Below are 144,179 nucleotides of genomic sequence, written 5' to 3' on the forward strand. Positions count from 1 at the left end.
TCCAGGTTAAAGAAAAAATACTGAAAGTATCCAGAAATAAAGAATTCAAATGCCAAGGAGCCACAGTCAAGATCACACATGATACAGCACCCATCACAGTAAAGGACAGGATACCTTGGAATATGATATTCCATAAGCCAAAGATGTAGCCTTACAACAAGAAATAATGTACCCAGCAAAACTTAGTATAAACTATAAGGGGGAAAAATGGACCTTCAATGAAATGGAGGACTTACAAGCATTCCTGATAAAAAGCCAAAAACAGGAGTTGAGAAACATAAAAGTGCAAACACTTACAAACAATGATTAAGGATTAAAAAAAGAATATACTACTTACATTCTAATATGAGGAGATTTTATATATATATATATATCATCCCCTCTGAATTCTATTATCAACATCAGAGGTCACAGAGTGAATCTAATTAGATAAGTCCTAGGAATGGTTTGGCTATATCATGATATTCAGAGAAGCACAGAAAATGGGGAAGAAGAATATAGCAGGGAAAGAGAAAAGGAAAGTTGAGGAAAATTTTCTTATAATCAGGGTGTACATGTAGACATCTCCACAAACAAGGAGGGGGGTGGTTGACATTTGAACCTCATTCTCATTTAAACGAGGCAAAGGAGAGAAGAATATACATACACAACACATGCATTTGGATACAGAAATACATTTCACTCACGGGAAAATAGGAGAGAAAGAGGAGAATAGGTATTTAGAGAGATAGTAGGTTAAGGGAGGGATTAGTCCTAAGCAAAACAACCTCTAAGGATGCACACATATATTTATAGCTCTTTTTGAGGTGGCAAAAAATAGGAATTATAGGGGTATTCATCAATTGGCAAGTGGTCGAACAAGTTATGGTATATAAACATGATGAAATACTATTGTGCTGTGAAAAATGAAAAAGGAGATATTTTCAGAAAAACCTGAAAAAACTTACATTCACTCCACCCCCAGTACACTTTCAGAGATGTATGAGTACATGATGCACCTAACTATTCTCTGACTCCAAGGGTTACTCTCTCCCCTAGCTCCCTAACCTCCCACAAAGGTACCTCAGGGCATTTTCCCTTCACTCAGTCTCATAAACCATTGCTCTAGTGAACTTGTAGTAATAGGACCCTGCTGTGGGTTTGATTTACCAGAACAGAGAGAAATAAATTGAGAGGCAAATACCAAGGCTTTTGCAGAGCTACAGAGCCCTGTCTAGGAAACAAGGAATTTTTGTGCAGCTTTGTATAGAGAGTGGGCAGGGCTATGCTGCTCCAGCAACCACCAAACAAGGGACAGATTAGCTGGCTCTTTTTTGAAACAAAACAAGGGTGGATATTTTTTGTTTGTTTATTTTTGACTAAGAATGGACAGGGAAGAATGGCCCCCTTCAAAGAGTTTTTTAAACTTCAGGTTACCAAAGGTCATTCCCACTACCCCAGCATTCTTAAAAGAAGGAGATGAGCTAAAAACTAAAACAAATCTCATCCCTTCATTTTGCCTCATCTTTCAGAACCACCCTTCTTATCATCTTCTCAGGCTTTGCTGCGTACAGAGCTCTGGAGAGGTATGGAGTTCTGAGGATGTGAAAGGGTTGGTTGTCACTGGGACGGGTGTGAGGCTCAGAGAGCAGAGATATGGATTCCCTAAAAGAAGAGGGGCCACAGGAGAAGAACGGGGGTCTCAGAAAAGGTATGAATTTCTGTGAGTGAAATAAGGGCATTTATGGGGTCTTGATAAATGTAGGGAGAGGTGGGGAACATTTATTTCAGCTCAAGAAAACTGAGTAATCTCCCTTTCAGATGCTGAATATGACTCCAGCTTATGTCCATGGTTGCTAAAAGTGCCCTGTTCAGCAACTCTTGAGAGGAACAAAAAGAGGGAAATGAATTGCCTTTTAAGCATTGCAATGGCACAACTGACCTATTTAAGATGCTGTGAGGACACTTTGAAGAATATCTCTAGAGCTCTTGTTAAGCTTCAGTGCCCAAAGACAAGTAAGTTAAAAAATCATGGGGAATGTTACCAAACTAGCCCAACCCTTGCCTCATTATTAATTTTCTTCTAGACCCTAAAAGAGTATCCATCCTATTCTACTAACCATGCCATGTGGAAGGACATACTCCCAACCCATTGCACTAGCCTTCCCTCTAAGTATTGTGGTACAAGAGATGGAAGTGAGGCAATAAGTCTGATATATTCAGAGCACTTTATGTACCAGGTTTTGGGTGGAAAGAGATGAGGAGGATTTACACACAGCAAGGGGCACATTCTCCTTAGGAACTATATTCCTTCCAAGCCTATGCAGAGCTCAATATGGAATCTGGTTGGAGGGAAATACAAGACATTTGTTTTTTGGGAACTACATCCTCCGTAAGTCTGTAAGGAGCATACCTAGTGATGACACTACTCCCAATATAGCTTCTAGTTGGAGGGAAGCATTGGCAGGTCGTACCTCTTGTGAGAGAGACAGAATATAAGAAGAATCCAGCAGACAACTGGAAAAGAGGTTTGAAAATGGATGCAAAAGTAGGAGATTCCCTCACAAACATGTTGCTACTAAAAGGAGACTTTCTGTCTTCTGTGTTGAAATTAAATGAAAGAAAAACATATTTAATAAGTACTTGCTATGTATCTAGCACTGGGGTTTAAAAAACAACTGGAAAGCAAGATGACCTTGCCCTTAAAGAGCTTATGTTCCAACTGGAGAAGATAGCATATAAAGGAAAACCAGAACAACAACTGCATTTGCCCTCCTAGCTGTGGTTCCTATTCTGAAAAAAACATAGCCTCAAGACAAATGTTTTGCAGATCTGGTGCTGAAAGGACGCATTCAGACACTGAAATGCGTGAGTTCAATTGTTGAACAAGTTGCTAACACCCAAGTTCAAATTCTGGTTCTACCATTTGCTACCCATGTGACCTCAAGGAAGCTAATTACCTTTTAAGCATTACAATGGCACAACTGACCTATTTAAGATGCTGTGAGAACATTCTGGGTCCCAATTTTTTCATGTATAAGATAGGGGTTGAACTAGATGATTCGATGTTATCTTACAGCTTAAATACAAATACTTGTATAAAAACTTAAGGAATTCTGAGAGAATGGGCTATTCTCTTTGTGTCCAAAAATAAACCTGTGTTTCTCATTTTCCTAATTTATGGTATTGGGCTGGTAAGTTGACTTAGGAGCAGAGATAAAAATATTCCACACTCTGGGAGTTTGTAGTTTGTAAAATGGATGGCAGGAGTATTTAATACTTATTTCTTATCTCTTATATACCTTGCATTCTATTTTAAGTAAATGTCCTTTTGCATTACTACTATATCAAGTGATTAATTCATCAATTCTAACTGGTAGGAGCTGTATTGATAATGCATTTTTGCTTATTGTTAATACAATTTTGCTTCTTAATGGGAAGATCTTCCCCACCCATTAATGGGCTTGCCCACTAAGAGGAGTTTGATTGGGGAAGATTTGTAGGAAGGCTTACACCTTTTGTTAATGAGGCACTGGTTCTCAAGGATTGGGATGCCTTCTGGCTCTAAAAAATGTATTAATACTCTGAGGTGAAGTTTTACTTTGGGGCTTACTTTTTGTTGTCAAGTGTTAGGCCAGATGATTAAGGCTATTAAGGGCAGCTGTTAAGGAGCCCCCCAGCTTTGAAAACCCAGATGTTGGTGCTTCTCTCTCTGGTAACTGTGTATGCATGTAATAGTCAGACAGTTGGATTTGTCTGTTGATTTATGATGTATGTATTGCTTATGGCAGACAGTTGGAAGCCATGTCTGTTGATCTCTATTTCTCTGTATTTTCTCTGAAGTTCAGGGTGCTGACTTTTTCCCCTGAACTAAGGGAGTGATACATGTGTTTGATTAAAGTGATTGTTGACCCCTCAAAAATTGTTTTCCTTTTAGAAAAGCAGATCAAAGAACCTGTACAGCAGGCCCTCCTGCGTATGTCGGAGTCCCTGCTTTTACAGGAGCAAAACTCAGAAAAAAAACTGGGGCATATGAGCAGAGATTGAATAGATGATAAATCCCAAGAACCTGAGTTGATGGTAAGGTACTACAAAAGTAATACATGTAACTATCCATCCTCAAAGAGCTTAGTGAAATTGAGACAATATAAACATATGAATAATTTAGAAGCAATTATAAATCAAAGCATTAGTACACCTGCAATTTCACTAGTTACTGATTAAAAACATTGAACAGCAGCAGAGGGCTAATGCCCTCCAGTAGAGATGACTGTTCAAGTTGATGTTAATGAGTTATTAATGCCTACTCTCTGGGTCTGGTTACGTAATTAGTTTTGAATCCACTAACTGTACTGTCACTATCACTAGCCACATCCCTTCATCTCATCCACCAGTATAGCATCAGAGAATTTGTCAAATGGTCTGCTAAAGTCCAAATATACTGTCTACAGCATTCCTCTCATCTACTGATGATCATGTCTCTGGAAGCCTCTCAATTTCTTAGTAGGCTCCTGCCATATCAGGAAATTTTCTCTTGTTGCAGAATACATTTTCTTATCAGAACAAACAGAGGGTTGCATGGCCCAAGGATTTTTTTCCCAGGCTGGCCCAAGGACTCTTCCTCCTGTCAGATCCCCAGGTCTACGCCTCTGACAACTTCCCCAAAGTCTGGTATACTTCCTACACTTTCCCATCCACCGCTCCTAAAGACACCTGGAACCTTAGATTACTTAATTAGCATCCCTAGCATTCCTTTCCCATGCCTCTTTTCAATATAAGTTCTAGATTTACCCTCATTAGGGTGCAAGTTTCCCCCCCCCAAAAAAAAATTCACCCATTCCTACTGGCATTACAATAAACTGTCTCTTGACTGAAAGATAGTTTGAGTATGTGAATTCATTCCAGGTGACCCTGCCTTGGTATTTTTGGGGTCTCAGAATCCTCTTCATTACAACTCCAATTACTCTCTCAAAATGAAATTTTAAAACTATTCAGCATTCACTCAGTGCCGGTCACTGTGCTAAACACTGGAGATAAAATTCAAAAAAGCAAGACAGCCCCTTCCCTCAAGAAGCTTAGGCTCTAAGAGGGGAAGACAACATATATAGGGTCCTGGTTGCCTGGAGCAGAGGTTTGGGTCTAGGTGACAAGAGGAGCTATAGGGAAATTGCTTTCTTAGAAGGATAATGTTGATTTGTTTTGACTGCTAATCCCATAGTTGGGGAAAGGGGAAGAAGTATATTCAGGCGGTGGCATGGCAAAAAAAAAAAAAAAAAAAGAAGAGAAATGAGTAATCTAGTTTTGTATGACCTGTTCTTGATGAAGTTACACTTCCTTTCCTAAATGCTCACTCTAAATCATGTTAACAGTGTCTTCTAGAATTTTGCCAGAGATAAAAGCTCACTGGCCAGTAGTCTGCAGAGTCCATCCTCTTTTGAAAACTGGGATAACATCTGTACTTCTTCAGTCTTACAGTACCCTTCCTGATCCTCCCTTCCCAGTCTCAGCCCCAGTTTAAACATTTACAACCGTAACTCAGCTATCACATTGGCTGGGGGGGGTTGTTTTTTTTCTCAGAATACTAGGTTTTGTACATGCAGCATTGGTGGCCTGAACTCACTGGGTGCAGGAGATGATCACACACCATCTGCTCGTTTTTCTAGGATTTCAGTGCCCTAGTAACCATTTTTATTCCCTCCCTGCCAAAGCACAGAGTGCCATCTTTGGCCAAGACGATGGAAATAAAATAACCATGGGGTAGTTCTGATTTTTCTGTTGCTTGTAAACATCTTCCCCAAGTAGTGGTCCTGTTACTTCCTGGCATCTCCTCCTTCCTACAGGTGGCTTAAAAAAAAAGCTATCACTTCCGTTGGCACTCATGGCCAACCTCAGCTCATTCCGAGCTTGGGGGTCGAACACCTCTCCTTAGTTTTACAGGACCACTCTTTGGCATTCATTTTGTCACCTGCTCTTGCTCCCACTTACCCTACAAGCCAGAACGTGCTGACTTCGGCTCAAACCCTCTGCAGGGCCAATGGAGAAACATTCAGGACGAACATCAGGCTTTGGAATCTAAAGCTGCCCATCCTCGCCAGATTTATTGTTTTGATTGCCTAGACTTAAGCAGGTGATGGAGAAAATGTTAATAAGGCAGATGAAACTTCAAACTGTCTGGGGACTTCTTTTCCTAAAAGGCAGGCGGCTCCAAAATGAAGGATGTGCGTCCCCTTCCCCTCTCTGGGCAGAAGAAAATAGCATCTCAGGGAAAAGGAGTCTGGAGCCCGGCCCTGCCCTGACCATGCAGAGAGCGGACTACAGCGCCCCCCACAGCATGCAGCCGCGGACAAAGGACTGGGGCCGCCCCGCCCCCACGGGAAGCGTAGGTCCCGCCCTGCAGGAACCGGAAGCAGTGCAAGCGGAGGCCCGCTCGGCTGCCCGGAAGGAGGGCGGGGCCCGGAAGGGGTGGGAGCACAGATGCTGCTTGGGCGGGGCGCCGAAATAGAAAGCGGCGGTTGAGCGGTTGGAGTGCCTTACCTCTCTTTCCGCTCTTGGGTTTGGGCTCCTGATGGCTCGCCCCGGCCTGCAGCAGCTTTCCCTGACCCAGGGCGGGGTTCGGGGGCCGCCGCCAGGCCGGGCTGTCTTATGTCCCGGGCCTTCTGGACGCCGACATCCTCCTGTCTTCACCAAACACTCGTCTGTCTTTGCCCGCGTCCAGGTTCTCTTCCCTTTCCGGCCCCGGCGGGTCCGGCTCTTCCCCCGCCCCGCTTCCTACCGTGGGACCCCAGGCCGCCCCTCCCCAGTCCCGCTCCTTGTCCCACTCTGGTCCCATCGCGCCCCCAGGGGCCCCGCCCTAGCGTGGGTTTATCGGTTCCCAGCTGATGTTTTCCTTCCGAGCAGGAGTCACGGAGGTCTCTAAAGCCGGCACCGACCCGAAAGTCTCGATGTGCCCCGTGGGTGGAGCAAACCTTTGAGAAGAACCGGGCCCTGCTGGCCGTGCTGGCCGAGAGGAATGAGGCGGTGGCGCCTGTTGGGGCTTGGGTGGAGTGTGCCTCCCCTGGTGGTGAGGAAGCCCCGGCGTCTGTGAGTGCCGCTTCTGGCCGAAATGGGGCGGGGGTGGGGGCGGGGGGCCCCCCTGAACCGCCGGGCTGCCCGGGTCTCCCCTCGGGTTTAGGCAAGTAAGGATGTCTTCGTAGAAGGGGTGCTGAAATGATGGCAGCCGCATGATGATGTTAACCTTTATTGAGCACCCCCAGGGTGCAAGGCCATGGACCAGTTTCTAGAATGAGCCCCACCTTACTTAAGACCACACCGCCCCTTCCCCTCAGATGATAAACTGGAGGAAACAAAAGACGGTCGATAAAAGGGGTGAAGTTTACGAATAAAAGCAAAGGGTCTTAGGACACGGAAGAACCCCTGAAGCCATCCTTGATTCACCCCCTTACTGAGACTTGAATGTTATGTAGATACTGGGAAAATCTGCTAGACTCCTTTCCAAGTTCATGGTCATTATAATTACACAGCCTTCAGTTTCCATGTTTGTCCTTCCCATCTTCATTGTAGTTCAAATTACTTTCCTAATCCAGCTTACTTCACTTTGTGTACATTCACATATATTTTTCCAGGACTATAGGTTGTTTTTTTAACAGCACAGTAATATCCCAACACGCTCATGTACCACAATTTATTTAGCTGTTCATCAATCCATGGACATCTACCTTGTGTGTGTAGTCTAAAAAAACCTAGGTGTAAATCTTGGGTCAGCTAATTACAACCTTTGTGACCTTGGGAAAATCACCCAGCCTCTCTTGACTTTTAGTTTCTTCAACTGGATGGTAAGAATGCTGGCATGATAATGATCTTGATTAGTTATAAATCCTGTCCTGTGTGGTAGAATCAGTAAATGTAAAGTTCAATGGGGAAAAAAAACAGACATTGGCCCAGAAAGGGCAGAATTAGCAGTACTGTTTGAAAGTTGGATAGAAGGATGTAAAGGGAAAAAAATAACAGTTATCCAAAAGTTGAATTGGCTTCATTAGGATACAGTAGTAAATGTCTGCTCTTGAAAGGCACTGAAGGACCACTTGTCTGGAATTGAGGGGATTCTTGTTTAGGTTTGGATTGGAATAGATGGGCTTCAAATTTCTCTAAATCTGAAATTCTGTATTATGCATATGACCTTTATTAGATATGTCACTTAATTCTCTAGTTCCTAATTTTCTCCTCTGTAATATGAGTGGATTGAATTGTATCTCTAAATGTCTGTCAGTTCTTAATTCTGTGATGTTGTCAATTTGGAGAAGTTAAGAAGAATTAATAGGACTTGTTGACTTATTAGTGTGGTGGGAGAGCAAGGAGCTAAAGATAATGGAGATTTCCAAATTGGGTGACAGCTTTTTTGGAGTTGCCAAATATGTCCCTCCCTAACTTCCTATTTGACCGTATTCGCACACATAGATTCCTCAATGTCATGTATTTTAAGAGGTGAGTCAAAAGTAATTTGGTTTTGAGAGTTTGGAAAGTGAAGTAGTGGATGAAGCTGGAAAGATACATTGGGGCCAAGTTGTTGGTCATACTTGGCACTCCATCTCCTGTCATCATGCCTGTGTTCTTCCTGTCCTTCCTGCATGTATTACATTTCCTTCTCATTTTTACCTCATAGACCCCACTTCTTCCTCAAGACTCTGCTCAAATACCTCCTCTATGAAAAGCCTTTCCTATTCCTCTATTTGCTAGTGCCCTCCTTGCATCCATAATTTTCTTGTATATACATATATATTTCTTGTATTTATTCTCTGTGTATATAGGTATATATGTATAAATAGATATATAATCTGTATATACTTATATGTACATGTTGTCTCCTAATAGGATATAAATTCCTTGAGGGTAGGTACACTTTGTATTTGTAGCCATAGTGACTGGCACACAGTGTAAACATTTGTAATAAATGCTTATTGATTAATTGATAAATATAGGGAAAGTTTGTATCAATTCGAGGGAAATAATAATGATAATCATGATGTGGAGAAGGGAATGCTAATCAGAGACACAATCCTAATGAAATATGGTTTAGATCGTGTTCTTGAGAATGCTTAGACTGTTTATAGTTTTGATAAGTGTATAGGCTGAGTTTGGGTTAGAATTAATTCATTCTATATTTTTAAAAATGACTTGTCAATTCAGTTTAAAAAATAGTTTGCTTTGGAATTCAGCAAATTATTTCCATTTAAGTTTTTAGTTCATTTGGTTCAGGTACCTGAGCTGCTAAAGCTGTACTAAATTCCACATTTCTGAGCCCCATCCATCTCTTTATTCTCAAAGGAATTTTGATCTTTGAACCTTGAAAATGATAATCTATGATAATATCAGTGTTTTATCCTAATTTTTTTTCCAACTTGTGATAGGAGAGTCTAGATAGGCCCAGCTGCCTAGGAAATGAAGCTCATTTTCTTTCTTTTGTCTCCTAGTTTTCAGCATCTCAGTTAGAAGAAGAATTAAAGGAACAACAACGATTGAAAGAAGAAGCTCTGAAACACTTTCAGGAACAGGTGAAAAACAGAGTCAATCAGCAAATGAGGCGAAGAAAAAAGCAGCAGCTTCAGAAATCCTATGAAGCAGTAAGTTCAGGAGTGGCTCTCAATAAGGGTTTGCTCAGAAATAGAAAAGAACAAATATTAAAGGTTTTCTACTATATGCTTGGCTTTGGAGGCCTGTTTGGTGTAACTTTGAACAGAAAACCACTAATTAGGGAACCTGGGTTCTATTACTAGCACATCATGGACTCACTGTGTGGCCCAAATTGTATCACAATTTCTGATTTTTTAAAATCAATCTATAAACGTTTATTATTCACTACACTGTGCTACGTACTGAGGATACAAAAGGAGGCAAAAGACAAATCCCTGCCCTCAGAGAGCTCACCTTCTAATGGGGGAGACAGCAAACAAACAAATGTGTACAAATAAACTATGTACTGGATAAATAGGAAATAATTTTAAAAGGGAAGGCACAAGAATTAAGAAGGTTTGGGAAAGGCTCCCTGTAGAAGATGGGATTTTAGTTGAGACTTAAAGAAAGTCAAAGAAGTGAGTAGATGGGAGAGGAGGGAGGGAGAGCATTCCATGCATGGAGGACAGTCAGAGAAAATGCCTAGAGCCAAGAGATAGATTGTCTTGCTCGTGGAAAAGCCAGGAGGCCATTGTCACAGATTGAGGAGTACGTAGTGGGGAGTAAGGTATAGGGGGATAGGTTGTAAAGGGCTGTGATTGCCAAGCTGAGGATTTTCTTTTGAAAGCATTAGAGAGTCACTGGAGTTTATTTAGTAGGAGGGGTAACATGATCAGATCTATGCTTTGGAAAAATCACTTTGACGGCTGAATGGAAGATGGAGTGGAGTAGGGAGAGATATAAAGCAGGCAGACCCACCAGCAGGCTATTTCAATAATTCAGGTGGGAGGTGATGAGGGCCTGCACTAGAGTGGTGACAGTGTCAGAGAAGAGAGAGATTGCAAAGGTGAAATCAACAGGTGTTGGCAACGGATTGGATATAGGTGATGAAGAGATGAGTGAGAAGACCACAGTGACACCCAAGTTGTGAACCTGTGGGACTGGAGGATGGTGTGGCCCCCTACAGTAATGGGGAGTTAGTGGGGAGAGTACGGTTTGGGGAACAGATAATTCAATGTTGGACCTGTAGAGTTTAAGGTGTCTACTGGACATACTGTACAAGATGGCTGAAAGACAGTTGGAGATGCAAGACTGTATGTAGGTCACTAGAGAGGTTGGGAGCAGGATAGGTAGATTTGAAAATTAGAAGCAGAGAAATAGAAGTTAAATTTTTGAAAGGTGATGAGATCACCAAGTGAAGTAGTAGAGAAAGATGAGAAGAGGGTGTAGGACAACCCTGAAGGATATCTGTGATAGTCATGATATAATAAGGCTGCTAAATACTTGCCTTAAAATTCCACAGGATAGCAAAAAAGAAAATCTCTAAAGTACTTTTGGACTTTGAGGAATTCAGTGAACAAAGGTAATATTTGTGGCACTTAGGTTGGAGACTCACTGTGTCCTTTCTTCCATGTATAGGCATTAAAAGAAAGCACTGTAGCAATGCAGTCTTCTGATTCAGCCCCACACTTGACCCCTAAAAGTAGCAAAAGCATTTATCAGAGCAGTTTGCAAAGTGCTATAAGAAGTACTGGTCCCAGCTTGTTGCCTACTCAGACTCTTGGTGATAGTGAAGAGGAAGAAAATGATGAAAATGGAACATTCCAACAGCAGGCCCTGGCTGTAAGTACATTCACAATACTTAATATGTCCAGTGCATCTCAAACCCAAACTATTACAACTCCTCTATATAGACAAGTAAATACTTAAAACACTGTACATATGTGAATTTTCATGATTAGGATACTTTATGGTTATAGAGTGTTTTACATATATTGTTTTATTTGATTATAAATAGTTGTGTGAAGTAGGATAAAACCTCAGATATCACATTTGTATTTTTAAATGTTTTTATTAAAGCAATATTCAGTAATTTTATTTTGCACACTTGGTGCTTTTGAATTCATGCCGTAACAAGTTATAAACATGACACAGTATAGTTAGGCTCCATGTTCCTATATATGCAGTTTCTTTTTTTGTATACTTATACATTGCTTTCTTAGGCTGTTGCATCACCCTTTAAATAATATTTGAGAGTTTGGAAAGGGGTGTAATGTAAAAAGAATTTTTAATATTCATTTTAAAAAATTTTGAGTTCCAAATTCTCTACTTCCCTCCCTATCCTTGAGAAAGCAAGCAATTTGATAACGCAAAGCATTATTTCCATATTGGTCACATTATAAAAAACACAGAACAAAAACCAAAATAACAAGAAAATAAAGTTAAAAAAAATATATGTTTTGTTCTGCATACAAATTCCATCAGTTCTTTCTCTGGAAATGGATAGCATTATTCATCAAAAGTCCTTCAGAATTATCTTGGATCTTTGAATTGTTGAAAATAGTTGTCATTCACAGTTGATCATAATACAATATTGCTGTTACTTAGTGTACACTGTTCTGGTTCTTCTCACTTCACTTTGTATCAGTTCATGTAAGTTTTTCCAAGTTTTTCTGAAAGCATCTTGCTTGTCATTTTTTATAGCACAAGTGTTTCATTACAATCATATACCACAACTTGTTCAGCTGTGTCCCAGTTAATAGGCATCCCCTCAATTTCCAATTCTTTGCAACCAAAAGAGTTGCTAAAAATGTATTTATACATGTCGGTCCTTTTCCTTTTTTTATTTTTAATATACGGACCTAGTAGTAGTATTACTGGGTCAAAGGGGATGCACAGTGTTATAGTCCTTTGTCGTAGGTACAAATTGCTCTCCAGAATGGTTGAATCAGTTCATAACTCCCAACCACTGTGCTTTACCGTCCTAGTTTTCCCAAATCCCTTCAGACATTTGTTATGTTCCTTTATTGTCATATTAGCCAATCTGATAGGTGTGTGTGTGGGGGGGGTACCTCGGTTGTTTTACTTGCATTTCTCTAATAATGATTTATGGCATTTTTTAAATTGAATTTATTTAAGTTTTCAACATATGTTTCCACAAAATTTTGAGTTCCATATTTTCTCCCCATTCCTCCCTTCCCCCCACCCCAAAGCGCCAAGCATTCTAATTACTCCTACCACCAATCTGCCCTCCCTTCTAACATCCCTCCCTTCCCTTATCCACCTCTTCTCTTTTGTCCTGTAGGGCAAGATAAATTTCTGTACCCCATTACCTGTATTTCTTATTTCCCAGTTGTATGCAAGAATACTACTCAACAGTTGTTCATAAAACTTTAAGTTCCAGCTTCTCTTCCTTCCTCCCCACCCATCCTTAATGGGAAAGCAAGCAATTCAATATAGGCTATATATGTGGAGTTTTGCAAATGACTTCCATAGTAATCATGTTGTGAAAGACTTAACTATATTTCCCTCCATCCTATCCTGCCCCTTGTTTCTTCTATTCTTTCTTTTGACCTTGTCCCTCCCCAAGAGTGTTGACTTCTAATTGCTTCATCTTCCAATTGCCCTCCCTTCCATCATCCCCTCTACCCTGCTTATCCCCTTCTCCCCCACTTTCCTGTATTGTAAGATAGGTTTTCATACCAAAATGAGTGTGCATTTTATTTCTTCGTTGAGTCAAATGTGATGAGAGTAAGCTTCACATTTCCCCTCTTACCTTACCCTTTTTCCCTCCATTGAAAAGTCTTTTTCTTGCCTCTTTTATGAGAGATAATTTGCCCCATTCCATTTCTCCCTTTCTCCTCCCAATATATTCCTCTCTCACCCCTTAATTTCATTTTTTTAGATATGATCCCTTCATTCAACTCACCCTGTGCTCTCTGTCTCTGTCTCTCTCTCTTTCTCTTTCTCTCTCTCTCTCTCTCTCTGTATGTGTGTGTGTGTATGTGTATAATCCCACCAACTACCCAGATACTGAAAAAAGTTTCAAGAGTTACAAATATTGTCTTTCCATGTAGGAATCTAAATAGTTCAGCTTTAGTAAATCCCTTATGATTTCACTTTCCTGTTTACCTTTTCATGCTTCTCTTGCTTCTTGTGTTTGAAAGTCAAATTTTCTTTTCAACTCTGGTTTTTTCATCAAGAATGCTTGAAAGTCCTCTATTTCATTGAATTACCATTTTTTCCCCTGAAGTATTTTACTCAGTTTTGCTGGGTAGGTGATTCATGGTTTTAGTCCCACTTCCTTTGACTTCTGGGATATTCCACACCCTTCGATCCCTTAATGTTGAAGCTGCTAGATCTTGTGTTATCCTTATTGTATTTCCACAATACTCAAATTATTTCTTTCTGGCTGCTTGCAGTATTTTCTCCTTGACCTGGTAATTCTGGAATTTGGCTACAATGTTCCTAGGAGTTTCTGGTTTTGGATCTCTTTCAGGGAGTGATCAGTGGATTCTTTCAATATTTTACCCTCTGGTTCTAGAATATCAGGGCAGTTTTCCTTGATAATTTCATGAAAGATGATGTCTAGGGTCTTTTTTTGATCATGGCTTTCAGGTAGTCCCATAATCTTTAAGTTGTCTCTCCTGGATCTATTCTCCAGGTCAGTTGTTTTTCCAATGAGATATTTCACATTATCTTCCATTTTTTCATTCTTTTGATTTTGTTTTGTGATTTCTTGGTTTCTCATAAAGTCATTAGCCTCCATCTGTTCCATTCTAATTTTTAAAGAACTATTTTCTTCAGTGAGCTTTTGAACCTTCTTTTCCATTTGACTGATTCTGTTTTTTAAAGCATTCTTCTCCTCATTGGCTTTTTGAACCTCTTTTGCCAATTGAGTTAGCCTATTTTTAAAGGTGTTATTTTCTTCAGCATTTTTTGGGTCTCCTTCAGCAAGTTGTTGACTTTCTTTTCATGCTTTTCTTGCATCTCTCTCATTTCTCTTCCCAATTTTTCCTCCACCTCTCTTACTTGATTTTCAAAATCCTTTTTGAGCTCTTCCATGGCCTGAGCCCATTGAATATTTATTTTGGATGTTTGGGATACAGAAGCCTCGACTTTTATGTCTTTCCCTGATGGTAAGCATTGTTATTCCTCATCCTAAAGGATGGGAGAAGATATCTGTTCACCAAGAAAATAACCTTCTACAGTCTTATTTTTTTTGCCTTTTTTGGGCATTGTCCCAACCAGTTACTTGACTTTTGGGTCCTTTGTCAAGAGGAGGGTATACTCTGGGAATCTGTAAGATCTCAGTTCCTCCAAGGTGGCACAATCAAGCATGTATACTGGTCTGGGAACAACAAGAAACTTTTGTGCTCAGAATCTGTGAGTATTAGTTTCCTCTCCACAACTACCTGGCCTCCAGTTCCACCAAGCCAGCGCTGGTGGGCTAAGATTCAGATAAGCTGCAGGGGCAGGGCTGCCATTCAGTGTGAGATAAAGATCAGCTGCTGCAAGGCCTCTGCACAGGGCTGAGGTAGGAATTAGATGCTCAGTGCCCCCAGGGCTTTTACGATCCAACAATGGATGCGGGGTGTAGGGGCTTCTGTGGCTGAGGCCTCTGTGCCTGAGGCTGGAGCTATGGGAAGGCCCTTCTCTCTTCCTGGTCAGCTGAAAAAATCCTGTCACTGACCTTTGGTGCCTGTGGGTTGAGGGATCTGTAAACTGCTGCTACTGCAACTGGGGATTCCACCCCCAAGGCCTGCTTGAGTCCTCCTCCCAGAGCCAAGGCTGACTGGACTCCACTCAGGTGCGACAGACGTTTCCTGTCATCCTTTCAGGTCACCCTGGGCTGGAAATCTCCTCCACTCTATTGTTCTCTACTTCTGCTGCTCTAGAATTTGTTGAGTCTTTCTTTACAGGTATTTTGTGGGCTGTGTGGGAAGAGCTAGTATATGTATGTCTTTCTCCTCTGCCATCTTGGTTCCGCCCCCCTGGAATGCTCTTTCTTCTGATGCATTTAGTTGACCCCTTCAATGGTGGGTTCAGAAGCAGCACCTCCAGAAAGGGGCTGCTCTACCCCATGGGAACCCACCATGCATGGCTCCTAGTATGCCCCTTACGCTCTAGTACAGCTTGGTAATGATGGGGTTGCAAACCTCCAATTCTTTCTGCTGATGCTAAAATTCTCCCTTCTCAGCAGTCTGGTTCTTATGCAGCCAGTTGATTATTTCATTACGTTTGTCAAGAATCTTCTTGTTTTGTCTTCATCACCAATTTTGCCTTACAGTTTTTCATCTTATGCAGTCGCCTTCATGTTGAATATAAAAGTAGATGGAAATAAAATTGGATAGCAAGACTGGGCTAAATGATAAAGAATCTTTAAAGCAGCCTATTACATATCTTCCCTTTAATTTCTTTGAAGCAAGTTGGCCATTTGTAAAAATTTTCAGTAAAGTAGCCTTAATTATTATGCGTATGTAAACCAAATTCAGTTGTATAAAGAAAGCATGCACTAAAAAAAGTAAATATATGCATCCTGATCTTATCTTTCTTGTAATTTTTAATCCAGTAGACATCACTGGCTATTATCTTTATTATAGAAACATTCAAGAACTTGCTTTTCCATTTCTCCCAGACCTGTTTAAAAAGCCTGAAGCTTTGTTACACATTGAGGTTAATAATGAAAGTTATCCTGCTGTTAGGTTTCTTGAAATTATCGGCTCTGTTGTGATTTAGGATGACAGAATCATAGAATTTTGAATTTGTAAGAGACCTTTGAGGTCAAATGGTCCAACAACCTCTTATGCAATGTGGGAATTCTTTTTACAGTATTCCCTAACTTATGATTTATGCAGCCTCAGTTTGAGCACTTCTGGTCACAAGGAACTCATTACTTCGTGTGGCAATTTGTTCTTTTATTGGACAGCTAAAATTATCTGAAATAATTCCTTAAATAGCCCCTGTTTAAGTCTTTCCTCATGACACTGTCTCCAGACCCCTCACCATCTTCTTGGTTGCCTTTTTTCTGAATATTCCATAGTTTGTCATTTTTCCCCTTAAAATGTGGTCACTGGAACTGAATGCATATGTCACATGTGGTCCAACACATTATAGTGGACTATTTTTTCCCTTAATCTGGACTTTTCTTAGCTTATGGTACTTAGTATACACCAAGAACTAACCTGCTTTCAGCTCTAGATCTCTGGTCCTATGAGGAATCAAACCTGGCTTTTCCTAGTTTCCTAAATCACATGAGATTGAGTAGAGAGTCATAATATCAGAAAAGACTTCAAAAAGGCACCTGATCTAGGCCCTTGCCTTGTTTTTTTTTCCTTCCCCCAATAGTATTTTATTTTATCCAATTACATGCAAAGATAGTTTTCAACATTCACTTTTACAAGATTCTTGAGTTCCAAATTTTTTTCTCCCTCCTCTCCCCTTCCCTCTCCTTAAGACAGCACACAATCTTGATATAGTAGGCTTGCCTTGTAGTTATCTATAGTCAAGTGATAATGAGCCCTGTGGATGGATGGAGTTTCCGTAGTGCCCATTGGTCAGCTTTGTTCTTTTATAGATATTAGAAGCCTTTGAGCAAGGTTGTTTGCTCTTCCCTACATAACAAGTTTTGCTTTTATAGACCGTCATGCCCTACTTCAGCCCTTTCTTTTCCAGGAAAAACTTCATCAACTTCTGATCTTTTCTTTTAGAACCTTTTCATTACATAGGTTGTTTTAAACAATCTCTATGCATTGTAGATGTTTTACACCCTGTGGCAAATAAAACTAATAAAGATAAACTGAGGTACATGGCTTTGAGCAAGATCAGTTTATTAACAGTTACACGTATAATTGTTAACAAAGTGAGTCAGACTGGTAACCTCAGTAAAGCCAGAAATCCCAATGAGAAGAGGGGAGCCTCTTTATTGACACACAGTGAAGAAGGGATCTTAGTAGACATGGAGAAAAAGTGATAGGTTTTAGGGTCAGGACAGGAACATTATGATTGGCTATACTAAGAAAGGTGAGCTGGCATTCATATGAGGCTAGTCAGTGCCCCTCTCTGACAATTATAAAAGTTAATTGTTTTGTGGGACCTATCTGTATGTTGTAACCTTTGTGAGGGGATCAAAACTACCAAACTTGCTGTCTCTTTGGAAGAGATAAAAACTCCCCTGATTATACAAGGACAGGCAAAGAGGGACATATCTTTTGGGGATGGTACCTAGTTAACTTGTACTTAAAGATGAGTAGATGTCCTGGAAGTACTCTGGGGACTACCAAAGTATTCCCGGGGCTTCTAGTATGAGAGGTAACAACTTTTCTTTTTATAACTTTATATAGTTTATAACTTTAAAATTTATAACTGTATAGTTTATAACTTTAACTCAGAGGGAAACTTAAATTTCTGAGTTCAGCTCAAGGACATAGAAATGGGATTTAAACAGATACATAATCAGTTACAATATGAAATCAATACAATATGGAATAAATTACAAAGTAGAATTAATTTTAATTTCTCAACTCTTTCTGAAGTCTGGAAACTAAATTCAGTCTTTGAATTCTTAAACTAAATTCAGTACTCTGTTAAGGATGTACCTGGATACTTTGAGCCCCTGGCTTAGGAAATAAATGAAGTAGAAGATGACTACATTTTGTAAGAGTCAGCTGGAAGGTAGCCATTGGTAGCTGTTAGGAAGAAGGTGAGACTTGTTGGCATTAATTTTGTTTACTAGACTGGTAGTTTCTTGTTAAGATTTTCCTGAGGACCACCTCCAGATATGAAAAAAAAGGCCAAATTATTCATTTGCATGTAATTTAATCACCTATATTAACTGCATAAAGGTTACAGGTTTTTTTTCTTGTTTTGAAGGCAGCTGGGCTTAAGTGACTTGCCCAATGTCACACAGCTCCCAAGCATCTGAGGTCAAATTTGAACTCATGTCCTTCTGACTCCAGGCCTGATATTCTATCCATTGTACCACCTACCTGCCCCTAATGGTGGACTTTTAAGCCAAGGCATCATGAAGATGATAAATGAGCCAAAAGCAAAGTCTCTGTCATTGCTCAGCTTTATAAATCACTGCCATAGTTTCGTATCAGGGTATAATGCAAAAAGGACTTTGGGTCACATATTAGATTTTTTAGCCAGACATAAACACAGATAGTGATCACAGTCATCTTCATATAAGTAAATTCCTTACATACAATATATTTCCAATGATTTTATAAGTAAAGTTGCCATTTCAAAAAGTACATACATTCTGTTTTGTTCACCTACTATCTGTCATTGTACCTATGTTAGCAATATTAGTTGTTTGTAGTCCGAGAAGGAGTGTTAATGGAGTAAGAAAAGACTACAAATATTAACATCACCCAGGATTTTTTGCTTGATCAATTTGGAGAATACTCCTTCAGGCAATGTAGTGACTGTGATAAAGGTTTAAAGTTTATTTTACTTCTTGTTGCAGATCTTTTACAAAGGAGACTTTGATTCCCTGGCCACATGGCATAGGGCAGTGCTACCTACCACTTGGCAAATAATAAGAGCAAGAATAATTCATGATACTGTCTTTTTTAATAACCTTAGATACATGTATGCTTCATTATGTATTGTGAATAGCTTTATCTTAGCTTGTTAAGCCACTCTGAAACTAGCTCATCGAAATCTAAGTCTTTTAGAAGACAAATGCCAATTTTTAAACTTGATCTCTTTGCAAAATCTCTTTGAAAACTCTTTGAAAACAATTATAATCTAGTAAGAGGTTGTATACTGCAGGGAGACCAGAAAGGTAAAGAGAAAGGGAACCTGAAACTTAGATTACTGTTTAGTAATCATCTGAAGTTTTTTCATCTTTACATATTCCTTTGCCAGAAATTTATATGTTTTTCTCATTTAGGAAAATTTTTTTGTGTCAAAATTCTAGCAAATGGTTGAACTGGTCAAGACTTTTCCACTATTAAAATGTATGACATGGGAAGAATCCACTCTTATTTGCTGCTGTCTTTAGCTGAATATAAAGGGGAATAGTTGATTATATATCCTTTTTGCCTATAGGAAGATTCCAATTCTAAATCAATTATCCTATAGTCTTATTTGAGAAAAACTGTATTTTAATAAAAAGTAATAAATAGAGAAATACCAGTATAGTAGGTGAAGACAGAATGTTAGGCCACAAATATTAATAAAGGACCATGTAATAGCCCTTTTGCTGAATATAGTATTAAAAATAATGAGCTTATCATCTGCATTAATTGGGGAAAGGAAGTTAGAACAAAGATTTTAAAGAAAGTTTGGATTGTTATCTAAAAATGGGGAAGCGATAACCCAAAATGGAAGAGAAGAGTGTAAACAGAAGCTAGCAAAACATTTTTTGGGGTTGAAATGTTGTTTAGAAATGAAGGGTATGAATAAGGAATAACAAAAGTAGTTAGATTGGCAAGGACTAGCTGATAGAAGGATTCCTAGTCAGAGGTTTGCTATTTGGAAGGATGATTATTGCAATAATACTAACAGTACATTTACACAGAGCTTTAAAGTTGGCAACCCATTTTCTTCAGAATAACCCTATGACATTGGTAGTAAAAAGTAAAGTATTTCCCTCTTACAGGTGAGGGACTGAGTATCTGAGTAGTTGTAAGTTGCCTCATTTTCACACAGTTAGGTGACTAAGGTAAGATTCAAAGACAGATCTGACTTCTAAATAGGATGGATGTTTTTTATGCTATACCTTGCTGCCTTTCAAGATAGGAAGTATCTATTCAATAGCTGCTGTGTATGTTAATCCAGACTTTTAGCTTCTGGTCTTTTTGTACTCACATTTGAAGTAGAAATATATAATGTCAAAAACTTACTTGACTCTAAGATAAAATGATGAAATAAAAATTGCTGAATTGAAATAATGAAAATAAAGTTGTTATACAAAAATATTATCATGAGATGAAAATCTCTTGAGAAAATAATCCTCGTCATAAGTCTGGCATAAATTTAATAGCAGGAGCCTATTTTTGTGTTAGAACACTTGTTGTTATTGGTATTAACACTTGTTTTTTTTTTTTCTTTTTTCCTTGCTTTCATTGGCAGCTTAGCCAAACTGTGAAGCAAGCCCGTCAACAACTAGCTTCCCGAAAAACCACAGATGGAGAGAAGCCATTAGGATTTTCAGAAGATAGCACAGAGAGTAACCCTACCCAAGAGGTAAATTAGTTTGCTAAGAAACTCCATTGAGCCAAATATAACAATTCCGAGTGAACTCAAAGAGACTATAAATGTAAAAGATTTAAGTTTAAAGAGTATTCTAAAGCTGACAAGTCTGCAGATTAAAATTCCATTCTGTGTTGTCTTTTATATTTTCTTCAAAGTTCCTGAGACTGGATCCTTAACTCATATCACCTTGTGTTAGCTTATAGAATTCCTTTTGAATTCTTGATGAGAGGCTTTTAAAGTTTCTCTGTTACAGCCTTTGAACCATATCAACACTTCCTGCATTTCCAGTTATAATCCAGATATAATACTCTAGATGTCCTACCAGCTTGTCAAACTTGACACATCTAAAACTCAATTTATTATCTTTACTCACTCGCTTCTTTTTTAATTTGTTTTAGTTTGCAACATTCAGTTCTATAGGCTTTTGAATTTTCAATTTTCTCTCCCTTCCTCCCCAAAACAGCGTGAAGTCTGATATAGGCTGTACATATACGTTCATAGTAAATATATTTTCACATTAGTCATGTTGTAAAGAATTATAACCAATGGAAAGAAACACAAGGAAAAAAAACAGAACAAAAACGAGAGAGCAAATAGGATGTTTCAATCTGCATTCAGACTCTGTAATTCTTTTTCCATCATGAGCTTTTTGGAGTTGTCTTAGAACCTTGCATTGCCGAGAAGAGCAAAGTCTATCAGAGTTATTCATCTCGTAATGTGACTATAATTGTGTACAGTGTTGTCCTGGTTCTGCTCCCCTCACTCAGTATCAGTTCATATAAGTCTTTCCAGGTTTTTCTGAAGTTCACCTACTCATCATTTTTTATAATATCAATAGTATTCCATTACATTCATGTACTACATCTTGTTCAACCATTTCCTAATTGATAGGTATCCTCTCAGTTTCCACTTCTTTGCCATGACAAAAAGAGCTGCTCTAAATATTTTTGTATATGTGGGTCCTTTTTGTATTTGTATGAATTCTTTGAAAATCCACTCACTAATTCAGATTTCTTGATAAGAGCATTATCCTTTAAAGCACTCAAATTCGTAACCTTAGAGATATCCTAAACTTTCCCCTTTATTTCACTCCCATATTCAATAAGTTTCCAAATTTTGTTGATTCTGTCTTTGTGATACTTTTCTTAATTGCCCTTCTTTCTACTCATATTGCTACTATTGTAGTAAAAGCCCTTATGTCCTATTATCTGCACTTTTGCAATAGCCTCCTAATTGTCCTTGATTCTGGTCTCTTTTCTCTCTAATACATTTTCCTTATAACTGTCAAAATAATCTTCTTATGGCATAGGTCTTACTATGCCAGGTGAAAAATCTTTAGTGGTGTCCTTTCACCTTGAGGATGAAATACAACTCTTAACACTGCTGTTTAAGGCCTTCCACAATCTGGCTCCCAGCCTTTCCAGATTTATTTCATATAATTCATATATAACATACATGTATTCTGAGGTCCATTCAGATGTGCTACTAGTTGTTTCTTCCTCCCACCCTGAAATTAGCGTTCTATCTACCTTCACATACACTGGCCCCCATAGCTGAAATTTATTTTCTCTTAACATCTACATTTTAGAATCCCTAATTTCCTTCTAGGCTTAGCCCAGGCATCACTTCTTAGCAGAAACTTTTTTTTGATACTCTCTTGTCCCTGTTTTAGCATCTTCTCCCTTCTGGAACTGTTCTGTATTTACACTATATCTCCCTCCACATAGATTTTAAAATTTTTAAGGGAAGAGACCATTCTTTTTTGTGTGTGTGTGTGTACTTCCAGCATCTAGTGCCTTTATATATATATATATGTGTGTGTGTGTATATATATATATATATATATATATATATATATATATATATATATATATATATATATATAAAGAGAGAGAGAGAGAGAGAGAGAGAGAGAGAGAGAAAGAGAGAGAGAGAGAGAAATGGTCGTTAAGTTCTATGCTGACTATTCCTTAAGTTAGTTTCTTTTTAAGCATATACTTGAATCCTTCTGTAGATCTGTGATTACTCCCTGTAATGATGAAGATTACAATCAGTCCACACCTACTCATCCTTTGCTATTCCTATCTATGTCCTTTCCTAAGTCTTGCATAGACTATCTAAGCAGATCTCTGAGGGCCTTCTAGTACTTTTTAAACATTTTCTGGGTGTCTACATAGCCCTCAGGCCGCCCAATTGACATACCTCACTCTAATTATATGAGTAGCCCACCCTTTTTTTTTCTGATCATAAATTTTCTGGGTGATACTTGTATCCCACTTTTTGCATGTAAGTAATTATTGGTAATATAGTTCAATCTACTTATGTCCATTAATGCATCTTTCTCTTCCTACTGGTTTAATTGTTGATATCCTTGATAACTGAGATGTATTATGATTAGCAGCCATATAGTATCACCAAAAGAATAATATTTTTTAATGGGTATTTGTTTCAAAAAACAACTTGGAATCATTGAAAGTGCTTCATGGTTCTCAAAATCTATTCAATTCTGAACCCACCTCATCATCTATCTACATTGCCTGCCTGTACAAGATATTGGACTGTCCATTGGACCACCCATCCAATTAGGTGTTATAGTTAGGACAGTAGACATTTTTAATCCATTTAGCTTTTCCAGTGTGGCCACTTTCTTCTCTTGAGTAGTCTTGTATTTCTCTGAGAAATCCCCTTAGTATTCTGTGGCTTGTTGCAGTCAGCACAATGACATCTCCAAACAGAACCATCTAGAGGATTTTACCATCTCCAAGAGATACCTTTATTTAGATTCTCTGCAAGACATTCTTCATGATAATGGCCAATACTTTGACAGAAAACTCCCTATTTTATGCTTCATTTTGATGGTTAAAGATCATTGAATAAGCATTGAACAAACAAAACATTTTTTCTGATTGCATATTTAAAGATATGCAACATATACATGGGAAACCCTTCTGCCATAGAAAAGCCTTAAATTTTAGGCTTTATTTTTTTTTTTTCCTGCTGAGTCAACTGATATTCTATAATCAGCAAATCAAAGCAAAATCTTTATTTCCTGTGCTTTTCAATGACCAGTGTGACTAAGAAGGAATTTGTTGTAGGAAATTATAGAAGCCCACCTTTCGTTTTCATCAAGGACTCCTTTAACATCTAGGTAGAACATTGTTATGGAGCTTTTATAGGGATGTAAAAGTACACTTACTGTATTGGTAAGTTATTGCTGCTCTATCACTTTTCTAGGCCTTTCTAATTGGTGTTGATTTTTTCACTCAGAAATTATTTTTACGTTAATAATGAATAATTTCATAGTTGTTGTGGTGATGTTAAGGGTACATCATGTTTATACTTTCAGAATCTCTTATTGAAAGAATGATTTATGGATGTGAGGCTTCTATTTAGTATTTGTTACCACAGTCATTCAAGCTGTGAGTGTTGTTTTAGCTTTGCAGATATAAACAGAAAGACAGGATGGCTTATTGGATAGAATATTGGACTTGACAGGAAAACCTGTGTTTAAATCCTGCCTCAGGCACTTAACTAGCTGTGAGATTCAGGGTAAATCATTTAACCTTTTTCTGCCTCAATTTTTTCATCTATGAAATGGACATAACTGTAACACCTACCTCAAAGGAATTGTTTTGAAAATCAGTTTTACTAATATACGTAGTATGCTCTATAAGTCTTAAAGTGCTGTGTAAGAACTATTATTACAAACTTTTGTCTCATTTAATTTCTTAATCTCAAAGCATATTTTCTAACTTTTTTTTTTTTACCATCCCTTCTTGTTCAATTTTTTTACATTAAAATCTCCAAATATTACTGAACATGTATTTGGTTTGGAAGCTCTTGTCAAGTGCTTCATAGAATTTCTTTACTTTTCTTTTCCTCTGAACTAAATATTTTTATATAAATTGGGATTATCTCCATAGGGATCTTTTTGCTTATATTCATCAAAAGCATTTCAAGGCAAGATGATCAAGTGTCTTGAGTAATGACATTGATTGTTGCCTTTTAGCGTATTGAACCAACTCTCTCATTTACTCTATTCAACATGTCCTTCTGTTTATCTGCAATTTCCTTCTGTCTTCTTGCTTTGTGTGTTGTGGATGTCAGTACTGAAATTGTTCAGTTCCTCTTATAATATAGCAACTCATTTTTCTTTGGATAAAGATCTTACATGTAAGAGTATTAACAGTTGCATTTCATGCTTATAAGGTCTAAAAATGATTTGATTCATAACATCTTCTAATCCCTTTTCCACCACTGACACTCTCATTACAGAAGGAGAAAGGGGCATATCAGGAAGGATGCTTTGGATTTTCATGTTTTCATGGGTTGCTATGGCCAAAGAATAACTTAGTAGCCAAACTACTAAATAGGTAGTTTATTAATTAAGCCAGATTTAAATAGGCTGGCTCTTAGACCACAAACTTGATATAACCTTCATTGACATAGCCTAAGTCACCTCCATATTTTGTGATGAGGCTTCAGAATAGAATTTTTATGAAGCATTAAGTGATTGGAGTGGGGTATTAAGGGAAGAAAGAGAAGGGAATAAATATTTATATAGTGTCTACTATGTGCCTGGTACTGGGAACATCTTATTTCTTATACATAAGTCCAGAAAAATGTACTTTCTCCTTTTTTTTTGTTTCTCAAAAGATTTACTTAGTTTTTCTTTGCTCTGTGCTAAATGCATATTACCACTGTAGCTATTCAGTGATATAGTTTCAATTAATAAATGATTGAATAAGGGCACTTGACCTCTTTATGAGGTTTTGTGATTGAATGCTAGACCTGGAATCAGGAAAATCTAAGTTCAGATCCTTTCTCAGGCCCTTACAGCTTGTGACCTTGAGCAAGTCATATAACTTTTTTTCTTAATATCCTGTAAAATAAGGATAATTATAACACCTACCTCATAAGATTACCATGGATCAAATGAGAATTTTGATATGTGTTTTTGCAAACTTTTAAAGCTCTATGCAAATGTGAGTAGTTGTTATACTGTTAATCTCATCTTTTTTTTTTTTTTTTGTGGGGTTCAGATGAAAATGATCCAAGTCATTATCCTGCTATTATTCTTATGTATTTTATGTTTGGCAGATAATATGGATAATAAGTGAATAAAATGGCTGCTTTTTATAATCAAATGGGGATTGAGATATAAGCTTATCTTCTGTAGAGTCACTAAAAGTGACTTCAGAACAACTTTTGGCCCCATTTAGAGACAGCATATGATAATGAATAGGATTCTAGATCTGGAATCAGGAATATTTAACTATGAACATGTCACTTAGGTAGTAAGCACCAGAGACAGTATTTGAACCTAGGCCTCATAGAGAAAGAGAGAATTACATTGGGATTTAAGGATTTACTAGAACTTACTATGGGCATTTTCCCTGGCTGTGCCCCATGCCTGGATTACTCTCCCTCCCCTGCTCTGACTACTGACCTCCTTGGCTTGCCTTAAGTCCCAACTAAACTCCCACCTTCTACAGAAAGCCTTCCCCAACCCCTCTTAATTCTTATACCTTTCCTCTGTTAATTATTTCCTGTTTAACCTGTATGTAGCTTGTTTTGTATATATTTGTTTGCCTGTTATTTCCCCCTACTATATTGTAAACTCCTTGGTGGCAGGGACTATCTTTTGTCTTTTTTGTATCCTCAGCACTTAGCACAGTGCCTGGCATACAGTAGGTGATTAATGAAATATTTACTGATCTGTTGGGAGTTGGAACTACATGAATAAAACCAGGTCAGCAGGAAAGCATTAGCTATTTAGGGGGCATGATGAGTAGTTTCGTTTTATTGAAAACGAGAGTAATGAATTCCCTTTTCACTAGAGGTTTCCAGGTAAAAGTTCTGTGATCTGTTGTCAGATTTGTTGTAGAGGGGAAATGTTATTTAAGTGTGAGTTGGACCAGGTGACCTCTGAAATCCCTTTCAGCTCTGCAATTCTGTAATATGAAAAATTTGGGAAAGATAGGGCTGCATAGGGCAGTGGAGGGAGGGAGGAAGAGAGAATGACCCTTGAATGTCATACCAAGGAATTGGAACAATCAAAGTTAGCTCCCATGGGTTCAATTATCATTTATATGTACATGGTTCCCAGATCTATATTTCTATCCCTAGTCTCTGCTGAGCTCTAGTCATGCATCTCTAACTTCCTCTTGGAAATTTCATACTGGAGGTTCCCCAGAGGAATCAAAAATAGTCCAAAACAACATTAAATTTCCCCTAACCTCTCCACCCATAATACTTAATTACCACCATCCTCTCAATCCCTTCCTGATCCCTAGAGGTTAGTGCCATTGTAAAACTCAAAATGGGATAATGTATGTAAATATTTTATAAGTCTTAAAGCAGGATATAAAGACCAGTTGTTGCTGCTGCTGTTGTTATTGTTGTTATTTTGATTATGATTATTTCCTTTATGTGGTCAATTGTAAGTTAATTGTAGAACTCAGTTTTTGCCTTCTCAGGAATCTGGTGAGACAACTGCTTTTCTGCGTAAGCACTCCCCAGTGACGTGCTTTCTAAGGCCTTTACAAACACAGAATATTTAACAGTACTGTGCTTTAGAGTGTTAGGTCGGCTCCAGGTTGCTGGTAGAGAGGGAGGTGATTGAATCAGGATTATTAGATCCTAGTATGACATGGGGTATTGTGTGTAGTACGCTCCAGTGATTTGACTGATGTTTTTCCAGAAAGAGTGTTGTCCACAAACTTGACTTGAAATCATTATTCACAAGGAGAGAGGATTAAAACAGATATAACAGCATTGTATAAACCAGTCTTACTATGTCAAAGGCGCCACTCGGTTTAAAGTATTATTTTTATTTTGAAATCAGAGTTTGTGCTTCCTCCTCAAGACTATTTGTGTGTTTCCTGGGTAAAGCATTAGGAAAATAAATTCATGTCTTGTGAGCAGTGAATGAAAATGGGACTAAGACTTTCTTTTGTAAGTGAAATCAAGTGTATTACCCCTCCCCTCAAGCCTAGACTGCTTTCTACCCCCTTAATTACCTGATGTGGGTACCTGCCACTTAGGAAAGGAGAAGGATCTATAACTCCAGTTGCTCTAAACTATTTCCTTGTTGGATTTGCCTTTAATCATATCAGAATCACCCTGGCTGTGTTATTTCAACTCTGAACTTAAAAACAAAAAAAAAAATCCTTGCTTCTTGCCAAATTATAAAACTGAACCTTCTGGAATTGTTTCCATCTTAGAACACAGGGGCAAGGTTCAGTCAGTATAGCTGATGTCTTTTGCAGTCAGACTTAGGAGGTGTGTTATTTGTTGGCATATTATCACCTGTCCTATTTTATTCCATAATGTATCAGATTTGACCTTCTAAAGTTAGTGAGAGCCTCACTGAACTCTCCTAAAGCCGCCAGTATGACCACTCACATATTACCTCTATTTGAAAAAGGTGAGATCTGAAAGATCAGGCAGATATGCTCCTTCCAGCCCAGGCAGAGCAGAAGGAAGAGGAGAGGGAGCAACAGAAAGTAAACTCCGCTGGATTAAGTCTGGTACTTGCTAGGGCTATAATGCTGCAGTTGCTTTGGCAGTTAAGTTCTGAGAAGTTGGTTAGTACATCTTTATTATTTCTTGATGTGCCAGATGAACTCAGCCTACTAAGATTGATCCCAAGGCTTTTGATGAAACCTAGAGTACTATTTCTAGTGTGTTGCCCTTTCCCAGACTATTGATGTTTTGTTTGTTCTTTTTCAGAAAATATATTTTGGGCAGCTATCATCAATTTGTGCAGATGAGAAGGGTACAGAAAAGGCCTCTCCTAACTGTCTTCCAGGCAAGATACAGGACCACGAGACTAAAGAGGTAAGTGAACCATAGGAAATAACTACTTGGAATTTGAGATGGAACTCACTAAGACCATGCTGGTTTGGGGATGTAGCGTTAGAACCTTAATGTAACTTAAAATATCTATATTAAAGTCCTTCATTTTACCTACATTACTCTATTAAAATTACCCAGTAGCTTTTAATGAAATCCAGATATATTATCACTATCATATTACCTCTTCCTAGAGTTTAGGTTCTTCATAAAACTTAGCTCAGTGTTGAAAAATAAAAGAATTAACAGAGTATCAAAAAAGAGTACTCTGGCTAAATTTTCATAGTTTGTAGTTTAAATGCAGTTGGATTGTTTTGCAGGTTCATGGTGGTCCTCAATCAGGATTAAGAAGTGAGTTACAACATTTACCATCATTTGAATATGGAATAGACCAGGAAGATAAGAAAGAGGTATGGAAGGACAAAAACATTCATTCCCTATGGAATCTTACAGAGGGCAAGTGGTGCTTTATGTTGATGACAGAAAGCAGCAAAAAGTAATAACTAGTTAGGGTTTGGGTTGGGACTTGTTAGGACTATATATCATAACTGGTTTGTGGACAAGAACCTTAGGGTTTATGGAATTGGGCTAAGGATTGTGTGTCCTATGTTATGTGGTAAAATGTAAATTACTCTAAGATTGTCACCAAAGTGTAAAGGAGTATCACTAGTATATTTCCTCCACTTGTAAGCAAAAATGTATGTTTTGTACTTTTTATTTTTAGAAAACATCATCTGATATGAAAACTGGTATCACCAGGGAGCCTGCAGAACAGACTGAAGAGGAGAGGGAGCCACAGAGAGTAATCTCCTCAGAATTAGGACTAGGTTTTACTAGCACTGTTACTGTAACTGGTTTGGCAGTATAGAGTTAGTACTACCTGGGCATGGAGCTAAGAGAATAGGGGGCTATTTTATTCCATTATGTGTCAATTCCTTAGACTATTAAAATTACCCCATACTTCTCACTGAATCCAAGAGTATTTTTCCTCAAAAAAATCCCTATGTGGACCATTTATATGTGGGGTTTGTGTCTTTATAGAAAACATTTTATTGGCTACCAGTATTTCCTTCAACTGTCACCATAGCAAGTGAGAGAAGGAGAGAAAAGTTGCCTCTTAAGGGCCACTAGGAACTTTCACCCAGTCTTTATGCCCAGTTCTTCAGCAGAGATCAGGCAGAACAGAGAAAGCAGATAGAAGTAACTTGGATTGGGGTTTGCTAAGATTAGATCCATGTTATGAGTTACAGCAAGTAAGAGACTGACAAGTTGGGGACATAGTTTGGATTTTCACTTTTTTCTTCAATTTTAACTGCTGCTAAGAAGTACTTGAACTTGTAACCTTAGAGCTAGGAATCCTCTCTCCAGGTCATTGAACTCTGCAATGTAAATAGTTTCTTTTGGCACTAGGAATCAAGTAAGCTGGTATTCTTCAAACACAAATTTCATAACTCCCAGCACAAGAGATGAAAGTAGAGTTTCCATCAGCCCTGTTGGTTAGGGATATCCTCTTTTCCTGACTTATTTCAGTATATTCCCTTTGGATGATTTCATCCTTGTTTAGATGCCAAGTTATTGGACATATGGTGACACACACTACTGGAGTAGTTCATAAGTGCCACCATCTGCAATGTGGCACAATGCCTAAGCCCAGAAAAGTGATTGAATTATGTTTTAAGGCAGCTGGGTTGTTTTTTTGTTTTGTTCGCTTTTCCCCTGTCTGGGAGTTAGCCATTTTCCCATCAGAGTTTATAAAAGGAGACTTAATGTGGAGCCTCTAGAAACCCCTTCATAAGAGCATAGGACAAGTGTCTAGAGCCATACAAAAATGTCTTGATCCCTGACCCCCTGGTATAGGTGTTGGTGCTGTGTGCTGGTACATAATTTGCTCCCTTTTTCTCCTAAGCAGGAGGGAATAGGAGATGTTAGTGTCAAATAATGCCCATTTACACAATTAAAGAGGAAACAGTGAGCAAAGACCCTTGAAGTGGTAAAGAGGGGAGATTGATAGGTTATACCCTTTTTAAGAAGAAGAGAGTATGATGGGAGGAATTATCTCATCTGTTGAGAATTAACCTGTGTGCTTTTCAGTATATATACTATAGCTTTTCCCTCCAACTCATATTTTCTTTACTATGCTAGCAGTTTGTCCCCTTTATTCATTCCTGTATTTCATTTAGTCACAATAAATGTAGAGTGTATTGACCAGCTGATATGTGCAAGGCACTGTACCCAGGTGTTCTTAGGTTAGTATTCCTCTCATCTCATGATGTAAAAACTCTTATCAGAATTATCATCCTTCTGTTGTGATTTAGGTGAGGGTAAAGTCATCTTTTTTATTTTATTAAGGGGAATTTCTAGAAATCACGAAGAAGTAATCAGCAAATGAATTCTCAATCTGAGAGGTTGTTTTTATGAAATCAGGTCAGAGCTTTTGTAGTGCTAGTATTAGATGACAGGACTAGCCCCACCCTTATATCATATTGGACTTTTTGTTTTTCTCTAAGGGGTATAATTTGAACCATCCTATTAAAATCTGCATAATAGGTTTGTTGTAATTGAATTTTATTCTAATGGAAGACATAAGTTACATGTCCCTCTTTGCTATGTCACTAAGGACATATTTTAGACTCCTGCTTCCATTACATTCCCATGAAGGGAAGTGAATCTGAATTATAGATATTAGAACCTGAGATTTTAGAAGTCAGACCTTTATTTGCAAGGCTTGGATTCAGCCCTGAACAAACTCAAGGCATGTACAAAACACCAAGATTAGTGTTACCTTCAAGATGTTGTTCATCTCTCTCACCAAATTATCCATTGTTCTCTACTCTGTGGTCTTGGTTGACTGATTTCCTCTGAAACTGGCCTCTTTCATTCTTTTATATTTTATTCTTTTACGTGTAGTTTGTTTTGAGTTTGGATTCTTTATGAAACTTAGCTCAGTGTTGAAAAATAAAAGAATAAGAAAGTATCCAAAAAAAGTACTCTGGCTAAATTTTCATAGTTTGTAGATTAAATGCAGTTGGAGTGTTTCGCAGGTTTATGGTGGTCCTCAATCAGGATTAAGAAGTGAATTACAACATTTGCCATCATTTGAATATGGAATAGACCAAGAGGAAGACAAGAAAGAGGTATGTGAAATGTGCTTACTTAAATGTACTGCTGTTGAACTTGTGCATTCCTGAAGTACCTGAAAGAGTATACGACCAAGAAGCTAGGTGGTGGAGTGGAAAGAGTGTCAGGCCCATAGTCAAATGACTCATCTTCCTGAGTTCAAATATAGCCTCAGATACTTATTAGCTGTGTGACCCTTAGGCAAATCACTTAACCTTGTTTGCCTCAGTTTCCTCATCTGTAAAATGAGTCGGAGAAAGAAATGGCAAACTACTCCAGTATCTTTGCCAGGAAAACTCCAAATGGGGTCATGAAGAATTGAACATGATAGAAACAACCAAACAATAACAAGAAGCAGCCAAGAACTGGAATTGCAAAATCCAAAAGCTTTGAAGCAGTTACTGTAATGACCAAAAAGTGAGTTGAGTAATCACAACAGTAATAAATTACTCTTCATTATTTTCAAATTATCTCAAAATTTCAGCAATTTAGTTACCATCAAGTATATTTGCAGCAAAATCTCGAATCTTAGAATAATCCTAGGTTATGCTTAATGATTCTTATAATTTTGATTTGCTTCAGTAACAAATACATGTTTTTGATCACTTTAGCTTTTCCTTATTCATTTTATCATCCATCATTAGGACCTAAATTTAGTTTAAATTAATGTTATTTTACTCAAGGACTGGACATTGTGCTAATATGACACACAAATCCTTTGCCTCACAATAATAATAACAACAATAATAGTAATAGCTAACATTTATATGGCACCTTTTATGGGCTAGGCACTATGCCAAGCACTTTACAAATATCAGCTCATTTATCCTTACAACAATACTGAGAGGCAGGTGCTATTCTTATCTCTGTTTTACAGATAGGAAAACAGGCAGACAGAGGTTAAGAAACTTGCCCAGGGTCATGCAGCTAGTAAGTGTTGGGGGTCAAATTTGAACTCCAGACCCAATGTTCTATCAGTTGCACCACTTAAGCTGCTCTCACAAAGGCTGTATCATAAAATACAGTGTTTAGATAAGTCAGCCATAATAGCATTTGACTTCATGTTACTTAACCCTTTGGACAAATACTCTCCCAACTTGTGCCTCAGCCGTGAGATGATCCTTATCTAATAGAATTCTCACAATGAGAATTTAAATTGATTCTTATTGTGTCACCTACTTTAGTGTTGCATACCTTTCTCTCTGCAGCTTTCATATTTTTACTGAAGAGCAAAAAGTAGACCTAACCTTATTTAGGAGGACAAACTAAATAGTGCTTTGTCTTTGTTCTCAAAATATCTTTAAATAGTCACATATGTTACATGGGGTATCCCAGAAGTACACTAATGGATATCTGAGGTGGAGAGAAATTAGTATCTTTTCAAAGCCCTTTGCCATTTTCTTCATATGTGAAGTAGATATATTGTCATTGAAAGTCCTGTGAGAGCTGGCTATTAGCAAATTTATAATGCTTTTCTTTTAGCGGCAAAAGCAGTACTTAAGATACAGACGACTCTTCATGGATATCGAGAGGGATCAAGTAAAGGAACTAGAGAAACAAAGAGAACTTAGAAAGAAAATTGAAAGGTAAGCTGGGAACCTAAAATGGCCATTTCATCTTCTCTAGGAAAGCAGGGATACTGGATTTTGATTTATGTCAACATAGTATTCAGCAGTCTCTTGTACTATCCTTGTGAACAAGATAGATGTAGGCTAGATATTAGTATGATTATGTGGATTCATAATTTGTTATGTAATTGGACCAATGGAGACATATTAGTGAGTCACTGTCAACTTTGAAGAGAAGTTCATAGTAGAGTGCTCAGGGATTCATTCTCAGCCTTCTGCTTTTGATTATTTTTATCAGTGACTTGGATAAAATTGTGGAAGGTAAATTTACAGATACCATGAAGCTGAGAATATGCTAATGTATTGGAAAACAGGATCCAAAAGATACTCCACAAGTTAGAGCAATGGTCATAAATTAACAACATGAATTCAATAAAGACAAAAGTTTACACTTTCTTTAAAAGTTAGTTTTATGGGTACAGTTTGGGAAAGTCATTGCTGAGATGCCTGTTCTGAATAAATAGATGTGTGGATTTTTTTGCCCTGTAAGCTCAATATGAGTCAACACAATTAATGCTATCTTAGATTACATTCAGAGGGGCCTATTGTCCAAAATTCTGCTCGGGTCATATCATATCTATAGTACTGTCTTCAGTTTTGAGAGATACATTTGAGGAAGACTGTAATAATGATAACTCCCATTCAGGGCCTTAAAGTTTGAAAGATATTTTGCCTATATTATTTTATTTATATCTAGTGACATAGGTAAACTGAAACATGTGCCAAAGATGGTGAGCAACATAGAAGGGGGATGGAGAAGTTAAGGGCATAAGAGAATGTCATATGATTTTATTTGAAAAAAATTGGTGGTGATTAGATTGGAAAAGAGAAGGCTTGGGAGTAGGGAAAGGACATACTAGCGGTCTTCAAGTATTTGAAAGTGTTAAGATTTGTTTTCTATCTTCCTAGAGAGCAAAACTAGGCTCTCTGGTTGGCAGAAGTTGCAGAGGACATCTGGATTTCATGTAAGGAAAAACAATTAGAGTTGTCCAAAGAGTCAGTGAACTCTCTGAGGAAATAGTCTTCAGAGATTTGATGTTGTAGAAGGGTTCTTTTTTTGGTTAGATATGTGTTGAATTAGATGACTCTTAGCTTCTGTGATTTTTTAATCTTTCACTGACTCATTGTAAACTAGCAATTTCTTTAATCTGAATAAATATTCCTTGTCTTCTCCAGCTTCATTAATAGGAGTAGGAGGCATTGGCCAGGAAGGTATTGATATAGGCATGTTTTTATTAAATTATAAAACAAATAAGACTTAATAGATGATTTAAAAAAATTTAACAGAAGGATTCTTCCTTTTGAGAAGCCTTTTAAAATAAGATACTCTGGTGTATTAAATAATTTAGAGGGGTAGAAAAACTTCCTAAAGTAAGAAGAGCCACTGCCCATTGTTCAGTAATTATGTATGGATACAAGCCCATGCTTAGGCTATAATTAAGAAAAAATAAACGTAAAGCATAGTTGAGAATGGGGAAACTATCACGTTGGATTTGCATAGTTTTATTAATGCATTACTATCTCTGAATCAACAAATACGTATTGAATACCAGTCTAGTACAAGGTATAAAATACCTTGTGAGAGATGTAAAACTCAATAAGGTGGATCCCTTCCTGTCTTCAAAGAACTTACTACGTGTATTTTATTTTGTTGTCTAGCTCAAAGATATGATGTTGTACAACACCCTTAATGTATAACAAATCTGTTGTGTAATCCTGTTCTGAATGAAAAATAACATTGGGCATTTTTGTAGCTCTTTAAAGCTAAGTGCAAAGCACATTACATACATTGTATCATTTAATGTGCCTTTGGTCACTTGGCTAGTAAATGTCATAGGCAGAATTTGAAATTAGACCTTCTTGATTCCAAGTCCATTACTCTGTCCACTATGACAAACTGTCTTCCATTAAAAAAAAATTTTTCCCTTTTTCACATGAGTTGTGGATAAATTAATTGGATTTTGGATAGATCAAAAAATTAAAGATGTTGTACTACATACTCCCTCCATTCTCCACAGTTAGGTTTTAAGATTGGATGCCAGAAGCACTAGGATAATGAAGAATTAATGAGTAGGAAGAGCTTTTCTCCTTATTTATACTTATAACCATTTCCCTGACCTTTTCGCATTTTTTTTGTGTATGAAGAGTTGAGAAAGAATGTTAGTTGTAAACGCTGCCTGAGCAGTCTTGCATTATGTAGTGCCTTATGAAAAGGAGGTTTGGGGGTTAGAGGAATGTCCTTTTTTGCTGAATATTTATTTCACAGTGAACAAAAGATAAGAGGACCCCTGAAATTTTTAATTGGGGGTCCCACTAGAAAGAATTTTGTTTAATGTATTTAACCAGTCGCTTTAGATATTTAAGTCTTAAGTCTTTCTGTCTTAAGGATAATTTTACTGTTGTGCCCAATGAGCCACTTGTCTAGATTTGCTATGATATAAAAACATTCTCATGATGTTTTCCTTGAACTAGAAATGTCTTCAAAATGTTGTCTCGTTTGTCCTTCAGGAAGGACTATACTTAATTAAGCACAGTCTAAGAGGCCTTTCTTCTTCCTAATGATCTTTAGGGATAGTAAATCTACATTATCCTTTGGTAATCTGGGACTAATCACCTTGATTTCCAGGAAATGCTTCCCTTTTCCTGTTCCAGATCTTTCTTAGTGAAGCCTGACTTTCTTCCCATTGCTGTGATATGGTCAGCATCAAAGAGCCTTTCACTTCTATAGTCCAGAGTATAAACATTTTTTCAGAGAAGAAAATGGAGACAGCCTTGTTGGGTGTTTTATGTCTAATCGAAATCTACTGATGACATAGTCGGTGGATAATTCTTCTCCAGAAAGAATTTTCTGCTGACCTGAAATGGACAAACAGTTTTCAGATTCTTTGAGAGTGTTTCTGTTTAAAGCTTTTGTTTTGTTACTGGTCCCTCAGTGATGTTTTTCTCTTTTTAGTAGTCTTTCCTATTTGCAAGTAAATTAGAAATTCTTCTTACTATCTTAGAGGTGACATTAGAAAACTTCCTTTTATAAACAGCTAAATGAAGATATTTTTAAAAATAATTTTTCGCCTTTCTCTGCCACAGTCCTTTTTTGGGTTCTAGGTGCAGATAATATCTAATGTAATGACTTGATGATACACCAACTTTGGCAGCATCCTAAAGTGATTATATCTAATCTAGACCCTTTGGTACTAAAGTTGGAACCCCAAGTACTATTATAAGGTCCTAATAATTTGGGAAAGGTGGTGGGGAGGGCTCCTCTACTTTCAACCTGAACTCTGCTAAGACTCCTGTTGTTGTAACATAGAGCCTTAGCAGGTTCCTCAAAAATTAAAGGGTCTGGAATGTATTCTTCATATTTCTTTGGAAATTTTGGCATGTCTTCTAATTTGTATTTTGAAAACATTGCACCCACTTTATCCCAAGCCAGTAAGGAATCCCAAATGAGTATGCAATTAATTTGAGATAAGGCCAGCCAGGACTGCCAAATCCACTGGATTTAGGTCATATATATCTGTACCAATACAGCTGTCATCTATCTGTGTCTGTATATAAATGTATGTATGTATGTATACGTATATAGCTAAATCATCTCTTTAAATCCACCTTAGTTTTAGGAAGCATAACACTTTTTAAGTTGTTTTTCATCTTATTTTAAAACTTCAGAGTATACTGGACCCGAAGTTGTTGCTTCCCTTGACATTGTTGTATAGTTTTCAGGGACATCTAAGAAAGGGACCATTTCTCAGGAAGAATGCTGTTACACTTCTTAGGTTGGGGGCAAGGGACAGATGTACAGAGAATGAATTTTAAAATACCAACAATATTAGGGGCAGCATGGTAAGAGCTCATGGATTTATCATTAAGTTCAGCTCTTAGTTTTGTTACTCACTACCTTTGTGACCTTAGGCAGCTCACTTAACTTCTGGATGTTAGCCTTCTCATTTATAAAATGGAATTGGGGCTTCTTGAACTATAGATATTCTCTTAAAAAAATTTTTTTTGTTATAAATTCTGAACTATCTCCCTCCCTCCCTACCCCACATTAGAGATTGCCACCATTTCTCTCTCTGTCTCTCTCACACATATAAACACATACATACATGCGCGCATGCGCGCGCACATATATATATATATATGTGTGAGTGTGTAAAAACCATACTGTACATACTTCTGTTTATCAGTTCTTTTTTTGGAGATGGATAGCATCTTTTTTCATAGATCCTTCATAGTTGATTTGAATATTTATGATACTCAGAATAACTTAGTCACAGTTATTCTTTGAACAGTATTGCTGTTACTGTATACAGTGTTCTCTTGGTTCTGTTCATTTCACTCTTCAATATTTCATCCAAGTCTTTCCATATTTTTCTAAAATCAGCCTGCTCATCATTTTTTATGGTGCCATAGTATTCTCTCACAATCATATATTGTATTGTTTAGCCATTCTCTAATTGATGGGCATCCCCTCAATTCCTAGTTCTTTGCCACCACAATGGTATTGCTGGGTCAAAGAGTATACACAGTTTTATAACTCTTTGGGCATAATTCCAGATTGCTCTCCAACATGGTTAGATCAGTTCACAGTTCTACCAACAGTGTATCTCAATTTTTCCACAGACTACAGATGTTCTCTAAAATCTCTACAGCTCTAAATCATGTAACGTTTTTGTTCAGACATAGTTCTGACCTTAGCTTTAACCTATAGAACAACCCAATTTTATAGCTCTCAAGCTTATGATCCTACATAATCTTCGTAAAGACAGAAGTGAAATTGTCCCCCCTTTTTTTAAGTTTCAGAAACCTTTTCTATCATAACATCTGAGAGAGCTCCTATTCTAGTGTTAAAAGGAAGCTAATTTGTTAATATATTTAGAAAAGAAATAGAAACAATGCTAATCTTTGTAGCTGTATAACAGGAAGAAATCCTTGGAGTTAAAGGGCAACAGGAATTAAAGCCAAAAGGAAGGATTTTCGGGTTTCAACTTTGCAGTATGTATTTACTAAATTTGCCAACTCTTTGGCATAGACATATGGAAGAAGACCAAGGGCAATGACAAGAGCTTATGATTTGGTGCTGAAATCATTATGAGAATACATTGGGGATTTAGAATTTGCCAACAGTAGCACTTCATTTTAAAGATGGAAAATTTAAATGAAATGGAACCTATTTGTTGTATGCAAATAAATAGACTGCGTACCAGATTTTAAGACATTTTTAGAGGCATTTTAATTGTAACCTGTTTCTGACAACTCTTGACTTTGATTTCAGAATGATTTGGGGGAGAGGGAGCATTATATTTACTACCTATAATCATATTCAGCATTATAAAAAAAAATCAGATATTTTTAAGTATAGCCATCTGCCTTAAAGCAATTCCTATTATGAATTCAGAGTATATTTTAGTAGATTAAAAGTGTATTTGCCCTAGACTGACTCTTTTATTTTGTTATATTTTCAGTATATATGCAATAGATCCAAGAGCATAATCTATTTTATAAGCTGATATAGTCTTATTAAAGTAGAAAGCGTTCAATTTAAAGACAGTTGGCCTGGTTTCAAATTCTGGTTCTCCCATTTATTATGTGTGTGGCCTTGGACAAGTTATTTTTATCTAGAACTCAGTTTGCTCTTTCATAAAATGAGAAGGGTTGTAAAATGACTGTTACAGTCCCCTTTTAACTCTAAAACTATTATCTTAAGAATTTGAAGAGTTTTCAGATAGAAAAGAATTTAGATTTGTTCTCTTTGACCTTAGAGGCAGAACAGTAGGTTGAACTTGCAGAGAGGCAAATTTAGACTAGATATAAGGAATAACTTCATAATAATTAAGACTGTCCAAAAGTGGAATGTTGTACTTTTGAAAGTGTCAGGCTCTTCACTGCAGATCTTCAAGTGGAAATGTTGTAAGGGAAATTTCTGTTCAGGTGTAGGTTATGCTAAATGACCCCTGACGTAGCTTTTGACTGAAACTCTGTGAAGAATGAGAAAAGACTTATTATTTATAGAAAAATTATTAATACTAATATTTTGGAGGTTGGTACTCTAATGTTTTGATTTTGTGATATGTTCTCATTGCCAGAAATATTGTATAGTGTATATATATATATTTTTTTCAAATGAAAATGGATTAGACTTAATTTTATTTGAACTTAACTATAGTCCTTGAGATAATTGAAAATAACTTTGTATATTTCAAAATGAGGTTTGTGAATCACTGATTTAGACCCTTAGCAGCAAAAACTTTTAACCAAGATTAAGAACATACTTAGCTACTAATGAATCTCTGATCATATCAGTGTAATTATTACTTTTAACAATGATCATAACCAGTCTTTATCTGCCCATATTGTACAGCTCTTGTCTGTTAGAGGCAGCCAGTGGTGCAATGGATAGAGCACTGGGCCTGGAGTCAGGAAGACTTGAATTCAAATCTGCCTCAAACACTTACTAGCTTTATGATCCTGGGCTTGTCACTTAACCTCTTTTTGCCTCAGTTTCCTTAACTGCAAAATAGGATAATTAAAAAGCACCTATCTCTCACAGTTGTTGTGAGAATCAAATGAGATAATAATTGTAAAAGCACTGAGCACGGTACCTGGCATACAGTTGTTTCTGTATAAATGCTTATTCTCTTCCCGTGCCCTTGCCCTATGTTCCATAATTCCTTCATAGGGGATCCTCCCAGTCTCATAACATTGCATTGACATTGGTAAAGTATACGTCATTTAACCCTCATTTTTGCTGTATGACTCCTCCAACTCCCTTTCTGTCATCTCTTTGATGACTACTTTTACACCACTTAAGAGAATTCTTCGTTGATAATTCGTTACAGGCTGCTCACCCTAACGTTATCCTTTGGATAACTCACCTTTAATGTTTTTTTTAAAAAAATATTTTTATTAATGTATTTTTACAGTATTTTAATTTCCCTTTATACCCTTATTCAGTCTCTTCTTCCCCCCTCAACTTTCTTTAAAACAAATTAAAACAGTTAAGCAAAAATAACCAGTACAGTAATTCTCTCTGCCACAGTCAGCATCCATAGTTCTCTCATTTCAGTATTGATTGTTGCATTTATTTCAAATTTAATTGTCTTTCTGCCATGTTTTTATTTACATTATTGTCATCTCTTCCCACTCTGATCCTTAACATAGCTGACAAAATGAATTTCCTTAAGCACAGGTCTGACTGCCATTCTTCTATTCAATAAACCCCCAATCAAGATTCTATTAATTCTTATTTTCAGACCTCCAAGATGATCTTGTTTCTGATTCTGCAACTCTGAGTTTTCCTTATAGTCCAATTCTGACAGACATACATTGCTACTGGAAAAAACTCTAGCTTTGACTATACAGATCTTTGTTGGCAAGTTGATGTCTCTGCTTTTTAATATGCTGTCCAGATTTACCATAGCTTTCCTCCCAAGGAACAAGCCTCTTTTCATTTCATAGTTGTAATTGCCATCTACAGTGATTTTTGAGCCCAACAATATAAAGTCTGACACTGCTTCCATTTCTTCTCCCTCTGTTTGCCAAGAAGTGATGGGACCAATTGCCAAGGTCTTAGGTTTTTTGATGTTAAGCTTCAAGCCAGCTTTTACATTCATTCTCCTCTTTCACTCTCGTCAAGAGGATTCTTAATTCCTCTTCACTTTCTGCCATCAGAGTGGTATCATCTGCAAATTTGAGATTGTTAATATTTCTCCCAACAACCTTAATTCTGGCTTTCAATTCATCCAGCTTGATGTTTCATATGATGTACTCTGCACATAAGTTAAATAAATAAGCTAGCAATATAGAGCCTTGTCATACTCCTTTTCCAACATTAAACCAATCAGTTGTTCTGCATTTACTTCTAACTGTTGCTTCTTGGCTCACATACAGTTTCCCCAGGGGACCAGTAAGATGATCTGGGATTTCCATTTTTTTGAGGACTTGCCACATTTTGTTGTGATCCAACAAGTCAAAACCTTTAGTGTAGTCAATGAAGCAGAAATAGATGTTTTTCTGGAATGCCCTTGTTTTCTCCATAATCCAGGGAATGTTGGCATTTTGATCTCTGGTTCCTCTGCCTCTTTGAAAACCAGCCTTCTTTTCTGGTGATTCTCAGTTCACATATTACTGAAGCCTAGCTTGCAGAATCTTAAGAATAACCTTGCTGTTGTGTAAGATGAACATAATTGTTTAGTAATTTGAACATTCTTTGGCAATGCCCTTCTTTAGGATTGGGATGTAAAATGATTTTATCCAGTCTTGTTGCCTCTGTTGAGTTTTCCAAATTTGCTGGCATATTGAGTACAGCACTTTAACAGCATCATCTTTTAGGATTTTAAATAGCTCAGGTGGAATTCCATCACCTCCACTAGCCTTATTGTTAGACCCACTTGACTTAACTCTCCAGGATGTCTGATTCTGTAACCATCATGGTTATCAGTGATGTTAAAACCTTTCTTGTGTAGTTCTTTTTTCTATTCTTGCCTCCTCTTCTTAATCTCTTCTGCTTCAGGTAAGGGCCATTTTTGTCTTGTAGCAGGCCTATTTTTGCATAAAATGTTCCCTTAATATCTAATTTTCTTGAAGAGATCTCTTTTCTTTCCCATGCCATTGTTCTTTTTTTTCGATTTCTTTGCATTACTCATTTAAGAAAACCTTCCTAATCTCTCCTTGCTATTCTTTGGAATTCTAAATTCAGTTGGTTATATCTCCCTTTCTCCTTTCATTTTCCTTCTTTCCTCAGGCTATTTTGAAAGCCTTATCAGACAGCAATTTTTGCTGTCTTGTTCCTTTTTTCTTTGGAACATCTTTTGTTTCTCTCTCCTATAGTTTTTTCCATATTTCTTCAAGCACTCTATCAGTTCTAATGCCTTAAATCTGTTCATCACCTCCACTTCATATTCATAAGGGAAATTGTTTAGGTCATACCTATATGGTCTGATGGTTTTCCCTACTTTGTTCAGTTTGACTGAATTTTGAGATAAGAAGCTCATGATCTGAGCCACAGTTAATTCCAGGTTTTGGTTTGGTTTTTTTTGTTTGTTTTTTGTTTTTTTTTATTTGTTTTCAGTGTTCTAAAATCAATTCCATATATCTTAGATTTTTTTCCCTCTCCCTCCCCTTCCTTCCTTCCTCCCTGCTCACTCCCTCCCTGAGACAGCATACAATTTTATATCGGTTCTACATATACATTCCTGTTAAATACATTTTTACCTTAGTCATGTTTCATAGAAGAATTAAAATGAATGGGAGAAATCATAAAACAAAGCGTAATATAAAAGAAAATGATCTGCTTCATTCTGCAATCGATTTCCGTAGTTCTTTCTCTGGATGTGGAAGGCATTTTGCCTTAATAGACCATTGGGAATTTTTTAAGTCCTTGCATTGCAGTGAAGTATAAAGCCACCAGAAAAAATCCTTGCACACTGTGGTTGTTGCTGTGTACAAAGTTCTCCTAGTTCTGCTCCTTTCACTCAGCATCAGTTCATATAAGTCTTTCTGGGCCTCTCTGAAGTCTTACTGTTTATCATTTCTTATAGCACAATAGTATTCCATTACATTCATATACCATACTTTATTCAGCCATTCCCCAGTTGATGGGCATCCCTTTGATTTCCAGTTTTGGCCACCACAAAGAGAGCTGCTCTAAATATTTTTGTATATGTGGGACCCTTTCCCATTTTTATGCTCTCTTGGGGATACAGTTCTAGAAGCAGTATTGCTGGGTCAAAGGGTATGCATATTTTTGTAGCCCTTTGGGCATAGTTCCATATTGCTCTCCAGAATGGTTGGATCAGCTCACAGCTCCAGGTCTTGTTTTAACTGACTCTGTAGAACTTTTCCACCTTTGGCTGCAGAGTATATCATGAGTTTACTTTCTGTATTGACCATCTGGTGATATCCATGTGTAGAGTAACTATTTGGATTGTTGAAAACGAGCTTTTGCTGTGACCAGTGAGTTATCTTGACAAAACTCTATTAGTCTCTTTCATGCTTCATTTTATATTCTAAGGTCAAACTTGCCTGTTACTCCAATTATCTTTTGATTTTCCATTTTAGCATTCCAAGCTCTTATGGTGAATGTGACATTTTTGGGGGATGTTATTTTTAGATGTCATAGGTCTTCATAGACCTGATAAGCTTTCACGTATTTAGCATCAGTGGTTGGAGCATAGACTTGTGTTACTGTGACGCTGAGTAGTTTGCCTTGGATTGGAAAAGATATCATTCTGTCATTTTTGAGATCATACCCCAGTACTGCTTTTCTCACCTTTTTATTGACTGTGAGGGCTTCTCCATTTCTTCTAAGGGATTCTTGCCCACAGTAGTATATGTAGTGATCTCCTGAATTAAATTCTCCCATTCCTGTCCTTTTAAGTTCACTGACACCCAAGATGTTGATGTTTAATCTTTCCATCTTGTGTTTGACCACATCCAGCCTACCTTGGTTCATAAATCTGACATTCCAGATTCCTTCACAGTATTAACCTTTACAGCACTGGACTTTACTTTCATCACCAGATGCATCTGCAGCTGAGCTTTCTTTCAGTTTTGGCCCAGCTGCTTCATTAGTACTTTATTAGAACTACTTGTAGTAGTCCTCCATACTTCCTTAGTAGCCTGTTAGACACCTTCTAACCTTTGGGGCTAATCTTCTGATGTCATCTCTTCTTTCATTTTAGAACTGTCCATGGGATTTTCTTGACAAAGATACTAGATGCTTTGCCATTTCCTTCTCCATTGGATCACATTTTGAAGGAACTCTCACTATGACCTGCCTGTCTTGGTTAATCCTGAATGGCATACTTCATAGTTTCTTTGAGCTGCGCAAGCCTCTGTGCCACTACAAGAGACAGTGATCCAAGGAGAGATCTCCCTGCTTCAATGAGGTCCTTTTTACACTTTCCTAATCAGTTGACTATCTCACTTACCACAGTGACTCTTACAAAACTTTTCATCCCTTAAACCTCTTGTGACTCCCTCTCTTTCAGCCCTCTCAGCTGAGAACCTTGCCCTATATCTCTTCCCCTGTTCTTCGTCTTACTTCACTCAGATGCCTTCTAACACTGTCTCCTCCTTCACTCCTGTTTTGCATGAAGAGATAACCTTGCCAAAGCTGTCTGCTTTGCGCAAGGACCATTTCCAGCCATCCTGATCTATATCCTGCCACTGGACCCAGATGACTCTGGAGGAGAAAGTGAAACTGGCGACCTTGCACAGCCCTCCCTCACTTAAATCCAGTTAATTTGCAAGTCATGGCATCATCTTCCTGATGTCATCGTCCTCTTCTAGAATGAAGGATTAACGACAGCAACAATAGCAACTCCTCTGTATGCACAAATGATCCTATTGCATTTCTTCTTTTCCAGTAGATTGCCTCAGTAGATTGTCTGTACTCTCCCGCTAAAATTCAGTTGCTCCCTCTCTACTGACTACTTCCCTACTGCCAACAAACATACCCATATCTCCCCCATCTTCAGAATCCCACACTTGATCCTTCCATCTCCACTGGTTATTGTCCTATTTTTCTCCTCTCTTTTATAGCAGAACTCCTTGAGAAAGCTATCTGTAATAGATTCCTCCATTTCCTCTCCTTGCCTTCTCTTTTTAACTCTTCTTCAGTCTGGTTTCTGACCTCATCATTCAACCAAAACTGCTCTTTCCAAAGTGCCCAACTTCCCCATTACCATTGAGGGTACTGCTACCCTCCTAGTCATCCAGGCTTGAAATGTAGGTGTTGTCCTCAATTCCTCACTCTCCTTCCTCTCCTTGTATCCAATCTATTTTCAAATCCTAAATTCAGAGTCATTTCTCCCTTTGTAACATTCCTCATATATCCCTCTTTCTCCTCTGACACTGCCGCCACACTGGTATAGACCCTTATCATTTCATGCCTGTACTATTGCAATAATTTGTTTGTTGTTTGCCCTGCCACAAGTCTTTTCCCACTGTAGTCCATCCTCCATTTAGCTGTCAAATTGATCATCTTGAAGCACAAGTCTGACCATATCACACTTTCCCCCATTTAATAAGTCCCAGTGACTTCCCATTACCTCTAGGATTAAATATAAAATTCTATGTTTGGCTTTCATAACCTTGCCCCTTCTTGTCTTTCCAGTCTCATACCTTACTCTCCTCCACTTAGAATCTAGTGGCATTGGCCTTCTTCTTGCAGTCTCTTGTAGATTCTACTTCATTGAATCCCTTACATCTTATAAGATCCCTTCTATTCAATTTTTTTTAGTGATGTGACCTCTTATATTAATAAATATTGTTACAATCTCTCATTATTCTTTCTTGATGGTCTCATTAGCTCCCTAGGGTTCAGATCTCTATATCCTGCCCATAAGCTATCTCTTGAACTTCAGTCTTTCATCTCCATTTGCCTATTGGACAGCTCCACCTGGATGTTCCCATAAGCATCTTTAACTCAACATACCCAAATCAGAACTTATTATCTTTACCTCTTCACTTACTTTCCTCTTAACTTCTCTGTTTCTGTGGAGGGCACCACCACTTTTCCAGTTAACCCAAGTTAACTTGGAATCATCCTCAACTCTTTGCTGTCCCTCAACCCTCATATCATTATAGTTGCCAAACACTATCTAATCCACTTTCTCAACAGTTGTCACATCCATTTCCTTTGCTTTATTCACTACAATTATATTAGTCCAGGCCTCGTTATTTCTTACCTTTGCAGTAGCCTCCTACTTAGTCTCTGGTCTCTTACCTCTACAATCCGTCCTATACATAGCTGTCAAATTGGTATTCCTAAAGTGATCAAGCGACTGCCCAAGAAGCTCCAGTGTTTCCCCATTGTCACTAGGATTAAAAACTGCTCTGTTTGTCATATAAAATCCTTTATAGTCTGGCTCCATCTTGTCTTTCCAGCAAGGTGGCACAGTGGATAGACTGTTGAGTCTAAAATCAGAAAGACCTGAGTTCAAATCTAGCTTCAGACACTTAGTAGTTGTGTGACCCTGGGCAAATCACTTAACCTCTGTTTGCCTCATTTTCCTCAACTGTAAAATGGAGATAGCACTATCACCTACCTGGCAGGGTTGTTGTGAGTTTCAAGCAGTTGTAAAGCACTTAGCACAATGCCTGGTACATAGTAGGTGCAATACAAATGCTTGTTTCCTTTCCCATTTCATTTCCTAACTGATTACATATTACTTACCTCTTCATGCCTTCTACATAAACAGAGTAGCCTACTTGCTGCTTCCTGTATGTAACATTCTACCCCCTGCCTCTGTGTCTTTCTTTGTACAGGCTTGGCTCCCATGCTGGGAATTTTCTTCTTCCTCACCATTGCTTCTTAGAACCCCTAGATAAAGGCTTAACAAGTGTCAAGTCCTTCAAGAGGTCCTTCCTACTTCTGCCAATTGTATATATACAATTCTATATGCTAACTGCATCAAAGTGTTAACTGAACAAAGTATTTTATGATTTCTGAGGGAAAAGGATTGTAGAATGCTATAGACAGCTAAATGGAGTGGAAGAGACAGCATTTGAATTGGGATTTGGAAGTATGTTTTCAAACCTTTTTTGAGTATGAGAGTACTTGTTACTTATTTTTTAATTAAATTTTGTTTTTTTATTCAGTAAGAATCTGCCTGCTTTTCTTTCCAACTCTTCCCCCTGTTAAGAATTGAAAGAAAAACAAAACCCCTATTACAAACATGTATAGTCAAGTGAAACTAATTTTCCCCACTGGTCACATCAAAAAAAAAAAAAGTCTTATTGGAAGGGAAAGCACCCTGGCATACCCAGAATGGCTACTAGCGCAGGTTCTTGGATCTGCTTTACTAAGAAAGATAGCTGTTTAAGGGGTCAACAGTCCTTTTTAATTACATTCAGAAAATACAAACAGAAAATATAAGCAGAGAAATAAAATCCGACAGGGCTCTACTGCCTGAATCAAAGTAAAATTGCTCCATACTTTACATACATCCCTGGATCCAGAGAGCCTTTACAACTGAGCAATTGGGGGTCTGAACATACAACTACTCAGAAGTCTTGACCAGGGAACCACAAGATCCTTCTCATAAGTGAATCCCCAAAGTAAAACACCAACCTCCCTGTATATATAACAGACTCAGCTCCTGATTGACTCAGAGTCAGTAGGCACGAAACATACATGACTCAGCACAGCTGTGAACTATCAGGATTCAAAGAAGATTGAGCCTTCAAATGCTCACAATTTAGCCTGAGCCTGGGAAACTGAACTCCAAAAAGAAAACCAAAATTCCCACTTTACTTACTTGTTCTGCGTTCTGAAGTGCATGGTATGTTTATCATTAGTTTTGTGGAGTAGTGGTCGGTTATACACTGATCAGAGTTTCTAATTCTTTCAAAGTTGTTTGTCTTTACTATATTGTTATCATTATAAATTTTTCTCTAAGTTCTGTTCACTTCACTTCATATCAGTTCATGAATGTCTTCCCAGGTTTAGAGATCTCTTTCAAAATTTATTTTAGTATTTCATCATATTTAAATTCCATAATTTGTTCAGCCAGTCCCCATTGATGGATATCCCTTCATATTTCCATCCTTTGCTACCTCTAAAAGAGCTATAAATATTTTTCTGCATCCTTAGAATTTGTACAGTGATCTAAGAGAACCCCAAAAAATTCATGATGGAAAATGCTATCCACATCCAAAAAAAAAAAACCAAAACTATGGAGTCTGAATGCAAATTTTCTTTTTTTCTTTCTCATGGTTTTTTCCCTTTTGTTCTGATTCTTCTTTCACAACATGACATGGAAATATGTTTAATATGACTGTACATGTATGACCTATATCAGATTGCTTGCCACCTTAGATAGAAAGGAGGGGGGAGGGAGGGAGAAAAAAATTTGGAAGTCAAAATCTTATAAAAGTGAATGTTGAAAACTATCTTTATATGTAATTGGAAAAAATAAAATACTCTTAAGGGGAGGGAATAAAAAAACTTGAACTGTAGGGAGAAAAGTAAGAAACAAAAAATGTAGCTCACTTCTAATGTATAGGATTATAGTATTTAGATTTCAGTGTTCATTAAGAAAATTAGTGGAGGTAATAAAAAAATAAGAATTTGTTTTGCTTAAGACTAATTCCTTCTTAAATCTTATCGTGGTTGAGTCATTTTTCTAGCTGTGTCCAGCTCTTCTTGAGCCTGTTTTGGGGGTTTTCTTGGCAAAGATCCTGGAAGGATTTGCTATTTTCTTCTGTGACTCCTTTTACAGATGAGGAAACTGAGGCCAACAGGGTTAAGTGACTTGCCCAGACACAGCTTGTACGTGTCTAAACTAACAAATACTAGTCTTTCTGACTGCAGGTCTGGCACTCTATCCACTGTGCCACCTAGCTGCCCCTTCTTTAATTTATCTTAACACTAATTCTTCTTCTTTCTGCCTTCTTACCTTTGTCACCTCTTTCCTTAAGTGAGATATATTTTTGTACCTATCTGGGTGTATATGTGTATTTGTATTTCTTCCCTCCTTTGACCAATTCGTATGACAGTATCAGTTGTCAACCACTCTTTCCCCATGGGCCCTCTCTTTTCTTGTTTGTTTAGATATCTACTCTAGCACCCTATGTGAGATAATTTTCACTAACTTTACTTTCCCTTCGCTACACCCCTATGCCTAATGTATTCTTCCCTTTTCTTTCCATTCTTCTCTTAATCTCATCAAGACATAACAGAACCACTTACAGGCTTTCTGTCCAATTAGACTCCCTCTTAAACCTTTGATGATGTAGTGACACATGTATCATCTCCTGTATTAGAACATTAGCCATTTAACCTTATTTTAGTTCCTTATTTTTCATTTTTACTTACTTGTTTATATTTCTCTTAACTCTTAAGTTTGAACTTCAGAGTTTCTTTGCAGCTCTGGTCTTTTTTTTTAGGCTGTATTTTTTAAATTTTTAATTATTTTATTTGCTTTCAGTGTTTTACATTCACTTCCATATATCTTAAATTTTTCCCACTCCCTCCGCAAGACAGCATGCAATCTTATGTAGGTTCTGCACATACATTGCTATTAAATACATTTTCACCGTAGTCATGTTGAATAGAAGAATTAAAATGAATGGGAGAAACCATAAAACAAAACATAATACCAAAAAAAAAAAAATGATCTGCTTCGTCCTGTGATCCAATTCCATAGTTCTTTTCTGGATGTGGAAGGCATTTTGCTTCGAGTCCATTGGGAATTTTTTAGGTCCTTGCATTACTGTGAATGGCTAAGTCTACCAGAAAAATTCCTTGCACACTGTGGTTGTTGCTGTGTACAAAGTTCTCCTGGTTCTGCTCCTTTCACTCAGCATCAGTTCATATAGTTTTTCTAGGTAAGATTCTCTGAAGTCTTCCTGATCATCATTTCTTATAGCACAATAGTATTCCATTACATTCATATACCACAACTTGATCAGCCATTCCCCAGTTGATGGGCATCCCCTTGATTTCCAGTTCTTGGCTAACACCAAGAGAGCTGCTATAAATATTTTTGTACATGTGGGACCCTCTCCCATTTTTATGATCTCTTTGGGTTACAGTCCTAGAAGCGATATTGCTAGGGTCAAAGGGTATGCACATTTTTGTAGCCCTTTGGGCATAGTTCCAAATTGCTCTCCAGAATGCAGCTCACAGCTGCACCAACAATGAATTAGTACTCCAACTCTCCCACATCTTCTCCAACATTTATCATCTTCCTGTTTTGTCATGTTAGCCAATCTGATAGGTATGATGTGGTACCTCAGAGTTGTTTTGATTTGCATCTCTCTAATAGTTCTGGTCTTTTTATTCCAGATGCTTAGAGGCCTTAGAAATGTATTTCATTAAAGGTTCATTTTTCACCTGTAACATTATACTTTTTCCTTTGCCTTCTAAATATTATCTTTCAATTTCTTCCCCCTTTTATGGTGGCAGCTGCTAAATAATTTATGATTCTGACTTCTTCCTTGGTACTTCCTCCTCTGTCTGGCTTCTTGCCCAATTTTTTCTTTGACCTAGAAGCTCTGGATTTGGGGTATAATATTGCTGGAAATTTTCATTTGGAAGTTTTTCTTAGAAGGTAACTGATGGATTCTATTTCTGTTTTGCCTCCTGTTCCTAAGAGATCTGGGCAATTTTCTTTTACTGTTCTTTAAAATATGATTTTTAAGATCTTGTTTTGGTCAGATAATCTGAAGATTCTTAAATTTTTTTTCTTTTTGATCTGTTTTCTAGGTTGGTTGTTTTTACTATGAGATACTTTATGTTGTCTTCTATTTTTTCCCAGCGTTTTGACTATTTTAATATTTCTTGTCTCATAGAATAGTTGGCTTTTATTTGGCCCATTCTAAATTTCAGGGAGTTGGTTGCTTGGGAAAGGTTTTATACTTCTTGTGCCAATCTGTTAATTCCCTTTCCAATTCTTTCTTTTGAATTTCAAATTCTCATTTCTTTTCCATATTTTTCCTCTTGCTCTCTCATTTCTCACTTCATTTCACAGAAACTTTTTCCTTAACTTTTACTTTTCTTCCAGGAATTCTAGCTGAATTTGTGCCTACACTGCAATTTTCTTTGAGTTCTTGCTTATAGATGTTTTGGGGGCATTCTATTCTGGGTTTGTGTCTTGAGCATCCTTGTCACCATACAAGCTTTTTATGATAGGGTTCTTTTTTTTGCTTTTCCATTCAACCTACTTCCTGGTTTTAGATTGATATTAGGGTCAGGCTCTGCAGACATGTTGAAGGGAAGATCTAGGCTTGTCTTCTTGCTGCTTTCTTGTAAGACTGGATATTGTGTTGTCCCATGATCTTAGGGACAGCTTAGGTTGGAGTCTTATGAGCTTTTAGTGCTCCCAAAGTCTGATTGCTCCCTCAACCCCCAGGTCTGAGCACTGCAGGTTCCTGACTTAGATTTGGTTCTGAATAGCAGCAGAGGACTGCTAGACTTAGCCACTCTCAGCTGCCTGTGAAACTCTGCCAGTTCAGAGTGACAGAAATTTTGGCTTCCCTGTGAGCTGTGATTCCAAACCTGGTTATTCTTCTGGAGACTTTAGACTGGGCTAGATGCTGGAACTGAGGCCCTGTTCTGCTCTTGGGATGTGAACATCACTATTCCTCCTTGCTTCTAAATCCAGATCTACTTCTTTCTTGATAACCCTGCTCAGGGCCTGCATTGGGGTTCAGGGAAGGGCCCAGGTCCCTTTCTAAGTCTTCCCTGGATCTGTGACCCAGAACTTGGTAGTGGGTTACAAAGCTATGAGTTGGCCCCTGTCCCTGTCAAAGTGCCTTGTTGAATCTGGGGGTACCTTGGTAAATATCCTCATACTGCCCTGGAATGCTCCATGCATGGGTCTTCTGCATAAATCAGCTCTCCAGTGTCCATAGACCTCTTTGTCTCTTTCTCTGTACTGACTTGGGATGGAAAAATGACTCACTGTTACTTTTTCTTACATGTACCTATCAGAACTCAGTTTGGACTGGGAAAAAATAGCTTTGGGGGTCATTTATGTAGGTGTAGTATTTGATGCCACGAGAGTGAATGAGATTGCCAAGGGAGAAAATACTGAATTAAAGAAGAATAGAACAGAGCTGAGGCAAGAACCTGGAAGAGAGAAAGGAGAGCCACAAAAGAGTCATTAGATGTAGGAGAAGAACCAGGAAAGTATGACGTCTACAACACTTTAGCTGGAAAAAATAACCAGCAGGAAGGAATGATAAGATGTCAATGAAGACGAAGACTGATAAAAAAGGAAATTAGGAGTTCATTGGTTATCATTGAGAGAGTAATTTCCACAAAGTGGACAGAGAAACTCCAATGCAAAGGATTGCAGAGACAGCAAAACAATCAAATATAGACAGATTTTTAAAGATGTTTATAGAAAGAGGTGGATGGTAAAAGATGGACTAAGAAGAGGTTTGTTTTTTTTTTAATAGGATTTGAGAAACCTTAGCATTTTTAAAGATAGATAGTGAATAGCCAGTGCTGAGGGGAACATTGAAAAACCATGAGAGGGCTACTGGAGCCAAGGGCCTAGAGAATGTGGGAAGGATTCAGACTGTGGGCACAGGGAACAAAGTGAAGTCATAGTGGTCAAGATTTCTCCTGTCACTATAAAGAAGAAGGGATAGGGTGATGATATTGAAGAATGGAAGAAGTGAACTGAAGCAGTTGATGTCAGATTGCTTCAGTCTCCTTAGTGAAATCAAAGCTTAGGTCATTTGTTCCAGGTGGGAGGAGAGAAAAGGGGTTGGTGGTAAAAGATAAGAGGCATAACAGAATCTTGCATAGACAAGATCCATATTTTTCATTGAAACTGTGGGTTTCGGTTTTCATTCCCTGGATTCCAAAGTTTCTAAGAATATGTCCAGTAACTTCTTAAAGGGGACAAAGGTATGGTCATGGCAAACATAGCATACAGTATTCTCTGTGTCTTCAAGATATTGCATAAAAAACACACCAGGGTTTGGAATTTTGAGGTATGAAAAACAATGCTAAGGCTATGTCAGTTTCCACTGAACTAGAAAATCATTTATTTAAGTGTTAAATCTTCCTCAGTCTAATCCTTCACATTAATTTTTTACTTTAACACTGTCATCACAAGTTTTATTTGGTAGATAACAGCAGCCATTCAGTGAATGTTCTGTCCTTCCAGTGTTATTTAAGTCTTCCTTTGGCCTTTTCTGTGAGGAAAGGAAATGTATTCAGCTAAATTCACAATTCTTCCTCTTTATCCTCCCTCTCCCCTCTCCTCACATATACCTTAGGCACACACTTTAACTACTTTTTCATATTCCTTCAGGAGGAAGATGCTCATATAACGTGTTTAGATTATGCCCTAGGTATATGTAGATTTATCAGACTCTCAACATGCTGGATTACTTAAAGATACAGTCTGAGAGCTTCTCTCCACCTAGAATCTTGGGTTGATATTTTAAATTCTGAATTCTTTCAGTCTCTTCTTTCTATTTTCTTGCTATTCTTGTAAGTATTGAACTCTAAGAGGAAAGGTGCTGTATAATTTAAAATAATTCACCATTTGTATTTCTTCTTCCTCTGTGTTCTTTTTGGCATCTCTCATGTTTCCTCCTTGCACATTTTCCCTCACAGCTTTTATAGCTTTTCTTTTCCTGACATACAAATATTGACCTTCACTTGTATAAAACACAATCCTTTTGCCTATGTAGCAACAATGAGCTTCTTTTCTTGCTTGACCTTTTGTTCTGGTTATCGGGTTTAAGATTTGTTGGATGAAGTTGTGTTTGTTACTAGAGTCTGTTTTGGGCCACCATAAAAAATACTCTTATTAAGCTGCGGATCTGTATCCTAAATTATCTTCTTATTCCCCATCCTTTCCATTTTTTTGAAGACTGCCTAGATCTGGTTTATAATTGTTGCTTAGTAAAGGTTACCAAATCAAGAGAGGATGGAAGAGCATGCAGAAGATAATTCTAAGCTCAAAATGTCCTTGTCACTCTAATAAACACATGGTTATGAGTAGTGATCTCTAACAGTGACCTAGATGGCTTAAGCCTACTTCCAAAACAATTTCCAATCTGCTCTTTCTAGGATCTGGTTGTTACAACCCAAATAGGGCAGACTCCCTACTTGTGGATATGTTAATCTCAGAAAAGAAAATATATTTTTCTTCTTGAACTTAAACTAAACAACCTAGATCAATGACCAGGTTTTCTAGGAGAGCTTTGTTTATCAAGTGGTGTGGACATGAACAGTCTGGATAATTGCAATTCAGAAAATAGCAGCTGATTTGCTCCAGAATAATTGGTATTACCTGGTTTCATAAGTTTGAGGGATAGTGTTTTATTACCCAAGTTTTTGATAAAGGATCTGCCTTCAAGCTGTTATGTCATTTTCTCAAAATACCAATTTGAGCTTCATAAAAACAATCTTATATTTATCTGAAAAGGAGTTAGATGGATATGAAGCAATCGCTGAACATTACTATAATTGGAAAGAAGTATTAAATGAAGTCATCCCTTCTGTGTGTTCATCTAACCCCCAACTAAGTAGAGCAAACATTGATTAGGTGCCAGGGTACTGCACTAAGTGGTAGGAATAAGAAGATGAAAAGCTACATAATCCCTACTAAAATTTCCCTTTTTAGTACTCTTACCAAAGATATCTTAATTACCTGATCTAATGATCTTTTCTCAATCTGCATCTTTCTAGATGTCTCTGCAGCATTCAATATTGCCTTCCCCTCCCTCAGGTGACTTTCCCTCTATTTCTATATATATCTTTTATGTACCTAGATGTGTGAATGTTGTTTTCCCCATTAGAAAGTAAGCTTTTTGTTGAGGAGAGGGACTGTGTTTTGTCTGCCTTTGTATCTAGCTCTTAGCATGCTGTCTAGCACATAGTAAGTGCTTAATAAATATTTGTTGACTGACAAAGTAATGTAATGAAGAGCATGATAGACTTGTAGTTAGAAAAGACGTATATTTGAGTCCTGACACTGACTAGTTGTGTGACTATGGGCAAATAATTTAATCTCTCTCAGCCTCAATTTCCTTTTGTGTAAAATGAGGATAATAATATCTCTTAGGCTTATCTCACAGGACTGAGGGTCACATGAAATTAAGTTTTTAAAGTTTGTGCTTAGCCTTAAGACCTTCTATGAATGTCATTTAATAATTAATCTTAGTCTGAAAAATTATATAAAAATCTTTGCAAAAAAAGCCGCTTTCATTATAATCACTATTCATTTCCCTCTGAAAACTTGAGTTTGTACCTTAAAAGAGTGTGGAGAGAGTTACTCTTGTAAAAGAGATTGGAAATTACCTACTTGTAATTAAGGACTAAGCATCAGTCCATTGTATTCTTTGACTCTTTTTTTGGAGGGGTGGGGTAGGAAATGGTTCCAGGGAATTGAATCCAAGGAGTGTTTGGCCAAATTACACAAATGTATTTGTATTTTGTCCCCAGAATTAAGAAAGTGAAAGAGCAACAGCGTTGCATTGAGGAGCAGAGGATCCTGAGAATGACTTATCAGGAAGACCTGTATTCTGGGGAGAAGACATGTGAGATATTAGCTGATTTACAATTGGAAAATAAGAGAGGAGCAGCTACTAAAAAGCAGCAGAGGAGCAGAGAATGTATCAGGTACCTTGGTAGAAGTGTTCAAAGCTTACTACAAACTTAAGGCCATCTGTGTTTCCTCAACACTTTACCTTGTTTCCCTTGGTGATGACATCATTTCCCCTGGGTTCAGTTATAATTTCTATGCAGATTATTCCCGTATCTATACATCTAGCCCTAGTCTCCTGAGCTCCAATCCCACTTCATCAAATGTCTTTCGGATATCTTGAGTTGGTTTTCTCTTTGACATCACAAACTCAGCATGTCCAAAGCAGAATCAGTTATCTTTCCTCTAAAACTTCGCTCTTCCCAAGTTTCTTATTACTATAGAGGACACTCCCATCCCAGTCACCAAGGCTCACAACCTTGGTGTCATCCTTGACTCCCTCACTTTCATTCATCCCACATATCCAATCCTTTATCAACTCTTGTTCCTACCCTTTATCACATCTCTCACATACCCTTTACAACATCTCTCATATACTTCCCTTCTCTCCACTCATAGCCATGTTTCTACTTTAGGCCCTCATCACCTCTTGCTAGGACTATTGCAGTAGGTTTCTAATTTCTAATCTAATGCCTCAGATCTCTCCACACTCCAGTTCACTGTCCATTCACCTGCCAAGGTGATTTTTCTAATGCATAGATATGACCATGTCAGTCGTACCCCCTTTTTCCCATTCAATGAAGACTAGTGGTTTCCTTTTACCTTCGGAATCAAATGAAAACTCTCTTGTTTGGCATTTAAAGCTCTTTATAACCTAGTACCTTTCTACTATTCCAGCCTTCTTACATTTTATTCTTCTCTAAGCACTCTATGTTCCAGCAATATTGGCTCCCTTGCAGTTCCTGGAATAAGACTCCATCTCCCATCTCTGTGCTTTTGTACCAACTATCTTCCACATCTGGAATGTTCTGTTCCCGCTCTTCTACCTCTTAGTTTCCCCAGCTTCCTTCAGTACTCAGCTCAGATCTTACCTACTCTAGGAGGTCTCTTCTGTTCCCCCAACTGCTAGTGCCTTCTCTTAGAATGCTTTCCACCTATTCTGTATATATATTTTTCTGCAAAGTTGTTTACATATTTTATGTCCACTAGAATTTAAACTTGAGAGCAGAGACTTTGTTTCTATCTTTGTATCTCAAGCACTTAGCACAGTGCCTTTCATACAATATGTTCTTAATAAAGGCTTCTTGACTTGTCTTAACTAGAGTAGAGTAGGAGTCATGGAGAAGACAGTACTTTATAATATTTCTGAAGACCCATGGAAATGTTACTTTTCCCATATTGTAGAAAAGGAACTAAGGTACAAAGGCACAAAATGTTTCACTCAGGAAGTTACCTAAAGTAGATCAAAGAATCAAGTCAGACCTTCTAATTCAGACAACAATACTTTCTGCCTACCTTGCCCTTCCTTGCTATGTGTCATGGACTGGCACACAGTAAGTGTCTAATAAATGTTTGCTGACTGACTGACTGACCTTGCTGTGCTTTTTACAGATATATAGAAGCTTTAAGAGCTCAAATACAGGAGAAGATGAGGCTGCATAATATTGATTTGCCTCCATTGTGCTGCTGTGGTTCTGATTTCTGGGCTGCTCATCCTGATACCTGTGCCAATAATTGTATCTTCTACAAAAACCACCAAGGTATGTTTTTAGGAAAACATGAGACCTGATGGCAAAAAACTGAAACATGCTAAGGTTGTTGAAAATCATTCATATTTCTCCCTGACCTTATTATCTGTCATTTTATTTACTCTCTCATATTAGAAAACTATTTTCAGATTCGGTCCTTATTATTTAATTTGTGAACAAGGCCCATTTATTACACAGAAGGAAAGAGGAGTAGATGTTTACGTAGCCACATAGAACAGCCCTATAGCCATTCCCAATCTATAGAGTATCCAAATGTTCGTTAATGTCATTTATTGATCATTTATTACATTCAGAACATAGTATTAACCTTTTCATGTAAATTTTTTTAAATAATAAATTTATATTATAATTTAGGCCATAAAAATTGCTTTTCAAAAACATCAGTCATTTCCCAATATTACCACCACTCCCCTTAAATTCTCCCTTGTAACAAAATATTAGTTAAAGTAAAACCTCATTTATGTGAAAATATACATCATTCCCCTATAAGTCTGCACCTCCTTCCTGGAGGCAGGGAAGTTTTAAACTATCCATTTTGTTTGGGACATTGAGATGATTTGGCAAAAACCAACTCCATCGATAAGAACCCTGGGTGACTAGAAGTGCTCCCTGCTCATCTTGAGGGGGCAGATAAATTGTCTTCCTTGCAACAACAAAGGCACTCATCTCTGTGGCCCATAGCAGTGTATGTGCTTTTAGTGAGATGCTTCCATTGGACTATATGAGATACTTTCATTGTTTTTTATATTGGTGGCCTAAATTATTTGAATATCATTTCAATTACTCCCTCTGAAAAATTAATATTAATTGATTACCATAGTATGACTATGAGCTAGTCTGTCTTTCACCCTATTTTTTCATGTGTAAAATGGTAATAATACCTGAAGTACCTAGCTCCATGGGTTGCTGTGAAATTGTAATGAGATAATGGATGTTAAAACCCTTTGCAGAGTTGAAAGTGCTACATAAACACTAAAGGTCAGGGGTTGAAGTCTTCGAGGTAAGAGGGGAATTTCTTATTTCATTGACATAGGAAACTCCCTGCAAGAAAACTCCCTCTGTCAATGCAGATTTTCATCTGTTCTGCAACTTAAAATCTTAAGAGAGTTTCCTGGAGGAAACTACTGAGTGATTAAGTGATGATAATCAACTTATTAATTGGTTGATTGATTGTTGATATAATAACCTTAATATATTAACCTTATGATGATGGAGGTTAATGGAGGTTAATATATTAACCTTATGATGATGTGTTTCTCTGTCAGGGAAACAGAACTAGTAGAGTAAGGTTGGGGTGTGGAAACTGTTTTGGAATTTTAACTTTTTTTTAATCACTGTGAAAACTCTTGTTTACAGCATACACTCAAGCACTACATTCTGTCATCTCATCTTGTGAGATTTCTGAAAGTAATTCATCGATGAGACTTGCCATCCACAGTTTTGCATCTGCAAGCAGACGGAATTGGAAGATTCTGTAGCAGTACAAAAGTGGCATCAGTTTACACTTCAAATCAACTCTTCAGAGGGCATTTGGATTCAGCTAATCAGGCGTATGATTCTAGGGAGTGGGATTGCCACAGGTATCCACCTATTCTCCTGGAAGTCAGTCCTTGACTGGTGGACTAAACCGTGCCTTATGAAGGAATACAGATTGGAGTCCAAACGTTGTCTCTCTTAACTGTAAATCACACAGGTGCTATTGTTTTAAAAGGTCAGCACTCCGTCTGAGACAGTACCTGACTGCTCTGCTGCTAATTGAGAAGAGTTTTTGTGAATTCTCTCTCAGAGATTCTCCTCATCATCTGTTCAGAACTGGTTTTATTTCATTCTTCTAACCAAAGATAAAAGTATCTGGATGGGGCAGGGGTTCAAATGAATTTCCAAGTATCAGCATTGGTCCTTACTGTTTTCTTATCTAGTTATACATAAGAATCTAAGATTGGAGACTTTGGATTTTGAAACACATTAGCATCCCAAGTATTTGTGTCTTCTGCATTGCAAAAAAAACCCCAAAATAACCTAAAATGTTGCTTCTTTTCCAATTCCATGACTATTAACCTTGGAGGCAGAGTTTTTATGTGTTTTTTTCTTTAGAAGACTTATGGAAAAAGTAAATAGTTCCTCTGTCTGTTGAGAATCCTTGTGTGAAAGAAAAATATTTGAGAAAGCAAAACTAAACTTGAAATAAATCAAGTCTTTTCTAATGTCCCCATTTTGAATCAGTGAATGAAATACCAGTTCCCCTGCTGAGCAGATAAAGTAAAAATCCCCCTCTGTGATATGAGTTTGGTTTGTCATGGCAGCTTCCTGACCTGCTTTCATCTGGCTAAGTAAGTTAACCAGCCAGGTGATAGTCAGCACCTAATGACAAAACATTTAAACTGAATCTGACAGATGTCAAAACAGGTAGTAGTGGGTGGCAGAAAAAAAATTTGTTAAGCTATTCTTTGACTTGACCTTTTTTTTAGCCAAATTAATTGATCATTTTTGTCAAAATGCTTGAAACCTATATGCTCGTAACTCCATCCTTAAAGAATTCTTCTCTTGGTCTTTGTTTCAGTTTGATTCAGCAAATGTTTATTAAGCACCTTACCTGTGCAAAGCACCGATTTTGAGATGCCCTACAATATCCTTTCTTCTTAACTCAAATATATGGACTACATAGTCTATAAAATCTCTTGCTGCTCTAAATGTCTGTCCTTGTATGGTCTTATGATTTGCCTGTTGTCACTTGCTGAGTTGGTAGTGGGACCAGGATAGGGTTAATTTTTACCTGTTTTCCCCAGTAGGGCTTCTTGCCATTCTAAATTCAGCACAAATTCATCCTTAGCTAAAGGGTCAGCAGTACAGTTGTGGTTTGGTGTTGTCAGTTTAGCTTTTATGGCATTGGAGAATTATTGAGAAGCTAATTGCCCTTCAGGAAGAAACCTAGGTCCCATGTTCCCCAACTATGATGCAACAAAACTTGTTCAGATTAAATTGGTAGTCTAAAATACAAGTTTAAGGAGGAAATGAGAATTTTGAAGATCAATTCTTCCAGTTTCCCAGATTAACACAGATTATTATTTCCTGGACTTTAGCATAAGAAAAGTGCAGAAAACTGAGTTGGTGAATTTCAGAGAAATTTCTTTTCTTGGGAAAAAAACTAATTTTATGTCTGTTGTGTGAAACTTGGAGGGTATGCTGTCATTTCAGTTGGACATCTGAATGAGTTTTTCTCCTAAAAATCTACTAAAAATGTCTTTGATATATTTAGTCACCAGCAACTTTGAAAAAGTATTTATATGCCTACTTATTAAGTTCAGTGCGCTTAACTCTGAAAGTCTCTAGAAATGATTTTGTTGAATTTTCCATTGGATTCTTTTTAAACAGAGACTGCATGATATCCTAAAATATGTACTCACTCTTGGAAGCAAGAAAATCACAGTTCAAATTCTAGCTCTACTATTAACTGACTGAGTAACCTTGACTTAAGCTTTCTGAACCTATTTCTTTATCTGTAAAATGAGGGAGCTAGACTGGATGACATCTAGCATTATTTACCTGGATAGAAAGAAGGTTCCCACATTCAGTTCCTGGCTGCTTTTCTGATTCTTTCTAAGAACAAGATCCTGCTTTTCAGTTTTCCTGGTGTGTTATATGGATAGTTTATTTTATGTACCCTACCTTCCTGGGCAATAATTCTAAAATTCTATTATAAATAAAAATGGTTTTATATTTTTTAATATTAATTTTTCTCTCTGTCTCTTCACTTCATTCACCACATGATATGTTTGTAGTGGACCAGTGGTAGAATTGGATTGTAGATAATGAGATAAGGAAACATCTGTACTTCCTTCTAAACTCTGGTCTTACCATCAGAGCCAATACTGAAGTCCTGATAGAGTTAAGGAGGGGAGAAGTAGAAGTATAGAAGAGATTTAGGGAAAGGTATTGTTAGAAATTCGACAAAGAAACCTTAACCCTCTTAGCTCTCTATCCAGAAGAGATCTTTAAAGGACTTGTATCTATGTCAGTAGGTTGGGCTGTAGAGTAGAATGTATGTTAAAGACATTCAGAATTTCAGAATGACAATGAAGTATGAGTTTTCCTTTAAGAATAAAGTTAGAAGACCTAAAATGTGGCATATTTCCCTGAGTAGTTCCACCTGATGACTGCTAGTCCTGACAACTTTGGTGATACTCATAGTAGCTCACATTTACATGGTACTTTTCAGTTTAGAAAGTGATACACTATCCATTCTTGATGCATAGTGTTTGTCACAGTCAATGATTAATAAATGCTTGTTCAATGAATTGAGATGGATGAATGTAGGGATGTAAATAAAGATTTTTCACATACTGACTCTGAGGTAAGAACTTAAGTGATTGATTTGTCCATTGTCATGTTTCAGCTAGTTAACAGCAGGGCCAGCTCTTGAACACACATCTCCTAAGTGCTATAGAGTATCAGTAGAAAGAGATCACAAGGTCATCTAGCCCAGTCGTAGTTGATTAAGACAATCTCTATAAATACCTGACAAATAATTATCCAACCTTAGCTTGAAGACATCCAGTAAGGAGCATCCAACTACCTCCAAAGGTACATTCCATTTCTTAATTCTGATTGTGAAGTTTTCCTTACACTGATGCTAAATTTGCCTCATTGTGACTTCTATCCACTTCTCCCAGTTCTGCCTTCTGGGACTAAGCAGAACAAGTTTATTACATCTTTTCTGTGATAGCCCTTTCAAAAACAATCATCACATCCACATCTCCTCACCTCCTAGTCTAAGGCCTTTCACCACTCTGATTGCCTTCTCCTTAGATGTTCTCCAACTTATTAGTGGCCTTATTAAATGTGTCCAGCATTGAACCACAGTACTCTGCCCAGAGGAGTGTATATTGGGACTGTCACTATCCTAGTCTTGGATACACTCAGCGAGATGTAAAATCGCAGTATTTTGTTCAGCTGCTATAACAAAGCAAAACTTATCTTTCTCAGGTGAAATGTTTTCTAGTTATGTTCTTTACTCTTTTACTTGTGAAACTGATGTTTTTAACCCAAGCCTTAAGAAAATGACATTTATTGGGAATACGTGTAGGTCCAACCTAACATTCTAATCCTGAGACCTTTCAGGAATTTTATTTTCCTTTAGTGGATTAACAACCTTTGGCTTTGTATCAGTGCCACTTGCATATTTGATAAGCGTGCCATCCATGCTAATTCCAAAGGCATTGATTTTTTTAAAGAAATATTTACCAAACCATATCACACCTAACAGATTGGCAAACATGACAGAACAAGAAAATGATAAATGCTGGAGAGGATGTGGGAGAGTTGGAACACTAATTCATTGTTGGTGGAGCTGTGAGCTGATCCAACCATTCTGGAGAGCAATTTGGAACTATGCCCAAAGGGCTACAAAAATGTGCATACCCTTTGACCCAACAATATCATTTCTAGGACTGTAACCCAAAGAGATCATAAAAATGAAAGAGGGTCCCACATGTACAAAAATATTTATAGCAGCTCACTTTGTGGTGACCAAAAACTAGAAATCAAAGGGATGTCCATCAATTGGGGAATGGCTGAACAAGTTGTGGTCTGTGAATGTAATGGAATACTATTGTGCTATAAGAAATGGTGAACAGGAAGACTTCAGATAATCTTACCTAGAAAGACTATATGAACTGATGCTGAGTGAAAGGAGCAGAACGAGGAGAACTTTGTACACAGCAACAACCACAGTGTGCAAGGAATTTTTCTGGTAGACTTAGCCCTTCACAGTAATGCAAGGACCTAAAAAATTCCCAATTTGAGGCAAAATGCCATCCACATCCAGAGAAAGAACTATGGAATTAGATTGCAGAATGAAGCAGACTATATTCTCTTGTGTTTTGTTTTGGTTTTTCTCATGGTTTCTCCCATTCATTTTAATTCATGCAAGAAGACTAAGGTGAAAATGTATTTAGTAAGAATGTCTGTGTAGAACCCATATGAGATTGCACACCATCTCAGGGAGGAAGTGGGGAAGGAGGGGGAGAAAATCTAAGATTTATGGAAGTGATTGTAGAAAACTGAAAACAAAGAAATTAAAAACTATATATTTACCAAGAAATGTATAGCAAGAGCAGTAGTTATAAAAGAAAACATTCCCACCGAACTTGGGGGACACTCTCCCATTGTACATAAGGTCCCTAGAAAGAGGGAAGTTCAAACCTTAAAACCCTGTGGTAGGCATATATGTATGGAATGTGTTGTCACAAGACTACCTTTCCAATTCCAGGTTTGGAAAATCCAGTTGAAGTTACTGATAAAAATAACAAATACTAAACACAGATCCGTGGGGCAAGATGAAAGGATGCAGAGAAGCTTATGTCATTCACATTCCAGTAAAGCTCTAAAAAATGCACCGGAAGAAACAGTGATAAGGTCATAAAGCTAGTCCAGAGCTACACAAGAAGACTCATAGAAATCCGTAGAGACTTATGAAGACATGCTAGGAAAAGTTAAAGGTTCAGCAGCAAGCCATTGGAGTTAGGAGACAAGTCCAAATCAAGGCCCCAGTAGCCCAGCAGATAGCAGGAGACAGAGCTAGTCCTGCTCAGTACAAAATCCACCCATGCCACAGACCAGCACATAAACACCTGGCACCCAAGCTACAGCATAGAACATGGCCAGACCAATGACCTAGCAGCCCACTGCTCAGAGACCACATGCTGAAGTCACAGCAAGAAAATGAATCAAGGCAGCACTAGGGAAGAAAAGTGTCTTGGGTTTCTGTTTTTGGTTTTTTAAGAGGTATGGTATAAATGCAATTGACAACTTATGTTTGGAGTCTGTTAGGGTGGTGTCAAAGAATGAAGTGAACTCTTGAGTTCCAGGACTATATAAAGAGAAGGAGAAAGAAAGGGCCAAAGCTAAGGGTGAAGGTGAAGCACTGAGGAACTAAGCCAAACCCTTACACAGGGTGAGAGCTGGGCTTACAGGAATATAGGCCCAATTCTAGAATACAGAGGAAGTAGATTATTCCAAACGTGAAGAACTGAACACAATGAAGCAATAATATGGATTGAGAGAGATAAACGCATGAAAGAGGAGGCTCATGTAACAGTGCAAGTAAGATACACCCTGAACAGCTAGGGTGGTAGCCATGTCAGTAGAGAAAAGGATTCAAGTGTGTGTAGAAAGAATTGAATGAGTATACAGGATGAATGGGAGAGGAGCATTTGGTAATGCCATGTTCGTGAACCTGGGAGGCTAAAAGTTGTCAGTGCCCTAAACAGAAAGATCTAAGTTCAGAAGAGGGGAAGGTTTGAGGTTCTATTTTGGATATGTTGAACTTGAGAGGTCCACGAGGAATAAATAGGCAGCTAGTAACGGAGGATGAGTTCAGGAGAAAGACAAGCACTAGATATATGAATGAATGAATGAAGCACTTACTAAGTACGTTTGTGCTAAGGTCTGGGGATACAAATAGAAGAGCTCACAATCTAATGGGGACTGCAAGTTAAATGGAAAAGTCCCATGATCCTTAAGGTACAGCAGCAAAGCAAATAGTAATGCCTCTTTAATGTCATTTCTGGTGATAAAATCATTATATTTCTAATAGTGATTTGACAGTGTGAAGGACTTTGGTGAAAAAAACTTTCTTTCCCTGGGTCTTCAATAACTCACCTTGTAGTTTGTGTTCACTTATAGGAGCAATTGCCAGGCTACATTTCTGCAAGAGTTGCTTCCCAGAAGAATTTTTTACTAAAGAAGAGGTAGAAAGCATTATGAAATGCAAGATGGATAATTTTGATTACATTAAACTGAGAAGTTTTTGCACAACCAAACCCAATGCAACCAAAATTCGGAGGGATGTAGTAAATTGGGAAAGAATTTTTACGGCTAAGCTCGGGGATAAAGGCCTCATTTCTAGAATATATAGAGAACTGACTCAAGTGTATAACCATACAAGTCATTCCCCAATTGAAATGGTCAAAGGATATGAACAGGCAATTTTCAGAGGAAGAAATTAAAGATATCTATAATCATATGAAAAAATGCTCTAAATCACTTTTGATTAGAGAGATGCAAATCAAAACAACTCTGAGGTACCACATCACACCTATAAGATTGGCCAACATGACAGAACAAGAAAATGATAAATGCTGGAGAGGATGTGGGAGAGTTGGAACACTAATTCATTGTTGGTGGAGCTGTGAGCTCATCCAACCATTCTGGAGAGCAATTTGGAACTATGCCCAAAGGGCTACAAAAATGTGCATACCCTTTGACCCAGCAATATCGCTACTAGAACTGTATCCCCAAGAGATCATAAAAATGGGAAAGGGTCCCATGTGTACAAAAATATTTAGAGCAGCACTCTTTGTAGTTGCCCAAAACTGGAAGTCACGGGGATGCCCATCAATTGGGGAATGGCTGAATAAATTATGGTATATGAATGTAATGGAGTACTATTGTGCCATAAGAAATGATGAATAAAAAGACTTCAGGGAGGCCTGGAAGGACTTATATGATCTGATACTGAGTGAAAGGAGCAGAACCAGGAGAACTTTGTGCACAGCAACGACCACAGTGTGCGAGAGTTTTTTTTGGTAGACTTGGAATTTTGTAATAACGCAAGAACTTATTAAAAAAAAAAAAATCCCAATGGTGATTTTCTAAGGCAAAATGCCTTCCACACTCAGAGAAAGAAATACGGAAGTCATTCGCAGAATGTAGCAGATCATGTTTGTGTGTGTGTGTGTTTTTATGTATCATGTTTTGATTTGTCATATGATTTCTTCCATTTATTTTAGTTTGACTACATAGCATGACTCTAGTGAAAATGTACTCAATAGGAAAGTACATGTAGAACCTATACGGAATTGTATGCTGTCGTGGGGAGGGAGGGGGGTAGTGGGGGGTAGGTGTAGGGGGGATAAAATCTTAATTTTACGGCAGTGATTGTAAAACATTAAAAGATAATAATAATAATAAAATTAAATTTAAAAAAAAAAAAAGAGTTGCTTCCCAGAATGACAGCTGTAAGCACTAACCTGGAAGCATTGCTATTCCCAAGGTTCTTGAGTGTAGGGTCCTAGGCTAACTCCATTAGAGTCTAAGGGAAGATAGTAGGCATGGTAGTTGTAGTAGTTTTATTTGCCTGACAAATGCTGCCTCCTTTCTCTCCTTTAGGGTGCCTTGCTGCTTCATCTAGGTTGGCTTGCCTTTCTTGTGAGTGACAGTTGGTATTTGGTGGGGCATGAAGGGATCAAGGGAGCTGTTTCCCCAGATCATGGCTGTGAGAGCTGGGCTGGAAGCAGCTTGGAGGAGTGCTATTACTCTGAGGGCTCTTATACTTTATTTGCCTGTTGGTGGCAGTTGATCCAAAGTTGTTGCTGGTGGCGATTAGGAAGGTGCACCCCTTCTCCACAATAATTTCCTCTCTCAATGGCCGGAGGTGCTAGTCCTGAAGCAGATCTCGTAATTTGGGTGACATTCTATTCCTGAAGCTTTTGGGTTCAGACACCTGGACTGTCTCCAGAGGTAATAATGGTCAAGATGCTGGTAGTGGTTTAACTTTCCTGATTCATGCTACTCCTTGTCTCTCAGGGGGAAAAAATTAAGAAAGAAAAAGGAAAAGAAAGATAGGAAGAGAAAGAAAAAAAAAAGAAACTGGGAGTCATCTGCATAGGTATGATAATTAAGCCCATGGAAATTGATAAGGTCATTAAGTGAGAGCATAGAAAAAGAAGAGGGTACAGGACAGAGCTTTACAGTGTGAATTATGAACCAGCAAAGGAAATTGATAAGAAGGTGTTAGACAAGTAGGAGAAGAACCAAGAGAAGTCTGGACATGTCAGAGAAGAAAGAATAACCAGAAGAGGGTGCTTAAAAGTATCACATGTGGCAGAGAAGTCAAGAAGAATGAGGATTTTAAAAAGGAAATTTTTTACAAAAAGAATGAGAACTTAGAAAATTTAGAAATCATGTAGTATAAAGATTTGGAAATTAGGAAACTACTGATGATTTTAGACAAAGTAGTTTCGGTTCTATGTTAAGTTCAGAAACTAGATCGCAAAAGTTTGAGGAGTGAGGAGAAAGTGGAGGGCATGAAAATAACTAGTTTTTCTAATCATTTGGCAGTGAATGAAAGAGACAGGTATATGATGATGGTAACCTGAGGAGATGGTAGGAGTTTTTAAGGATGGAAGAGTCGTATTTATTTGAAGGTAGCAGGAAAGGAAACAGGGACAAATGGAGTATAGATTGTAGGGAAAATCTGCTGGGAAAACAAACAGGAAGGGTTAGATCAAAGGTATATGTAGAAGGGTTGGCTTTGATAAGAAGGGCCATTCTTTAGCAGCATGGGAAACTTTGTCAAGGGTTTTGCTAAAATAAAGAGAAACTATATGGCATTCTCTAGATCTGCCAGTCTAGTAAACCTATCAAAAAAGGGAGCAATGTTAGTCTGTTGTGACCTATTCTTAAAAAAGAAAGAAAGTTGTTTTGATCCTTTTGTTTCATATCACAGTCATATCTGGATATATAGCTCTCACCCACATCTCCTACCACCCCTCCCTTTGTAACTTTGTTACAAAGGAAAAGATTGTTAAGAAAAAAGCCAGTGGAGTGATTTCACCTAATCCCAATTTTCATGACCTGTTTTTGATAAAACTATGATGGATCTAAATGTTCACTAATCCCTTTAACAATAGATTCTAGAATTTTGCTAGAAATCAAAGCCAACCTCATGAACCTATAGTGGGCAAACTCTATTTTTCCCCTTTCTGAAAAGTAGAACATTTGTCTTCCAATCTTTTCCATGCTCCGTAATTGTTGAAAAATCATTGACTGTTGCTTAACAGTCATGTAAGTTTTTCCGAATCCTGTTGGCTTGAACTCATTAAGAGCAGCTAAATGCTCTCTTGTTGTTCAGTTGTTTCAATAGTGGCTGACTCTTTATAGCTCTGTTTTGGGGTTTTCTTGGCAAAGATACTGGAATGGTTTGCAATTACTGCTCCACTTCATTTTACAGATGAGTAACTAAGGCAAATAGGGTTAAGTGACTTGTCCAGGGACATACAGCTAATAAGTATGAGGCTAGATTTGAACTCAAGAAGATGAGTCTTCCTGGTTTCAAGCCGAGTGCTCTATCCACTGAGGTACCAGCTGCCCCAGAAATGCTGTCTTACTGATTCTTTATTTCTCTTGGTTTTCAGTTCTAAATAAGACATATTTTTTTGTGTTTTCCTAAATACAATTTAAATCTAAAGATTTTATTCCTTGTTGGAGAGTACAGAAGCAAAAAAGGAATTCAGTCTTCCCTTTTCATCCACCCAGAGCAACAAGTCCTATCCCATCTTTGGTGTTTCTCTTTTCCCTAATATAATTTTAAAAAATTTAAACAAATGCATTTTTTTTTTTTTACAAATGCTCAATCGTTTTTTATTTTAAACCTTGGTCCAGAAATATAAACAGCTGTCTCAGATATCGTCAGCAGCAGTGATGAAACCACCCCCTGTGCCCTTAAAGGCTTCAGTTTCTTTCCCAAGACTTTGTAGTCTTTAGCAATGTTTTCTGCATTCAATAGTGGATTGTCATCTGGTTTGACAAGCTCTGGGAGGTTCACTTTTATGTCTTAGATATTTGCCTTGGGAAGACAGCAGACCTCTCCATTGTTGTCAGATCAGCAAAGAGCTACTTAAGCACTCATCCTCATGTAAGAGACGTGAGACCCCATACTCTAACTGCCTCGTTTTACAGATGAGGAAATTAAGGCCCAGAGAGTTGAAGTCGTTTGTTTGAAGTCACATGAATAATAAATGGCTGAACTACTATTTGAACCCAGGTCATCTGATTCTAAACCCAATGCTCCTTCTACCGCACCACACTATCTCCCAATTATTTGTCTCTTTTTCTGACTGTGTTTGATCCCTTACCTTTCAGTGCTAGAGGATCTGTATCATCATTCAATAAAAAATAAAAAACTCCTTCTTTGGTAGGTCTGATTCATTCCTCTTTGGGAAGAGCTTTGTATCTTTCACTTGGCTCAAAGTTAGACCTTCTTTCTCTGTGTGATGCTGTTCTCCTACCTTGTGACCACGGAGCCAGGTCGAGATTCCCATCCTCCTTTTCAAATGCTTTATCTTCCTTGTTTTCACATGAAAACTCTTCTGGTTTTCCACTCTTGTTTGATTTTGAGGCTTGTTTGGGGGCTTAGGTTTTCTTTTCCTTTTCTTTTTCCTGAACTCTTTATTCCCTAAGCTAATTCTTCACTCTCAAACTTATTATTCAAGTTCCTTTACCTTTTCTTTTAGGGAATGCACAGTGAGCAGTTGGCAGAAATACAGACATCACACTCCTTTTCAGACTGGAAAAATATCCTCACGCTCCATGCTTGCTGGAAGTGAAAGCCTCAGTATGTCATTCTTACTAGAAGCTCCTATAAGGAACTGCTGTAGTCTCTCTACAGCTTGTTGTATCATCTTCCACTGGAGTTGTTACTCTCCCCAGTTGGTAGCAATCTGACAACCATACCCATCTTTCTTCATTTTTCTTTCACACTTCTTACTTTATCTTACCAGCTACCTCAAGTTCTTTGCTTCAGTTTAAGTCTTTCACCTTTCTTTCTCCTTCAGTTTTTTAAGTTTACCTAAAATTCCCTCCGCAAATTCAGTCTCTAGCCTTCACAATTCTAAAGTCCTTCAATTCATTGTTTTCCTCTATTTGCTCAAATTCTCCTACTCCTTTTCCCACAAAATTATATCTCATGTAAGCTGTGTCCCATTCTATTGTTTTTCCACTATACCACACTGTCTCAACCACTATCTGCTTAGATCTGAGAAGTTCCCTTTGTCTCTGGGACTATTCTACTGTGTTACTTAATTATCTGGACTTCATCACTGTGTACTAGGTCTTATTTGATTGGAAAGGACAGGACATTCTGTCAACCTTTATCTGCTCACTGGGTATAGAGTCTAATCACTGCCTCCAACTTGGGATATAAAGAAAAAAGGAAAGGACATATGTAAGGGTTAGTTTTTTGGGGTGTTTTTTAATTTGGCTTGAAGTTTGCAAAGTTCCTTTCTTGGCTGCTCCCCTGTTTTTTTTCTGGGAACTAGATTTTTCCTTTAGTTTCAGATGATTAATTTGCTTTGTGTTCCATACTGGGCCATATAACACAATTTTCAAAAAAAATTAGGAGTTTGGAAGAGTTGCAAAGATAAATTTCCTGCTGGAGCAAAGGCTATGAGTTTGCTATTGCTTTTGTCATTCATGGTTCTGATGAGGAATTGGCTTATATTGGTAGATAAGTGCCATCTCTGACCCTTCCTAACATCATTGACTAAGGTTAGTGGATAGGCCAAGGGGGAAAATCAAATTAACCCCATTTCTTTGAGTTGACCCAATACACTGTTGTGTTCCTTCACATATGAAGACCAAGAGAAGACAGAGAGGAGACTTTTTGCTGTCTCTTAATTCATACCTTTAGATCTTTTCCTGGCACTTGGCCTCAGTTTGTGCTGACAGGAATTCTAAAATATATGTCTAGTGAGCTCATTAGGAAGTGTGAACAGGAAGAACCTGTATTTACCTTAGGTGAAGAGGAGTATCTCTTATCTCAGAAGCTTGTTCCTGATTACCAAGGGAAGATTGCTTAAACTGGGGGATTACCTGGATTCTTTGACTATTCTGTGGAGACAGAATTAGCCAAAGATTAATTCAGTACCGCAGTCTAACTAAGGGCACAGCAGAACTGGATAAGAAAGAAACCTTGTGACATAGCCTCGTCTCTAACGTTGGGCTTGAGGCCTCATACAACTAACTTTCCATGGCAAGATTGTTAAATACTCCATGGGCACTAGAGTAGTTCTTAAAGGATAAGAAGGGCATTCATGGAGGATCAGAGACAGTCTAAGGGGAGTAGAAAGGAGAAAAAGAGTAGACAAGTGGCACAGAAGATAAAGCCCTCCCTGGAATCTTGGAGTTAAGAAGACCTGAGTTCAAATGTGACTTCAGACATGTAATAGTTGTATGACCCTGGGCAAGTCACTTAACCTCTTTCTGACTCAGTTTTCTCATTTGTAAAATAAGATAGTAATAAGCACCTACCTGCCAGGGTTGTTGTGAGGATCAAAGGTGATAATAATTGTAAAGCTCTCAGCACAGTTCCTGGTACATAGTAGGTATTTAATAAATGCTTGGGTTTTTTTAAAGAGTAAAATAAGAATTTATTAAGAAAATCTTCAAAATTCTTGGACCCAAAGATGCCACTGCTAGCCCAAGATGGTTTAAAGACAGAGTGAAAGACTTCATACATACCAGTGTTATGTATGAATGGGGCGGGGTGGGGGACGAATGGTTAAAAAACTGTAGTATATAAATGTGATAGGATATCACTGCACTAAGAGAGGTGATAACTGTGAAGACTGTAGAGAAACATGGAAAGGCTTATATGAATTGATGCAAAGTAAAGTAAGCAGAACTAAGAAAGCAATATACAATATGACAATGGAAATTGAAAGAAAAACATTGAAAAGCTGAGAGCTGCATAAATGTGATGCAATTCAGTCCAGAAGTAGAGATGAGGAAATGTACTAGCTCTCTTCCTTTTTTGCAGACACAGACAACGGAGGGATAGAACGTTGTTTATATCATCAGACTTAGTTGATATGTTGGTTCATTTTGCTAAATTGCTTTTTTCCCTCTCCATTATAAGAATTTATTTTTCTGGGTAGAAGAAGGAGGAAAGATCTACATGGAATTTTAAATGATATAAGAATAAAGGATATCAATGAAAATTTTAGAGGGGAAAAAAGAAAAGCTTCAAATTCAAGAAGAGAATGAATAGTCTGCTCTAGGATTACAAAAAGTCACTTATGTTCCTGCTTTTCTCTGTGGGGTGTGAATGGTAATTGTTCAAAGAACTTGGGGCACTGCTTTTTTTCCCCAAGGCTCCTTTTGGCTCTCCTCTGTGGAGGAAAGCCATATCTTCTGTTAAGTCGACAAGCATTTATTAATTGCTTACTCTATGCCAGGCACTGTGCTGAGTAATAGGTAGAACTTGACTTGCCCCAGCCAGGTATATTCCCATATACTAGCATTTCAATTTTTCTGCTCTTCATCCTTTAAGAGAGAGCAAGACTGCCTTACATATGTTATCTATTTCCCTTTCTAATAGACCCCTTGAGATTTCATGTGTTGAGGTCAGGCAGGCTCACATTAGCCTTTGGTTTTCTTGTTTACAGGAAGGCATTTTTTGATACAGGTCTAATGTAGCCTCCAGCATAGTCTGATGTGCACCTTAGATGTTGGAAAAATGGATTTCAAAATATTCAGAAAAAATTCTGCAGATGAAGTTGACTCAAGAGGTATGGAAAGTTTTCAAGACTGAAATTCTGAAGATATCAACAATTTTGATGAGAAAAAAAGTGGGGAGAGTTACCTAAAGAAAACAATGTGGATATATAGGGAACTCAGACTACCAGAAATTTTAGATGGACATCTGTAGAAGATGGTCAAATAACACACAACAAATGCAGGAAGGTGGCCAAGTCCTGTAAAAAGTAGTGTTAGAACACTAAAGCTCAGAATAATAAGCTATGCTAGGTGAATGCTAAGATCAATATTTTGGTGATAGTGTTCAGTTATGTCTGACTCTTCATGACCCCTTTTGGGATTGTCTTGGCAAACATACTGGTGTAATTTGCCGTTTCCTTCACCAGTTCATTTTACAGATGAGGACATTGAAACAAACAGGGTTAGATAACTTGCCCAATTTCATACAAGTAGTAAGAGTCAGAAGCCAGATAGGAAGTCACAAATATGAGTCTTCTTGACTCTAGGCCTGGTACTCTATCTACTGCACCATAGCTTCTCATACGATGAATATAAAAGGCAACGTTTAAAAAATGTTGGGGGAAGTAGGAGGATCAAAGAAGGGGTAACGCAGTATTAATAGAAGGCAGAACTGTTCATGTCTGTTTTCTGTAATGAGAATGATATTTGGGATGGGATGGAGCAAAACTGGTTAATGGATTTGAAAATCAAGATGACTCAGGAGGTAGTAGGAGAAAACCTAGCTACCCTCAATGAATTCAAGAAACCAAGTCAGGAAGAATTATAAACCTTATTAAAAGAACTAGCAATGATATTCTGAGATCATGGGGGAACAGAAAAGGAGCTGCAAGACTGGAGCAGGGCAATGTTGTCCTGGTTTTCAAAGATAGAAGAGAGAGGAGTTCACAAACAAGTCTAATTTAGGAATTCTAGGAAATTTCTGCAATATACTATAAAGGTTTATTTGTGAATATTTAGAAAGCAAAATGGTGATCTCTAAAAACCATCCTGGTTTTATCAAAAACAGTTATGCCAACTCCAAATAATTGAAAAGCCAGTGATGGTTCCAGAGAACAGATAATAAAACATACTTCCTCATGACAGTCTAGGATGGAATGCTGTATACATATCCAATGAAGTTCACTGTAGTTTTGCTTAATTGCTTTTCTTTGTTATAATGGATTATTCAAGTGGGAGATGGAAGAGATATTCTCCTCCTTCCCCCCAGAAATTACGCTAACATAAAGAAAAAAAAGTATCAATAAACTATTTTTTAAAATAACAAGTAATGCCAGACTAACTCAATTTTTTTTCTTTTTTTTCTTTTTCTTTCCTTTTTAATAGGCTGGTTGTTAAGAGAATGTCAAATACTTGGATTTCAGCAACTAGGTACAATGGGTAGAAGCTGCAGAGAAGCAAATTTAATGAAAGCTTCAGCAATCGTAAATGCAATACAGACTTATAGAAGTTTACATCAACCCATTAATAATTATCCTCTGGATCCTATTATGAAAGGACTTCTGAGTCACCTAACTCTACTATTATCTACCCCACAGCTCTCCCATGTTTGCTAGGAAAGCATTGCAGTGTTTGTTAAATACTTTATAGAAATAGAAAAAAAAAACCCTCCTCACCTCCTCCAGTCTCATGTAATCTTCATTATAATTTTTGCTAGAAATGAATCATTTGGAGCCATATATGGTATACTTATTAAATTTGTAAATGACATGACGCTCAGAAGGATAGTTAATATATTATATGACAAAATCAGGATCTAAAAAGATATCAGCAGGCTAGGAAAGAGGTCTGGAGTCCTGCACATAGGCTAAAAAAATCAGCTTCACGAATAATAAGATGATGGAAGCATTGCTAGACAATAGTTCATGTGGAAAATATCTAGAAGTTTTTAGTAAACGGCAGATTTAGTATGAGTCAACGGTATGACATAGCAGTCAAAAAAGCTAATTTGATCTTAGGCTGCACTGAGAAGTATAGTATGCAGAAAAAGAGGTAATTATCCCTCTCTGCCTTATTCAGATCATTCTTGGAATATTGTGTTTAGTGCTGGATGCCATGTTTTAGGAATGGAATTCTCAAGATGGTGGAAACCAGGTTGGTGAGGGGACTGGACACCATGTCACATGATGATTAATAAAAGGAATTTACAGTGTTTAGCCTGGAGAAGTGAAGATTAAGGAGGGACACAATAGTTGACTGCAAGTATTTGAAGGGTATTCATATAGAAGAAAGATTAAATTTGTGTTGCTTAACCCCTAAGGAAAGAAGTAAGATCATTGGGTGGAAACTGCAAATAGGCAGACTTAGGTTGACTTAAGGAAAACCCATGAAATTTGGAACTTTCCAAAAGTAGAATCAGCATTTTAGGGGGTTCTTCCTTACTGGAGATGTTCATTCAAGAAGAGGCTGTTGATATTTTAGAGTGATTTCCTTTTAATGAATGAGGGGCTAAACAGCCTCTGAATTCCCTTCTACCTTTGAGCTGTGATTAGTTAAGTAGTTTGATTTCATTCATACCACCTCTCTTATAAGTTCCCTCATTGCTTTTGAAGGTATGACTCTTGCCCTGTTGCCAAATGGATAGGTGTGCCACAGATACTGCAAATTAATTCACCTTTAATATTGCTTCACTAGAAGAATAAGTAATGCTGTCATTTAAATCATTGCTAACCCAGAGTTGGAGCTTTTGTCAGACAGGATCACCTATCTCGCTATCTAGCCAAATACCCACCATGATTAATGTGTGTGTGGAGGGAAAATTATTTATTACACAGTTCGTGAAAAATTATTATACTGTTCAAATCCCACCTAATGTGATTAAAGGTTGTCAATATCCAGAATGTCTCTTGGCCCCAGTAACTTTCTAACCAGACATTGCTACAAGATATTTCCAATTTCTGAAGCCTCAGGCTGACCCAAAGCATTCTTGTTTTGTGGTACTATACCCAGGAACTATACCCAAGGCTCCATCCTAAGGGTCTGTTTTAGGTTAGTTACTTATATAAGTATATCTCAAACTACATTCCTTTCAAGCAGCTCTTTTGGCAACATTGCTTAACTGTGTATGCTGACTCCTGAGCAAGAAACCTTTGACAAAATCTTATTGTCAAAATAAATCTTGGTTCAGGCCCTGCCCTGCCCAATGAAGCAAGCTCAGGGTGGAGAACGGCAAAGGTATTTTATTAGCACACCAAGGCAGCAAGCAATTATATTGTGATTTGGGGGAATTCATTGTATAAGGCATGCTGTTAACTTGAAAAAATGATTCGAGAGAGTGTTGAAACTGTATCATTAGAAAAATAACTTTTGACCCTTCCAGGGGAGTAGCCAGGATGATGAAGTAGAGAAAGCACTCAGTTGAGCTCTCCCAATATTCTTCTCCAACTTGAAAATAATGCCTCAAATCAAATTCTGGAGTGGCAGAGCCAATGAAATGTCAGAGTGAGATGTTCCTCCAACCCAAGACAACATAGGAAATTGGAAAGAGAGATATGTGACACAGTAATTGAGCCTGTCCCAGAACTCATGTGGGACTAAGTGATGGTAACAGAAGCAGCAGCAGCAACTTTGGGAGCTCTCAAACCAGAGGTAGCACGGGGAACTGGCGACTGGTCAGAAAGAGATTACAGGATTCCCCTGTGTTAGCATTGAATTCAGGACCAAATGCTGTTTGTCATCTCCATTACCTATGCCCACTTCTGGGGCATAATTCAAGGATAAACAAGAGCACTTTTGGTCAAGAGAGAGTGAAAGCCCTGAGGAACAGTATCACTTCTTGTCCCAACAGAGGACGAGACCTGAAGAGCAATATCTATTTCAGTCCCAAAAAGCAGAATTGGACAAGGGGAAGCTAATGACTCCATGAGACATCAAGAAACAATGAAACAAAGTAAAAAAGAATGAAAAAGTAGAAGAAAATGTGAAATTTCTCATCAGAAAAACAACTGACCTAGAAAATAGATCAAGGAGAGATAATTTAAGAATTATTGAATTTACTTGAAAACCATGATCAAAGAAAGAGCCTAGACACAATATTTCAAGAGATTATCAAGGAAAACTACCCTGATATCCTAGAAACAAAGAGTAAAATGGAAATTAGAAGAATTCACTGGTCATCTCCTGAAAGAGATCCCAAAATGAAAACTCCCAGGAATATTATAACCAAATTTCAGAGCTCCCAGATCAAAAAGAAAATACTTCAAGGAGTCAAAAAGAAGTCATTCAAATATCATGATGTCATAGGATCACACAAAATTTAGCAACTCCCACATTAAAGAGGCAGAGGGCTTAGAATATGGTACTCCAGAAGGCAGAAGTGTTGGGATTCCTACTAAGTAGGAAAACCTACTTAGCAAAACTGAATATAACCATCAAAGAACAAAATGGATACTTAATGAGATATAAGATTTTCAAGCACTCCTGATGAAAAGATCAGAGCTAAGTAGGAGATTTGACTTTCAAATATATTAGACTTTTCAAATATAAGAGTTAAGAGACACCTAAAAAGGTAAACATGAAATACAAATACAAATCATAAGAGACTCAATAAGTTTACCTTTTGATAAGTTTCTATGCGAGAAGATGACACATGTATCTTCTAAGAACTTAATCATTATTAGAGCAGTTAGAAGGATTCTACATAGAAGGTATGATAGTGAGTCAACTATGTTGGAATGATGTAAAAAAAGTGAAGGGGTGAGAGAGAGAAATACACGGGGAGAAGGGGATGGGAAAGGAAGAATGGGGAAAATTAACTCATAAAAGAAGCAGGTAAGGAAGAGCCTTTACAGGGGAAGGGAAAATGGGAAGGGCAACTCTTGTACTTCATATCTAAATTGGTTCAAAGAAGGAAATATACATACATATATATATATGTATGCATATGTGTGTGTATGTATATACTTATTAAGTTGGTAACAGAAATCTCTTACCCAATAGTGAAGTAGTAGGGGAAGGGTAAAAGATAAATCTAACATAAAATAAATGAAAAAGAAGTCAAAGAGATGAATAGAATCTTAGAAAAGTTAGATATGATAGACCTCTGGAGAAAACTAAAAAGGAATAGAAAGGAATATACCTTTTTCTCAGCCATATATAGTACCTTCCCAAAAATTGATCATGAGTCAGGTCATAAAAGCCTCACAACCAAGTGAAGAAAAGCAAAATATTCATCCTTTTCAGACCATAATGCAATAAGAAAATTTTATTTAGCAAAGGTCAGGGAAGCATACATTAAAAGTCCATTGGAAACTAAATAATCAAATCCTAAAGAATGAGCAGCAAGATGGTACTGTGGATTGAGTGCTAGACCTGGAGTCAGAAAGACCTGAGTTCATATCTGGTCTCAAACACTTACTAGTTGTTTGACCATGGGCAAGTCATTTAACCCTGTTTGCCTCAGTTTCCTCATCTGTAAAATTAACTGGAGAAGGAAATGGCAAACTACTTAAGTATTTTTGCCAAGAAAATTGCAAATGGGATCATGAAAAGTCACAAACAACTGAAAACAACTAAATAACAAAAAAGAAAGAGTGAGTCAAAGAACAAATCAAAGAAACAATAATTTCATTAAAGAGAATGACAACGAACAACATTCCAAAATTTGTGGAATGCAGCCAAAGTAGTATTTAGGGGAAAATCTATATCTCTAAATGCATGTATCAATAAAAGAGAAAAAGAGAAGATAAATGAATTGAGCTTGCAAAAAACAAAACAAAACCAACCCTAGAAAAAGAACAAATTAAAAATTCCCAGTTAAACACCAAAATAGAAATCCTGAAAATCAAAGGAGAGATTAATAAAATTGAAAGTTAAAAAAAAATATCCAAGCCATTGAATTGATAAAACTAGGAAATGACTTTATGAAAAAAAACCCAATAAAATAGAAAAACTATTGGTTAATTTGATTTTTTTAAAAAGAAAAAAACCTAATTAATAGTATTAAAAAATGGAAAAGGTAAATATATTATCTATGAAGATGAAATTAAAGCAATTATAAGGAACTATTTTGCCCAATTATATGCCAGTAAAACTGACAAAGTGAAATGAGTGTTCATAGAAATATGAACTGCCCAGATTAATAGAAGAGGAAGTAGAATACTTAAATAACCCTATCTTAGAAAAAGAAATTGAACTGGCTGTCAAGGCACTCTCTAAGAAAAATTCCCCAGGACTAGAAGAATTCACAAGTAAATTCTACCCAGATATTTAAGGAACAATTAATCCTAATACTACACAAATTATTTGAAAAAATAGGTAAAGAAGGAATCTTACCAAATTCCTTTTATGACACAATGATTTTAATGCCTAAATTAGGGAGAGCAAAAACAAATTAAATTGCAAACCAATTTCTTTACTACTGATGCAAATATTTTAAATAAACTATTAGCAAGGAGATTACAGCAATATATCACAAAGATCAAAAGCTATAACCAAGTGAGATTTACACCAACAATGCAAGGCTGGTTCAATATTAGGAAATAATAATTGACTATATTAGTAACAAAAATAATGACAATAGATGCAGGAAAAGCCTTCAACAAAATACAATACCCATTCTTATTAAAAACACTAGCCTTTCTTAAAATGACTGGATTCCATCTAAAACCATTAAAAAAGTATTATCTGTAATGAAAGTAAATTTGAATCCTTGTCCCAATAAGATCAAGAGTAAAGCAAGGATGTCCACTGTCACCACTATTATTTAGTACTGCACTAAAAATGCTAGCTATAGCAATAAGACAAGAAAAAGAAGTTGGAATAAAAATGGGCAACAAAGAAATAAAATTATCACTCTTTGCAAATGTTATGATGGTATGCTTTAGAAGATCAACTGAAAAACTAATTGAAACAATTATCAACTTCAACAAAGTGGCAAGATATAAAAGAAACCCATATAAACCATCAGCATTTCTATATACCACCAACAAAACTCAGTAGCAAGATACAGAAAAAGAAATTTTATTTAAAATAATTGCAGACCATATAAAATACTTAGGGATATGTCTGCCAAGACAAACCCAGGAATTTTATGAACATAATTACCAAACACTTTTCACACAGAATTAACTCTACATCTTAGCTAGTATCAAATTGTTTTGATTACTGCCTTGAAATATAGTTTGTAACATAGAAGGTGGTAGGCCACCTTCCTTGATATTTCTTTTCATTGATTCCCTTTGTATTCCAGATATTTTGTTCTTCCAGATGATTTTTGTTACTCTTTTTTCTAGCTGCATAAAATAATTCTTTGTTAGTTTGATTGATATAGCACTAAGGTAGAATTATCATTTTTATTATATTGGCTTGGCCCTACCCATGAGCAATTACTCTTTCTCCCCAGTTGACATGTGGTCAAAGAATATAAACAGGCAATTTTCAGAGAAGAAATCAAAGTTATCAAGAGTCACATGAAAAAAAAATGCTCTAAATCACTTGTTAAGAAGTGTTTAATAAAGGTTTGTTTAATTCAAGAGTCACATAAAAAAATGCTCTAAATCACTTGTTAAGAAGTGTTTAATAAAGGTTTGTTTAATTCATAGTAACAGAGATTTAGTATTAAATAGGTCATCTGATCACAGGGTAACAGAAGGAAGGGACGTTGGAAGCCATCTCATCCCACACACTCATATTACAGATGAAGAGAGTTGCAAACTCTTTACAAACAACAGCATTAACATATTTCCACGTTAGTCATGTTGTGAAAGAATAAAACAAAAGAGAAAATAACATAAAAAAAGTGAAAATAGTATGCTTTGATCTGTATTCAGACTCCATCAGTTCTTTCTCTGGATGTGAATAGCATTTTCCATCATGAGTGTTTTGGAATTGTCTTGGATCACTGTATTGCTGAGAAGAACTACATCTATCATAGTTGATCATTGCATCATGTTGCTGTTATTGTGTACAATATTTTTCTGGTTATGCTTACTTCTCTCAGCATTAATTCATGTAAATCTTTCCAAGTTTTTCTGAAATCTCCTTGCTCATCATTTCTTTCTTCCCAAAAATTTACTAACTTATTTGTTTTCAGTTTTCAACATTCACTTCATAAGTTTTAAATTTTCTGCTCCTCCCTCCCCAACACGGAATGCAATCTTATAAGGGCTCTATTCGTGCATTCCAATTAAACGCATTTTCATGTTGCATAGAAGAATATAAGGAATGGGAGAAACCATGAGAAAAACAAAACATAACAAAAGAGAAAATAGTCTGCTTCGTTCTGCGTTCCGACTCCATAGTTCTGTTTCTCGATGTGGATGGCATTTTGCATCATGAATCCTTTGGAAATGTTTTAGGTCCTTGCATTGTTGAAAAGGGCTAAGTCTTATCAAAAATCACTCCTCACACCCTATGGCTGTATAACATTCTCTTGCTTCTGCTCACTTCACTCAGCATCAGTTCATAGAAGTCTTTCCAGGTTTTTCTGAAGTCTGCCTGTTCATCATTTCTCAGAGCACAATAGTATTCCATTACATTCATATGCCACAACTTGTTCAGTCATTCCCGAGTTGATGGGCATCCCCTCAATTTCCAATTCTTTGCCACCACAAAAAGAGCTGCTATATTTTTGTACATGTAGGTCATTTTCCCTTTTTTATTCTAAATCATTCATGATTGGAGAAATGCAAATTAAAACAACTCTGAGATATTGCTTCACACTTGTCAGATTGGATAACATGACAGAAAAGGAAAATAACAAATTTTATTTGTAGAGGATGTAGGAAAATTGGGACATTTGTGTACTGTTGGTAGAACCCACTTGGGAGAACAATTTGGAACTAGGCCCAAAGGACCATAAAAATGTGCATACCTTTTGACCCAGCAATATCACTACTGTATCTCAGGTCTGTATCCCAAAGGGATGATAAAAAAAAAAAAAGGAAAAGAGACCTACATGTACAAAAATATTCGTAGTAGTTCTTTCTATAGTGGCAAAAAATTGGAAATCAAGAAGATGCCCATCAATTGGGGAATAGCTGAACCAGCTGTGGCATATGATTGTGATGAAATACTATTGTGCTATAAGAAATGACAAGGGGGAAGGTTTCAGAAAAACCTAGGAAGACTCACATGAACTCATTCAAAGTGAAATGAGCAGAGCCAGGAGAACATTAAACACATTAATAGCAACATTGTAAGGATGATCAGTTATGAACGACTTAGCTCTGCTGATGAAGACAGTGAACCAAGACAATTTCAAAGGACCAATGATGAAAAATGTTATCTACCTCCAGAGAGAGAACTGATGAACTCAGTGCAAATTCAAACATATTTTTTAACTTTTGTTGTTTTATTTTGTTTGTGTTTTCTTTCACAACAGAGCTGATATGAAAATATATTTATCATGACCACATATATAATCGATATCAAATTGCTTGCTTTCTCAAGAAAAGGGAAGGGGCAAAAGGGAGAAAATTTGGAACTCAATTTTTTTTAAATGACAAATTTTTTACATGTAATTGGGAAATATATAATAAAATAAGAATAATTTTTGAAAAAGGGAAATAACTTCTATTTTAATCGGGATAATCTGGATTGTAAATTGTGCTGTTAAACAATGTGCTCACAATGTTTGAAAATTGTTACATATTTAATTAGATATATTTTGCTTTAAAATGAAAAAAGTTTTTAAGATCTTCTGTTTGAGCAGGGTCATAAGATCTTATCAAATCTGAGAGAAGATGCTTGACAGCATGTTATAAAGTTCTAAAAGTAATGGAGTTGGAACAACTAGGATCACTCCTAGGCAAAGTGGGGAAACTTACAAGTTTGCTTATAGTCAAGAGTGAATTTTATCTGGTAGTTTATTTGACCATCACTTATGGAAATTATGAAATTGTACCTGTTAATAAATATTATGTGTTGAAGTTATATCTTTGACCCAGCTTTGTAACAATGGACCTTAGATGCAAAAATTTCATTTTGCCTTAGGGGTTAAAAGGCAATACGGATATTTTGGTCTGGAAGTTTACAGTAGCCAGCATTTTTCTGGGAATTTGAGTCAAGCATTGTGTATGTATTAAACTATAAAAGATGATTATTCTTAATTGATAAATGAAGGATAAGATGTCCTTATCTGTGTCCATTATTAACTATTGTTAACAATGGTTATAATAACAATATGAGAGGAAATTAAAATAACCTAGCTCTAAGCTTTGATTAGTAAAATTTTGCTATTGGTGATAAAATCTCTTGGGATTGTAATTTGATATTATTCTGAGTTTTAATTTCAGATATTGTTGTCTGAATTATCATTAAGCCACCATTCAAGGGAATAATATGTGCTCCCTAAAGGGTGTTCAGTCTCAGAACTGTTACAGGTAGATGTCTGTGCCTGACATAATTGAAGGAACCTTGCAGAGATGAAGGTAGGAGCCTCTTGACTCAGTTTCACCATTGTGCTATTATTTCCTTTCTGAACAATGTAGAACTTTGCTGTTTGTTTGGCTGTTAACTATGACTCTTACCTGGAATTGAAAAGAGCTGAGGGAATTATTTTCATCCTTGTTTTTCTTAAGTCAGGTCAGTCTGTGCCCTCTTGATATTGTCCCTCCTTTTTCCTTTCATAGCAAATTTTTATGATCAGGTCAGGTGAGCTATAAAAGTTTTTGTCATTGTAATACTATTAATAAATAGATTAATACTAAAACTTCTGAGTTACCATAATAGAATGCAAGTATGAAAGATCTTATTATTTTTAATCTGAATTTGTGGTGAGCTTTTTATCCTAACCAACTAGATGAAATAAGTTCTTAGACTTGCTACTGCCCTTGCTAATAAATTATATATTCTGTATAAGATTAGATCCTTAAAGTATCTCTTTCTTTCAGGATGATATGAGGATAATATATGTCCTCAAAAGAAGGGGATATGATAAATATATAAAAGTTTTAAAATTTTAATGAAGTAGTAAACTTTGAGAAAGCAATAAGATTAAACTATTTTCCCTAACATCTAGGATATACATACATATATTATATATATACATTTATGCACATACATGCATTCACACATAAACATTATTACCTTGGAGTTTTTCTAATGAGAAATACAGGCTTTGAGTATGTTTTTGTAATAAGTTCTCAAAACTGGATTAAGGATTTTACATATAAAATTGCATTAATAATTACAAAGAAAATATTAGAGTTTTTTTGTTTTCTATTTTGAAATCTCTCTCTGATAATATTAAGAGGCAGAGAGCTCATTTTACAAATCAGACTCTCATGGATTCCTTTTTTAAGATTCTTCCTTCACTCTGTTTATGGCATTGTCCAAATCAGGTTCAGGGTTCAAGTAAAGATAAAAAGAGCAACTGGTCTGTAAAAACTGAAATACTCTGAAATTTCAGATGAATTTTATGTTCCTAATTTGATGCTCTCCTAATAGCTCTGTCATTAATAGGATTGGATCCATAAGGTTTGAGCTGGTTTTCAAACCATGAACAACTTTTCTGGAAAACCAAGTTTAAGAGGTTGTACTGAGTTTTGTTACTAGCAGATTTTTAGCAGAATTGTCTAGGAAATTTCTGTAACTATTTTGGAACCAGAGAAGCAGATCTGCTATGAGTAGCCCTGAAAAAAAAGGCTTATTTCAGAATGTTTAAAAGAAGATATTTCCAGGGACCAGACAACTTACATGAGACATCTAGGACTCAAAATGTGCTGATCAAATGGATTTTGGGAGTGGGTTACAAGGAGACTTGTTGTTTAATATTGATGATCACTATTGTATTACTTTTTTTTGTTTGTTTGTTTCACGGTGTTTATGTTTGTCTAGAAAAGAGGTATGCCCTAATTCCTTTTGTTTATTGTTTGGGCATCAGGGCCATCCTTCCAGTAATTTTTGGTCTGAAAGCTTATTTTCTGTTTTTATTAACCTCACCTGATCACCTAATGTTATAATGATATTAACTATTTGTCATTCCTCAGGTAGAAACCAAAGAGAAGTTTGAAGCTCCCTAAAATGATTTAATTATTACCCGAGTTAACTGTATAAGAGAGGATTGCTCTGACACTGAGTTTTCTTGGTTAACTTGGTAATGTGTAAATCTCCCCTTTCAAATTAGTCCATTGTGAACCCTCTAAGTAGATTAATCTGTAACCTGAATTAGTTTACTTGTAGAGTCTGTTTAATGACTTTTTTGTCTCTTTAAAGGGATATGTAAGACTTGACTCTACAGAGCTAAGTTTGTTCAACTTTTATGACATTGAAGAAAACATGGGATAATGATTTCTGTGATACTCATGGCCACAATACACTTGTTTCTGTAAATTTAAGTCCCCTAACTTATAACTATTAATCCTAGTTAATCAAATTAATCGCTCTATGAGACATTTTGTTTGTCACCAGTCTAGCCCCTAGCCCTCCTTAAATGAATTATATCAAACTTTAGACAATATGGATAATAAGGAGGATGGTTCCATTGGTTAATGTTGTTTTGATGAGCTCCCTTTGACACTTTAGCCTAGCTTTTTTGCTTCTATAATTATGCTTTCTTTAATGTGACAATTTTGGGCTTGGAAAAGCTCAGAAGGAGGAAATTGTGGGGAAAATGATTGACTGATTGGGGAAAATTATTATACTGTTTAAATCCAACCTTATGTGATTATAGGTTGTCCACACCCAGAATGTCACTAGACTTGGTAACTCTCTAGGAATGCCAGAGAAGGCTACAAGGTTTTTCCACTTCCCCCAGGCCAGAATTCCTGAGGGGTCCATCTCAACCTTCTGTTTTGGGTCACAGTCACTCATATCTATCTCAATCTACTTTGCTTTAAAGCTGCCCTTTCGGCAAAATTGCTTAACTGTGTGAAAAACCTTTGGCAAAATCCTATTGTTAAAAGAAATCTTGTTTCAGGTCTCACCCTGGTCAATGAGGCAAAATCAAGGGGAAAGAAGGTAAAACTCTTTTATTAGCACATCAAGGCAGTAAAGAATTATTGTGAGTTTGGGGAATCCATTGTATAAAACATGCTGTTAATTGAAAAATGAAACCCAGAGAGCGTAGCCGTTGGTTAACTTTCCTGTGTAGGAAACCTTTGCCAAAACTCTGTAAATAAGAAGTAAACTTTCCAGAACCTAGACAAAAGGGGGCCACACATCCTTTCCATCTCTCCTCTACCAAATGACTTAATAAATTTCTTTCTAAAACTATTTCAGATTTTGGGGTCTGTTCTCACAAATAATATTGACTAGGTTGCCCAAACAGACTGAGATATATATTGCCCTACCCTGTTTTTCCAGGCAAGTACAGTGCTACATTAATCTTTATTTCTCCAGTGAGTTCAGAACATTTCTATACCTCTGATCAATATATCTGTTATTCTTAGGAACTCTGAGGATTATTGCAGCTAAGCAGCACTTCAGCATGCCATGTCTATTGAAGTTTAGCCAGATCTGAGATGTCCATCCCCATATAATGATCCAATTTCAGACTATTAGGTCTTACACAATTTGGACCATGGGTAAAAGGATAAAGAAAATTGAGAGTAGGGCTGCTACTTGAAGCAAGGAAAGAGGATCAGAAGAATGCAGTTGAAGGAGATAGCAGGGTCAGTAATAAAACCAAGAGATGGTACTAAAAGTATGGCTTGGGAAAGGAACTAAGGATGAGAAGTAGATGTTGGAGACTAGCAAAAGGGAAAACGTGTTGTTTGGTTTTTGTTTTTTACTGATAAATATATACTAGTATTTAGTTTCTGGGACTGAGAATTCCATGTGTCATATGGCTTGAGTAGTTAATAGCTCTAGACAGCCAGTATGAAACTTCATTTTAGTAATAACATATTTTTATGTTTAGTAACTACATTTAGTAATAACATTACTAAATAAATGTAATACATTACATTTAGTAAATACATTTAGTAATAACATATTTTTTTGTATTGTGTTGTCCCATCCTCTCATTCACCTCCCTTGCCTTATACGACTAACCTACATGGAACTATATAGTTGAATTTGTTGTTCACCAGAGTTGGTAAAACTTAGTTTGACTAGAGAAATGTGAATCCTGACCCACAGAAGTAACAGGGGTAAGCTGGGGACCACTCCTGTGTTCTGCTTTTTTTTTTCTTCCATTCTCTCTGGAATTGCTCTACAGGAAGCAGGGCACTGATGCTTCTCTGGAAACAAGTTGCACTGAATTGATGAGCTAATTATCCCAGTTACCTCCACCCCCTCTCATGACTGTGTTCCCCAGCCTGTTGTACCTGCTGGTAGGCCTGCTCATGGGACTATGGCACCCTGCCAGGGTGAGGTATATGGGTGATTCACTAGTGCCCTAGCTGGGTGTAGCACCTACATGAATCCCACAGTGCTGATCCTGACTTCTCTATTTGAGTCCAAAGACCTAAATACTTACTGAATCCTAGGAGCTAAGTTGGAAGGGATCTGAGATATCATCCAGTTTAGCCACTACCTGAACAGAAATGCCCTCGAAAACACTCTTAACAAGTAGTCATCCAGACTTCAGCTTTGGACTTTCTAATGAATGGAACCCACTGCCTATGGAGGCAACCCATAAATTTTTGGATAGGTCCCATTATTAGGAAGTTTTTCTTTATACCAAATCTAAAACTGCCTTTCTTCACTTTTCATCTTCCTTCTCATTCTACCTTTGGGCAAGAAGAACAGATCTAATCACTCTTCCACATTACAGTTCTTCAAATACTAGATGATCATTATCATGTTTCTTTTCACTAAGTCTGAGAAAGTCTTCTATTTCCCACATTCCTGGATGTTTTCACTGATCCCCATGTGGCATGATATCCAATCCCCAAAACAACCTAGGAACCTTTCTCTGGACTTCTCCAGCTTCTCAGTGTTCTACCTAAAATGTAGTTTCCAGAACCAAACACCATTCTTCAGATATATCTGACTGTGACATGTGATTGATTTGAAGATGCCTGATTTCTCTACTAGGAATTCTTTTGAGGGGATATAAACCCAGGATGAAAATGGGCTTTAGGGTCACACTTGAGAGTACTGGAGACTAGATGTTTCTCTGCTAGGTCACTGTTCATGTATGGTATCTTGTGGTAAAATGTGATTGGTCCTTAGGACAGTCCAAAAACTGAAAACTTAGTAACTAGGTTATATTGCATCTTGTTTGGTCAACAAGCATTTATTAAGTACCTACTATGTGTCAAGCACTGGGCTAAGCACAGGGGATACAAAAAGAGGCAAAAGACAATCCCTGCCCTCAAGGAGCTCACAGTCTTAATTTGGTGACAAATATGCACAAACTAGCTATATGCAGGAAAAATGGGGAAATAATTAAGAAAGAGAAGGGACTAAAAATCTAGAGAGGTTGGGAAAGTTTGGAATATGAAATTTTAGATGGAATTTAAAGAAATCTGGGGAAATCAGTAGGTAGAGATGAAGAGGGAGAGTATTCCAGGCATGGGGGACAGCCAGATAATATGCCCAGAGACAAGAAATTTGTTTATGGTATAGCAAGGCCAGTGTCATTGGATCTAAGAGTACCTGTTGGGAAGTAAGTTGTAAGAAGACTGGAAAAGTAGGAGGGAGCTAGATTATAAAGTGTTTTGTATTTGATCCTAGAGGTTATAGGGAAACACTGGAGTTTATGGAGCTATGGGTTAACAAAGAAAAGCAAAAGACAATCCTAGCTCTCAACAAGCTCACAGTGTAATGGGTGAGATAAGGACAACAATGTACAAACAAGATATATACTTGGATAAATTGGAGATAATCAACAGATTACTATCAACTATGGCAATATAGTATAAACCGCTATGTTAAGGTGCCCAACTTTATTAGAATAGACAAGAATCTTAGAACACAAGCTACGTACAGGTAAGTTACTGGAACATAGTTCATTTTGCTTCATTTACATAAAGTATTATTTAGTCTCTTCTAAGACTTTCAGTTTTTACACCCTAGTTAGCTAGCTTTTCCTGTAACTCTGTACTCTGGGTTATTATTTCTTCATGCTTATTTCTTACTCCTTGCTCGCATTTCCCTTACTCTCTTTGTTCCTAGAAAAGCAACTTGCTTTCCAGGTTAGGCCCAGGGGCCAGTCTCAATTTCAGGTTGAAGTGGCTCTTTTTAAAGCCATCCCTTCAGAGGATATGAACAAATGTTTCTCAAAATAAGAATGGAAAATGATTAACAATCATGTGAAAGAATGCTCCAAATCTTTAATAGAGAGAAATAAAAATCAAAACAACCGTACACTTAGAAAACTGGCAAAAATGACAGTATACTGGGAATAATCAATGTTTGAGTGATTATGGAAAGAGGAACATGCTCATAAATTGTCTTTGAAATTGTGGATTTTTCCAACTATTCTGGAAAGCAATTTGGAATTATGCAAAGAAAATGACTAAAATGTTGATATGTTTTGACCCATAGATTCTACCCAAAGGAGGACAATAACAACAAAAAAGTATACATACTATATGTATTTATAGCAGCACTTTTTGTATTAACACAGAACTAGAAGCAAATAGATAACCATCCATTGTAGAATGACTAAACATATTGTGGTACTTGAATGTAATGGAATGTCATTAAAAAGATGAATACAGAGGGATGAGGAAAACCATATGAACTAATGAAGTGAAGTAAACTGAACCTGGAAAATGATATACACAATCACGACAACAATGTAAATGGAAAGAATAGTAATAAGCAATAGGCACTTATTGATAAAGTTATAATCACCAGGCTTGGCCCTGAGGAAGAACTCTGAGAACCCCATTTTTCAAGTTCCTTTTTTGTGTAGTCTTTTCCAGTTAGAATGTAAATTCCTTGAAGGCAGGATCTATCTTTCTGTTTTTATTGTTATTCTGTCCCAGTGCTTACTTAGTTTTATGTCAGTCCCTTAGTATTTAATAAATGCCTGTTGACTTGACCTCCCCTACTTCTTCCCTGAGATGGGGGACCATAGATGTGGAACATTTCAGATTATGTTAGACTTTTTTGATGTGTTTAGTTTTTCTAAACTGTTTTCCCCTCTTTATTCTTTATTTTAAGAGATGATTCTCTGGGAAAGGGATAGAGGAGATCAATACAGTAGGAAACATAGTAATGTAAAAACAAAAGATATCTATAAAATTTATTTTGGAAAAAGAAAATATGTGATCTGTAGCACTGGGGTAATGCAAAATGCTGGTGGTAGAGAGATTTTCCCAGGAAACATGGTCAAATTCTTGTCTCAAGCAGACCTATATTCATTTTGGGAAAGCTTGAACTTAAAGAGAGAAATCAAGATTTTCTCATTTCTTTATGGTTTGTTGTAGCCCTCCCCCAGAATATAACTAGGAAAAAAAATCTCTAAAACAAAGCTTAGATATTTCTCAAGGCTAGGGTCTCTTAAAAAAATTAGTAACAGGTAGAGGTGAGCTGATAAATGTTTAACAACCTCCTTTCCAGCAAAAAGCAACCCATATTTATATTCATCATGTGTATATATACATATATATATTCAACACACTTTAATCTACATTATTAACATTTTCTCCACTACTTTCTTAAGTCTAGCCAATTAACAAAATAATAAATCAAGCCCTGATTTGTAGCATTTTCCAATTTCTAAGGTATAAATGATCATGTTCAAAATTTATCAGTGGGCTCTGTCAACCTGGTCAGAGCTGTCTCCAGCAAAACCCTGGAACAAATATTGGACTTAGATCAATATCTTATCCCATATTCTACATTAAATTCAAAATGGATATATTACCTGAATATTAAAGATAATAACATTAAAAAATTGAAGAGAAGCAGATCTTTCACAGCTATGTTCTTCACAAGAACAAACCCTCAAAATCTGAAAGAATCTTAGAAAGAAATTTATTTGGTCATTAAGTATAGGGGAATGATCTGGAAAGGAGATGTGGCCCTCTCTACCCAGATTCTGGAAGATTTGCATTATATAAGATTTCGACAAAGTTCTTCCCCACAGGAATCCTACATACACAGCTAAGCAATTTTGCAGAAAGGACAGCCTGAAAGCAAAGTAGATGGAGATGAGTAACTGTAACCCAAAATAGAAGCTTGGGGGTGAACCCTTCAGAGGTGTAGAACTTGGTAACCCTAAATAAGAATACTTATGTGGATCCCAGGCATGAAATACCTTACAGCTATCTCTGCTATTGCTAGAGACCCACTGGGGTCTAGAAATATTCTAAGGATAGACAACCTTTAATCATATATGGTTAGATGTAAACAATATAGTAATTTCCCCCAGAGTTATAGGTAGGAGATATATTCTTAACAAAGCACAGGATAGAGGCAATTACAAAAGATAGAATCAATAATTTTCATTCCATGAAATTTAAAAGCTTCTGCATGAAGAAAATTTATGCATCTAGAATAAAGGAAGCAATCTACTGGGAGAAAAAAATCTCTGTATAAAATTTCTTAGGTGAGACTTTGGTATGCAAGATAGATAAGATAGACAACTAATAAACATGAAGTCATTTCCTAATAGGTAAGTGGTCAGAGGATATAAAAACAGTTCTCAAAAGAAGAATTTCAAACTAATAACTATGTGAAATAATATTCAAATAAATAGAGAAATGCCAATCAAAATAACCCTGAAATTTCACCTCATACCCAGAAAACTGGCAAAAAAAGCAAAAGATGGGAGTAACCAATATTTGAGTGGTTATAGAAAGGAAGGCACATTTATACATTGTTTGTGGAGCTGTGATTTATTACAACCATTTTAGAAAGCTATTTGGAATCATTTGAATAAAGTGACTAAAGTGTCTACACCCTTTGATTCAGAGATTGCACTAAGCATATGCTTCAAGGAGGTCACTGATTTGAAAAAAAAAGGAGAAAAAAACATGCACCAAAAAAGCAGTACTTTTTGCAGTAGCAAAAAGCTGGAAACAAAGTTGATGCCTATTAATTATGGAATGACTAAACAAATGATAGGACATGAATATAATTTTTAAAAAGTATTGTGATGTAAAAAAATAATCTGATGGATTCAGAGAAGAATGGAAGGACATATAGGAAAGTGAGCAGAATCAAGAAAACAGTATATACAATGACTATACCAATGTATATGGAAGAACAATCACAAAAAAATAAAAAGTGAACATTGCACAATTAAAAAGAACAAAGTTAGCCACAACAATTATAAAAAAAACAAAAACAAAAAACCAAAAAACCTTTTCCCATTCTTTTGAAGAGACAGGAGATCCAGAGGTGTGGAACACTGCATATGTTGTCAGGTTTTTCAATATATTGATCAATTTTTCTAATTCTTTTTTCCCCTTTAGAAAAAAATCTTTGTTATAAGAGGTAATTGGGGGGATGGATACAGAATGGGAAAAGGTGATGCAAAAACAAGATATTGAATACAATTAATTTTTTTTTAAAATAGTAGGTAACAGTCTCTTTTAGAAATAGTAAATATTATATAAAGTAGACATTGGGTATAGGGCAGAATTATATACTTTCTCTACCATAAAAGAAATGCTTAAAACACAAAAGACTCAAAAGTACAGTTCTTTGTGATACTGATGAATAAATATTTCGCACTTACCTTGAATCTGTACCATGTGAGCAACTCACAAAGTCCAAATCTTCTGGCTGGCCAGGCATGCTTCTTTAGTCCTTTTAAGTTGAGAGCTATCTTATTCTATTCTCTGACTGGCAATATGCTGCCAAGAAAGCAACTCCTGCTAGTCAGCTGCTCACTCAGGAACCCAAGAACTCTTTGGATCATTTCTCACTGGTCATCTACCTGTGCTCACATAGCTAGGAATTAAGAGATTCAGTTTCAGAGATTTAGATTCAGTTTACCTAGGTAAGTACATGTTCCTGATAACGTGTTTATAACTGCCATTGCTGCTGGGGGGAAATGAAAAAGAAATCCTTTCTCCCCCATATCTAGAAGTCCAAGGCGCATGGAGCAGTGGCTGACTTCTAAGAAAAATGCAATCAAAAGAGGGAGCAAGAAGGAGAAACAAGACCTCCTTTCTCCTCAGTTCCCTTTATAACCTACTGAATGATAGTTGTTTCTTGCTGGTCCATTCACTAAACACTTGGATGTAATCCCTGTTCTAGGGATCAAGAGAGAAATTGGGAGTTGACAGATCATGCCTATCCTTTGATCAAAGGGCCAGAATACATGGACAGAAATATAGTCAAAAGATGACAAGGGTTCAGGGAGAGGTGTCTGAGATTGGAAAATCTGAAAAAGGAGGTTTTTATTTTATTTTTAATCTCATAGCCAGTGGAGGTTTTTTCCTCCACAATATCTTCTGAGACTTGATCATGCATTACATCAAGCAGTCTCTACCCAGGAGACATGGTAGCCACATAGATGATTAGCTTTGATAATCATGATAAATTGAATAGAATTGGGCATTCTTATTTCTGTGAAAGATATAGGAAAAAGATTCTTAGATAATTATGATAATTGCTTGCATCTTATGATTTCAAAGTGCATTATCTTATTTGACCTTCACAACATTTTTAGGCAGGTAGTATAATTACGATTATCCCTTTCTATGCCTTCTCTCTACCACTCACTATGTACTCTGATCCAATGACACTGGCCTTCTTGCTACTGCTTGCACTAGATACCCCCTCCCCTGTATCTGGGCATTTTCACTTCCTTCCCTCCCTCCCCATATTTTACTTTTCTTTGTTAGTCCTCTACTCCATAAACTCCAGTAACTCCCTATTACCTCTAGGATCAAATACAAAATGTCCTGTTTGTCATTCAAAGCTCTCCATAATCTAGCCCCAAACTACCTTTCCAGTTTTCTTACACCTTACTCCCCAATCCATACTCTTAAATCAAGTGACATTGAATACCTCGCAAACAGACATTTCATCTCGACTCCAGGCATTTTCTCTGGCTATTCCCCATGCCTGGAATGCTAGCCCTCCTCATCTCTACCCACTGACTTCCTTGGCTTCTTTCAAGTCCCAACTGAAATCCCATCTTCTATACAAAGCCTTTCCCAGCTCCTAGAACTTTCTCAATTATTTCCCATTCTTCCTGTATACATCTTATTTGTAGATATCTCATGTTGCAAGCTCCTTGAGGGCACTGACAGTTTTTTTGCCTCCTTTTTGTAGCCCTAGTGCTTAAAACAATTGTTGGCACAGAGTGAGTGCTTGATAAATGCTTGTTGACTATTAGATTGACTGATGTGAATTTAATTGAATCTTTACAATTGCACCTGGTCCAGAAAATATGAGATCCCATGATGTTAACTGTTTGATGTTTATTAAAAAGAGCAGCTAGGTAGCACAGTGGATACAGTGCTGGGTCTTTGGTCAGGATTCATCTTCCAATGTTAAAATCTGACCTCAGACAGTTACTAGATGTGTGAAGCTGAGCAAATCACTTAACCTTGTTTACCTCTATAAAATCTACAAAATGAGCTGGAGAAGGAAATAGCAAAGCACTCCAGTATCTTTGCCAAGAGAACTCCAAATGACTACTGAACAATAACAAGCATGTGTTTCACAGAGCAAAATGGAGTCTTTAAGGTATGTCTCATATGTATAACAGATGAAACAAAGATAATATGTGTTCAATAGTTTATCAATGGCTATTGAGTCAGGATGTAAAACAAGGACTGAGTGGTTGACCATAGAAAGTGATTATGTTGACAGGAAAGACCAAGACATAAACTTATAAGAGGACAACAATATCAAAACACCTGTAGATAAACCCCCCTAAAACAGCAGGAAGTGGTCTCAGATCCAGAAAGACCTTAGGGAAGAGCTCAAAAAGGAGCTTAAAAATCATAGAAGAGAAGTAAAAGAAAAATTGGGAAAAGAAATGAAAGTGATGCAAGAGAATTATGAAAAAAAGAGTTAACAAATTGGAAAACTACTTAAAAAGTAAAATTGGTCAAATGGAAAAGGAGATACAAAAATCCACTGAAGCAAACAACTCCTTAAAGAGTACAATTGGCAAAATAGAAAAAAAAGTACGAAAGCTAATTGAGGAAAACACCTTAAAAATTAGAATTAGGCAAGTGGAAGCTAATGACTCCATGAGATAACTAGATTCAAACAAAACCAAAAGAATGAAAAAAATGGAAGAAAATGTAAAATACCTCAGGAGAAAAACAACTGACCTGGAAAACAGATATAGAAGAGACAATATCAGAATCACTGGACTACCTGAAAGCCATAATCAAAAGGAGAACCTGGACAGCATCTTTCAAGAAATTATCAAGGAAAATTGACCTGTTATCCTGGAACCAAAGGGCAAAATAGGCATTGAAAAAACCCACTGATCACCTCAGGAAAGAGATCCCTGAACTTTTTCTCCAAGGGACATTATAGTCAAATTTCAGAACTGTCAGGTCAAGGGGAAAAAAAAATGCTACAGGTAGCCAGAAAGAAAAAATTCAAATGTAGGAGAGTCAATATCAAGATCACATAGTACTTGGCAGCTGCAGCATTAAGGAACTGGAGATCATGGAACATGACATTCCAGTAGACAAAGGAGCTAGAACTCTAGCCAAGAATTGCCTTGCAAAATTAAGCATAATACATCAAGAGCGAAAATGGTCATTCAACAAAACAGAAAGATTTCAAGTTTTCATGAGGAAAAGACCAGAATTAAAACCAAAAATCTGACCTCCATTGTCAAGACACAAGAGAAGCATAAACAGGTAAAAAGGGAAAAGAAAACATAAGGGATTCAATAGAGTTAAACTATTTACATCCCTACATAGGAAGATGATACTTATAATTCCTAAAAACTGTATCACTAATAGTACAGCTAAAGGGAATGTGTACATATATATATATATATATATATATATACAGACAACACAGCTATAAGGTGAATTTTTAAAAATTAAGGAATGAGAAAGGGTAGTACAATCGGTACAGAAGGAAGGGAGAGGTAGAATGAGATAAATTATCTCACATGAAGAGGTACTAAGGAGGGGAAAATGGGAGGGTGGGAGATGAGCATTGATTGAACTCTCATTAGTATTGGCTCAAAAGGAAATAATATACACAATCAGTTCAATATAGAAATATATCTTACCTGACAGGGAAGTAGGAGGGGAAGAGATCAAATAAGGGGGGGATGGGGACTAACAGAAGGGAGGACAAATTAGGGGAGGTGGTAGAAGCAAAGCACTGATGAGGAGGGAAGGGGTGAAAGGAGAGAAAAAGCAGGAGGAAGAATAGGTTGGAGAGAAATACAGTAGTAATCAAAGCTGTGAATGTAAATGGAATGAATTCTCCCATAAAATAGAAGATAGCAAAATGGATAAAAAACTAGAATGCTACAGTACATTAGGAATAATCTATCTGTCAGATCTATGATGAGGGGAAGAATTCATAATCAAACAGGAGACAGAGAGCATTACAAAATGTAAAATAGATAATTTTGATTATTCTAAATTAAAAAAATTTTTGTACAAACAAAATCAATGCAATCAAGATTAGAAGGAAAGCAGAAAGCTGGGGAAACAATTTCTACAGCAAGTATCTCTGATAAAGGCCTCATTTCTCAAATATGTAGAGAACTGAGTCAAATTTATAAAAAACAAGTCATTCTTTACTTGATAGTCAAAGGATATGAATAAACAGTTTTTAGATGAAGAAATCAAAGTTATCAATAGGCATATAATGAAGTACTCTAAATCAATTTTTGTTAGAGAAATGAAAATTAATGCAACTCTGATATTCCACCTCACATAACAAAAATTAAAATGATAAATGTTGGAGAGAATATGGAAAATTGGGACACCAATGTATTGTTAATGGAGTTGTGAAGTGATCCACCATTCTGGAGGGCAATTTGGAACAGTACCCAAAGGGCACTTTACATATCGTTTGATCCAACAATATGTATCCTACTAAATCTGTATCCTAAAGAGACCATAAAAAAGGGAAAAGGACCTGCATGTGCAAAAATATTTATTGCAGCCCTTTTTGTGGTAGCAAAATATTGGAAATTGAGGTGATGCCCATCAATTGGGGAATGACTGAACAAGTTGTGGTACATGAATGTAATGAAATACTATTGTGCAATAAGAAATGATGAACAGACACATTTCAGAAAATCCTGAGAAGACTTCTATGAACTGATACAAAGTGAAATGAGCAGAATCAGGAATACATTGTATAAGGTATTAGCAACATCAACTATGAATGATTCAGCTATTCTCAGCAACACAGTGATCCAAGACAAGCATGAAGGACTCACTAAGGACAATGCTATCCATATCCAGGTGAAGAATTGATGGACTTTGAATGCTGATCAAAGCATTTTTCACTTTCTTTATTTTTTCTCATTATTTTCCCTTTTTGATTTCTTTCTTCTTTCACAACTGTGACTAATAGAGAAATAGTTTTTTACCTGCTAGCACATGTATAAAGTATGTCAAACTGCCTACCATTTTCAAAAGAGAAGAGGGGAGGAAGGGAGGGAGAAAAATTTGGATTTCAAAATCTTATAAAAATGAATGCTAAAAATTTCTGGACATGTAACTGGGGAAGAAAATAAAATACTATTTAAAAAAAGAAAATGGAAGGGAAAGAATGTGTTTAAGACATATTAAAATTGCAAGGACTTAATATATGAGGCCCAAGGGAAAGGGAAACACCAAAGATAACTTCTATTTGATAACCAGGAAAATAATGTTAATTGACAGAAATAGAGACATCAGTAGCAGGTTTGAGAGGAAGATAATTTCAGACTGGGATATATTGAATTTGAAGAGTTGATGGAGGAAGATACCCAGCTTCTCACTAAGAGAAATAAAAGAGACCCTGGCACCATTAGCAAACATTTTGATCCATTTTGTCAGCTTATTCCTTGCTTTTCACATTACTGAGCACTATGTATTAAAAAACGTTGTTAATAAGAAAATTGGAGAGAGAAGTCCAAGAGTAAGAATTCTTGTCCATCTCAGAAAGACCTAAGAATTGTCAGGTTCTTTCCCTTGTCTTCACCATTACTGTCATCAGCATTGGAGCTTTAAACATATATGCGCAGCAGGAATTCCTTTAGTCCTTATTAATCTGTGTGTCTGGAAGTTCCTCTGGATTTTGTTTCTTCAGACTTCATTTATCTTTTTTTTAAACATAAAAAGGGTTTCCCCCCCAATTATCGAGTATTTCATTTTTTCTCCTCTACCTCCTCCTTCCATCCCTCCCCCACGGGGGCAAGGGAAGAAAAGAATGGAGTTGGGGAAGGGAAACACCAGACTGGTTCTGTGAAAATATTCCTTTTCTCCATTAGTGACATGCTCATTCAATTTTTATCTTTATATTCCCAGTAAGATATTTTGCTCTCACTGTTTAATGACAACAAGAAGCCACAAAAAATCCTGGCATATCTTGTTTGAGTGTATAATTTCAATATTTTTAATCATTGCAAAACCAAGGAGGATTTTACAACTTTTTTGTATGTAGCTGTTACATGTAGAGCAATTCCTATTTCTCAGTAGGGATAAATTATTATAAAGAAATTGATCCTAGATAGTTTTCCCTTCAAGTCAAACATCTTGTTGTTTAAATGAATTTCTTGTTTAAAATTTAAAAAACGCTCAGAGCTGGAAGATGTAGTGTCATGTCTAATGAATGACAAGAAAGTCAGTGTCACAAGATTGTAGGGTGTGGGGATTGAGGGTAGGTCAGAAGAAAAAGTAAAAACCAGGAAGATTGGAAAGGTAGGAAAAGGCAGGTTATAAAGCACTTAAATAGCCAAACACAGTATTTTATATTTGAGCTTATAGGCAATAATAAACTGCTGAAATTGATTGAATAGGGAGTGGGACAGGGTGGGACATAATCAGAAAGAATACTATATTAAGCATAAAGATACTAGGATTCTTTATGGTTCAATTAACTAGCTATGTGACCTTGGGCAGGTCACAGCCTCTCTGGGACTCAGTAAAATCAAGGAACTGGGGTGGATAATCTGTAGGGTTCTGTCCATTTCTCAAAACCAGTCATTCAAATTTGTTAAATTAGTGACTTCAGATGCCCTATTTCTATCTCTCAGAGAGATTCCAAACTGCCATTTTCCCTTTATACTCGAGTTAGAGAAATCAAAAGTTACCCTCACCCCTACCTGAGTCCTTCACTTCTTTCACTAACACATTTTAATCTTTTTTTTCTTCTCTTGTAATTTCAGCCAAAAATATGAGGGAAGGAGGGAGGTGAAAGAGTCAAGGGATGGGTGATTTGGGGAACCTGAGTGACTTAGATGATGATGATCTCATCAGAAAAAGGGAAGTTTAGAGGAGAGAGAGATTTTTTTGAAGGAGGAGAAGACAGCTGGAAGAACATGTGCATTCTGTTTTGAGTATACAGGGTTTGAGATGTATTGGATATAGTGATGCTTCCCAGGTAATCGGCTATGTAATGCTAAATTCAGGAAAGAAAGATCTATAGCTAAAAGAGACCCCAAAGATGAGTTAGTCCAGTCATCTCATTTTATAGATGAGTAAACAGATCCCGACTTCAGTGCACTGAAATAAAGTGATTTATTCCACTCCATTCCAAGAGGATTGCCCCATTTTAATGTGCTTCTACAGACATTTGCTATCAATGATGTCTCTGAGAGAATATATATGCACATATGCAGTTATTGTTTTTTATTTGATTAGTCATGTCCAACTCTTCATGACCCCATTTGGGGTTTTCTTGGCAAAGATACTGGAATGGTTCACCATTTCCTTGTCTAGCTCATTTTACAGATGAGGAAACTGAGGCAAACAGGGCTAAGTGACATGCCCAGGTTCATACAACTAGTAAGGGTCTGAGGCTGAATTTGAACTCAGGTCCTCCTGACTGCAGGACCAGCACTCTATCCACTGTATCACTTACTCCTTCTCTTGACTCATTTGAATCAAACCCAGTTTTGGATGCTTGGTCACTTTGTCCATTCAGCTGTCAAGAGCACTAGGTGGGTGGAATTCAGTGGCAAGAAAGAGATGAGATCATTTAATGGTGATAGCATCTGAATGAACACACTTTCACATCATGACTTCAAGGATGTGTAATTTCATCCATGTGGGTACTCCTACAAACGCAAACAGCAGCCCCCTCCATGCTTTAATGAGTTGTTATAGCAGGAAAAAAGAGCCAAAAACAACCCTTCATTGCCTGGTGACTAACCAGGACTAGAAAGACTCTATAAGGAAAACCCCAGATTTAATGTAGCTGGTCAAGAAGAGCTTTACACTCAGAAGTTCTTGAGGATTTCTCCAAACTTAGGCTGGAACTTGGATGACAAATTTGCTGACATGTCGGCCATTGTCAGGTCTGTATTTTTCCATCTTCTGCTACCAGAGTTTGTGGTATCTGGCATTGCCTTTGAGAACCTAGTGTCACTTCAGTGTCATGACCAGACATGAGACTAAAGTGCCTACTATGTATAATGCACCTTGCTAAGCACTGGAAATACCAAGGTGAAATAAAACATAGTTTCTGTCTGCCAGAACTGACATGCTTAAGAATCCTGAATAATAAACCCACCCTATGGCTCTTTTTAGGGTCCTTATTCCTAGCTATACCATCATCTTAGATCCATTACTGATGGTCACTGAATTTTTTTTTTTTTTGTAGCCTTTACGGAGTTGAGGACTGGTCTTGTGATTTCAGTGGCATGGGGAATTGTCTGGAGAGAAAACCCCCTCTACCTAAATGGGTCAGCAACTTTTTTGAAATTTACATTCTTGGTGAGTTGCCTAGTTGGCTGAGAGATTGAATGATTTGTCCAGGGTCACACAGCCAGCAGGGTCAGAGATGGGACTTGAACTCATGTAATCCTGGTTCTGAGGCTGCTAGGTGGTGTAGTGGATAGAGTGCTGGGGGCAGAGTCAGAAAGATCTGAGTTAAAATTTGACTTCAGACCCTTATTAGTTGTGTGACCCTGAGCAAGTCACAGCTTGAGTCTTTCTAAGTTTCCCTAATTGAAAAATGGGGATCATAAGGACCTGTCTTCTTAGGGGTGTTATGAGGATCAAATGACATGCTATTTGTGAAGTGCTTAGCAATGTGACTGGTACATGTGGTAGGCACTTCATAAATGCTCTCCCTCCCCTTCTCAATCCACTATAAACGAACCTTTTACTGTACTGAGGACAAAAATAGAAATAAGTGTTTACTCAGCAGGTAAAGAAATTAGTCAAAGGGTCTAAAATAATTAAAGACTAAAAAGGTTTACATAATTTCCATTTTTATTTGCCTGTGCTGATAATCTGAGACTGTACTCTGTGTGTTTGAGGCAGATTTACTGTTGCTCCCTCCTTCAGTAAAGACAGAAGGAGGAAGCTCAATCCCCCATTTTACAGGGAACATTGTACATGTTTACAAGCCCAGGGAGGTTAGAGGGTTCCTTAGCATAAGAAGAAGGGTGAATTGATACTTTTTTCTAGTTTAAAATATTCAGAATTTCACCTTAGGTCTGGGTGGTTCCTCTCAATTTTATTTCTGTACTTCATTGTCCTAGCTGTGTTATTCTTCCATAATCCTCCTTTCCCAAGGGCCAAGTTCTCCAACAGCTTTAGCCTCTAACCTTTCTGGACCACTTGTATTCCACCTTCAGTCTTTGGTTTTCTTGGCACTAAGCTGTTTCATGCAATATCAGTGCCCAATACTCTATTAAATGATTTATGTCCTACCCCCTCTCATGCCTTCCTTACCCACCTTTCCCATTCACTTTCCTCTAGACCTTTTTGCTGTGTTAGGTGCCACTGACCCAAATCTTCCTTCTACCAAAAGAGAGGGAAACTTTCTTTTCTCCCTTTCTGTCCCAACCCTCCCTATTTTAGAGTTGATTCCTCCCTTCTTCAGTGCCTCCTGTCCCAGTTCTGTACACTCTTTCCTTTCCTACCTATCCCATTGGCTCCTGTTCTTGGACTGCCTCCTTTGTTTATACCTCTATGCCCATGCTCTTAACTGTCTGGTGTTTACCCACTGGGTTTTATAACTCTTAATATTTTTTTTCTGCTTGGCCTTCTGGGGTTAGGGCCAGCCAAACCCATCATTCAGGGCCTTTAAGCCTGATGGGTGGAGTTCTTGCAATTGGGTTTATTTCTTTTAACTCAATGTCCTTTCCTTCAGCATTTTGGGGTGGTGGGGTGGGGAGAGAGGGAATAGGAGAGGAAAGTAGCTAACTGCTTCTCTCCTCTTAGGCCTATAGTTGTGTAGACAATTTCCATTTGTGTGTGTGTGTGTGTGTGTGTGTGTGTGTGTTCTACCATTACTTCTGTTGTGTGGGGACTCAGTCTTTGGCCTAAATGTTTCACATCCCCTCCTCAACTTCTAGAATCTATTTTGCAGACGCATTTCTCCTCCCAGGAACCCACAGGTTCCTCTTTTGTCTATTTTGGTGTCCCTGAACCCCTTCAGAGTGTTATCATGAAGAGATACATACACTAACTCTCTTGGGCCTCAGTTTTCTCACCTGTAAAATGGGGGAGGGTGCTAGATGGCCTCTGGGGTCCCTTCAGTTCTAGTTCTATGATCTGACAAGGGCAAAGCTGGGCATTCTGATCCCACTTTGATCATGGCATAACTCAGCTTTTCCAAACTCAGGTTTCTGTGCCTTAGTTTCCTTTGTCCCACCTTGGAAACATCCTGTGTCTTGCTTTTTCTAGAAAGAGTTTGGACATGGAGAGGATCCTAGGTCTGAATGCAGGGCAAGCAATTTATGGAAAAGTGCTAAAGTGAATGTTTACTTCATTAGGCTCTCCAAAAGCCAGGCCAGAGGAGTGTAGGGGCTCTGGTGTGGAATGGGAAAGGTCAGCCTATGTTAAGACTGAAGTTGAACTGATGTCAGAGGTCCTTAAGGCCCCAAAGCCGGGGGAGGCGAAAGTAAAGGCCGAGGAAATTAAACCTAGCTGGTAGAGGACATAGAGATGCGGGGGAGGGTTATTGGAGCAGAGAGGGCTGGGGTTGGGGCGGGGCAGTTGGGCCTTAACCCAGCCCCTAGGGGAACAGTCATGGGGCGGGACAAAGCAAGGGGGCCGGGTCAGCTAACTTTGGCAGGGGGTCCGGGGCGGGTCGAGCCGGCGGTGCATTTAAATCCAGCTCTGCAGTCTCAGTTCTGTAAACCTTCCCGGCTTTCCGGCACCTACTTCTTCTTCCACTTTAGGGTAGTGGCCGGACCCCTCATTTGCGCACCATGCGGAGCTCCCTAGCTCCCGGCATCTGGCTCCTCCGTGCCTTCTCCAGGGACAGCTGGTGAGTGAGGCTTCTGGGGAGGAGATGGGGGCGAGTCCGCGGGTCCCGCAATCTGGAGTCTGCAAGCGGCGGGCCTCTCCCTTCTCTTCCCAGGCGTGACCCGCCCTGGCTCCAAAATCTCTGGAGATTTAGCTTTTCGTGGTCCTCTGATAGGTATCTAGACCAGCTGTCCCAGTAAGACAGCGCGGCGGAACCTTGGAATTGCTGGGATGGGACGTGCGGGTGCAGCGCGCTCTGGGAGCGGGTAGTGGAAACCCTCGGGGTGAGGGTGATGTTAATCTAGGCACCCTTCTGCTTGATGATTTCCAAGCACCGTGGCTACTGTCTTTGATTCACAACCTACTGGCTGGGAAACTAGTGGAAGTGCTTGAGATGGCTCGCTGGAGTTCTGCTCGGCCAGTTCTTTGAAGTCTCTCTTGGCCACTAATTGCATAGAACTGTTTAATGGGGGAGGAGGGGGTAACACGGAGGCGGAGGGTCGACGCAGAAGTGACGAGAATTGACTGTTTTGGAAGCCTAGTGTCTATTGATTAGAAAGCAGGAAGATCCCAACAGAGCGCAGATTTATCACCCGGTCTTGTAGCTCCTGCTTCTCTCTTTTGCCCTCACCAACTAATTGCCAGTATTTGGTTAATTCAACTTATTTGGCTCCTCTAGCCACAGGGGAATGGGGAATGGGAAGGACAAACCTCTTTCCCGAAAAAAATCTATCGTCCACTTGATCACCCACTGGAAATTGACGAAGCAACAGCAGCCGCAGCAACAGGAGCAGCTCACGTTCATGTGGCGCTTTAAGGTTTACAGAGTGCTTTCTTCAAAACAGCTCTATATAAGGTCAATACAATATCACTTCTGTTGAGGAAAGTGTGCCTGGAATGACTTTTCGAGATCACACACGTAGCAAAGATCTGAATTTTGGCTCAGGACTGCTGACTCCGAAGTTCAGTGCCTTTCTCAGTTCAGTCGTTTTTAGTGTTGTCTGCCTCTTCCGTGACCCCTTTTGGGATTTTCTTGGCAAAGGTACTGGAGTGGTTTGCCATTTCTTTCTCCAACTCATTTTACATATGAGGAAACTGAGGCAAGTAGGATCAAGTGACTTCCCCGGGCTCATGCCACTAGTTAGTGTCTGAGGCCAAATTTGAACTCAGGAAGATGAGTTTTCCTGGCTCCAGGCAGGGCACTGTATCTATTGCCCTCCTAGCTGTTCAGTACCTTTCTAGTACCTCATCTCTGCCTCTCAGAGAAGCAGGAGGGCAAGATGTTTCCTGCCAACACATACACATACTGCTATCTTTCCAGAATCCCTATTCTTCCAGTATTTCTCAGTCAGACCAACTGAATACATCTTCACCTTAGGGAGCTCCTCAGGGCTAGACAGTCTTCAGATGGTCAAAATGAGTTGATTCTTTGGGGGAAGAATTTAGACTCACCAGGAGTCAGGGAGATAGGCAGAACTAGGGACTAGTGGCTGGCAAGGTAGGGAGCCACCTGTAGGGTAGCCTATGACTGAATGCATGGGTTTTATTTACCTTCTAAAGCCCCTCGGTATTTATTTCCTGATGTAAGTTCCATCTGTTACCAGGAAAGGTCAAAGCCTCTAGTAGATAATAACACAAAGGGATTCAGTTTTCAAGGTTTGCTAAGGCGCACAAATATTTTGTTCCTGATGTGCGAACAGTCCATAAACATAGCTAGACGGGTAAAATAAATCCTAGCTCCTGCTTTGGGGAAGGTTTACAACTTAGAAAGAAGAAGATATAACTCTAGAATTAAATGGTATTTGACTTGAGGCCTGACTTTGATCTCACCAGTACCCAGTCCCTTTGAAAACAGCTATCTATAGGGTTTGGGAACTTGGGTGTGGTGACTCTGGGAGCCCGGAATTGTATCTAGATTTTTCCCTCCGGCTTGATCCCTATAACTTCAAAAACACTGTAGAGGAAGGTGGAACTTTGTTGTTTGGTTTGTTTTTTTCAGCCCCTGGACCAGGATGGCCCAAAGGAACTCTGGCAGCATAATCTACAGATCAGGAAAAGGCACCTGTCCACACTATCTCTGTGTGAACATTGGGAGTCAATTGCCGGTTCTTCCACCTTCTTCAGTCCCTGCAAGGAGCCTGGGGACAATTTCTGATTGGGGAGCTGGACCTTTGCTGGGCTTTGTGTAAACACAAATCTAGGGTAACTTGGACTCTGAAATCCAATGCAGGGAGGCACGACCTCCAAACCATAACAAAGTTATCTTAAACAGAGTGAGTGCCCTGCTGGTCAAAAGGGACTTGATAGGAAAGCCTGTCTACTAGAGTCACTTACCCTGATTGGACACTTTCAGACATTTGAAGAAACAGATAATCTGCAATGGAGAAGATTTAGGGTAGAAGAAGAAAAGGAAGGATTTTCTCGTAGGATTCTTAAAGGTTGTTTTGTAGGATCTCTCTGGAGAGCTTTAGGTATCACAAAGATTTTTAGATGATTGGGCTGGATGACAAAGGGATATATTAAATTCTGAGGAGTAACAGATTAGAATTAAGCCACAAATATTTAATGTAATGTCTCCTGTGATTCCAGATAGTACAGAACTAGGACTGCAAGAGATAAACACAGTCCTGGTCATATACACACACCTCAGAGGGTAAAAACATGAGATAATTCTGCATCGTGCTAAATAAATGGTATCATCAAACCCAAAGTCTACATAAAGCTTTACGATGATAGAATGTTGCACACACCTTGTCCTAGTTGAAATTTTGTAACACTTTTGTGACAAGGCAATACATAGGTTATTATTCCCAATTTAAGGAAACCAAAGTTTAGCTACTTTAGCTACAGTCAGTGCCACCAAATCCAGAACTCTTTCTTAGATGCCCTCTCACAGTAAGTGTTAAGGTGTAGAAGCCTAGTTGTCAGGCTGAAAGCAGAAATAGAACTTGAAATGAGGCAAGAGGTTAGTCCTCTGTGAGACCTTATTGCTAAGCTTGCTTCTTTTCTTTGCACATAGTAAGGGAGTAATAAAAGGGTTTTTTTTTAAATGAATTTTTATGGATATCTTTTTTTTATTCCCAGTAGCCTTCCCTCTGCTAAACTCCCAAAGTTCTATCCCATATAACAAATAATATTTTAAAGAAAAAAATGGGGAAATCAACCAAGCTGACTAATACATAAAAAAAGTCTGAAAATATCTGCAATGTGCTAGAAGACCTCCCAGCTCTGCAAAGGAACTGGGTGGGGGTGGAGCCTTGTTATAGCTTCTTTGGAGACAGGCTTGTTCTTTGTAGTTTTGCAACATTCACTTTTAATTCTTCTGTGGTTCTTTCCATTTATGTTTTTGTAGTTATTATGTATACTGTTTTCTTGGTTCTGCTTACTTTGTATAAGATTGTGTAAGTCTTTTCCTACTCTATATTTGTGATGTTTGTTATTTGGGGGGAAGGGGAACGCAATGGAGAGGTAGCAATAAGCATGTAACTCCTACAGAGGGCCGGAGAATATTATTGGAAATATGTAATATTTACAAATATTATCTCATTTGATCCTCACTACAGCCCTACCTTGTGAGATAGGTGCTATTGTTATCTCCATGTTACAGTGGGGGAAACTGAGACAGACTAAGGCTAAGGAACTTGCCCAGGATCACAGTTACCCTAGTAAGTATTTGAAGTTGAATTTGAACTCAGATCTTCCTGACTCCAGACCACTTAGCTTCCTCTAGCAGCCTGGAATGTTCCATTGCATCATGTGACACGATGATGATCAATGATCATCTACTTCGTTTCCAGTTCTTTCCTACCACAAAAATGCTGCTATAAATATTTAGGCTTGTGTAGGGACTTTATTCTTATACTCCCTTGAGATATAAGCTAGTGGTAGAATCTCTGGGTCAAAGGGAATGGACATTTTAGTCCCTTTATTTGCAAAATTCCAAATTGTTTTCTATGTTTGTATTGATTTCACAGCTCCATCAATCCCTGAACTTGTGTGCCTATCTTCCCAACACCGCTCCAGTTCCGATTATTTCTGCCTTTCATCATCTTTGCTAATTTTCTAGGTGTGAAGTAAAGCCCCAGGGTGGGCTTGTGTGTATCTCTCTTGTTGTTAGTGATTTGGAGCATTCTTTCCTGTGCTTGTTAATAGTTTGCAATTCTTTTGAGAACTCTTCATATCTTTGGCTACTTATATACTGGGAAAAAGTGTTTGGGCTTAGTTGTAATCTGTTAACTATATGTATTCAATATCCAACCTTATTTTAGAAATATGATATGAAGATTATTTTTCCATTCAGTTCCCTTCTTATCCTAGGTGCTTTAAATTTTGTGTAGGAGCTTTTCCTTATCAATTTATCTATTACATCTATTTTATCTTAGTCAAATCATTATTTATCTTGGGTTTCATCCTTTATTTGGTTAAAAATGCTTGTCCTACCCATAACTATTTGATTTTCTTCTCTTCTAATTTTTTTGTGTGGCATAATTTTGAAGTTAAGCTCACATATTCATTTATAATTTATTTTGGAATATGTTTTAAGTTAAGTCTAAGTCTAATTTTTTCTAAATTGCTTTCCACTTTTTTCAATAGTTTTTATCAACTAGGGAGTTCTTTCCTAAGTTATTAATGTTTATTTGTTGGTTTATTAAAGATCGGGTTATTGAATTCCATTGTTTCTCATTCTCCCTCATCTAGACTGTTCCTTTATCCATTTTTTATTTTTTATCCAATACCAAATGTTTTTTCATGATTGCCGCTTTATAATATAGTTTGAAATCTGGAAGTTCTAGACCCCTTTAGACCTCCCCCTTTTCATTATTTCCCTTGATAGTAAATTCTTCATTCTTTTGGCTCTATCAGGAGAATGCTCAGGGTTACACTGAGAAGGGAAGGAAAACTCTTGATTTTGGAAGAGGGCTGAAGAGCTAAAGGGAAGGTTTGGGGTTGGAAGGGGGAAAGGTAAAGAAAGGCTTGAGCCTAGTCATTCAATGGATTAAATTTTCTAGGGCAGGAAGAAGATACAGAAGCAGTGGGATAAATGTAAGTTTGAAGCTTCCAAGTAAAATGTACAACATCATTTTGTCTCTCCCCTCCACTCCTGTGTATAAACACCAGCAGCCTTGCCATGGGTACCTGTTTTCTTGGCCTCTGTGTTTTCTAGGGGACACACCCAGCTAGAGGCAACAAGGTGGCACAGTGGATAGTTTTGAACTTGGAGTCAGGAAGAGCTAAATTTTGAATCTCCCCTCAGACGTGTGTAACCCTGGACTAGTCTCTTAACTTCTCACAGCCTCAGTTTATTCATCAGTAAAATGGCCATGATAATAATAGCACCTGCTTCATTGGGTAATGCTAAGATAGTATATGTAAAGCTCTTTGCAAACCTAGCTGTTTAAATCCTAGCTTCTTATTGTATCTTCATTTTATTCATTTGTTCATTCCGCAAGTATTGATGGCATCTCTAATATGTGCTAAAACTGTGTGTGTGTGTGTGAGAGGAGAGAGAGAGAGAGAGAGAGAGGGAGAGAGAGGGAGAGAGAGGAGAGAGAGAGAGAGAGAGAGGAGAGAGAGAGAGAGAGAGAGAGAGAGAGAGAGAGAGAGAGAGAGAGAGAGAGAGAGAGAGAGAGAGAGAGGTTAAAGAAATGCGTATGTCCATAGTTCCTGCCTTCAAAGTTACCTTCTGGTTGGGGAAGTGACATTTACATTTTAAATAACTGCTATTCAAAGGAGAATGTGGTAAGTAGCACCAGGATATATATACTATGCTGTAGGGGAATTCAGAGGGGGTAAAGACCTTTTGCTGACTTCTGAGTTGGGCTACCGAGGATTAATAGAATTTTAGTAGATGGAAATATGGTGTGAGAACTTGGAGGGGTGTGGGCTGTAATAAGGTGCCAGGAGAAAGTAACCATGCTGGCCTAGGGAGTGGCATGCCTCAAGCCCCTGAGATTGAAGGTGCCAGGTGTGTTTAGGAAAAGGCTGGAAGATGAGTTTCAGTATAGTTTGTAGGATTAGTTTATGGGAGTGTTAGGAGTAAAGATGAAAAGAAACTGGTTGGAATGGAATGTCCTCTTCTATGCAGGAGTAATTAGAACTAGTTAAGGTCAGAGTTAATATTCTTTCCAAGAAGATTTCCCCCTGTTATACTTTCCCTGGAGATGTGGAGATCATGTGTATGTCAATAATACATTACCTGGGGCAGGTGGACAGTTTCTGATGATCTGATTCTTCATGTTTTTGGTCTCCATGTTGGGTGGCATCTAGTCTCAGCTGTGAGAGCCTTAGTACCCAGTGGCGTGACTGGTGATACCTCAGTTATTATCTGGGAGGAATAGAAGACCTTGGCATTCATTAATACTGAGCCTGACTGGCTGCCTGCCTGCCACACCACCATCTGGGGGTGAGCTGGTTGGAATGCCTCTGGAGATCTGTGTGGTTGATATTCGTGTGTCTTTGTGTGCCTTGCCCAGTGTACTGTCATAGGGGATAAGCTGTAAAGGTTCAGATAGGAGATGACTGGGAGGGAGAGAGAAAGAATTTCGCTGAGTTTCAGCAGTAAAGGGAAGAGGCAAGAAGGTAAGAGACATAGCTGGAGACTGGAAATGCCCATTTTAACTGTTCTTTAGAGAAGGTTAAGTCTGGCGGTTGGTGTAAATGAATCTGTCTTCTGAAAATCCGAATACTGAATCTCATTTCATCTTAGAGGACCCAGATAAAAGCCATACTTGTTTCCTCTCTGATTTCTATGGTCATTTTGAAGATCTCAGGATCGTAGATTCAGGACTGGAGGGAACCCTAGATGTCATCTGCTCCAACTCCCTCATTTTGTGAATGAAGAAACTAAGGCCCAGACAGGTTAAGTGACTTGCCTGAGGTCATACAGACAGTAAATAGTAGAGCTGGAATTTAAACCTCAGTACTTTGACTCCAAATCTTACATTCTTTCCTGGACACAGCCTTGCCTAAAAAAAAAAGGTTTCCTTAGCCTGGGTGTTCCCACAATCATGGGGTGTTTTGTAGAGGAAGGAGAGGGACTTCTTTTGACTAGATTTACACATGAAAAGATGGAAAGACTGATGGGGTTATGGCTCATGGATATGACAGCTTCCCCAACACCCCAACTCTCGTGATTGAAGGGGACATTTCCATCAGCTGCCTCCGTATTTCTTCTCCTCTCCTCCCCCACTCCAGCTTCCTGTTTTCTATTCCACTCTGCATTGAGATTCATATACATAAATGTCTGGGGCTTCACCCCTAGTTGTGGAAGAAGGGGGTGGAGACTGACCATGTGGTGTACCCTGTCCAGTCAAATCTTGTTCTCCTGCCCTTACCAAAAGCTATGGTGGCCCTGTAGGAAAAAGGGTCTTTATTTGGTTGATGATTCTTCTGTAATGAGAACAGAAATGGGATTGAGCAGAATCCAGCTGGCAGTGGAATTGCTGAAGAGAGAGATAGGAGCCCCAGGGCTAGGGACATTGGGGTGGGCCTGGGGAGGTCAGGGAAGGCACCGAGAACTGCTGTTACCTTTCTTTGACATCTGCCTTTTTGCCTTATCTTGGAACAGAGTTGGTTCTTAATAAATGATAACGAATGAATGGATGAATAAATGAATGAATGCATAAGTCCTCCCAGGACAGATAATGATTTTAATCAAATTCAACAAATACTAATCACTTACGATGTGCAAAGTGTCATGTTAAGAAGTGGGAGTAAAAGGCAAAAATGAAATAGTCCTTGTGAGCTTTCTTTCTTCTAGGATAATAGTGATGAAAACAATAAAGGTGATGATAATAACAACTATACATTTCTACTGTGCTTTGGGGGCAGCTAGATGGTACAGTGGATAGTGTGCTGAGACTGGAGGCAGGAAGATTCATTTTTGTGAGTTAAAATCTGGCTTCAGACACTAGCTGTGTGACCCTGGACAAGTCACTTAACCCTGTTTGCCTCAGTGTTGTCATCTGTAAAATGAACTGGCAAACCACTCCAGTGGTCACTAAGAGTAAGGTCACTAAGAGTTGGACACGACTGAACAATAACAAACTGTGCTTTGAAGTTAACAAAATGTTTTCTTTACAGCAATCCTATGAGGTATATAGTGAAGATCCATTTTCTAGATGAGGCCAATGAGGCTGAGACTGTGACTTGCTCATGGCTGTACATGTTTCCTATAACCAGAAAGTAGATTTTAGTGCTTTTCCTCTTTAAACTAGCTTGTATTCATTTTGCGTGTGTTCTGTATATATTTATATATGTTGTACATGTTGTATCCCCCATTACAATGCCCTCTTTGAGGGCTGAAACTGTTTCATTTCAGTCATTGTATCCCCAGCTCTTAATACAATATATGGCATATAGTTGGTGCTTAATAAATGCTTGTTGATTGATTGACTGCTTGTTGAGTCGAGAACTTTCTATTATACCATAGTAGAAGAGTTTGAGTACAGTGTATGGGGTGGGATGGGAGCGAATACTCCCAGAGGTTGGAGCTTAGAGCTTAGATTTCTATAGAATTCTGAAAGGGATCACAAGAAGTCATCTCATTTTATCTCCTGGGCTGAAGACAGACACCTACCTCTGTCATGCCAGAGAGGTGAAGGTTTATCTTATTTTAAAGCCCTCAGAAGGAACTCTGTGTCTATGAATCTCTCATGAGAGAGCCTTTTAGGTCCTTTCTAGCCCTGAATTGATCATCTGAAGATTCAGTGACTTAGACTCTTGTCACCTGTTCTGTGCCTGCCAGCTCTCACTGTCTCCAAGTTGTCTGAACTGAATCCTTGGACTGAAGCTTCAGCTAAAGTTCTTTTATTCTGTCCTGGATGGAAATGGGGTGCAGTTAGTCATGTCTTTATGACAGTCCTTAGTTAGGCATAGACATTTTATGATCAGATTCTCTCCAGTGCAGCCTTTCCTTCTTTAGACAAGACAATCATTCCCAGTTCTTCAAATTTTTCCTCAAAGGTGGTGCAGGTTAGAAAGACCTGAATTTGAATTGTGCCTCAGACACTTAGTAGTTGTGAGCTTCTGGGCAAGTCATTTATCCTCTGCCTGCTTCTGTTTGTGCTCTGTAAAGTGGGACTAATACTCACTAAAATTTCATATAAATTCGAGCTGTTGTTGTTGTTACTGTTTCCTCTGAACCTCCCTAATATCTTAAAATCACCTTTGTTTCATTTGCAGCCTTCCTGGGAAAGGCTGTGTTCATGGCCTTCTCCATCTAGCCTAGTTCTGTGTGCCATAGGAACAGAGAGCATACTGTGGGCTGATTGTCCCAGAAAAGTCTTGTCCATTTTACCAGGGCTGCCTTTTCCAGCCTGGTCAAGCCTGACCTGGCTTTAGAAGAGTCATTCTGAGAATTTAGGACATTGAACTGGAAGAGATTTTAGACATAATCTGTCTATCCAAGGGTAGGGAACCTGTGATCCCAAGGCCACATGTGACCCTCTAGGTCCTCAAATGCAGCCCTTTGACACAATCCAAACTTCTCAGAACAAATCTCCTTAAGAAAAGGTTTGTTCTGTAAAACTTGGACTCAGTCAAAAGGCCACAACTAATGACCTAGGCCACATGTGACCTTGAGGCTGCAGATTCCCAGATCTAGTCCAATTGATGGGGTGCTTGGATGCATGTGCTTGGACCCCAATTCTAAAATCACATTGATCTTTAAAAATCACATTTCTCTGTAGTCTCAAAATATTATCCCAGGCAGTTTTTGTCCAACTCAAGGACACAGCCTGCCTAGCAAAACTTTTATCTCTTTTCCAGCTGCACCTACAGAATTTATTCATCTGAACCAGCTGTGTACTGGCTGAAGGGGCTGTGCACTGGGTCATAATGGCATTCACTACTTATGGACCAATCATATGTACCCTAGACTTGGACACACGTATATTCCCTTACATTTATCTTGTCTAACAAGACATTGATGAGAGCTGGTATTTCTTAGTCAGTCCTGACCACTAGTTGACTTAGTGACATTCACACCTCCATGTAGCACTCCCTTGGGCTATTTCCTGATGAACTCTGGGTAAAATACCTATACAATAGATACCAAAAATGCATGTTCCTTTAAGAACTAACTACTCCCTAATCCCACCCTGAATCACCTAATTAGCGTATTTGGCACATGGTTTACTATAGAATATCTTATATAAACTTTACCTGTACCCCTCTAAGGTTGCAGGTTCCCTAAGAACTCTTGCCCACTGAAAAAATGTAATAAATCTTTACCTTGACTTCAACAATGCTTGAGTCTGTGAATTCTTCTCCAAATAGCCCATGAAGGGAATTCCAGTCTTGGAATTCCTGTACCACCCCCCCACCCTCATCACAATCCTTTCATTTTATAGATGAGAAAACTGAGGCCCAGAGAGGTAGAAGAACTTGCCCAAGGTCTTATAGCTCCTAAGTCACAAAGCCTGGATTTAGATTCTGAATTCAATCCTCATTTTCCACTTTATTATACTGGTGAGCTAACGGTTGGGCCACTGGTTCTGGTTGTCTTCCAGAGTTTGTTCTAGACCATACTATAATTTTTGCCACCCCCCCCCCCCAGAACCTCCCTTTAGGGAGCTATTCTGGTTGACCCTGGGGCTTAGTAGACAAAGCTTTATCAGAGTTCACCCTTGCATTTCTTATTGCTGGTTTCTAGAGTTGCTGACTACTGGAATAGGTAGGTACACCTACAGATAGGTCACAGAATCCTCTCTGAGCCAAGTGTCCTGCAGCCATATTTACCCCTGCCTGGCACATGTCTACTCAACCTCTGTTGCTAGGAACTATAGGAGTGGGGCCTCATCAGTGGCAGCTGTTTCCAATCTCTTGACTCTCCAGTGCCATGGGCATCCCTGACTGCTATGCTCCTTGAGGGGACTATAGTAAGCATGTCCCTGGAGGAAGGGGGAAAGATTTGAGATTTGATCAGCCTGAGCTGATCAGGTGAGAGAAGGTAGTTAAGAAATCTAGCAAGGAAAGTCAGCTTAAATTGCTCAGCCCCTGGACAACTGAGTCAGTTCTCCCCTCCCACTTCTCCCCTCCCTAATCTGGGATCAAGGTCTCCTCTCTGTCCTGTTACTTTGAGATAGATTGTTCCTCTTGTCTCAAGTCCAGAAACATTTCCAGTGCAAAGTCTTAAGTAGGATGATAAAATGATTCCATTTCTAGAACTAGGAAGTTAGGCTGTCAGCTTATAATTTGTAAACAGCCAAGTTGCCCCTATATCTGACTGGGTTATTCAGTAACCCTTAGTGGAGGAAGGAGATAAAGTGACACCTCCTGCTTACAAAGCACTAAGGGGTCATGGAGGTTGGCTTGGCCTAATAATGTCTTGGCACTTGCCTAGTTTTTCCCCTGGCCCTGTGTTTTCTTAGGGAAGAACCCATTGGGTCCTCAACAAACTTTTCACTACTCTTGGCAGCCCTGGAGGAGCCTGCTGGCCCATGATTGTCTATATTCTGGATTCTTCTTTTCCTTGACAATCTTTGGGCAGCCTGCTCTCTCTGAGTCAAAATAGAAGTAAAACATATGGGGACTTCAGTTTGTTAGAGGGAATGAGCTAGCTGTACTTGTGTGAGTTAAAAAGCAGTCTAACAGCCAGTGGCTATATCCTGACCCAGCTTTCATTCCTTACCTCCAGCCTGACGAAGACCTCCTTCCATGATCATGCTTCATCTTCAGTATCTTGACTTCTCTCCCTTCCAGGGGCCTGACTTTAAGAGGCAGAAAGCTGGAATGGGAAGAGAATTGAATACATGGTCAGGAGATCTAGATTCTTAGCTTGGCTTTGCAGTGAACTTGCTGTGTGAGCCTAATTCAAGTCACTTTACTCCCTGGGACTTAGTTTCCATATTCATAAATGAGGGAATTGAATTAGCTTATTTCCATGGTTCCTTCTAGCTTTAAACTTTCTAAATTCCTAGGGGAGACCAACCATGAGACCAGATAGGAAGTCTTAAGGAACAGAAAGGGAATGTAGGAGACCCAGTTACAAAGTATGTGTGATCACAAGGCCTCAAGGCACATGGCAAATTGTCTTGGATGTCAGGTTCTGTAGCGGGGGTGGCAGGTGGCAGGATTGTAGGATCATAGATTTAGAGCTAGAAAGGGGCTTAGAGGTTATGCCCAGAAAGGTGAAGTGACTTGTTGAAGATCTAGAGGTATGCTGGTAAATGTTCAACAAATGTCTCTCTTGGGAAAAATGTACACATAGTTTACGTTATTAGCATTTTATCCATTGCTTTCTAAAATTTAGAGGGTCAACAATGAAAAAATAATTCCCTGATTTGTAGCCTTTACTGTTTCCAAAGTATAAATGGTCACATTGAAAATTTAACAATCAGCTCATTCTGAGCTGGCACCTATTAAGGTGGCTATGGTCACACAGTAAGTGACAGAAGCAGGGTTTTAACTCAAATACTCTGGGATACTTGTATGCTCCTCTAATCCTGTTCCTGGGGTTGCTCTTACGGGAGGGTCTCAGTCTTAGTGGTCTGTAACACTGGTTTTGACCATATCTAATGGTTGTGGTAAATCTTACCAGCTATAAACCCCACAATCAAGGTTTATAGTTGTCCCTATTGCTCCCAGTAAGGTCAATAGGGTGATGAATCAGTCAGTAATGATTATAGACTCACTTGTCAAAAGTATTCATCTTGGCACTTTGTCCCCAAGAGAGGGGTAGTGATGTCCATATTACTGGGAATGAGAACTTTCTAGGAACCTGTCTCCATTATGTAGTTGGAAAGAAGTCTTCCTGGCCTCCTATGAGAGACTGATGTAGAAAAGAATGTTAAGGCTCCTTAAGCAATGCTGAATAAAAGAGCAGTCCTTCTGTTCTGAAGTCATGCCATGTGGAATCTGATGCCAGTGCTCACTGGGATATCTGTGCCTTAAATCACTGTTTAGAGATAGGGGAGAACTGAAGGATGTCATGTAATGGGAAATGTAGGAGGGAGAGAGAGTCCAAAATCTATATGGAGGAGGAAAAAATGCTGGTGAATGGGGTTGCAGCAGAAGGAGGCTAGGGGAGGGACTAGCATCTAGTCTTCCCTACAGTGTAGGAACAGCAGAAATCACATTAGGATTGAACTTAGTAGTATTGTATTTTGTATATGTCTAGTATACTTATGTACTATTAGATAATATAATTCTCCTCCTTTGTGGGTCTTTTTTTTTCTGTACTTGGACAATAAACTCTATGAAGGTCTTAGCTAAATTGTTGTCTTCCCTGGTACATGGTTATACACACAATAGGTGCTTAATAAATGTTTATTAATAGATGATAATAGACACTAAAGACTCCCGGTGTAGCTTGTAGCAATAGCCTAGGAATCGGGATGTATCAAAAGTGGGCCAAGGCTTCTTCAGTAGAAGCGGTCCAGGAGGTGAGTCTAGGCTCAGTTCAGGGTCAACAGGTCAAACTTAGGGGAAATGAATATATTTTGTCTTTTCTGAAGGACTCCTAGATAAAGGACTAGCCAGGCCCAACTGAGCTGACCTGATAAGCTTCTGCAAAGTTTAATGGAAAGAACATAGATTCTGGAGCCTGGTTCATGTTTACCTCTCATTCTTACTTGTCTGACCTTGGACAAGTCACTTAACATCTCTGTTATCATAGGATCATATATTTAGACCCATTGGGTCTGATTTTGTAGACATGGGCCTCAGTTTCCTCATTTGTAAAATGAAGGGGGTTGGACTAGACTGCTGAAGTCCCTTTTAGATCTACTCTGATGAAGCTAAGATAATATTAAGGAATAGTCCTATACTGGCCTCCTATACTTGAACAAACCCCTCCATCTCCGACCTCTGGGTAATTTCACTGGCTACCTCTCTCCTTCCTTTCTGCCTCCTGGCTTCCCTGGCTTTCTTTGAGTCCCAGCTAAAATCCCACCTTCCACAGGAAGCAATCCTTGATGTCCTTTAATTCCTGTGCCTTCCCGCTATTGATTATTTCCTATTATCCTGCACATAGCTTGTTTGTCTGTAGTCGTTTGCATATTGTCTCCCATTAGACTGTGAGCTCCTTAAGAACAGGTACTGTTCTTTAACTTTCTTTATATCCCCAGTGCTTAGCACAGTGTCTGGCACATTGTAGGCACTTAATAAATATATATTGACTGAATGATTGTGCATTTGCATAGTATTTTAATGCTTTTTCCTTTTGAGACTATGTAACTTTATCTCAACCAAGCTAGCCCAATCTCAATGCTAATTGGCCTGAAAGCTTTGATTTGCTCTGTTTCCAACTTGGGCTGGTTTGGTCCCCCTTTAAGCAGCCTGATGGTTCCTCCCCAGTTCTACTCTTGTAGGGTCACCACTTTGGTGCTAAACTTAGTGCAGACACCCAATTGGCTTTATTTACCCTATTGCAACTCAGAACTCCTGAGTTCAAGTAAATGATCTACCAGCTTTTGTCTCCCTCAGGAACACGGATTATAGGCATGATTACCATAACCATCTATTTTAACTTTTAAAAATATTTTCACATAGGGTATAATCTCTCATTTGATTCTTACACTATCAACTATAACAATGAGAAGTGAGGCTTGTCTAAGAGCTCACATGTAGTGAGCAAACAGCAGTTCTCTCTTTAAGATCTTTTGACCTCTTTATGTACTTTTACCACTAGACTGCATTTTCGCTTTGCCTATATGTCCCCTTAAGGAGTCCAGGCAGGTTATCCCATTCAGATTTCTTTTGCGAGACCAGCTTGGACTTTGGAGGAAGGTGAACAGGAGGCAGTATGAGTCCTTCCCTTGGACTTTTGGAGTGGGGGCACCATTGCCATTCTAGTAATTGATGAGGTGCCATTTGGTGGGGGTTCAGAACATTTTGTCATCAATTCAATTCATCAAATATTTTTAAGTGCCTGCCTACTGCTATGAAAGATACTTCATTTGTCTTTTCACTTTACCTTTTAATTGACTGTCCCCTGAGCCTGGAATTCTCTCCCTTTGGCTTCCTTCAAGTTTCAGCTAAAATCACATCTTCTAAAGGAAATCTTTCCCAGTCCTTCATGTTAGTGCTTTCCCTCCGAGAAGCATGCTTCACCGTCAACCTTCTGGAACTGTGATTGGTCATTGCATAACTCAAAATCTTTAAGTTGTTCGAAGCAGTTTTCCTCTACATTACTGTAGTCATATAAATCATTCTCCTGATTCTCCTCACTTCACTATTTCTCAATTCATGCTTCTCTGAGTTTCCCATTCATCATTTCATATGACACAGTAATACTCCATTACATTCATATAACATAATTTGTTCAGCCATTCTCCCAATTTATGGGCATCTACTTTGTTTTCAGATCTTTGCTAAAATAAAAAGTGCTGTTATAAATATTTTTGTACGTGTGGGTTCTTTCCCCATATCTTTGATCTCTTTGGTGGTAATAGGCCTAGTAGGGATATTGCTAATTCACAGGGTACACACAATTTCAGTTCCTTATATTTTAGAACTGAGACATTTATCAGAGAAGGTTGTTGCAAAGATTTTTTTCCCTAACTATTTCACTTCTAATTTTAGTTGCATTGAATTTATTTGTCTAGGCCTAGTTTTTGAAGGATATTAATAAACTGGAGTTAGTCCAGAGTAGGGCAACTAGGTGGGTGAAAGGCTTTGAAGCTCATGTTAGTTAAGAATCAGTTAAATGAACTTGGGACTTTTAGTCATGAGAAGAGTCAGCTTCAAGTATTTAAAGTATGTGGAAAAGGGATTAGAAATTCAATCAATGAACATTTATACGTCAGGCACTTTGTTCTCTGGGTACAAAGAATAATCAAAAATAGTCCCCACCCTCAAGGAATGTATATTATAATGGAGGTGGGGTCGGGGGGAAAGGAAAAATAAGTTAATAATTAGATACATAAATAGTACATACTGAATATCTGTAAGGTAATCTTAGAAAGAAAGACATTAGTAGCTTGAGGGAATCAGGAAAGACTTCCTGTAGAAGTTGGGATTCTAAAGAAAGCCAAAAAATTTAAGAAACTGCCTCAATCCAGTTTTGCCTGGTCAAGGTTAGACTTGAGTGTGCCTAATATCAGTGGAAGCACACACTAATGATCATTGCTATCACAAAATGAAACCTTATAAAATATTGCTTTTTTATGCAGTACTCAAGTAAGGGGAGAAAGACCTTGGTGACTGGGAGGGTGATGGTGCCATGAACAGAAAGAGCAAAGTTAGGGGGAAAGACAGGTTTTTTGTGGAGGGAGGAGGAAGATAAAATGTTCAGTTTTGGTCCCACTGAATTTGAGGTGCCAGAGTTACATACAGGTAGAAATGATGGTTAATAACCCACATTGTAGAGTTTACCAAGTGCTTTCTTCACATGGGGTGGGGTATTACAAGAATGATTATCTTCATTTTATAGTAGAAGAAACTAGGTTCAGACAGGTAAGTACCTGGTCACACAACTACTGAGTGCTGGAGGCAAGATTCAAACCCAGATCACTTCTGCTTCTAAGTCCAGAGATTTTCCCATCATGTCACAAAGTTTTCCAAGGATTTCCTCCCCCTCCTTAGATTCTTAAGGTAGTTTTGGTCATGACCTTTGCTCTCCTTGGCCCCTCTTTTTAACCTAGATTGGGTTCCTTGGGGCTGAGCTTCTATCATCTCCTCCCCCTCCTCAGCACACACTAATTGCATATGCTGGGGACTGTACTGGGAGACCTCCATACAAAGAGGCTGCCCACTCAGAGTATAAAAGTGTATTCTTACCCTGCAGGGACTTATAATTGAGTGGAGAAAAGAAAGATGCTCGTGTAGGTATTTGAGAAATGCCAAATGAATGAAACTGACAATACCTGCTATTGGAACTTCAGAGGAGGAAAGGATTGCTGAGGGAAAGCTTCATGGAGAACGTGGTCTTAAAGAAAGGGTAGTATAACAAGGAGAGTAGAGGGGAGAACAAACTAGGAAGGTCAAGGCCCAGACACAAAAATATACAGATCTCATTGGGAAGCAAAGCAGATAGTTTAGTTGGGGAAGGAGGAATGGGTGTCTGTTGTGTACAAGAGTAGTAGAAGATGAGGTGGAGAGTTAGGTAGGAGTCAATTTGGAGATCTTTCAATACTTGGCTAAGGACCTTGGACTTCATCCTATGGCAATAAAAATAATAACACTAATAATGGTGATGATAACATCTCTAATATTATTGCAATTGCTGTAAGGTAAAAGTGCTTTCCTCCTAAGTTTGAGGTAGGGAGTACAAGATTCCATTTTCCAGATGAGGAAACTGAAGTGTAGAGATGTCAAGTGATTTGCATGATTGCCTAGTGAAGAACCATTGAACATTGTTTTGTTTTGGGGATGGTTATTTGTACACAGTAGTATGTTATAAATACTTTGACCGTGGTGTACCAGATGGTTTGAAAGGGGTAAGAATGGAGCCTGGAACACCAGCTAGGAGACTCCTTTAGGAGATTAGTTTAGATTAGTGACTGACACAGATAAGCAATGAATAAATGCTTTGTCTGTCTATGTAGTATAAGCTTGAAATAATGAAGGTCTGACATCCCAAGCAGTAATACAGACTTTTTTGCGATAACTTTTTCCTTCCTTCAAGGTGGGAGTGTGTTACTTCTGATGCCATTGGGGGAAATGAGCCCTGTTTTGTTGCAAGGGTCTCCTATGGCAGGGGTGAAAACTTAGGGGCTCTCTCCTGGTTTTCATATAATTTTAAAAAGGGATCCCAAGGGGACATCTCTTTCCTCTCATACTTTACTCACTTCAGAGAAGGCTTTTTATAAAGCTTGTTGTTATTTCTTCTTCCCTCCTGGGTATGGTTCGTGTTCTTCAGAATGTTCCTTCTCTTGGGGACAGTGTTCTTTTTTGGGAGCAGCTTGTCTACCGCTTCTCCTCTGCCCTCCTATAGATCTCTGCCTGCCAGGAAAGCAGACAATGACTCAGACCTAGGGAGCTGAATTCCACTCCTCCAGACCCCACCACAGGGCAGGAGAGTGACTGTGGAAACTGAGCAGATTTCTTACTATCCCCAGCCAGTAACCCCAATTAGGAGAATATAAGGCTGTGTGAAGTACATGAGCCACAGATGAAAAGAGGAAAAGTCTTTGAAGGCAAAGCAAAGGTAGGCTGGGTTGGGATCAGGCAGGACTCTGGTTCTTTTCTGAACTTGACCCATTTCAGGTCCCTCTCCCACTTTGAGCCTCAGTTTCCTGAGAACTTTTGTACAAATAGAGGAGAAGAATAAGGAGACAACATAATATAGTAGAAAGAGTGCTTAATATCTGAGGCCCTGAGTTCATATCCCAGCTCTAACACTTATTATCTGTGTGACCTTGGGCAAGTCACTTATCCAAATGACTAGGTTTAAAAGTTAACCTCTGAGGTCCTTCTAGCCATACAACTATAATCTTAAAAAGTGGATGCCCCTGTAGTTATAGAAAACACCTGGAGAGTATAGTATACATCTTTGGTTGAGATCCAGGGTTAGGATACAGAGAAACTGTGTACATAGTTAGGCTCAGGAAACCTGCCCCAGAAAATAGTCCTAACCAAAGGGTATAAGGGGAAAAAAGTATGTAGTATAGTAATGGTGAGCACAGTTTAAGCTCTGCTATAGTACATCTTATAACTGGGAGAAATTCATTCTATTTCCAGGTCTCTGGAGGGGAGTCTTTGCTTGATATTCTGGGAGTCTTCCTCCTTTATCCCCAGGACTAGGCTACAAAAGGGCCCCAAATCTGCTTTTCTAAACTGCTCCCATAAAGGTAGATCCAAATTCTTTCCTCTATTTTTTAAATTTTATTTTAGTTAATTAATTTTATTTATTTTCAGCATTTTACAATCCCTACCATATAACTTAGATTATTATTTTTCCCTCCTTCCCCTAGGTGGCATACAATTTTATATAGGTTCTACACAAACATTCTTATTAAATACATTTTCACTATAGTCATGTTGTGTAGAAGAATTAAATTGAATGGGAGAAATCATATAACAAACCAAAATGTAATACGTACCCAAAAAAATGATCTGCTACATTCTGCGATTGGATCCCATAGTTCTTTTTCTGGATGTTGAAGGCATTTTGCCTTAGAAGATCATTGGGAATTTTTTTAAGTCCTTGCATTGCTACGAAGTTCCAAGTCTACCAGAAAAAACTCTCACACACTGTGGTTGTTGCTGTGCACAAAGTTCTCCTGGTTCTGCTCCTTTCACTCAGCATCACATCATATAAGTCTTTCCCGGCCCCTCTGAAGTCTTCCTGTTCATCATTTCTTATAGCACAATAGTACTCCATTACATTCGTGTACCATAATTTATCCAGCCATTGCCCAATTGGAGGGCATCCCCTTGATTTCCAGTTTTTGGCCACCATAAAGAGGGCTGCTATAAATATTTTTGTACATGTGGGACCCTTTCCCATTTTTATGATCTCTTGGGGATACAGCCCTAGAAGCGATATTGTTAGGTTCTTTCCTCTATTTTAAAGAAAGAAAAGAGACAATAGAAGGGAGGTAGAGTAAGGGATGGGCAGGAATAATTCTTGGTCTTTGGTGATAATAATGAGTCAGCCCTGCTGAGAGGTATTGTATAATTTGGGGTTAGAGCAGTAGGTGGGAACCTGTATTGGCTGTTATCATCCTCCTCCTCCAACCTAACTCTTGAGTTCCACTTCTGGGGATAGGAATAAACATTGTCTCCCCTCTTATCTTTTTGAGTTTCAGCTCAATATTCCTAGATCTTTTGATTTGCTTCTGTGAATTTCTAGGCCAAGTTGTTCTTTACTGAGCTCTTTCTGAAGAACCATGTGGCAAACCCTAGGACTGGGGGATGGAGTTGTGTGTATCATGATTCCTGCCCCTGTGGATTCTGGTGGATTGGTGCTGCCAACTACAACTGTTTCCTGTTGACTAAGATACCTATCCCATTTTTTACAGGTACCGGGGCCTTATTCTGCTGCTCACCTTTCTCATTTACACATGTTACCACATGTCTAGGAAGCCGATCAGTGTTGTCAAGGTGAGGCCATGGAAAACCCAGGGTAAGGAGTAGAGTGACTTGAGAGAGGAAGCAGTCCTATGCTGGGAATACCCTTGACTGGCAGGATGTACTCCCAGAGCCCTGAAAGACAGGTTCTTACACATTCTCAGGCATCTGGCATGTTTTTTGTCCTCCCAGTCTGCTTGAGAAGGGCAGTGGCTCCCTCAACTTCACCATAGGTCCCCTTCTCCACAGCTCCTCTTGCTTCACTTTTCAAAGGCATGTACTTTGCATGAGGTGTCAGCCAGTGCTGTGGGCACAAGAGACCAGGAAGCTGTGTGAGGCTTTGGGAGCAGGGAGGAGCATTATGTTTTGTTAGGTTTTTTTGTTGTTGTTGTTTTTTGGTTTTGTTTTGTTTTTTGGTCTCCAAATCAAGTAAAGGCATTTATTGGGGATAACACACATACCCCAAGCAGTCTCCTCTACCCCTTAAGAGAGATGTAGCTTAAGGGGGGCAGTTCTTTAAGAGTCACAACCCCCCCAAGAGAGATGCCTACTTAAGGGGGATATTCTGTTAAGGGGGAAGTCCTCTAGCCAGGAGAGGTTAGGGATTCTTATAGAGCAAAACATGTCACAGATGGGGAGATGAGGTAATCAGGGATCTGAGGCAAGACGGTGGGGTTAGTTCAGACTTTTGTGCATATTTAGGCACATCAGCCCATTGGGCAGTATGTTTTCAGTGGGAGTTAGGCTAGAGAATCTGACTGGGTGGGATTAGTTCTTGGAGATGAAGGAGTCTCAATGTTCAGTTACTGGACCCCTCAATCAGTGAGGATGATTCTCAGATTAACCCTTTGTTTCCTCAGAGTCAGTTCCATCGAAACTGTTCAGAGTTAGAAAATCCCAGCAACAACTCCAACAGCACCACATGGTGTAACTGGGCTCCATTTGGTAAGAGTCTGGTTGAATTTTTCTGCTCTCTACACTTAATACTTTCCCAGCTCTGCCGTGAGTAAGAGGAGTGGATGGGGTTTGTGATAACTCATGAAAAGCTGACCCCCTGGGAAGGGAAAGGGGTGAGATTCAGTGCTTTTCTCTGGTTCCTATCCAATGTACTTGTCATGTAATGTGTTATTTTATATCTGTTTTTGTGTCTTATCCCTCTATTAAACTATAAGTGATAAGAGGACAGGGATGCGTCTTACCTTAACTTTGTGTGTTTCCCAGCATCTACCACTGTGTCTTTTATGTATGTGTGTAGTACATATTGTTCAAGTTACCAGTGATTGCTTGCCATATCTTATTATATTTTCTCAGTCCTCATCCTTTTTGACCTTTCTGCAGCTTCTCTGGGTTATGATACTCCTCTTTCTTGATTTTCTTCCTACCTGTATGACTACTCCTCAGTCTCCTTTGCTGGCTTATCACCCACAATATGCTCCCTAATTGTGGGTGCTCTGGGCCCTCTTTTCATCTCTTACTATGTTCTCTTGGCAACTTCACCAGCTTATGTAGATTTACTTACTGTCTCCTATGCTCTTAACTCTTAAGACCTATATCCAGGTCTAGTCTCTCTCCTGATCTCTAGTCTTGCATCACTGGACATTTCTGATCAGATGTCTTGCAGCTATCTTAAAATCAAATTATTCAGAACAGTACTCATTCTCTTTCCCTTAACACCTCCCATCCCCTGCCATTTCTGTCAAAATCACCACCATCCTATCTTCTAAATTTGCACCTCAGTGTCATCCATATACCTCACTTTTACTCCTACATAGCCACTCATTTACCAAATTTTTGACATATATCACCACCTTGATCACAAAGCTACCCCAGCTGTTTAACCTCTCATCACCTCTTACCTGAACTACCACAGTAGTCTTCTAGTTGGTCTGCTGGCCTCAGGTACCATCTCTGTCCAATCCATCCTTCACACAATTGTTTTTGTAAAGGGCAGGCATGACCATGTCACTTCCCTACTCAATAAACTCCAGTGATTCTCTGTTTGCTCCAGGATCAAATATAAATTCCTCTGTTTGGCATTTAAAGCCCTTCACAACCTTGTCCTGACTTACCTTTATAATGTATTCCTTGCTCTGTGAACACTGCAGTGCAGCTAAATTGACTTCCTAGCTATTCCTCCTTCAAGTTACTTCATCTTCCATCTCTGCACTTATACTCATGACTGAAGTGCATACCCTCCTCACCATCATTTCTCAGAATGGCTAATTTTCTTCAAGGCTCAGCTGAAGTGCCACTTTCTACAGGAGACTTTTTCTGCCCCTTTCTTCCTCTAGCTACTAGTGCTTTCTTTTCAAAAATCCCCTTGTATCCATTCTCTCTCTGTCTGTCTCTGTCTCTCTCTCTCTCTTTCTCTGTATCTTTGTCTCTCAGTATAGAATGTAAGTTCCTTGAAGGCAGGGATTTAAGTCTTTGCCTAGACCTATATGCATCTAGCATATACACTTAATAAGTGTTTGATTAATAACTATCTGCTGGTGACTGGGAGAGTTGAGAGGTTGCCCATCCTGAGGTAGTCTGATTGAGAAGGCATCTTTTTCATTTGTTTGCAGATCAGGACAACTACAAGGAACTGCTGGGGGGTGTAGATGATGCTTTTCTGATTGCCTATGCTGTTGGCATGTTCATCAGGTATTAAGGGAGAGACAGAGCCATCCTTAGCATAGAATAAATCAGGATAATTTTTCTTGAGTTAAGTATCTTTGTCAGCTGTACTGCAATTATTTAAGGATGCACCAGAAAGATGGGAAAGGAGGTGACTCAGCTAATGCAGAAACCAAATACATACAAATCAACCCTTTAATATTCCCCACAGACAAAAGGCTCTTCCTTACTTTCTTACCACTGGCTGCCTATTTATCACTTGTTTTCCCTTTCAAGGCTGCCTTTGATCAATGATTTTTAATCTTTAGGCAAACAGGTGGAGGTGCCCCTTTGCCACCTAAAACTGTCCCCTTTCTGACTGTTTTACGGATTTTCCTTGATTAATCATTTTTCATCTGGATAAAAATGTTGAGGGGAGCCCTTTTGTTACAACCTAGACCTCAAAATTCCTTACCTTAATGGTCAGTGCAGCTGGGGAGGAGACCAGGTATGAGTTGTGGATTGGGTGTCAGGTCTGGGTTATGACTGGAATATTTTTTGAGATTAAATGATTCATTTTCTTCAGTGGAATTTTTGGGGAGAGACTTCCCCTCCGCTATTACCTGTTTGCTGGGATGCTGCTGAGTGGGATTTTTACTGCGCTGTTTGGCCTGGGTTATTATTGGAACATCCACCAACTGTGGTACTATGTGCTTATCCAGGTACAGGTTTCCTTCCCTTTTTCAGATTTATTTTCCAGCCCCAATTCTTCCTTCATCCCTGTTCCCATTCCTCTAAACCCAACCTGTCTTTTCTGCTCTTTCATCACTAGTTGGGAGGATATGGGAACAGAAGGGCCTTGTGTTTCATTTTCTTTGTTTTTTAGCTCTGTGAAAGCTCTGTGTATGGTCTTTGAGCAGTCTGGGTAGAATTCCTTTCCCAACATTTTGTTCCCCTCCCTGCTTTTCAGCTCCAGATCCTTGAAGTTACTCTGTGCTCATCATACATGTTCCCTTAACTGTTCTCTTCCTGTAGATCTTTAATGGACTGGTACAGACCACAGGCTGGCCATCGGTGGTGACCTGTGTTGGTAACTGGTTTGGGAAGGGAAAGTGAGTATAGGCATGGGGGAGGGGAGACGGGAAATGGGAATGGGAATTGGAGGGTGCTTCGAAGAAGAGAGAGAGACTACCCAAAACTGGGTATGGATTTCACTGGTGAAAGATTTCACTGGTGAAGGATAGTGGTGTAACTGCATTTGGGACTCCAGGATAGGGGACTGAATAGAGAGAGAACTCATCTGGAAGGTGCTAAGATATTTCAATTCTCTTCCTATCTGAACAGGTGACAGGTCAATTCCCTTCCTTGCTTACAGCCTCAGTTGCACCTTTGGTGCTTTGAGCTCATCAGATGAAATATACCTCATGAAATTCTTAATTAGCTGCTTAACTTAGGGCTAGGCTGCTAACCTTTCTACCTCCTTGCTCTTCCTCCATCTTCTTCCTTCTGTCTCTAGGCGTGGATTTATCATGGGTATCTGGAACTCCCACACATCTGTGGGCAACATACTGGGCTCCCTGATTGCAGGTATCTGGGTGGATTCAGCTTGGGGCCTGTCCTTCATCGTGCCTGGTATTGTCGTCGCTGTCATGGGCATCATCAGCTTCTTCTTCCTGATTGAGTGTGAGTGGAGAACTAACTCCTGCGTCTTCTCCTTTCCCAGGATTCTCTAATGAGCATCACACTAAATTTTTGTTTTTCTAGTCTGAAGATTTTCTGTACCTAAGGGGCTGAGAAAAAGAGATGACTAATGTTAACTTACATTTGTGAAGCGCTTTAAAATTTATAGTGTTCTCCTCATAGCCATCCTGTGAGGTACATAGTATGCCAGCATTATCTCAGTTTTGAGGATGATAAAACCAAGACTTGAAAAAGTCATTTGTCGTTGGTCATATAACAAACCATTGACAGAGACAAGATTTGAAATTGAGGTGTCTGCTTTAAATTCATCATCATTGTGAGAATCAGATGAGACAATGGATATATAAAGCACTCTGCAAATGTTTAAGTGCTAGAGAAATGAGAACTATTGTTATGCTGGCAATGTTTAGCTTTATGGGGTTTTTGCTTTTTAACACACTTTCACATTCACTATTTCATCTGATTCTTATAAACAGTCTTATAATGATGTAGGTAGGGAAGTTAGTAATATCTTCATTTTACAGGTAAGGAATTGATACCAAAAGCTGAAATGGTTTACTTAACGTCATGCAACCATCTAGAGACAATTGGGATTAGAATCCAGGTCTCCTACCTCTTGGGCAGCTGGGTGGTACAGTGGATAAAGCATGGGGTCTGCAATCAGGAAGACCTGAATTCAAATCCAGCCTCAGACTCTTACTAGCTGTGGGACCCTGGATAACCCTGTTTGCCTCAGTTTCCTCATCTGTAAAATGAGCTGGAGAAGGAAATGGCAAAGCATGCTAGAATCTTTTCTAAGAAAACCCTAAATGGGGTCACAAAGAATTGAACAGGACTGAACAACTCCTGCCTCCCAATATATTCTTCCTTTTCTTTTAGTTCCACAGTTTTTCTTTTGCTCCTCCCCCTCCTTATAACTAAAGGGTACAGTCCCCAAATTCTGAACTGGTTTGAGCTCTCTAATAAGGAATGAAGGGATGAGGATGTTCAGGAATGATAGGGCCTGGCCTTCTGTGACTGATCCCCACCTTTTCTTTCAGACCCTGAAGATGTGGACTGTACCCCACCTCAGCACCATGTGAGTGTGAATCCTCCCAGAAGAGGCTGAAAGGTGCCCCTGCTCTCCTCATTCCTCTCTAATTTTGGTTTCCAGAGATTTAGTTGCTAGAAGCAGCAGGCTAGTAGGAAGGAGATGTTGGGAAACCAGCCAGTTACTAAATAGACCTGACTGATCCCTACCTCTCACTTCCTACTTCACATTTTACCACCTAAATCTCCATCAGAGCCAGAGCCAGCCATAGCTGATCAGTGAATTCTATAGGAGGGTCTATTTATAATCATGAATTTAAGCCTCTGACTCTAGGGCCTATTCCTTTCAGTCAGGAATGTCCCCCCACCCCTCAGGTAATGGTGAGTAAGCCTGGATTTCCATTTTGTGGGAGAGAGAGTGCCTGAACCTCATGCTCCACATTAAGGAAGTTTTCCCCACTGTGTTCAGAATGGACCTGTTGAAGACCTGGGTACATCTGTGGATTCAGTGGCTGGGCATTGCCCTGAGAGGGAGAGTGGAACTGAAGGTGCTGGATGTTCCAAGGAGTCAAATGAAAAACTTGAGGCTATCAGTTTCCTAGGGGCACTCAGGATCCCGGTGAGTAAGGGAGGATTGGCAGGGGTGGAGTGGGTGAAGGAGTGTAGTGCTTGAGTGGTTATTCCTGAGATGTCTTTCTATAAGGGGCTGACCAGAACAGAGTGCCTTGAGATCAGTGATGAGGAGTCCCTTGGCACTATCTCCATTGTCCCTTTACTTTTCTCCAGGGTGTAGTGGAGTTCTCCTTGTGTCTGCTGTTTGCCAAGCTGGTCAGTTATACGTTTTTATTTTGGTTGCCCCTCTACATCGTTAATGTGGGTAAGTGCATGAGCTAGGTGGAGAAAGTGGGGAGATGGGTGGAGGGGAGAAATAAGGAGAGAAAGACTCTTTTGGAAGCCTGAGGTGTTAATGGGGGTGAATGTCTCAGCAGACTAAAGGACTGACCAAACACTTTGCATGTGGTTCAGCTCTGGGAACACATTTTTTGTGGAATCTGTCTTGTGAGAAAAGTATGAGGCTTAGAAATTGGATAGTGGAGCTTTTAAGCACAGCCCTCCCCCCCACCAAAATCCCCAGGTTCATAGAATGCAGTCATCTTCCATCATATCATATTCCATCTTTTGAGACAAAATTGAAGATAACACAATGCACCATGTCCTGCATTTCCCTTTCATTCTGTTCCATGTTCTGATTTCTTATCTTCTGTTCTCTTGGCCCAACAAGAACCCACGTGACAGCTACCCCACTCTAAGTTGGTCAGTGAAATGTTCTTTTCCAGTGTTGGTTCTGCTCTGGCACATTGTCCTCAGCCTGGGCATACAGTAGACACTTCTCTCTGTTGGCTGGCCAAGATGTGGTGTTCGGTGACTGTTTACATCTAGGAGCTGTACCTCATTGGGAACCTTTTTCACCCCTCAACATGCATAGAACAAGATATCACTTCCCCTAATTAACAAAGAATACGCTGTCAGTCTTTTTTGGGTGTGTCTTACAACAAAAACTGCAGCAAAGCATACCCTCCTCCACCCTTCATCCATAGTTCCCAAGCCCCTTTGGGCTCCCAATACCTTCCACCACATTCCTTTCCTCCCTCTCTAGCCACTCCAGCGATGAGGACTCCAAATCCTCTGAGGTCCCCCTAAGCCATTCTCTGCTCCCACCCAAGCCCCCAAGCTCCTCCTTACCTGTCTCTTTTATCATCAGCCACCATCCCTGTTTTGACTTCTCTGTCTCCTACAAAGCTTCTTTTTTCTATACATTCTAGCAGCTTAAGCAATGCATTATGGGAATTAGTCATGATAAACCTTGAGTTCAGACTTTTCTTTAAAGAGAGTTGCAGAGTTCCATGGGTACTGTTCCTCAGTTGTTCCGTGCATCTTCCAAGTTATCCATTTTAGTCAGCTAATTGTGTTACTCTTAAGCATAAGGCCAGATTTTTTCTCAGTTCTTACCCTTTTGATTTCTCCACAGCTCATTTTGGACCCAAGGAAGCTGGGGATCTTTCTACGCTCTTTGATGTTGGTGGCATAATAGGTCAGGCTCTCTGTGCTTGTTTTTCCTGGAGGGCTGAGTCTTTTCCCTGGAATTGAGTAGAGTAGTATAGGGTAGGGGAGGGAAGTACATGGTCAATAAGTCTTAACTTAGTCATGCAGAATTAGAGGAGAGGACATACATTTCCAGAGATTTCTGCCTGGCCAGGCAGCTTTTGGGAAAATATGTTCCTCCTCATATTTGTTTTTTCATTTATAAGGGGGTATGTGGGGAAGGGTGGAGTGGAAAGAATCCTTTGTCCACATCCTATTCTCTAGGGTGTGGTAATATAAGGAGATCAAATACAGTGGGTGGTAAGGTGGGGGTATGTGTTACAGGTGGCATCCTTGCAGGGATCATCTCAGACTATACCAATGGCAGGGCCACTACCTGCTGTGTCATGCTGATTGTAGCTGCCCCTATGGTTAGTCTTTATCATTTGGGAGGGGATGGTTGGATGACTGCTTGGGGGATGTTTGTAGGGAATAAATCATTGGCTTATCAGCAAGAGGGGTGGCATAATAGAAAGAGAAATGTGGAAAACTTGGAGAACTATCTAGCTTAGGGAAAAGAGTATTGCTTTTGTGTGTGGTGGGGGTAGGAAACGGGAATAGGTTATTGTGGAAAAGAGGAAGTCCACCTGTTATACTTTGCCACTTAACTAAGATAAAGAGGCAATTTTGGCTTATGTTGTATTGGGAAATTTAGATTAGATAAGAATTTTCAGATAGGAAGAGTTAAGAATTCATAGCTACATCAGATTCCTAAAGGAAGTCTTGGAATCTGTTCTTGGGGACAAAGATTTCTACCAATCTCAGGAGAGGCAGACAAGATGACCAGGAATTCCAGGATAGAACAGGGTAATGCCAAGATTTATGGACCACAGTCCCTATAAAAACCTAATGAAGGTAATGACCTTTTTTATCCCATATACTTTCTTCTTCCTTCTTCCTCTACCAGCTATTCCTGTACAACTCTGTTGGCCAGAATGGGATTGCCAGTTCTATAGGTGAGGCTGCAACTTAGGTTCTTCTAGATTTCTATGGGCATTCGGGGAGGGAGAGGTTTGGTACTCTTGAGTATTTGAAGTGCCTAGGAGTAGGTTGGGGATGGGGGCATGGAAGGAAGGACTAGGAAACCAATTCAATGCGCAGGAATTTACTGGGGGTGGAGAAGGAAGAACTAGGAATCTATTTTCTGTGGGGAACAGTTCTTTAAGACTGGGAGCAGTTTCCAGCTTTAGCCTTTGGTGGGGATGACCACTATCTTTGTTTCTCCCTTCTAGTTATGTTGATTACCTGTGGGGCTTTGGTCAATGGACCCTATGCTCTCATCACCACTGCTGTCTCAGCTGACCTGGTAAGCTCAGGGGCACCTGGGAAGTGGCATTGTATTTTCTGACTTAGCATAATTCATGGTGTCCTATGTCATGGAGGGTCCCAGCTCCCCACGAGATCTACCTGATTAGGGGAGAGAATTGTTTGCAAGATTAGAGGTATCTCTCTTCTGGTCTCATGTCCATTCCTTCTTCCTTTACTCAATGCTAAACAGGTCAGCATGTTATCTGGGGAATATTTTCCCTTCTAAATAAATTGCGTTCCTTTTGTCTCTCTCAAGTCAGCCATCTCCTCAGTACCAGTGTCAAACTTGCTATGAGCTGTGAGCTTTTGCCAGTATTGAGTCTATCCCAGTTCAGAGGTTGATAATCTTCCTGGTGAATTTGACTGTACTATGCACCTGGCTGAATAGGAGAGATGCAAATTGTGACGGACACCTGATTCTACTGTCTCTTGTCTCCCCAGGGCACACACAAAAGTCTGAAGGGCAATGCAAAGGCGCTTTCCACTGTGACAGCCATTATTGATGGGACTGGCTCCATAGGTCAGTGTGCTTTGGCTTGGTCCTTATCCTTTCTACTCCTTATCCCAGGCAGTTGGGCCCTGATCTCTTCCATTACACAGATAAGCACCCTGAGGATGGGGTGGGCTAGAAGAACAACTGAGTTGAGGGGAGAATGTTACAGCAGAGACTAGACTCACCTGAGGTCAGGACCATCTTGCTTTGCCCCTCACACTATCTGTGTTCTCCCTCCAGGTGCAGCTTTAGGGCCTCTGCTAGCTGGACTCATCTCCCCTACAGGCTGGAACAATGTCTTCTATATGCTTATCTCTGCAGATGTCTTGGCTTGCTTGGTAAATGACCTTTTTGGGTCAAGAGTTGGTGTGGAGAAGGGACATGTGGTCCCAACCCAATGTTACGGCACTCCTGCCTGGCTGTTTAGCAGGGCCTCTCCAGGGAAGGAATTGGCACAAGAAAATCTGGGACTGTATAGAAGTGGCTGTATTTTCTTTTCTGAATAGTTCAGAGCTATATTACATTCCTCATATAATCCACCACCCAAGGTTACTATCTTTCCACCCTATAATTAATGAGCAAATATTTATGGAACGTGTACTTATGTGGAAGGCACTGCTACACCCGATCCTAGCTCTTTACCCCAGACTTCTCCAATGACTGGTATCTGCCTTGCTCCATATTTCCCCATCTGTTTTCTTCTCCCCTACAGTTCCTCTCTCGATTGGTATATAAAGAGATCCAGGTCTGGAGGGGAAGTGTGAACAGAAACAGAGGGTGAGTTCTCCTGAGATCTAAGGTCCTTCAACTGGAGGGCTTGCTTGGGCACTCAATTTTAGAGGCTCTCCCAAACCCTACATTTTGCGGCAATTATAGTCTACCCCGTGCTGCTAGAGAATCAGAGACTAATCTCTGACTTTTAAAAACTACCATGAGGCTTGCTTGAGCCCCGACTCCCTGAAAAGTCTTCACCTGGACTCCAGGGAGCCTAATCTGAAGCCTCCAGCCTTCTTGCTTCTTGTCCTCCCTCCCAACACCTTGCTAACTATTACTAACATCCTTGTCTTCCATATGTCTTCATAGCTCTTGTCTGGCCTTAACCCACCCGAGGTAGTGTCCGGTGGGCTGTGGTTTGTATTGTGAGTATGTTCCCTTAGTCTCATGAATGATTTACAATCGGAACCAGGATTGCATGCCAACTCTTCTCACCTGTGTGATTTCTCTTGCTTGCTTCTAAAGGGGTCAGCTCCAAGGACTTGTGATTTAAACACAATGTAATGTGCATGGGGATTTCCTTAGGAAGTGCAGAACCTGGACCATTTCCTGGAGCCTTTAGGGGTGGGGCTAACATTTGGAGTAAAGGCTCCCCTCTTTGCAGTTATAATGCTACTGTCATGAGGTTCACAATCCAAGGTTATCTGATACTTTGGCTTATGGGGTAAAGAAAACTGAAACTGAATTCTGATCAAGTCCATTGGAGATACCTGGCCTAGTTCTCCCTCTGCTTTTTTGTGGATGGACATTTGGATTTGCAGGGAGAAGAAAGGGAGGAAGGAAATGGGATGGCATGGACAGGAGATGGGTAAAGCAAAGGGAGTGGTCAGAGGTTGGGACTGTGGTGGTGGTGGCAGTATGGTTAACCTTTTCTATGGCCCCCTGAGCTTCTCTCTTGGTTCTGGTTTTCTTGCTTGCAAGGATCTGGATGATGCTTTGAACACAGGCTAGATGGGGAGGAAGTTTATTTTTGCATTTCATAGGAAGCCTGGGGAGTTCTAGTGCTGCTTCTCTGGGGAAAGGTGATTAGGAGAGCTCTTTTCTTTCAGGGAACTGGTCACCTATGTGGGTATGAAAGGTGGAAAGCTTGGGGACTGGATAGAGAGCCATGCTGCTCTCTCTAAAGAGGGAGCCAGGTAACATTTAATACTGGAGCAGTTTATTTATGAATGAGTCTCCCTCTCACTCATTGGACTCAAGGTGGGATAGGGGTGAGGAGAAGGACATTCAGAAGTGCTGAAAAAAGAAGGAAGGGGAATCAGGTGGCTCTGCTCTAACTGGTTCCCTGTAGAAACTTGTTTCCAGTTCCGATCTTCTTTCTTTAGGATAGAACGGAGATTTATAGCTCCTACCTTAATGCTCTATTTATAAACAGAATAAGGTAGAACTTGAGGATGGCTACTGAGATAGCGTATTGTTCTAAGGAGGTACAAGAATCTGCCTGATCATCTCATCTCTGTTGTAGCTCCCTAACCTGAGTCTCTGTCTTCCTTCTAGGTATAAAGAGATATGAGGGCCACATCTGAAGTACAGGAGTCAAGGATCTCTGCTGGATCCCCGAAAAACTCCCCAATAGAAACACCCACGGATACAAACAGACATTTGGGGCAGATAGAGCTGCCTAACCCCAGGCCAGCCCAGGGACCTACTACAGGTCCTGATAGAATTTCCAGAGGAAAAGAGACTAAACAGCCTCAGGGAATCTAGATTAAAGAAAACCACACATTTTTTGAGCAGGGAGTGTGTTGCAAGTAGTACATATAATAGTAGGGCTGGAGCTAAGGGGGCATCCCAATCACAAGAAAAGAAGGGCATGGCCCTTTGTCTATCCTAGGTCTAGTTCTTTGCTGAATTGGGTGACTCTTAAATTTTAGGTGCCAAGATAGAAGGTAAGGATTCCATGGGGACAAAACACAATAACAGGTCATACTATTCCTCTCCTCTCCCCATTACCATTAAATTTGAACTGACTTTGTAATCAGTTCTCCTCTGTAACAGAGGTGCCTTATCATGTTTTCAGGGGAACAGCTGCAGAGTTTGGGGTCTGTTGTTTCCCTGCTTTATGGCTATCATATTTCTGTACTCTCCCCCCTCTCTACCTTCCTCTGCCAACTCTGCCTTTGTTTATGACAGCTCAACTTCTCCATTCTTGATTAAAATTTTTACATAAACCTTTGTATTGATAGATGATGGATTTTGTCAACTGTTGTGGATGTGATTAAAAAGAGCTGTTTGTGTGTACGTATATATGTAAATGTGTGTGATGTCTTTTATCCTAATTTGGTTATATTTCAGGGACCTACCACATGTTTAGTACTGAGGTAGGTAATGTTCAAGATATAGAGGCATAAGAGTTAATATTTCCTCAAAAAATTTAAAACGTAGTTGGGAAGATGAGACACTGATTTATATGGCAATGCCAATAACCATGGGTACAAATGAAGACTCATTTACTCTTCTGTGGTTCTTGCTTGTAGACATGGTAAATGCTATTTGTGACTGCCTCTTTGCCTTAATATGCCTGATTTTATTTAGAGAACTCAGTTCTTCTAAAAATAACTCTAAGTAACCCAGTTTATTGTTACTGTTTGCAGCTTGGTCGGGTGACTGCTGTGGTCTCCTGAATGTTTTTATCACCTTCAGTTCAGGTTGCATTCTGAGACTGTGTAGTTGGTGATGTTAGGGCTGCCTTGCCATTAATTTTCAGTAGGGATTCATAAAGGATATTGACATCACTTGTAAGAAACCTCTGTCTTTTGGCATGGCATCTGTGGCAGGTCGGTTTCATAGCCAAGTATTAGTTGAGCTTGTTGCCTCATTATCATAGTCTGGCTGGGCATAAATTGTTTGGAAAGTGAGACACCTTGTGTCTTTCCTTCTACCCTGTCTTCTCCAAACAATATTCAGGTTTCAGAAAGTGGATAAAAAGATGGTTGTTTATTAAACCTTACTCTGGTCACAAGGACAAAAGAAGCAAACAAGGGTCATCAGAAAGGACTTAGGAAAAATCTATTCACAGTTAAATTTAGTGCTTCCTACCCACAGTAGACTTTACACCCTGATCCCTATATCCAGAGCCCTTTGATATGGGGTTCATTTTAGCAGTTCCAATATCCTCTTTGGCCACTAGATGGTGATACCACCCCATGGTAGAACACCATGGTCTCCAGAGCCTAAATAGAGGCTTCCCTGGAACTTGTCAACTCTAAGAGGAACAGACCTACCTCAAACTGCAGAGAAGAGGAGCCTTGGGAATTCAGGAATACTGTGTGGAACTCCTACTATTCATGGTTCCTTTTTTACTTGTTTTATGACTCCTTTATTCTTTTCATTTATTAATTTGCATTGGCTCCTAATGCAATAATTCAGTTATTTTCTCTTTACTTAAGTTTGTGGAGAATGCCTTGGCTCCCATGGTTGTAGGTGATACTTACTTAGAGATTTGAGAGCTCGAAGATGGATTCCCACCACCAGAAAACAAAAATGCCCTAAACTGAGCTATTTCCTAAGTATCTAGGCTATCATGACAAATAATTTATTGCTTGATGGACTGGAGAATAAGAAAAAGTATTAGGGTGTGTTCCTTGCTCTTACTGACTTCACAATAAGATTCAAGAGACCAGATGTGTATGGAATGCTAAATAACAATAATACCACAGCTGTTACAGTGTAGTAATGAGTGATATAAACAAAAACACTTGAGTTTGAAGAATGAAATAAACACAGCTAAAATGGTTAGGGAGGGCTTCATGGAAGCAGCAGGACTTCAGAAAGGCCTGGAAGGATATGTAGTATTTGGATAGGCAAGAAGATGGTATGACAAAAGATTGAAAAGCGCTTGTGTTTTAGGAAAAGCAAAAAAACACATGATGTTTTTAAGGAAAACCCCATGATGTGTTTTGTTGTTGTTCAGTTGTGTTGGACTCTTTGTGACCCCATTTGAAGTTTTCTTGGCAGTTATGCTAGAGTGGTTTGCCATTTCCTTCTTTGGCTCATTTTACAGATGTGGAACCAGGGCATGTTAAGTGACTTACCTAGGGTCACACAGCTACTAAATGTCAGAGGTCTGATTTGAACTCAGAAAGAGGAGTCTTCTTGACTCCAGACCTAGTATTATATCCACTGTACAACCTAGCTGCCCAATGTAATGTGCTTAAGGGCTACAGAATAAATTGTTTAGGAAAGTGGTTATTAGATCAGGAAAGTATGGGATTAGACTGCAAATGTCAGGTAAGAAATAGGAACTTTATTCTGTAGGCAATGGGAGGTCATCAAAGACTATTGAATAAGGGAGATGCCATTAATCTGCTGGTGGTATAGAGGATCAGAGATAGGTAGAGAGGCATGGCAGCAGTGGCAAAGAGATAATTTATGAGACAATAAAGAAAAATTCACATGACTTGGCAATACTGATTTTTGACTGGGAAAATAATCATACAATTTATAGAAATGAAGAATTTAGTTTTGGTTGGGGATGGAGGAGGGGAAAATTTTGAGTATGACTTTAGGCAAGTTGAGATTGAGAAGACAATGGAACACCCAAATAGACTGTTTACTAAGAAGCTGGAGATGTGTCTGAAACTCAGGAGAAGTCAGAACAGGGGAAAAAGAGAAAGACTAATGCCTTCCATGTTGTCTGTTTTAAGTTGTATGAGTTCGTTTCTTTGAAACATTTCTGCTCTTTCCACAAACCCACACCTACTCTCAGGGGCATCCAGGTGGCACAGTGCATAGAGCGCCAAGCTTGGAGTCAAGAAGACTCATCTTCCTGAGTTAAAATCTGGTCTCAAGACACTTAGTAGCTGTGTGTCCCTGAACAAGTCACTTAATCCTGTTTGCCTCAGGTTCCTCATCTAAAATGAGCCAGAGAAAGAGACGGCAAACTCTAGTATCTTTGCCAAGAAAACCCCAAATGGGATCATGAAGAGTTGGACATAATTGAAAAATGACTCAACAAATTCTACTATTATGCCCTCATCACTTTATCTGGACTAGTCTAAAAGCCTTTTTTGCCTCTGGTCTTGCCATCTTGTGCATCCTGACTTGCTAAGAAGTCTTGTTCATATCTTCTTTTGTATTCCAGATTCAGGTCAAGAGTCTGACCAGGTTAAGGCGGTTATCCCATAAATTGGGCATAGCTAGAAAATTAGTATATGTAGCTTCATCCAGGAACTAGGGGTACTTTTCCATGTGTTTGGCTATGAAGTCTTTTAATTCTTAACCCTAGTACTTTTTCATCCCACCATGGGAAATGTGTCCAATTGAGAAAAGTTATGTTTATGTATTTCTAATGGTCTTGGGAAGCCCAGCACTGGGATTAGCTTTTCCGTAGTGGTTTTCCCCCCAGTCCCCAAGAATCCTGCCCCACTTCTGCCTTGGGCACTGTATGTTCACCAGAGGCCTGGAGTCAAGCCTTCTCTCTGGGCCTCAGCACACACACGGGGCTAATGCAGGAGCATTACATTAATTAGTTATTCATTTAATTTAACTTCACATTTGGTCTCAATTAAGCCTAAAGTGTTCCTCCTTATAGATGCTACAATAGCACTTGTAATTAAAAAGCAATAACTCTTTGCATTTCTCCTTTTTAGAGACCCACTGGGAGACTTACAGAGTGGGGGGAGGAAGATAGCAATAAGAGGGAAAAAGAAGCAGTGGTTGATAACTCTGCATTGTTAGGAGATAGACATGGTTGACCCTGAGACAAGGAAGGGGACAAGTTCAGTCCTAGGACATGATGTTTTTGCTGAAGTTGCTGATGTTGGCTTTGAAAGAAGGGTGGTGGTCCTAGAAAATGGAAGGTACAGCTGTAGTAGAAAAGAAGGGAATAAAAGGCGGTGGGGGGTGGGGAACAACCATTATATCATAATTATGAGTACTAACCAGGACAGGATGCCAACTGAACAGGAACATAGTAAAACAAATCCAACGTAGTAAAGATAAAAGTGGTAGAGATATAGTCTATGTTACAAAATTACTATAGATAAAACATACATGTTTTCCACATCATCCAATGCATTTTGAAGGCTTAAAAGCCTCAAAATGAGGAATAGCTGACAACATGAATCTTTAAGTTTCTCCTACTACATCTGTATGAATAATTTGGATCTGATATAGGTGCCAGTCTCTCCTAGGTTCTAGGAGCTTAAGACTGAAAGCTACAGGAAGAGAAAATTCTTTTGACTCCAGCCCTGTGGTTTGGACTTCAAGCCCAGCAAGCAGAAGTTTAGAAGATAGTAAAACTATACATTTCACAAATTACAGTTTTGTTTAAGGTCATCCCTGCCATCCACAAGCCTCTAAGTACTGTTTTTGAAATAGCTATTTATGAATGGTGGTATCAGGGAGAATGAAAAGTTCCCAACCTGGTTTACCATTGTATTGTATTTTAATAATCACTGACAGCCTTACTGCTGTTATCATAGTGATCTGACAGTTAAACACCTACTGAGAAAGTGGAAGGGAGATAGATACATGACCAACCCCCTACCCATAGGAGTCTTCCTAGACTTGCTCTTTCAGCAGGGACTCTCCCAGGAGAAGGTGACAAGCAAAAGCCTGTGCTTGTTAGGAATCAGTGTTCTGCTTGGGTTGGCCCAGCATCTTTGTCCTGCAGCTCATAGGCACCTGGGGTCCTCAGGAGCGGCAGATGCAACTGCTCTGAACCAGAGTACAGAAGCACAATATGAAATCTGTTAGCCTGTTCTTGCCTCCCAATCTGTTTAGATGTCTCCCAGTCATCCCTTTTATTCCCTTACATATGGTCTGTGCCAAAACAGATTCCTCACAAATAGTTCCCTCTGAACCTTCTCTATTTCTGTAGTGAAGCTTCAGTCCTAACTATACTATTCTGTATAATGAGGTAGGACCCATGACAAATCGGGGAAAATTCAACCCCATGCCTGAGGATTCCCTAAGCTGTGTCCCTGTCAAAATTCAGTTCCTATACCTTCTAAGATGGAATTGTGACTTCTCTGTGTTCACAATCAGACTCCACAGCTACAAAATGACGATCTCCCCCAGAGTCTTAAAGTTTCAACAACTTCAGCTTGTTTGACTTGTAGCCCTCATTTTCAGGGTTCTGAATTTAAGCCAGAAGACTAAGCCTTAAACAGTACTGGGGGCAATAGTTCTAATTCTTCTTTGCCACATGACTAATGTGAAATGTTTAATATGAATGTATACGTAGAGCCTATATCAGATTGCATGCCTTCTTGGAGAGAGGAGAGGTGGAGAAAATTTAGAACTCAAAATCTTACAAAAGTGAATGTTGAAAACTAAAAATAAATAAATTTTAAAATATGAGCCCTGGAGGGATGTATGATTTGATTTTGAAAACAGAAGAAATTTAGAGCCTTGGTCCATTTCATGACTATCCTCACTCAGTCTGGGACTTCAAACAGGTAAAAGCACGTGCCAGACACCAAAGATGTACAGTCATAGCTCTAGTGAAGCGATTATAGTACTATGAAGACACAAATGTCTCATATTGGATTCATGATAGTAAATGAGAAAAAGAGGAACTAAAGAGCCCAAGAAGGAGGAGAAAATGAGGGCACAGGATACAATGTATATTCAACTTATTCACTACCAAAACTTCTACCAACTTCACTACCAAAATGAGGACTACTATTGCTTCCTTACCTCTTCTCTTATCTCTAATCAAATTTGGAATATATAAAAGACCGTATTAACTGTTTTATTAGACAGATTATGAGACCTATATCTTCTTTAGAGTTCTTTAGCATAAAGTGGTAAATAACTAACCATTATACAAAATTTTCCAAATATGAAAGTTACACTTTAGATCTAAATGTACTTCCTTTCCAAATAAATTAGACTTTGAAAGCAATGTAGTTTCACAGATCATAATAGGGTACCTGATTTTTGGCCTCTGCCAGCTATAGGTAAACATTTTCTTCATATAAATCATTCCATTTTGTCCAAATTTAAGTCCCACTCCAAAATAGTTATTTCTGATTCTAAGTAGGTGAAAAACTGAAGTATAAAAAGGAAAAATGATGTGCAATCATTCAGGATGATTGTGAAATTATCACCATTTTTTCCAAGTCAATGAAAATCCATTCCCACAGGCATATTCCATAGCTCCTTCACTGAATCCCAGTACTCATGGAATTCATGCCAGATCCAAGACATGGAAACTGCCCATGCAAAACTGAGCAGCAGCTTTGCTGAATGAGTAGTTCATGGTATTTCTTTGAACGATCCTTAGTCCAGTCGAAGTGGTCTGGCATAGATTGGTTCCAGGATGTGGTGAATTAGAACCAGGAAGAGGCTTCCAAGGAAGAAAATACTGAGGAAAGCCAGCAGAACATAACGACCAATGAAGAACTTGTCCATGATCTAGAGAATTGAGAAAAACACTGTCAAAAGTGACTGCGATTGGGCTGTTTTTCACTTTAATATCTTTGTTATACAGAGTGAGACCTCTGGTTAGACAAGGTCTCCACTTCCTAGATGTTTCTAACGTCCAGACACTACCCCAACCCGGTTTCCATCTATACATAGAAAAGGGATTTCACTTTTGGAGATGAGGTGAATTAGAGTTTTAATGAACTAAAAGGCTAAGGGTTTAGAAAATACCTAGAAGGGTTCCAGAAGGATCATTAACCCTATATTTCCATTTTCTAATCTAAGACTGCCTGAGATAATTTGAAGCCAGATACGTCCCTGATAGAACAAACCTTAAAATAATATTCTAGCATTCATCTGAAGATATTTGGCCATTTTATAAATCCCACCCAACATTCCTAGGACAAATGTGACTATAACAATTGCTTGCAACACCTGCCTGAAATATTTGTTCCAGCAACATCTCAAAGTCATATGCTGATCACTGAAAGAAATCAATAACCATCAACTAGTCATATTGGAAGCTTCTGGTTTTGACACTGATTAAAACCTAAATGTAGTAATGATTTTAGCCTCTTGTCTCCACTATCATGTTAATTGGTCTCAGACTTCTACCCTCCCTAAATTCACACACTGATAATCGACCAACCTAACTCGGCAGCAATACAAATAAGAACAAATGGATAATGTCACAGCTTCCAAAGTCTTTGAACACGTCATCTAGATTATCTGAGTGGAGATCTGGACACAGAGCACCTGTCAAGTCCAAGCACCAGTGTGATTGCTGAGATCCAAAGACCCCAAGAAGAAGAGGGTCGCAACCACCTCGGCTGCTCAAGGGATTGCCCCATGCTCAGCTTACAACAAAGGTCAGTTTGATGAAACAGCTTTAACATAAGTTTGACCTTGGCTCTAGTACAGAACAAGTCTCTTGTGGGCTACATGTTTGCTCGTTCGACACGTTTCACTTTTTAATTAGCCAATTAGTAAGCCTTAGTGGCAGAAGGCCCAGGTCATGTATTATTGATACAGTATTGAGCCAGACTGCTGCAGGGGCCAGTTCTGGAAATTCTGCAAATGAGAACTCCAATTTTGCTGGCTATGCTGACAAGCAGATTTTGCCCAAATCCTACTTTTCTCTCGAGTCTGAGACTCCTGTGACAGGGTGACTGATTTTATAGTATCTTCTTTTTCCATGAGGCTTTTCCTCTAGAATTCATATCTGCAGTAGCCATTTCAGAGATGGGGAAACTGAGGCAGAAATTTGCCCCAGTTCACATATAGATAGATGGCACCTATAATGGCAAAATGATTTTCTGAAACATTAGTGGAGATCCTAGCATTTAAAAACATAATTCCCCAAATCTTAATAGAAAAATTCTCATAAGTTTTCATAACTAATGTGTTTATTCTTGACCATTTTAGGTAGAATTATGAGTTGTAAAGACTACAGAGGCTCCATTTCAGCCCATGGACAGTTCTCTATAGAGATCCTGTGGCAACAGTGATAGTTCCTGCTGTTTCTACTGGGCTTCAGGCAAAGGAGAAAAATCTAAGCTTAGCTTGCCTCCCATCTCTTGTCAGAAAGGTGATGGGCTTCAAAATGAAAACTACCTTTTCAGACATGTCCAATGAGTCATTTGCTCTAGTGTACTGATTTCCTAGAGGGGGAAGTACGTGGGGAAGGGAGGTTATTTTATTAAAGAAGGATAGGAAAGTGAATGGGAAGTGACAGTGAAATAAAATAAGCATCAATAAAGCATTTCAAAAGAAAAAATAAATTATAATTTAGGATATAACTAAGAAGTAAGAGCTCTTAGCCCTTAAGGAAAAAGACCAAAATTTCTTCATCTTGGCCTGGTATGGAATAATGAAACTAATTGTTACTTTGCATGGACTGGAGTCTATGGGAAGGCTAGTAAGGAAGTACAGCATAAAGAACATGTTTTAGGGGCATTTCAGGAAGATGAACTACACTCTGATAAAGGTAGCCATTTTGTGATGAAATTAAAAGCCTAACAGCTTTGAACAGGTATTTGAGCACCAAGGGAAGGTAGGAGACAGGAAGCCAAGCCACACAAACACAGCCCAAGGATCTGATATCAGATATCATTCTATGGCACAGCTATAATCTTGTATGATCATGAAATGGATCTTGGGGCCGTGACAATTAACTACTGGCAGATTAGCTGAGAATGAGGTAAAAGAGGGATAACAATAAGATTACATTTATGGAATCCTTTTATAACTTACATTACATGTTACCTTCCTCACCACAAACCTATGAGGTAGGTACAAGTATTGTTCACTTTTTACTGATGACAAAGTGAGGCTTAGACAGGTTAAGGACTGTGCACAGAGCTAAGGAGGTTCTGGAGCCAGGACTTCTGACTTCAAGTTGAGTCTTCTTTTTATTGTACCCTGCTGCCTCTCCAAAGAGTTTCCCTATACTTTAGCTTCCAACAGAAAATGTTCCTCTTTGCTGACTACTTTTCTCAATGAAGAACTATTCTCCCCACTTCACAGATGGAAAAATTTACCCTGAGGAGACAAGGTATGGCATTCAGCAAGCGTGAGTCACTACAAAGTCTGAACTGGCTTTGAAGGCTGTACTGCTTGTCTGAAGTGATGGAGGTTCAAGAAAATATAATAGACACATAAATGTCTGATGGTGCACCAGTAAAGACTCAGAACTCGGTTATTTTTCTTAGAGAATGGGCAGAAAGGGAATTAAAAACTCCCTCTGTGCTTTCCCCTTCACTGTTCTGCCACTACAGCTCTTCTAATATCACATAACAGATCAACCCTACATCAGGGAAGGTTCCATTAGTTTTGGGAAAGACATAAGAATCATAGATAGGCAAAAGAAACAGAATCTTACCTTAATTTCTACCTCTGGTGTTGGGACCTCAGTGGCCCGGGGAAAGAACAACAAAACTAATGTGATGATCAGAGCAGCAAGAAAAACAAAAATGCCAGAGAATCTGAAAGACAAACACACAAGCATTAAAAGCGCAGTTCACGTTTTCCACCAATGTGCTGGGCTTAGACTGTTTCCAGGAGACAGTACTTTAGGTTCTAGGCCCACAACAATGAATGCTCAGAGGGCCTGTTGTCCATATGTAATAATGGGAGTTAAAGATCTTCCCTGCCCATTAATAGACCTTGAGAGGAGGAGCCCATTAAGGGGAAGCTTGATTAGGGGAGGCTTGTTTTGTGGGAAGGCCCACACGTTTTGTTAATTTCTAAGGAGGCACTGAGTCACAAGGGTCGTGATGCCCTCCAGCTCTGAAAAGTGTATATATACTCGGACGGAAAGTTTTGCTTTGGGGCTAACTCTTTGGAAGAAGGTTCGAATG

General features: G+C 38.6%; 3 protein-coding genes across 10 annotated transcripts in view; 2 read left to right on the plus strand and 1 right to left on the minus strand.

Annotated features, from left to right (window-relative positions):
• The first annotated feature begins 6,392 nt into the window (after positions 1-6,392).
• On the plus strand, positions 6,393-60,692 carry CCDC15 (coiled-coil domain containing 15). 4 transcript variants are annotated; one of them, XM_072611445.1, is made up of 13 exons: positions 6,393-6,694; positions 6,877-7,059; positions 9,447-9,596; positions 11,065-11,268; positions 20,509-20,622; positions 28,366-28,473; positions 28,809-28,898; positions 29,213-29,290; positions 31,530-31,622; positions 33,088-33,191; positions 55,153-55,329; positions 56,804-56,952; positions 58,318-60,692. In XM_072611445.1, exons 1-13 carry the CDS (start codon positions 6,545-6,547, stop codon positions 58,437-58,439), a joined length of 1,722 nt encoding a protein of 573 aa, XP_072467546.1. In that variant the 5' UTR covers positions 6,393-6,544; the 3' UTR covers positions 58,440-60,692. The 4 variants fall into 4 exon arrangements, 3 of the variants coding, with proteins under 3 accessions (XP_072467546.1, XP_072467547.1, XP_072467548.1); XM_072611447.1 differs by having other exon boundaries at positions 6,503-6,694; positions 6,877-7,039; XR_011967508.1 differs by lacking the exons at positions 56,804-56,952; positions 58,318-60,692 and adding an exon at positions 43,913-44,119 and having other exon boundaries at positions 55,153-55,271.
• Positions 60,693-102,278: 41,586 nt separating this feature from the next.
• SLC37A2 (solute carrier family 37 member 2) lies at positions 102,279-134,694 on the plus strand. Of its 2 annotated transcripts, XM_072611450.1 has the most exons (19): positions 102,313-102,468; positions 122,354-122,435; positions 123,263-123,347; positions 124,970-125,048; positions 125,587-125,722; positions 126,036-126,112; positions 126,517-126,683; positions 127,742-127,779; positions 128,200-128,349; positions 128,517-128,607; positions 129,760-129,822; positions 130,158-130,243; positions 130,780-130,828; positions 131,105-131,178; positions 131,622-131,700; positions 131,914-132,011; positions 132,386-132,450; positions 132,757-132,812; positions 133,945-134,694. In XM_072611450.1, exons 1-18 carry the CDS (start codon positions 102,410-102,412, stop codon positions 132,785-132,787), a joined length of 1,509 nt encoding a protein of 502 aa, XP_072467551.1. In that variant the 5' UTR covers positions 102,313-102,409; the 3' UTR covers positions 132,788-132,812; positions 133,945-134,694. The 2 variants fall into 2 exon arrangements, with proteins under 2 accessions (XP_072467552.1, XP_072467551.1); XM_072611451.1 differs by lacking the exon at positions 132,757-132,812 and having other exon boundaries at positions 102,279-102,468.
• A 5,431-nt stretch (positions 134,695-140,125) lies between these two features.
• TMEM218 (transmembrane protein 218) overlaps positions 140,126-144,179 on the minus strand; it is an 8,515-nt gene continuing 4,461 nt past the window's right edge. For all 4 annotated transcript variants that reach the window (XM_072611456.1, XM_072611455.1, XM_072611453.1 and 1 more), the window contains 2 exons: positions 143,702-143,804; positions 140,126-140,811 (listed from right to left, as the gene is read on the minus strand). In XM_072611456.1, coding sequence (XP_072467557.1) covers positions 140,677-140,811; positions 143,702-143,804 — 238 coding nt within the window. In that variant the 3' untranslated portion in view covers positions 140,126-140,676. The remainder of the gene's footprint in view (positions 140,812-143,701; positions 143,805-144,179) is intronic.

This window comes from Notamacropus eugenii, chromosome 5 (genome assembly GCF_028372415.1).
Source record: "Notamacropus eugenii isolate mMacEug1 chromosome 5, mMacEug1.pri_v2, whole genome shotgun sequence".
In the NCBI taxonomy this organism is placed as follows: Eukaryota; Metazoa; Chordata; class Mammalia; order Diprotodontia; family Macropodidae; genus Notamacropus; species Notamacropus eugenii.

Excerpts from the sequence above, each read along its gene's own strand:
- CCDC15 (XM_072611445.1), top strand. The coding sequence starts at position 6,545 with ATGGCTCGCCCCGGCCTGCAGCAGCTTTCCCTGACCCAGGGCGGGGTT. Across the intron at positions 6,695-6,876 it reads CTGTCTTTGCCCGCGTCCAG|GAGTCACGGAGGTCTCTAAA; the intron begins GTTCTCTTCCCT and ends CCTTCCGAGCAG. Across the intron at positions 29,291-31,529 it reads AGGAGAGGGAGCCACAGAGA|GTTTATGGTGGTCCTCAATC; the intron begins GTAATCTCCTCA and ends AGTGTTTCGCAG.
- SLC37A2 (XM_072611450.1), top strand. The coding sequence starts at position 102,410 with ATGCGGAGCTCCCTAGCTCCCGGCATCTGGCTCCTCCGTGCCTTCTCC. Across the intron at positions 126,113-126,516 it reads AACTGGTTTGGGAAGGGAAA|GCGTGGATTTATCATGGGTA; the intron begins GTGAGTATAGGC and ends TTCTGTCTCTAG. Across the intron at positions 128,608-129,759 it reads CCTCTACATCGTTAATGTGG|CTCATTTTGGACCCAAGGAA; the intron begins GTAAGTGCATGA and ends ATTTCTCCACAG.